Raw genomic sequence first — 137,697 nt, forward strand, 5'->3', positions numbered from 1 at the left:
TTTTTGAAAACAATATCTCGCTCCCTCATTCCCTTCCAATCCCACCCTCCTTCTCTCATCTCCTCCCTGCCCCTTTCCAAGTCCACTGAAGAAGGGAGAACCTTCTTCCCCTTTCATCTGACCCTGTTTTTTATCAGGTATCTTCAGGACTGGCTGCAAAGTCCTCCTCTGTGGCCTAGCAGGACTGCTCCTCCCTTGGGGGGTGGAGAGGTCAAAGAGCCTGCCATTGAGTTCCTGTCAGAAATAGTCCCTGTTCCACTTACTAGGGAAAACCAATTGGTTACTGAGAAACCACGGGCTACATCGAGCAGAGGTTCTAAGTTATATCCATACATGGTCCTTGGTGGAGTGTCAGTCTCAGAAAAGACCCCTGTGCCCAAGTATATTTGGTCCTTGTGGAGCTCCTATCCTCTCTACGTCATACAAACTCCCCCTTCCTCATATGATTCCCTGCACTCTGCCGAAGGTTTGGTTATGAGTCTTAGTATCTGAGCAGTGTTCTTAACCTCCGAGCCATCTCCCCAGCCCTCAGGTTTTTGGTTTTGGTTTTTGTTTTGTTTTGATTTTTGAGCCAGGGTCTCACGTAGCACAGGATAGCCTCAAACTTACTTGTAACACAGTGATTTTGAATCTTCCTTCCACCTCTCGAGTACTGGGGTTACAAGCATGCAACCATCACATCCAATTCTAGGGGCTGAACCCATGGTTTCATATATTCTAGTACTCTAGCAACTGAGCTGCATCTCCAGTCCTTTCTCATAGAGGGTGCTGATGTAGCTCAGTCTCACCTTGAACTAATAGCAAGATTCCTACTGCAGCTTCCCAAGTGCTGGGGTTGTACACATGTGATATCATATCCAGCCAATGTGGAGCCTGAGGAGGTAAGGATGAGAGTGCTTAGCCACAGAACAGCCCAAGCAAGGCCAGATAACCCCACCATGGAATTTAGTAAAATCTCGATTAGAGTGGCTAGGAGAAGAGTCAGGTCCTGCCATACACACCGCCACCACGGTGGTGTTTGGGATTCGTGGGTATGTGGCTGTCTCAGTACCTCCAAACATATATGAAATCACAGGCAGACTGGGTCTCACTAAGTAGCCCTAGTTGTCCTGAAAACACTCCTCATAAGTAGACAACTCAGCCTTGAACTCCCAGAGATCCACCTGCCTCTGCCTCCCAAGGGCTGGGATTACAGGCATGGGCCACTCTACTCAACCTACCACAACTTCTCAAATAAAGGCTTTCACAGTGGTAAGCCACTAGTCACTCATCCCTGAAGAAACAGGCCTGGTTTAAAAATTTTAGAAGGTGGAATAAACAGAATTTGGTTTTTGTGGAAGAAGAGATTCCTTGAAAAGTGGGTGTGGTTGCTCGTCATGTAATCTCAGCACCCGGCACCAAGGCAGAAGGATTGCCAAGTACAGCAGGCCAGCCTGGGCTACAGTGAAACTCTCAAAAGCAAGCAAGCAAAGACCCCTTGCCTGCAACTCATTGACTGGTGATGGAAGGGTGACAGGTTCTAGCCAGAGTGCATTAAAGAGGGCTAGCTTAAGGAATGCAGAAGATCTGAGTGATGGAGGCTAGCCAGAGTGGTAGGAGGGATGCTGGGGAGGCCCTGAGCCAGCATAGAAAGGTGGGAAGCTATGGTAAAACACACAGAATGCTCTGTGAATTCCCATAGATCCTTCGTTGGGGAAGATCTTGCTATGCAAGAAATTAAGTATAAAAGAACAAACTATGTCCACCAAGAACAAGGTAATGTAAGAGAGTTAGAGGTTGACAGTGATTTTAACCAGCATTGGCTCAGACTTGGGATCTGCAGAGTTAAAATTTCCCTAGGCCCCTCTTAGGATTGTGAAACCAGAAGTTAATCTCAGGGAAATGTAAACGAGGGCTAGGGAATACAGCTCAACACAACACTTAAATAGCACACACTTGAGCCTGGACTCAGTCCCCAGCACCACATAAACCTGCTGTGCCTCCTGCACTTGAGAGGCAGAGGCAGGAGGATCTCAAATTCAAGGTCATTCTTTGATACATGACAAGTTCAAGGGCAGCCTGGATACATGTGGCCCTGTCTAAAATTTAAAAAGAAAACTCCAAATGACAGGTTGCTTATTTCTTGGGTCTCAAGTGTCATCATACTTCAAGGTGTGAATTCTGGTCACAAATTCCAAAGATGCCCTCCTTAGAAATTTCAGGTTTGACTATTGCACAACACCCACATCCCCAAACAAAACAATTCTTCCTTGTCCCATGAAATGCTTGCAGAACCCTGGAATCCTAGCAGCAAGCACAGGTGCACAAATCAGTTTATACGCTGTGCCAACCCAGCCCAGGGATGTGGTGCAACCTTTTCACTTCCTCATTTAGATAGAAAGACCCGTGTGGGGGCTTGAGTTCAAAAAACAAAACATTACTACCGTCACGAACAGGATTCGAACCTGTGCGGGGAAACCCCATTGGATTTCGAGTCCAACGCCTTAACCACTCGGCCACCGTGACTCCCAAAACCAGAGCTCGCCACGCGCTTACAGAAAGGGTCCGCGGCGTGCGAGCGGACTGGCCTTCCGGCCGCGCACCCTGAGCCGCGCTCTCCGGTCCTCCCGCCGGCCCCTCAGCCGCGCCGCTCCCCGGGGAGCTCCGGGGACACGCGGCTCGCAAGCCGGCTCCTGCCCGGAGGCGACGGGCGGGCCCGGAAGGTCAGGGGGAAGAGCTTCCTCACCGGGGCCACCGGGGCGGCGGGGCCACCCTTGGGGCTGGAAGGGGAGTGGGGATGCGAGCGAGCGACTTAGGGGAGCGACGGCTGGAGGTCCACGGGACCGTGCACGGCGGCGGCCGCCGGGGCTGGCGGGCGGGGCTCCCGGAGACCGGCTCCCGGGGCCGAGGGTGGGCGCGCTCCCCGGCGGGGCGGGCGCGGGGAGAGGACGGCCCCCGGGAACGGCGAGGCGGCCGCCGGCAGGGGGCGCTCCGCGGGCCGGGGCCCGGGCGGCGGGAGGCGGCGGCCGCGGCGGCGGCGGGGGGCGGGCGGAGGAGGAGGAGGCGGGAGCTGAGCTGCGCGGGGCGGGCGGCGGGAGGCGGCGGGGCCCGAGCCCGAGAAGATGGCGGTGCGGAAGAAGGACGGCGGCCCCAACGTGAAGTACTACGAGGCCGCGGACACCGTGAGCCAGTTCGACAACGTGAGGCTCTGGCTCGGCAAGAACTACAAGAAGGTGAGGCGGGCGGGCGGGCGCCCGCGGGACAAAGGGCCGCGCTCCCGGGGCGCCGCTCCGCAGCCCCCCCGCCGCTCGCCCCTCCCCCGCCCCCTCCGCCCCGGTGCAGCCCCCGCGGCTCTGGGCGGCGGCCGGAGCCCGGGCGCTCCCGCCCTCCGTGCTGGCCGGCCTAGGGCCGGCCCGGAGCCGCCGCGCGCCTCGCCGTCTCCGGTGAGCGAGCCGCCGCGCCCGCCCGAGCTCCCCGCCGAGCGGGGTACCGGCACGGCCCAGGCCTCCCCGGTGCTTTGTGTGCGTTCGGCAGCCGGGAAAGCGGAAGGGTCCACAGGCTCAGGGCAGGCCGTCGACAGGGTCTCCACCCGGGGAGTCACCTGTGCCCCAGGCGTACCCCTCCTCCCCTCCTAAAGGGCAGCAGCCCTCTCCGGGGACGGACTGGGCCTGGGAGCCCGGGGCAGCAGCCCCCAAGCCTTCCTTGCACAATGAGGTCGCTCTGCAGCCCAGCCTAGCATCGCCTTGCGTTTGAGGTCCCGAAGCTGCGATAAGCTTCATATCGCTAGTCCCCACCCCCACCCCGTAAGTGGAAATAATAAGAGTGGTGAACAAAAGGATTCAAGAAGCCCTACCTGTCTCTCTTGCGCTCGCTCGCTCTTTTTTTTTTTTTTTTTAACCAATATTCTTGTGTCTTTATGGTCTCTAGGCTGTTTTTCTATTTTCTTCCCCTGGATATGGCTTCCTCACTACCCCCCAGCTAAGGACTCCTTTTTCCAGCTTTGTTTTACACCCCCAACTCTCCCTACTCCAGCTTTGCAGACTGTTAGAATTCAGTGGACAGCTTCACAACTCTCTTCTAGTCCTGGTTTGAGTTTGATCATGAGTTTGGGGTCTCTGTGGGTGTCTGACTCTTGACAAACAGCTGTTAGGTCTGTGACTTGTGAGTACCCGCAGCAGGAGGCTCTGGTCCCCATTCTTCTGCCTTTGACCTTTTGAAGGGAGATCAGGCTAGGGTCTTAGTCTGAAGCCCCGAGGGCATTGACAGCTGTGACCCGGTTTGGCTTTCATGTATCTAACTCTTTGTCATTTACTTCTCCCTTCTCGGATCTCTTTACACCTCCCAAGGAGAGGTGCTGACTCTGATTAGTGTAGAGGAAATAAGGTCAAAAGGTAAAGAGAAAGTTGGCTTCTTGGCTCAGTGACCAGAACAGAAAGGTAGGATTCCAGGAGCACTGTAAGGAAACGTTTGAGGTCACTGTTTCCTCGAAAAGGGTAGGTTATGTCTTGCTGCTTGCCATCAAGTTCTGGCTGGGGAGGAGACCCTACAATGACAGTAAGTGCCAGGTTCAGTAGAAGCAAAGCGCACAGGCTTAGTTTCTAAGCTAGCTTGTCCTGCCTCACCTCCTTGTTCTCTTAAGACACCGTTATGGGCGGAAGCCTGGTGTCTTATCATGCTCCCCCGAGAAATACATTGTGTGCCACTTACAGCCTCAGAGGGATTTTTTTTTTCTCTGTCTTCAACTCCATAATCCTTCAAATTTTTAGTGTTGGTTGGGGATGAGGTGGACAGCTAACAGGGCATCCCCCGCTGCCAGTCCCCAGACTGCAGGCGGTAAAATTGAGGAGCCTGGAGAAGAAAGCCAGGAGAGGTAGTAGAGGATTTACGTGGTAGTAGAGGATTTACGTGGTATCTCTCTTTCTTCTCTCCCCCCCAGTACATCCAAGCGGAGCCACCGACCAACAAGTCCCTGTCTAGCCTGGTCGTGCAGTTGCTCCAGTTTCAGGAAGAGGTTTTTGGCAAACATGTCAGCAACGCACCGCTTACCAAACTGCCGGTGAGTGTAGAGGAGGGAGACAGAGCTTCCAAACTGAAAAGGGAGGTTTTTTTATTTGTTTTGTTTTGGTCTTTAAATTTCTTTTCTATGTGCCTGTAATCCCAGAGTTAGGGAGGATGAGACAGGAGAATTAAAAGTTGGAGGCCAGCCTCATCTGTACAGTGATTCAAAGACAGTGTATTGGGCTCAGAAGTTAAGAGCACTGACTGCTCTTCCAGAGGTCCTGAGTTCAATTCCCAGCAACCACATGGTGGCTCACTACTATCTGTAATGTGATCTGATGCCCTCTTCTTGTGTGCAGGTGTTCATGCAGATAGAATACTCAGTATAAATAAATTTTTTTTAAAAAGACAATGTGTGTTATATCATGAGACCCTGTCTCAAAAGAAAAAATAAATACCCACCTTTTTGTTTCAGATTTCACAATTTTGGGAGATTTATTTTTTACTGTCTCTATTAGTGGGCTGGGCATTACAGTTTGACCTAGTCCCCAGTTGATCATTCCTGTTATTTTAGAAAAGCTCTGTGCAGCAGCTAATGTGAGAATGTCAGGTTTAGTCCTCGGTGTGTCTCTCATGGTTTTGTTTTAAAGGGTGTGAAGTTGGGGGGCTGAAGAGCTGTGTTAGTGGCTGAAAGCACTTGCAGAGGACATGGTAGCTTACAAACATCCACGGGCACTCACATGATTCATGTGTAGGCAGAACACTCATACACATAAATAAATCTAAAAAGATAAAATAAAGAGTGTGAGGTTTGAGGTCAGTCATGGTGAAACACACCTGACGTACTCACTCAGAAGCCTGAGTCAAGAAGGCTTCCAGATTCCAGCCAGCCTAGTAAACCTAGGAATGCCCTGTCTTAAACTTTTAGAGAAGGGGCACTTGTCTAGCCTGTGAGAGGCCCTGAATTCTATCTTCAGGTATCACAAAGGAAGGGATGGCCAGTGGATGAAGTGCTCAGACCTAGTCCCTTAAACTGCTGGAAGGAGAGAACTGATATCCTGTGATGTCCGCAAGTACACACACAGAGAAAGAGGCAGAGAAACTCTAAATAAGTAAATAAATGTAATTCCTTAAAGGGGAGCAGTGGGATTTGCATAAAATTGTGTTTACTTCTGGTTGTGCTACATCATGACTGTTGGGGCAACCTTTATGAATCTTGACAATTTCATCTCTGAGAAATTAATAGAACTACTTTGTTTTGCTTCTTTCATACTATATGAGGTAACCCGGTACAGTGCTTGGCCCTGCGTGACTTTTTTTTAAATGAATTGGTGTTTTTTCTTCCTTTTCCCAGGTCAAATGTGCAATGACAAATGGGTTAAATGTTTACAGTTTTGAGGGATGAACAGAGTGGTGAGGCCTGGAATCCCAGCACTTGGGAGACAGAAGCAGGGGAATTGCTGCAAATTCCAACCCAGCTTGTTGTCTTAAAAAACAAAACAGACATTTCTCACTTTGAAAGGGAGCTGAGTTTAGAGTCAGATTTCTGTGGAAGGATTTTTATGTGACCAGAAAAAAAAAATGTACTGTGTAACTTTCACGTGCCTCTTCCCTGTCTCAATTTTGTAGATCAAATGTTTCCTAGATTTCAAAGCAGGAGGATCCCTGTGCTACATTCTTGCAGCTGCCTACAAATTCAAGAGTGACCAGGGATGGTGAGATGCCTCCTTTCTCTGCTTTTTATATTTAGTTTAGAATTTCCCTTTATTTTCTGGGGTCCTTATGAAGTGAGAGAGCACATGTAGAAATTCTGTGTCTCTTATTTTGATAGATCGGAAAAATAGATGTCATGGCCAAAATAGTCTGGATGCATGAATGAATTGGGAATGAATCTACCAAAGGAGATTCTCAGGCTGGCTTCTCAGGCTTTGTCCTTTGGGGTTAAGCATATAGTGATTCGTGCATTTAAGACCAGAACACCTGGGTTCCCTGTGACTTGGGCAAAATTTGTGACAATATCACCTCCTAATTTCCCCTGTTAAGAAGTTACATACCTTTGGAGCACTGGCTGCTCTTCCAGAATGCACAGTCACAATCACAGCAGCCACGTGGTTGCTCACAACATTCTATAATGCCAAGTCCAGGGAATCCCATGACCTCCTCTGGCCTCCACCGGCACTGCACACACATAGTACACAGACATACAAGCAGGCAAAACACCCATAACACATAAAATAAAAATATAGACTAAAAAAAAAAAAGAAAAAGAAGAGGAAAAGTTCCCATATATATGTCCCCAGACATAAATTGTCACTTACTAGATTATTGTCCCTTTACAAGGCGGCGTTACGATTTCCAGAATCCATCACGCATGGACCGCAATGTGGAAATGTTCATGACCATTGAGAAGTCCTTGGTACAGGTAATATTCAAGCACATGCCCCATCTATTTCCCTTCCCTCAGTAAAAATACAAAATAGCCCGTCCTCTGCTCACCTGTTTCTTCTCTTCACAGAATAATTGCCTGTCTCGACCTAACATTTTCCTGTGCCCAGATATTGAGCCCAAACTGCTAGGGAAATTAAAAGACATTGTAAAGCGACACCAGGTGAGTGGGAGGGCTGGCGAGAAAGCCAGAGGTTTCCCAGCCAAGTGCTGGTTTATACATTGTTACCATGGTTTGCACTGTTTATCTGGGGCTGATGATGTGGCACCACATTTTCTACTGTGCTGTGGCCCTTTCTTCTTAGGACAAAAGTTGAGTCTTTGAGCAACAAGTTGTCCTGTTTGTTTGCTCCATTCCCCAAGCTTGATGGATTTATTGCTGCTCCTTGGCACTGCACTGGCCTGGGAGAAAGAGAGAATCTTTCACTGCAGTAGAGAGACCTGATTTTAGATGAGGGCCACCTTGGAGTGAGGTATAGGGATATACCCTAGCACTTGGGAAGAAGCAGAGGACCAGGAATTCAAAGTTTTTGTGTTCAGGCCCGCCTGGGCTATACAGCGATACTGTTAAAACAACCACAATAAAATCTCTGTTCTTTGGAACTACTCTTTAATAAGAAGCAGCTCTTATCTCCTGTGCTGGGAGTTAGAAACAGGTAGGTCCTGGGGGCTCCTTAACCAGCCAGTCCAGCTGAAATGTCAAGCTCCTGGTTTACTGTCTCAAAACTACAAAGTGGAGAGTAATAATGGGCACTTGCAAGTGACCTCCACACACATCTTCAGTGTGTAGGGTGTCTATGCAGAGGGTTGCCCATAGGGACATTCATCGCTTTTCTCCAGTGTTAACACGTCATTCATCTCATGTTTCTTTGCCATGAAGGTGGTGTAGCTAGAAAATACACAATAATTTTAATACTACTTCAAGAAAGATGTACTTGGAAAGGCAGATCTGTGGTTACATTTTAATTGTTTTATTTTCACCAGAGAGTAAGTTAAAAGGAAGTAGATTAATCCGCTTTTCCTTGTGCTACCCAGGGAACCATCTCTGAGGATAAGAGCAATGCCTCCCATGTCGTGTATCCTGTCCCAGGGAACCTAGAAGAAGGTGAGACTTGGGTTTCCCTGGCCTCTGCTGGGCTGGCTTGTGCTGGCAGGTGGAAGAGGACTTGCAGTCCCTTGCAGTCCTGGGTCCTGTTACCGAGTGTCCCGACACCCAGGAGAGTGCTCAGGTAGAGCCCTTGTGTAGTCCTGTTTTGTGTTTCCCTTCAGCTTACCTCCCTCTCTCTATCCACAGAGGAATGGGTCCGGCCCGTCATGAAAAGGGATAAACAGGTTCTGCTGCACTGGGGCTACTATCCTGACAGGTGAGGGGGGTCTCAGGAGGCCGTGTACAGAGCAACAAGGCACTTGTCAGGTTGTTTACTTGTCTGGTTTTTTGGATACAGATATTTGTTATGTAATCCAGGTTGGCACAGAACTTGCTGTGTAGATCAGGCTGGCCTCAAACTTGTAGCCGTGGCTATCCTGGAGCTCATTTTTTATGCTGTGGCCTTAAACTCACGGAGATCCCCCTGCCTCTGCTCCCAGAGTAAGCGCCGGGATCAAAGGTGTGCACACCCTGCCTATTGTTCTGAGACAAGGGTCTCAGTATGCAATTGCAGCCAAACTGGAGCTCACCATGTAGACCCGGCTGGCGTTGAATTCAACAGAGATTCGCTTGCCTCTGCCTCCACCTCCAAAGTTCTGGGATTATAGGTGCAATGTCATTACTCCTGCTTAGAATATTTTTGTAAAAATTTGTTTGTCTACTTGTGTGTCTGTATGAGAGAGAGAAGAGGGGGATGAAAGAGGGGGGATAACCTCCAGTTTATCCTCAGGAATGCTGTCGACTTCCTTCAAGATAGGGTCTCTCGTTAGCCTGGAACTCACCAATTAGGCTAGATTGGATGGCCAGAGAGCCTTGGAGATTCTACTGTCTGCCTCTGAAGTGATGGGGTTGCAAGCATAAGCCACCATGCCCAGAATTGTCTGCTTAATTTTATGTGTATGAATGTTTGCCTACATTTACCTATGTGCACCATATATGTGCCTGGTGCCAAAAGATCCTCTTGAGCTGCAGTTACAGATAGTTGTGGGTAGTCATAGTGTGGGTGCTAGGAACATCATGATCCCAGGTTCTTTGCCAGAGCAACAAGTGCTCTTAACTGCTGAGCAATCTCTTCAGCCCCATGCCCAGCATTTTTATATAGGTTCTGGGGATGGAATTCAGGTCCTTATGCTTACTGACTGGATCATTCCCTGGTTTAGTTTTATTTTCCTTTTTATTATACATACATATATACACATATACATACATACATATTTGTTTAAGGCAAGGTCTCACTTATAGCTGTGGCTAGCCTGACTTGCTCTGTAGTCCAAATTGGCTTTGAACTCACAAAGAGACACCAGCCTCTCCCTCCTGAGTGCTGGGATTAAAGGATTGCTCTACCCACCTGGCCTTTTTCTTCGTGGTGTGTGTGTGTGTGTGTGTGTGTGTGTGTGTGTGTAACTTTGGGTTCCAGAGATCTAGTTCCAGTTGTCAAGGCTTGTTGTGGCAAGTACTTTTACCCACTGAGCCATTCGCTGGCCTGTGCTCACTAAGTTTTGATACAAAAATGGTAAAACAAGGGCAAGCATGAAGTCACATGTCTGTCATCTCAACACTTAGAAACCAAAGACAGAGGACCAGTTCAGAATCATTCTCAGTTTTCTGGGAAGTTTAGGACCAGCCTAAGCTATGTGAAGTCATGTCTCAAAATGAAAGTCAAAACAGTGTAATAGTAGGAAAATGTTTCCACAAATTTATATAATTACCCTGGGCTATTTGCAGCCATTAAAGTGATAGAACAGGGTTAGCTTATAGGCAAATGTAAGTGAGAAATAGTGGTTAGCATTTATAGTTCTAGCTATCCAGAAGGTACAGACAGGAAGTCACTTGAGCCTAGAACTTCTGGGAGACATAGTATGATATCCCTTTCAGGGAAAAAAAATTTAAAAGTTACCAAAGAAAACAAGTGTTTCCAAAACATCAAGTGTAATATAATTTTCTTTTTGAAGGAGTGGTTTGAGCTGACACAGGTACACAGGACTCACTACGAGGTGATCCAGGCTGACCTCAGACTCAAGGGAGCCCTGTCTTAGTTTCTCATAGTCACCTATGGTAGATTGTTTTTATACTTAAAAAAAAAAAAAAAAGTTTTTCCTTTTGTGTTTTTATTTGTTAGTTCAGAGGTTTGCTATTTTGGTTTTTGAGACCATCTCACTCTGCTGCTCAGGTTGCATCAGATGGTGTGTGCCACCAAGCCTGCCTTTAGTGTTTTGTTCCTGTTTTACTGTTGATAGTTTCATGAGTCCAGGAACTGTGCTCGACAAGTGTTCTGCTGCTGAGCCACCTCTAGCCCTCTTTTTACATTTTTATTATGAGACAAGGTCTTACTACACTGACCAGGCTGGCCTTGAATTCTCGCCATAGTTCAGGCTGGCCTTGAACTTGCATTGATTTTCCTGCTTTAACCTTTGAGTGCTGAGATTATATGCATAAGTCACCATATCCAACAGCTTGAAATATTTTATAATATGCATTTATTGCTTTGTGGTAAAAAGAATCCCAATTTAATTGGACAGAGCAACAGCTGAATATTTTTTTATAAGTGGGAAAGGACAGGGCTGTGTATATAACCCAGTGGTAGAGCTTGCTAATACATGCAAAGGCCAGGGGTCCATCTCTATGCAGAGAAGAGTGCAGGGCTGCACTTCGTCCTGGCGGTTCATCCCTTGTCCACTTCATGCTGAATCTCTCCTGGCAGCTATGACACATGGATCCCAGCTAGTGAAATCGAAGCAGCTGTGGAGGACACTCCCACTCCCGAGAAGCCTAGGAAGGTGAGCTCTTCTGGTACCTCCACCCCTAAAAGAACATCAGGAGCTCTCCACTTGGGCTTAACGTAGTCTAACACCATCTGCCACTGTGCTTCAGGTTCATGCCAAATGGATCTTGGACACAGACACTTTCAATGAGTGGATGAATGAGGAAGACTATGAAGTCAGTGACGACAAAAGCCCTGTTTCCCGCCGAAAGAAGATTTCAGCCAAAACATTGACAGATGAGGTGAAAATTCTTTTTGTTGTTAGAGCTTTTAGCTTAAACCTAAGAACAAGCCTCATTGGGAACTGGAGGCTGGTACTCATCCTGTTCTCTGCTGTGCAGGTAAACAGCCCAGACTCAGACAGACGGGACAAGAAGGGTGGAAACTATAAGAAGAGGAAACGCTCTCCCTCCCCTTCACCAACCCCAGAAGCTAAGAAGAAAAATGCTAAGAAAGGGTGTGTAGCCTTTGGGCTGGGCCCACCACACTGTCCTGCAGATGCCATGTCAAAGGAAAGAAACCATTTTTTGAAGTCACTGGCCCCTGGCTGGGTGTCTGAGAGGAGCTTGGGGGATCTTCATGTACTTGCTTGATGCTTTTAGAACAAGTCAGCATAAAATTGAGAGAAAGCTTAGACATCCAGTAGAAAGACTGGAGCACCACCCCTTTACTCTGCATGTACCAGTGTCTGTTCCACCCAGCTCTGCCCTGACGGTTTTCTCTCACTCCCTATAAGCTTCTAACTTCCTCAGATGTCTCTTTCTTCCCAGACCCTCAACACCTTATACCAAGTCAAAGCGAGGCCACAGAGAAGAGGAGCAAGAAGACCTGACAAAGGACATGGATGAGCCCTCTCCAGTCCCAAATGTAGAAGAGGTGACACTCCCCAAAACAGGTATGGGCCACGCTGCATCCCTAGGCCAACCCCCACCCTTTCCTATCCGTGCTGCATCCAGCTCCTTAAAGGGCTTATTTTCCAGATCTAACAGAGCTTTCTGTTCGAAAGAACTGGTTAGGGAAATTATCATTACCCTGGGAATTCTCTTTCTTTAGAGCCATGTCTCACGAACATGTTTACAACTAATTGCAGTTGTCTGCAGTCTGTTTTCCTGTATGAGGATCAACTTAAGTGCCTCCTGTGGCCTGGGAAATGCTCTACCACTGAGCTACACCCCAGCCCTCTAAACCTTTGTGTGTGTGTATTTGTATGTGTTGGCCAGAGGTCAACTTTAGGTATCATTCCTAAGGAGCCTGTACCTTGCACTTTTAATATTTATTTATGTATGGGGGGGGTCATGAGTGAATTTGTCCAGTGCACATGAGGTCAGAGGACAACTTGTGGGAGTTGGTTCTCTCCTTTCACCATGTGGGTTCCAGGGATTGGCAACAAGTACCTTTATCCATTGGCAAGAGTCGTCTTGCCAACACTCTACCTTGTGTTTTAAGACCTGGGCCTTGAGGGTTAGGTAGTTTAGCTTGCCAGTAAGCCTCAGGGATCTGAATTTCTCTGCTTCCCCAGCACTGTGATTCCATTTGTGCCGCTGCACTTGGCTTTGCACACAGCTGCTGAGGACTGAGTAGACCTTCATGCTGTCCAACAAGGGCTTTACTGACTGAGCTTTCTCTACCCTCATAGCTTCTTGGTTGTACATTACCATCAACAAAACATTTCAAGATAAATTATGCAAGTTACACTACCAAAACATTTCTTTAGGACAATTTTGAAAACATATGCAAACATATGTTTGCATTATCATTAAAAAATGGAGTAGGGTTGGGTTTGGACTGTTGGCTTAGTGATTAAGAGTAATTCCTGCTCTTTCAGAGGACCCAGGCTTGATTCCGAGCACCCACATGGTGGTTCACAACTGTCTAATTCCAATGCCATAGGATCCAATGCGCTATTCTGGTTTCCATAGGAAGTGGCACACACACATACATTTTAACAAAACACTCAATACATAAAAATAAATCTCAAAAATTTTAAAAAGAAATACTGCAAATCTAGCCGGGTAGTGGTGGTGCATGCGTTTAATCCCAGAATTTGGGAGGCAGAGCCAAACAGATAGCTGTGAATTTAAGGCTATAGCACAAGTTCCAGAATAGCAAGGCTACACAGAGAAACCCTGTCTCAAAAAAGAAAAAAAAAAAAAGAAATAATAAAAATTTTAACATTTTAAACAAAAGCATTTTAAGCAGAGTTGGGAAACTGATGAGACAGTTAAGCAAGTGAGAGCACTCGTAGTTTCCATGTCAGGCGCGGTTCACAGCTGCACACACGGCATGCATTCTCACAGGCACATACAGATGGACATGATTAAAATAAATATTAAAAAAAACATGGCACTGGGGGCAAATGCAGTGGCTTAATAACAGTAACAGTGCTTGCCACACAAGCCTGGGGACCTGGATTTGAACCCTGGAGCCCATAGCCAGAGTCGGTAGCTCATATCTGTAACTGTAACACTCCTACAGCAAAATGGGATGTGAACTGGCCAAAAAGCTCCCATGTGACTGACACCCAGCAGCAGAAACAAAACAAGCTGGATGGGGAGCACGGCCTCCTCAAAGGTTATCCTCTGGCTTCCACACATTCGGCACCGCTTGGCTTGGGCAACACCATCACCTGTGAAGCAGGAAAGCCAGGAGCTGAAAGCTAGCCTCCACTACAGAGCAAGTTCTACGTTAGCCTGGGATACATGAGATCCTGTCTCAAAAAAAAAAATGCTATTGAGATGCTCATCATGAGTTCAATGCCTTGTACATACATAAGAAGCAAAGTGTAGTGGTTGAAGCCACAGCCCCAGTCAAACTGAATCAGTAAGCTCCACATTCAGGGAGAAATTATCTCAAACAAAGGAAAGTGATAGAAGACAACCAGTGCAAACCTCTGACCTCACAAACACACATACATTCACACATAATAAATTTGAATTTTTTAAAAAGAAAAACATTGGCTGGGGTGTTGTATTAGGTCATTAATATTTACTATTGATGTATCTTTTAGTAATGCTGCAGTTAATCCTAAACAGCTGTATAACCAAATCACATAGATTTATTTTGTTAACCTAGAACACAATGCTGGGCAATAGTTACTCCATCCTAAACCTCCAAGCCCACATAGTTTCCTCCCATTCAGATTCACCCATTATACTTGCTTTTAGTGATAGCTTAGGTCAGGTTCACTTCTCCACGTCGTTCCAAGACCTCTCCTCCAGCTTCTCCTCTCCCAGCTTCTGCTCCTCTCCCTCCTACTCCTTCTTCTCCTCTGGCTCCTCCCTTCTTCCTTCCACTCGTTCCTCTCTTCCTGCTTCCTTCCTCTCCTCCCACTCTGAACCAGGATGTCCCATCCTATCCTCTCCATTGCTCAACATTGTGGCTGGTTCTTTTAATTGACAATTTAGAGAACAAATGGGGGCATATTTACACAAACTTGAGACAGGTATTACTTAGAATAAGTATCACAATACAATGTCCGCATTGCAACCAGATAGTGGGGGAGAGAAATCAGCATGTGAATGAACAAGGGTAAGGTGTATACATTCCACAAGAACATTATACGAACAGCTGGCTGTGGTGGCACCTATAATTTCAGAACTTGGGGAGGCACAGGCAGGTGGATATATGTGAGTTTGAGGCCAGCCTGGTCTACAAAGTGAGTCCAGGACAGCCAAGGCTCCATAGAGAAACCCTGTCAAGGAGAGGGGAGATCTGATCATTAGGCCTGGTGGCACAGCATAGGTGTGTGCTGTAATAACCAATTACTTGAAAGGCTGAGGCAGGAGGGTGTAAGTAGTTCAAAGCCTGACTGGGCTGCAGAATGACTCATAAAGGCCAGCCTGGGCAGCTTAATAAAACTATCTCAAAAGAAAAAGAAAGGCCAAGTATGGTGGCTCATACCTGTAATCCTAGCACTTAGCAGGCAAAAGCAGGTTGATGAGTTCAGAGCCAGTCTTAGCTATGTATTGAATTCAAAACCAGCCTGAGCTGCTTGAGTCTGTGTCTCTTTCCTTAAAAAATAAATTAAAAAGATTTACTTATATATTTCATATATATGGGTGTTTGTCTGCATGTACAATTTGCATACCATAAGAGGGCATCAGATTCCATGGGACTACAGTTACAGTGTTTGTGAACCACCATGTGAGTGCTGGGAATTGAACACAAGAGCTCTGGAAGAACAGCCAGTGCTTTTAACTGCAGAGCCATTTCTCCAACTGAGGCTCTTTCAAAAAGCCAAAACAAAATAAAACACTAAGGGAGTAAATAAAAAGAGTTCTGGGTAACTGCCCTTTTGGGTGCATACCTGTAATTTCAGCACTCAGGAAGGGGAGGCAGAGAATTGGGGTCAGGGTTTATTACTTAGCAAATTGGAGGCCTGGAATACATGAGACCCTGTCTCAAAAAAACAAAAGGCTTGAGGCTGGGACTGTAACTCTGGTAGAACACTCTAGGTTCAATTGCCAGTGCTTCAAGGGATGGTGTCTAACTACTTATCTACAGAATGATCTAGTTCAAACTCAGTCCATTAAAAGATTATAACGGGAAAACAAATAGGGGAACAGGGACCAGTCAAAGACAAGAATGGCTCTCAGGATGCTGAGGCTGGAGAGTCATAGTTTATAACACAGATGAGGACGCTAAATGAAACCATTGATTGGGTAAGGCAGTAAAATAGCAAGTGAGTTTCACAGTTTTTTTTTGTTGTTGTTGTTTCGTTTTTTGTTTTTTGTTTTTTGAGAAAGCAAGATATGTATAACTATTACCAGTTAAGAAGTGAGGGTTTGATTTTGGCCAACATGTCTGATCCAGTGGCTCTTTCTTCTGGCAGTCAACACTAAGAAGGACTCCGAGTCAGCCCCAGTCAAAGGAGGCACCATGACTGACCTGGGTAAGCCTTCCTCCAGCCTTCTGGCTTTCCAGTCGGACCCCTCTGTTCCTCTGGAGGTTCAAGCCTTAAACCATGTCTTCTTTCCCTTTCAGATGAGCAGGAGGATGAAAGCATGGAGACCACGGGCAAGGTGGAGCCAGTTTAGAGAGACTCTACCTCTCTGATTGTGATTGTAAAGTTCCTTCTGCCCTGGGCTTTCCCATCATAGATTAATTCTGGCTGTTGTGCAGCTCCAGCCCATTTAGAGCCCAGGGCCCACGGTGCTCAGCCTCAGCACCCGTTGTTAGTACCCATGCCCCTGGGTGTAGGAGGAACTGAGGATTGCTATGTGGGAAGTGGGAATGCTAGGTGTCCAGCAGCCTCCATTCTCACAGGATGAGGATGAGAGCAGCACGGGCAACAAGGGGGAGCAGACCAAGAACCCAGACCTGCATGAGGACAACGTGACTGAACAGACCCACCACATTATCATCCCCAGCTATGCTGCCTGGTTTGACTATAACAGGTAATGCCCTAATTCATCCCTTGAGCTAGTCAGTGGGTGACAGGGTGTACTTCTTTCTCAAGGAGCTCCAGGTTCTAGGAGTTTCTGGCTCCCTCTGCACTTCAGAGATGCTTACCAATCCCATCGTTCAAGTCTTTCTCCTGCCCCCTTACCTTCTCCTGAATCTACTGTGATTTGTCTTGCAGTGTTCATGCCATTGAACGGAGGGCTCTCCCCGAGTTCTTCAACGGCAAGAACAAGTCCAAGACTCCAGAGATGTAAGATTTCAGCTTATGATTTTCTTCTATCCTTTCTGCTTTCACCCTTCCAGATTTAGCAACCCCCAACCAGGTTCTCTATTAGGTTTATGACAGGATAGATGTCACTAGATAGCCACAGCCTAAACCTTAAGACATGTTCTTTAGGATTGCCAAAGCATATTCTTCTGTATAAAGCAAGTTCTCCCCCACTGCTTCATATGTTAAACAGAGGCAGAGATTGTAGTCCATAATTGGCATGTTACCTGAAATGCACATACCCCTAGTATATGCAGCACCTTTAATTAAAATGTAAATGATGATGACTAAGGTTGAAATTTCGTTAGAAAAACAAGATAAGTGGGGAGGTGGTGATGCTCACCTTTAATCAGAGCACTAAGGAGGCAGAGGCAGGTGGATCTCTGAGCTCAGGGTCAGCCTGGTCTACAGAATGAGTTTCAGGACAGCCAGGGCTACAAAGAGAAACCCTGTCTCAAAAAAACAAAACAGATAAGACCAAGCCTGGTGGCACATGTCTGTAGTCCTCGCACTTGGGAGGCTGAGGCAAGAACTCAAGGCAGGCCTGGGCTTCCTTTCTCAAAGAGAAGAGGGAACCAAAAGATCCAACTGTAAAAGGAACTTTTATTCTCCTATTTCTGTTGTCTCATAGATTTACTGCCTGTCTGCTAACCCATGCCTATTCCTGGAAGCTTCTAGCCTGTGTACAATCTAACCTAGTCCTAGAATGCTTTCAGCCTCTGAGACTTTGAGCTGAATAAGCTCACCCTTTCTTGATCTTACTGAGCACTGGGTTGGCTGGTTTAACTCAGCTGTTCTGGTTCAAACTCCTCTCCCAGCTGACTTATTCAATCTGGCTTGTTTCTCAACCTCTGAATTGCTCTGCTTGGCCTTAACTCTAGCAATATTTTCCAATCTTCTGATTTCTTCTCATTCTCTGGCTTGTTCTGCCTTCATTCAGCCTCTTTCTATAAAACTCTCCCAGTAAAACTGCCTCCTCTCTCTGTTTATCTCTGCACTGCCCTTTAAATAGCATCCCTTGCCTCTCTCTTCTCATGAGAGTTGGTTGTATCCTATTCTGTGAAGCCCTTCTCTGATTTGTCACTGTTTCTGTCACTCAATTAGGCATCACTTTCAAACATGGTGCTTCCTTCTACAAATTTACTTTATCTTCGTTGTTTGGGATTAAAGGTGTGTACCACCAAAACTGGATCTAAGCTTTTCTTTACCTGAAACTTGCTCTGTACCAAGCTAGCCTTGAACTCAGACCTGCTTGCCTCTGCCTCCTGGATTAAAAGCCTGTTTTTATTCCAACCAGATCACACAGACCTAGAAGGTCTTTGGATGTAATCTCTTGTCAGAACAGCCATGTTCTGAATTAACATTCCTCTGAATTAACATCCAACTCTGAGGACTGTGAGATGGAGCATGCATTCTGGAAGAGTAGCTTGTAAAGCCAAGGATCAGGCTTGGGGTTATAGCTCTGTGGTAGAACACTTGCCTAATGTGCACAAGAGACCTGTACTAGACCACTGTGCATGCCAGTCTCTGTGAGTGTGAGTCTCTTCTACGTAGAGGGAGGCCCGCCAGGGGTATATGGTGAGATCTGATCTCAAAAATAAATCATTACATCACAGATGGGCTTATAAGTTAGTGTTTGTTAAATCTGATAATTGCATTTTCCATGTGTCATGTAGGACGCACTCATATCCTCCCATCTTGAGCCCTCAGCAAACCTTTTTTTTTTCAAGACAGGGTTTCTCTGTGTAGCTTTATCTGTCCTAGACCTTGTCCTGGACTCACTCTGTAGACCAGGCTGGCCTCAAACTCACAGAGAGATCTGCCTGCCTCTGCCTCCCTGAGTGCTGGGGTCACAGCCATGCCCAGCTCTCTGACAAGTCTTTAAAGGTACTTCATGACAGCTTCTAATCCTAGCCCTGTGGAGTCGAGGGAGGATTATGAGTTCAAGGCCTTTTTGGGTAGTGTCAAACAAAAACTTTTAAAGTTTTACCTTCAGTTGATGTTCTTGACTTGGGTTATGTTTGGAAATCTTGGTTAGGGTGCATCAGGGCCAGTGCGTGGTAAAGCAGGGGAGACAGGACTACAAGGGTTTTCTTCGTACCTACTGCTCAGCCTCCTCTGTGGAGCCATCTTTCCTCGTCTTGTTTCTTTCTCCTCTGAGAGGAGCAGGGTTTATGACAGGAAGGAAAAGGAGTTCCCAGGTGACATGACTATGTGCTGTGCTGTGAGTAATAGTAGATGGTAACTGCTGACATCTGCTGAGAGCCCCTCGTCTCCCAGTGCTGACCTCAGTCTCCAGTGTGTAGACTAGGAGTGAGCTGACTTACATCACTGAGTGAGGTCCGTAGCTTGTCAGTAGTGGAACCCAGATCTGGCTCATATTCTCAGACTTACAATTTTTAATTAATTATATACTTTATAATCTAGTTAATTTTAAAATATTAAGATTAATTTTGTTTTACATTATTGTATGTATGTGGGTATGTGCATGTGAGTGCCCTGCCCAGATGCCAGAAAAGGTGTTGGATCTGTTGGAACTGGAGTTTTGGCCAATGCCAGCACAGCATCTGCCTTGCTCCAGCCCATAATTCCAGACACTGCTAGTTCTCCAGAAGCATCCTGTTTGACACATGAGTTTTAGGTTTCAAACACCATCATGATAAGACTGGCATCTGAATTTAGACCTTTCTAACTTAAAAATACAAACAAACAAAACCCAGGCGTGGTGGTGCACGCCTTTAATCCCAGCATTGGGGAGGCAGAAACAGATGAGTTAAAGGGCAGCCTGTCTACATAGGACAGCCAGGGCTGTAGAGAGAAACTCTGTCTCAAAAAAAAAAAAAAAAGGAAATAAAGAGAAGAAAAAAAGAGGTGTGTGTGGAGAGATGCTCCATGGCCAAGAGGACCTGAGTTTAGTTCCCACTGTACCAAGTGGCTTTTGGCTACTTATAACTGAGCTGCAGAAGGATCTGACAGTTTCTCTTAGTGGGCATCTGCGTGCCAGTACACAGACTCATGCATATAACTAACTAAAGGATGTTTTCGATTTCTTTATGTGTACCAGTGGTTTTCCTCTATGTATGTCTGTGTACCATGTGTGTGCCAGGTACCATTGGAGGTCAGAAGAGGACGTCAGATCCCCTAGCCCTGGAGGTAGAGGTGGTTGTGAGCCACCATGCTGGTGCTGGTGACTGACCATGGTTCTCTGCCACAACAAGTGATCTTTACCACTGAGCCATGTCTCTAGACTCCCAAATAAAACAAATCTTTTTTTTTAATTTATTTAAGCAAAATAATGGGTCTGTGAGATGGCTCGTGGGTAAGGAAGCGTGCAGAAAGGCTGATAAACTGCTTTTCCAAACTGCTTTTGGAAACCCATGTGGTAGAAAAAGAGAACAGGCTCTCCTAAGTTGTCCTCTGACCTCCACACACATAAAACAAGAGCCAATGATGGCTGGTGTGTGAAAGCCCCTGTTGCCAAGCCTGACAGTCTACATGCTGTCATGGTGCTCATCTCATGCACACACAGTAAGTAAAGTGGGTGAGAGTACAGGATGGCTGGCTCAGCAGATAAGGACTGTAAGTCTGATGAGCTGAGTTTGGTTCCTGGATTCCACATGTTGGAAGGAGAGAACCAACTCCTGAAAGTTGTCAACTAACTTCTGCACATGTGCTATAGATTGTGAATGCCTACATACACAGAATAAATAAATATTAATAAAACTATTATATGTAAAAACTAACTCATAAAAAATGTTTTGTTGCATATATCTAGTCTTAACGCTTGGTGGGCAGAGACAGGAGAATTGGGGGGTCAAAGCTATCCTTGACTGTCTAGCAGATTTAAAGTCAGCTTGAGCTATGTGAGACATTGACTCAAAATAAATAAATAAAAATAAATGAAGACTTAAAAGCTAGGATGGTGGTGGTGTACACTCTTAATCCCAGCACTCAGGAGGCAGGTCTCTGTGAGTTTGAGGCCAGCCTGGTCTACAAATCGAGTCCAAGACAGCCAAGCACACACAGAGAAACCCTGTCTTGAAAAACAAAACAAAACAAAAACCAAGTAAATAAATAAAAGCAAGCCAGGATGGTGGTATATAGTTCCAGAATCCGGGATATGGCATTGTAGGTCATATTGAAGGCCAGTCTGAACTACACAAGACCCTGACTCAAAATGGCAAGTTAAAAATAAAATCATAAGTCATTATTTTAAGGGCCAAGATAAAAGCAACTCTGAAACTCAGGAGTAGTTAAGCTCAGTAGTTAAGGACATTGGCTGTTCTTGCAGAGGACCCAGGTTTGACTCCCAACACCTACATGATGACTTAAAACTCCAATTCCAGGGAATTAACAACCCCCTTTGGCAGCCTTGGGCACCAGGCATACATGTAGTACGCAGGCATATACACATAAAAATTAAATTTAAAGTTCCTTCTCTGGCTTCAGGCTGATTGTTGCATGCATAAGGACTTTGATTTAGTTTCTGATTTGGGAAACAAGAGCATTATTTTTTCTTTTTTTTTGGTTTTGTTTTCCCGAGACAGGGTTTCTCTGTGTCACCCTGGCCGTCCTGGAACTCATGCTGTAGACCAGGCTGGTCTCAAACTCACAGAGATCCTTCTGCCTCTGCTTACCGAGTACTGGAGTACTGGGATCACAGGCATGTGCCACCGCTGCCCAGGACTTTTTTTTTTTTACTTTTAGATTCTTTTTTTTCAAAAGTTGATAAAATGAGAATGATGATATAGCATGTAATCAGCACTTAGGAGGCTGAGATTCCCAGATAAAGTAAGGTGATAGCTCATTTAATTAAAAAAGTCATCAAGAAAAATACAAGGAAAAATTTTTAGATTTACTTATTTTGAGTTTGAGTGTTTGGCTTGCTTGTGTGTGTGGTCACCACATGTGGTCCTCATGCCCACGGGGTTCAGGAGGCACCTGATCCCCTGGAACTGGAGTTTGGAATGGTTGTGAGCCACCATGTGGGTGCTCAAACTGAACCTGGGTCTTCTCAAGAACAGCAAGTGTTCTTAACCACTGGGATAGGCCCCCAGCCATAAACGTTTGAATATTGTGTGGTTAGCACATGTTGGTGCTCAGGTAAGACTGAGTCACATAATCTGTTCTTTTACATTTTTGTCCCACAGGAGAAATCATTAGCACTTTTATCATGTTTCCTCTTCTTGGGCCTCAACAAACAATAATTTTCTTCCTCCTACTTTTCTTTCTGCTCTTCTAAGCTACCTGGCATATCGGAACTTCATGATTGATACTTACCGACTGAATCCCCAGGAGTATCTAACATCCACTGCCTGTCGGAGGAATTTGGCGGGTGATGTCTGTGCTATCATGAGGTGGGTCTTGCTTCTGAGGAGAAAGAGTTTGAGGGGATGTCTGTCTGTGTATGTCTCGGCAGAGGGACAGATACTTTCAAGGAAAATAAGGAATAAGCAGGAGTGGAAAGGTTTGAGGAATGAATGACTTAGGGATTAGAAATGTGTTGTAAAGGGGCACACAGGGCTGTGGCCTCAGCTGAAAGACAGTTGGATGGGATTTGCTAACTCTAGAAAGAGAGAGTCACTAGGGTGTGGACATGGGGAGAAGCCCCCGCGAAGGTGTGTGCTTGGAGACCACTGCTACTTAGTGATGAGTTTTGTCCTCCTTTTTGGCTTTCTCTTAAGGCCTCATTTTCTCTCATAGGGTCCATGCCTTCTTGGAACAGTGGGGTCTCATTAACTACCAGGTAGATGCTGAGAGTCGACCAACCCCAATGGGGCCTCCACCAACTTCTCACTTCCATGTCTTGGCAGACACACCATCAGGGCTGGTCCCTCTCCAGCCTAAGCCCCCACAGGTAGGTGAGGAGCCCTGGGGACAAGGCTGGGTGGGCAAGGCTGGGCTCCTTCAGACTTTTCTTTTTCTGTTTACTTTTCATTTTTATGTTTTTAGGGTAATGATTCAGGAGAGTTCTAGGGTTTCTTCCTTTACCACAGTTGGAAAGGGCCACAGCACATGTGTTCAGGAGGCTCTCTCTGCCCTGACACCTCAGTGGAAGCAGTTGCTGAAGGAGAGGCGCTGCTTCTTGTCCTCAGGCTAATGGAGCAGATAGAGCAGATAGAGAGAATGGCTATGATAGCTTGTATGAGATTTTATACTTGGTCATGTTTCCCATATATTTTTTTTTTTTTGCCTCATAATTATTGCCACCTTCATTTTTTTCCATGTCCATTCCATTGTTTAAAAAGAGAAGAAAACATTATGTTGCTTACACAGATCCTGACTAATCTAGGATTAGGATCTATTGTCCAGCTCCTGTAAAGATACATGTAAATAGAAATGTCTATCATGCCAACTACATGTCTAATTAATCATGGAGGCAGCATGGAACAGTGGCGTGAGTGTTCCCAGAGCTTGTGGGCTGCCCAGTATTTGGTCTTCAGGCCTCCAAGGCCTTGGCCTGCCCATTTCCTACCCAGCTTCCATGACGCCAAGCTCTGTTCCCCAGGGCCGCCAGGTTGATGCTGATACCAAGGCTGGGCGAAAGGGGAAAGAGCTGGATGACCTGGTGCCAGAGACGGCTAAGGGCAAACCAGAGCTGGTAGGTGGGGTGCAGACCCAGCTGGGCTGTTTATTTGCCCCTTCACTGGGGGGCCCCTACCTGGGAAGAAGAGACAAGACAGCAGAGGAGCTACAGCAGTAAGGGAGGAAATCCCGCCCAGGGCATGCCTGGCTTCGGGAAGGAGGTTCTTTCTGTTTTCTCTGTCTCTCTGTCTCTCTGTCTCTCTGTGTGTGTGTGTGTGTGTGTGTGTGTGCGTGTGTGTCTGTGTCTGTGTCTGTGTCTCTGTCTCCATCTCTTTGTCGCTCTCTGTGTCTCTCTGTTTCTCTGTTTCCATTTCTCGGTCTCTGCCTGTGTGTGTGTGTCTGTCTCTGTCTCTCCTTCTCTCTCTGCCCCTGGCTCCCTGTGGCCACTTGTACTCACCTTTTTTTTTTTTTCCTTCCACAAATAGCAGAGCTCTGCCTCCCAACAAATGCTCAACTTTCCTGATAAAGGCAAAGAAAAACCAACAGATATGCAGAACTTTGGGCTGCGCACAGACATGTACACAAAGAAGAATGTCCCCTCTAAGGTATGGGGTGCAGCCATCCTGGAGTTGAGAACCTTAGCTCCACAGAGCTTAGACTTCTCTGTGCCGCTAACCCCTGTCTCCCCACAGAGCAAAGCTGCAGCTAGCGCCACTCGGGAATGGACAGAGCAGGAGACACTGCTGCTCCTGGAGGTAAGTGGGGCAAATCGGGGGGTTCTGCTAAGGACTGACGTGGCAAGGATCCAGCTCCCTGTGAGTGGGGAGTGCTCATGCAGTCTGGCCTTGATCTTGCCTCAGTCACTCCCCTTTGTCATCCTGTCATACCTGTTTCAGGGACAGTGCCAGGTCAGGGATTTAGGCCCTTGTGTAAGTCCATGTCCTTTCTTAGTGCCACTTGGAGAACCCCCATGGATCCAGCAGAGTACAGAAATACTAGAACACAGAGAGCTTTGAAGCCAGCTGTCCTTAGTAGGATGGGGGAGCTGGCCTTTGAGAAAAGTGGCTAAGTAGTAAACGGAGTTGTGTCTCCACTGCTACCACCAGGCTCTGGAAATGTACAAGGACGACTGGAACAAAGTGTCTGAACATGTGGGAAGCCGCACGCAGGATGAATGCATCTTGCATTTTCTTCGCCTTCCCATTGAAGACCCATACCTGGAGGACTCAGAGGCCTCTCTGGGCCCTCTGGCCTACCAACCCATCCCCTTTAGTCAGTCGGGCAACCCTGTTATGAGCACTGTTGCCTTCCTAGCCTCTGTCGTGGATCCCAGAGTTGCCTCTGCTGCTGCGAAGTCAGCCCTAGGTAATGTGGGGGTGGGGTCGGCCTTCTTAGTTTGCTGTTATAGGACTAGACTAGACGTTTGTTTGTTTTGGTTTTGGTTTTTGGTTTTTGGTTTTTGAAGACAGGGTTTCTCTGTGTAGTCTTGGCTGTCCAGGACTCACTGTGTAGACCAGGCTGTCCTCGAACTCACAGAGATCCACCTGATTACAGGTGTACGCCACCATGTCAGCTTCCATTTTGGTCTTAGAGGAAGAGATGGACTTGTGAGATAGCTTCACAGGGAAAATCAGAATTGTCCACTTGCTTTAGCCTCTTCCCTCTGGCTTTTATAGAAGAGTTCTCCAAAATGAAGGAAGAGGTGCCCACAGCCTTGGTAGAAGCCCATGTGCGGAAAGTGGAAGAGGCAGCCAAAGTCACGGGCAAGGCAGACCCAGCCTTTGGTCTGGAAAGCAGCGGCATCGCAGGAACCACCTCTGATGAGCCTGAGCGCATTGGTGAGCACAAGCTTTTAGATTTCTCCCCATTCACCAAGAGCCAGAGCCAGCTGGCCCCCTGTGCCATTCCCACCCTGTTCTTTACCCGTGCTGACACCAAGTCACAGCACAAGGGTGAGAGAAAATTCATGACATCACTGTGGGCAATTTGGCTCCAACTGGTCCTGTCCCTGAGGTTTTAGCTACTTGGAATGTTACATAAATGAGATTTATCAGACATCTCTCCATTCTTTCCTTTCTCCATGGGCCCAGAGGAAGGCGGGACTGATGAGGCGCGGGCAGAGAGCCAGGCAACAGATGAGAAGAAGGAGCCTAAGGTATAGAGGGAATGACCTGGGTCTGGAAGAGGCTGCTGGGGACAGCCCTGTGCTGACAAGGAGTCCAGAGGCAGGGACAGTGCCCTGAAGCTAGATCTCCCCTGAGTGAGGGGTAAAGTTGGGGCTGAGGAGATGATTCACTGGGTAAGAGTGCTTGTTCTACAGACATGAATTAGAACCTCTAGCAGCCACATAAAAGTTTGAGCCAAGTTCGGTGGTGCATGCCTGTCATCCCAGAATTCAGGGAAGCAGAGGCAGGTGGATCTCTGTGAGTTCAAGGCCAGCCTACTCTACAAAGCAAATCCAGGACAGCCAAGGCTACACAGAGAAATCCTGCCTCAAAAAAAACAAAAAAATAAAGTTTGGCATTGTTTTATGTGCCTGTGACCCCATCATTGTGAGACTTTATTACTGGAGGGCAGACCTGTCTCAAAGCAATGAAACACCCAGTGTCCTGCTCTGGCTTTGGCATGTACACACATAGGCTTCCACACCCAGACATGTGCATGTCCCAATACCTACACATGCAAACACAGAGATAAATAAGTAAGGGTCAAGTCAGTCTCTAGCCTGGGTCCTGTGTGAGCTTCTGATGTCTTCCTATCTTTCGGAACTGCAGGAACCACGGGAAGGAGGGGGTAGTGTAGAAGAAGAAGCAAAGGAGGAGACAAGTGAGGCTCCCAAGAAGGATGAAGAGAAAGGAAAAGAAGGTGACAGTGAGAAGGAGTCAGAGAAGAGTGACGGGGACCTGACAGGTGAGCTGCCTACCCAGCTGGAGTGGGCACAGGAGAGAGAGGCTTGAAGGTAATTCAACCTCTGTCCTGACACAGTTGATCCTGAGAAAGACAAGGAGCCAAAGGAAGGACAGGAGGAAGTGCTGAAGGAAGTGGTAGAGTCAGAGGGGGAGAGGAAGACGAAGGTGGAGCGAGACATTGGTGAAGGCAACCTCTCCACAGCTGCAGCTGCCGCCCTAGCCGCTGCTGCAGTTAAGGCCAAGGTGAGGACAGTGCTAAGCGAAGCCACCCACATCTTTCTTCTCACGACAGGACACTTAGAGGAAGCGCTTCCTTCTCCTTCAGTAATGTTGTTTCCATTTTATCCTGAGAGTGAGTCATCTCCTTAAACATTTTAAATCTCTTACCTTTGGCTGTTTCCAGCTCTTTATTTTACTTGTCTTATCTCTTGCTATTCCTTTTTTATGATATATATTGTATATTTATGAATATATTCATATATATTGTGATATATTAATATACATGTATTTCATTATACATAACATATATTACACATATGTACATATATGAGATATATATATTACAGTTAACCTATTCTGAGGGTGATGACAGCCACTTCCTTAAGCCTGCCAGCATCTCAGTGAGTCTTCTGGCTGATACCCTGTCTCACTTTTTGCCCAGCACTTGGCTGCTGTTGAGGAGAGGAAGATCAAGTCTTTGGTGGCCCTGCTAGTGGAGACCCAAATGAAGAAACTAGAGATAAAACTCCGCCATTTTGAGGAGCTGGAGACGATAATGGACCGGGAGCGAGAAGCAGTGAGTAACATGCAGTCAGCAGTTACTGGGAGCCTGGAACTCTGCCCGAAGACCAGGCTTAGATGTCCTGAGGCTGACTGGACGTCACAGCAGAGGGGAGGAGGCAGGGGTGCCTAGAGGCCGAGATCCACAGGTGAGCTGCTGGTCTGGCTTTTTGACTGCCACTTGCCTCTTCTGGATTCTCAAATCTGAGTGACTGAATGGATATAAGAGATAATAAAGACTAGGGAGGTAAATTTGGGAAGTAGATGAGACAGACAGTATCTATTCGGTTTCTTTGAAAGGGCTTAAAGAGAAATAGCAGACAGAGACTCGGCTCTTAGAGATGTCAGATATATAACACGGAGATATCAGAAACAATTAACAATGCTAACTACCTGCAAAATTCAAATTCAGACTTTCTAGGGGATGAAGTGCTTACCAGTTGAGAATAGACTGCTTTTCCAGAGGACCCTCATCAGTCCCTAGGGTCTTTTCACAGGCACCCACACTCACATACACATATACCCACACATATAAACACATCATTAAAAATAACTTTTTAAAATAAGAAATTTAAGGCTGATGAGATGGCTCAGCTCTTAAGAGCACTGGCTCTCTTCCAGAGGTTCTAAGTTCAGTTCCCAGCAAGCACATGATGGCTCACTACCATCTAGGAAGAGATCTGATGCCCTCTTCTGGCATGCAGGTGTATATGCAGACAGAGCACTCATTAAAAAAACAAACAACTCAAATAAAATAAGAAATTTAGTCCTAGCACTTGGGAGGCAGAGGCAGATGGATCTCTGTGAGTATGAGGCCAGCCTGGTCTACAGAGTGAGTTCCAGGACAACCAGGGTTCCAGGACAACCAGGTCCACATAGAGAAACCCAGTCTCGAAAAAAACCAATAAACAAGCAAACAAATAAAAATAAAAGTGCTGAATTTACTTTTCAGAATAAAATCAAGATTCAGAGGCCAGTGATTCCATCTGAAATAGCTTTAAGAATATTAAGTTTCTAGCTGATTTTGAAGGAAGAAAAGAACTTGAGTTAACAGGGACTGGAAGCATTTTCAAATCAGAGTGATAAAAGTTCAGAGCTTTGGACCTGAAATGAGCCAGAACCATGAGGTGCACAGCGCGAAGCATGTGGACAGCCAGGAGAAAGGATAGCTTAGGATCTGTAAGGAGTGGGGTGTGGAGGACAACAGAAGCACAGGGCTGAGAGAAAGAGTGGGCAGCAAGGCATGTGCCAAAAGGCTTCTGGAACCTGGTAACACCATTCCCTTGGCACTGGCAGCTAGAATATCAGAGGCAGCAGCTCCTGGCCGACCGGCAAGCCTTCCACATGGAGCAGCTGAAGTACGCGGAGATGAGAGCCCGGCAGCAGCACTTCCAGCAGATGCACCAGCAGCAGCCGCCGCCGCCCGCCCTGCCCCCAGGCTCGCAGCCCATACCTCCCACCGGGGCTGCTGGGCCGCCTGCCGCCCACGGGCTGGCTGTGCCTCCGGCCGCTGTGGCCTCTGCTTCTGCTGGCAGTGGGGCCCCTCCCGGAAGTTTGGGCCCTTCTGAACAGGCAGGGACAACTGCAGGGCCACAGCAGCCACAACCAGCTGGAGCTCCCCAGCCTGGGGCAGTTCCACCAGGGGTACCCCCCCCTGGACCCCATGGTGAGTGTGGGTTCAGAATGTTTGTTCACTGTAGAGATCCAGGCAAACGTTCTGGTTCCTTTGAAGGGACACCTGATGGGCTCGGATATAGAAGCTGGCTACAGTTTCTGCATGTGGGCTTCCTTGTGTTATGCCCCCACTAGCAGAGATTTTTCCCAAACACAGATATCTGGAATTTTATTCAAGAATTTACCACTTATTCTAGTGTCAGTAAGATTTTACTCTCTTCACCTTTTGTTCTTTATTTTTAGGCCCCTCACCGTTCCCCAACCAACAAACTCCTCCCTCAATGATGCCAGGGGCAGTGCCAGGCAGCGGGCACCCAGGCGTGGCGGGTAATGCTCCTTTGGGTTTGCCTTTTGGCATGCCGCCTCCTCCTCCTCCTGCTGCTCCATCCATCATCCCATTTGGTAGTCTAGCTGACTCCATTAGTGTTAACCTTCCCCCTCCTCCTAACCTGCATGGGCATCACCACCATCTCCCGTTTGCCCCGGGCGCTCTCCCCCCACCTAACCTGCCTGTGTCCATGGCGAACCCTCTACATCCTAACCTGCCGGCGACCACCACCATGCCATCTTCCTTGCCTCTCGGGCCGGGGCTCGGATCCGCCGCAGCCCAGAGCCCTGCCATTGTGGCAGCTGTTCAGGGCAACCTCCTGCCCAGTGCCAGCCCACTGCCAGGTGAGAAGGGGTCAGGAGGGGAAGAGGGTGAGGGAGAGGGTTCCATATAATGGGAGGGAGGGCAAGTAGGGTAAGGGTGAGATACTGGAATTTGCACAACAGTTTTCAGCACTTTGGTAAGAGTAGCAGAGAGGCCTCCCTGGCCACCCTCCATCTCCCAGCGTGGCAGCTGCCACCTCTGGGATGGCATTGGAGCCTTTACAGTGGGTCTTGGAGGAGTCCACTGGCACAGGACCTCAGCCGTAACCCTGGGAACTAGCTACCCATTTGCATGACGACGGCGTTCCTTTGCTTGTCTCACCGCACTCAGATGTCCCATTTAGAGACCATGGGGACAGGAGGATGGTTTGGGGTGTAAGAAGATCTTTGCAGTGTCAGGTGGAGTAGGGTATCGGGAAAAGACATTATCCATGGTGGGCACTTCATTCATCTATGCGCCCACTGCATGTCATGCCAGTCCTGTTTGTGTGGAACCTGGGACTGGAGCCGTCCTTCTGCCTGCTGCAGCTTATTCATCTTCCTTTTCTCCACAGACCCAGGCACGCCCCTGCCTCCAGACCCCACAGCTCCAAGCCCAGGCACAGTCACCCCTGTGCCACCTCCACAGTGAGCAACCAGCCAACCATCTCTCCCCTCACTCCCCGGAGATCAGTTCCAGGAACAGCCCTCCCCCACTACTGGGACCCTCCCTCAGCCTGGAGTTCATCACTGCGTAAGGAAAGCTCCTCCCGCCCCTTCACGGCCCCCACCATGCCCAGCAGAGGTGTGCAGTTTTATATCCAGTCTTTCCACGGACTTCTGACGGAGAGATGAGAAGGGAAACTGCCCTCAAAGGAAGGGCTAGGGAAAGCTGTCCATACAGGTTCTAGCCTCTTCTGAGGGTGGACCCCTTCAGTCACTGCACTTTGAAGCGGATAACATGAAAATGAAAAATGCAGCCCTTTAAAAGGGAGGTTTAAAAAAAAAAAATTGGAGCCCACAAAAAATAACCTTTTTTTTTTTTTTTTTTGAGGGGAAAGTGTAGGTTTTAAGAGGAATTAAGGTTTGGGGGCAAGCTATGGGATGGAATAGGTGCCAAGCCTGTCTCCCTGAGCCCCCGCAGTGCTGAGGGAGCTCCCCTCACCCATTCCAATTCATTCACACTAACCCCTCCGTGCTGCTCGTCATTGCTGCTGTTTTAGGCCACCCCAGCTCAGCCAGCGACCTTTTCCTGAAGGTCAGCTTTTGTTTGTTAAAGTCACCTGCTTAGTTGATGTCAGCATAAGTGTATTTGGTGGAAAAATGTATTATGCGGGGAGTCTGTGGTAGGTAATTGAGGAAGGGCGGCAGTGGGGGCTGTTCTTTCCCTGGTTGTATCTCCAAGTGCCTAAAAGGCATGGAGAAGGGGAGCTCTAAGAGGGTGGGGAGTTGGCAAACCCAGAAGTTTTGAAAAGCACTTAAGTGCCTACTTTTGACAGTGGGACAGTCTGCTAACTCCTGCCCTCTCCCAAGCCTGACAGAGCTCACTGCTAGCTAGGAGTTCCCCAGTGAGGACAAAGGTTTGAGAGCAGCGCAGCATGGCTCTGCTCCCTGGACTTCAGGGCCTCTCCACTGCAGTCCCTCCTCTTCAACTCCCTGTGGAGGCAGACACAGCCGTCTCTGCACCAGTGCTTGCTTGGTCCCTCCCACCAGGCACTCTGCTCTTCCTGTCCCAGTGTTTCCTGCTCTACATCTCGGCACCTTTCCTCTGTTCGAAGTTTTCTGTAAAGTTTTCTTTTTCTTCTTTGTTCTTTTCTTTCTTTCTTTTTTATAAATTAATTTGTTTTCAGTTCCATCTTGTAGATGCCTGTGTTCTTACCTGTGGCTGCTAGGATGGGGCAGACTGGGCTGGGGGTAGCCTTCCTGGACATTGAGCAGGACTGCAGGGGCACTTGGAAAGCCACAGGCCCACAGGAGAGTAGAGGCAATCCAGCAGTTGGGCTGCAGGAACAGCTCCTCTACTCTGAAAATAGCAATTAGAAGTGCACCACTAGAAGGTGGATCTGAGTCTTTCCCCAGTGGCCGCATTCCCTCCCTTATTAGGGAGAAGGCAGGCCCTTGCCTAGTTCTGTTGCTGTTAGCCCCCAACCTCGCACAAGTGACAAGACAGGCGCTGGCAGTACTAACATGTCCTGGCATTCAGTTCAAGTAAACATTCATAGATTTTTCCATAAAAGGTGTTGAGTATTTGAGAAGGTGGGAGCCTAGTTCAGAGATGGCATAGGGCCAAGAAATTTAACCTGACACGGAGTAGAACAAAAGGGTACCCACACAAGGGGAAAAAAACAACTTATAGCTACCTTTGATTTTATAGGGATCTATGACTAACTTCATTGGAGAAAGGCGAGCCTTTCATTCATAAGGCTATGGTCACTACAGGCCCTCATCTACTTTTCCCTAAACCGGCCCTCAGCTTTGAGCTTTGTGTCAGGACAGGTATCATTACCATCTCACCTTTTCCTCCGTATCCTGCTCAGGAAAAAAAGAATCAAAATAGGGCAAAGAGCAAATTTTATTTGGTGAAGGCAAACATCATCTAAAAGAGACCAGATGGGCAAGGTGCTGTGATAAGGGAGCCTCTGGTGCTATCCAGAAATCTCACACTGGACAAGGCACAGGCTCAGGATACAGGAATGTCCTCAGCCATTCAGCACCATCCGGACGAGCTCTGTGGAGAGGAGAGGGAGTAAGCCAAGGAGAGGGCTGGGGAGGGGTACACCATGGGCCAGGAGACCATAAGACCAGGAAGGTGGTGCAAGCGAACATGCCCATAGCAACTGACCCTGGGGTCAGTTCGCAAAAGGGCCACCTTGAGTGACCAGTTCTCTCTGTCCCTGGTTCCCCTCCCATCAGCTGTTAGCCCCCAACCCACTCTTGAGTAGCAAGAACATAGCAAAGGCAGAAAAATTCTCAACTACACCTATAGCTACTGTCAGCCACTGGCGGGAGGAGAGGACAGTTTTGGGTTAGGGTACCTCCAAGCTGTTCCAGCAGAGGGATGGAGAAGGGACTGTTCTGCTATAGCAGCAGAATGGGGCAGGCAGCCCACCCCCAACTCCTTTGCCAACTCTCCCTGCTCCAGGGCCAAAGAGCCATCACAAAGCAAGCCATCTCTACAAGCTGGTGAGAGTTCCCAGACACCAGCACCAAGATCGTGTAAGTTAAACCTCAAAGAGCATTCTAGAAGAGAAGTAAGGAGGTACCCCACCCCCAAACTGCTTTCCTCTTTGAGGAACCCCCTCCACTCCCAAGCCAGCTCCATGCAGAGTCATGCCAGGGGGAAGTCAGATGGTAGTGGGTTATGGGCACGGGCTAGAGAGCACAGGTTGGGAAGAAAAAGAAACACCAGGGAGATAACTAGAGGAGAGGCTGGGAGGAGCCGTACCCGCCCCATGGGCCCGTCACCCCGACAGGATATGCCTGACAAATGCTGCAAGAAGGAAGAGACATCGATGGTGAAGACAACACAGACATGGGAAGGGATCAGGCAGTGGGGACACTTTCCCTCCCACTCCTAACCCACCCTTCCTACTGCACTACCCCCTCCTCTATTGTCATGTCCCCAGCAGCTCCTCCCACGATGGACAGAACCTTGCTCCTTGACTCCTGGCTCCCTTCTGGAACCAAATCTAGAACTAAAATGCAACACTCGATGTCCTTAACACTCCCTAAATGACCATTTCCTCAAAGGCCCCAGTTCACAGTTCAGCCCTTACCTTCGTAATTGATACAGCCGTTGCTGTCCTCATGCCCTGCCACTAGCATCTCTACTTCCTCCTCTGTCATCTTCTCACCTGCGGAGCAAAGAACACTTCAGAGCTGTGTGACAGGTGGAGTGTATCAAGGTGGCAGCTCAGCTCCAGAGCCAGGTCACAGACCCTTACCCAGTGTGACAAGGACATGACGGATTTCAGCACCCATGACGGTACCATTCCCTTCCTTGTCAAACACACGGAGGCCTTCGACATAGTCCTCGTAAGTTCCCTGGTCCTTGTTCTTGGCCACAGTCTGCAGCATGGGCAGGAAGTGCTCAAAGTCCAGCACCTTCACGTTCATCTCTGCTGGGCAGAGTTGGAAGTGTCAAGACGAGAGAAACCACGAACGCTCAGGGCACAAGTGAACTGATGACAGCTAGAAGGGGGAATGTGTAGGGCTGGCTATGTGAGACAGAACTTGCTTAAGTTTGGGGCCTGTGAAGATAAAGGGATGATTTTAGCTGGACAACCCCAAACCCATAGGAATACTAAGTTCTTGAAATGCTCACCATCGCTCTTGGGGTTCCCCAGGACCTTAAGCACCTCAGCGTTGGTGGGGTTCTGGCCCAAGGCCCTCATCACATCCCCACATTGGCTGTACAGGATTTTGCCATCACCTGTTCGGTCAAACAGCTGGAAAGCCTCCTTGAATTCTGAGGAATCAGATGAACAAGAGCACTGGGGACTAACGCAGCCCTTGCTACAGAATTCTGCTGCCAACCCAACTTTAGTCGTGCTGCAGAAAGCAGATATCTCCTGTATCTCTATCACCCAAGACTAGTGATAGGGATCTATTTCTAGCCGCTCAAATGTCCCATACAAAGACACAGCCTTCTTCCCCTTAGCTCATGGTGGTATCCATCTGTTTACACACCTGAGCTGCAGGCTAGGCTCTCCACCGCTACTACACTACTATTCAGGAATTTGCCACCGCCCGGGCTAGATCCTGTCCTTATAAGGAAGTAGGAGTCTTGTGGCCTGGGAGTCTAGGGTCATTCTACCCTCCCACTTCCCACCTTCCCCTGCACGGATCTTCCAGAGGCTGAAGCTAAGTCACATCCTTGGAAAACTCCAGTTTCCTTCTTCACAAAATATCAAGTCACTGCACTTTACATTACTCACAATCCAAGCTTAAGGAAAGGACAGTAATCACAGGAGAGCAAAAGTTGCTGATTAGAAGCAGAACACAGACATAACAGACCCGACACACAGCAGCCATTAATCAAATTGTTTCGCACATCCACACCACCTAGAACTCACCCAGTGCTTGGGGCTCAGATCTATAGTGGAAGGGGAAGGAAGAATGAGAAAGGAAAATGGAGGATTTAGAGCGGGGGAGAAGGAAATCCACGGGGCACTCTCCTGGGAGTGAAGAGATGACAGGTTGGGATCAGAGGCTAGGTGCTAGAGAGGGTCTCTCGGTGGGGCTGACCCCGGCTGCTAGTCGGCCTACCTGCGGTCTGGTCCTCGGTGAAGTCACACTGCTCGGAGAAGAAGGGATTGGTCAGTACTGACGCCCAGCCCCGCCAGCGTCCATCCCGGCTTCACACACTCCCGTCTCGGCGAGGACTCGCTCCCACAGGCTGAGCCCTAGACCGTCTAACCCCACGTCCGCCTTTCCAAACCCTGGGCTGCCCGCGTCCACGGCCCTCTCTCCCCCGCCCCGCGGTCCCCTTGTAGCCGCCCGACTCCCGGGGCCCACCATCTCGGCTGCTCAGCTCGGCGAGACCCTTTCCGGCAGTAATGGCTCCGACGCCGGCCCAACCCTAGCCTTAGGCCAGCCCACGGTCCGTGACGTCAGCCTCCGCCATCTCATCCAATAGGAAGGCTAGCCTGGGCTAGTGTGGATGACGTCACTGCATTAGCACTGGGCAGGGGTCTCCAGACCTCGGCTCAGAAACGCAACCCGGCTCTGAGGTGCGACTCTTGGAAGCCTCCAATCCGAGCTGGCACAGAGCAGGGAATTCGGGCTTTGGCAGAAGAGAGGCCTACCCGCTCCCGTCCTCCCCTTCCTCAAAAGAAGACAGTTGGAGACCAAACCAGGAACCATATTTTTATTTCAAAACCTTAAGTGCCGCCTGGTGGCAGGAACGCGCTCCTGTCCCCGCGGGAGGTGGGGCCACTTAGGTTTCCAAGCCCGTGGGCAGAGTGCGGAAAGGAAAGCCGTCCAGCCCCGGCGCCCCGCGGGCGGACGGACTGCCTGCGCTTGCTTCTCCCTGGTTGATCAAGGAGCCTCGCCTCTCTGAACGACACCTGTGGCGCTTAGAGGCTTAGGATGTGCTTGAGGAAGGCTACGCAAAAGGAGGCAAGAGGACTTCAGAAACTGACCTTCGGGTAACTGAGGAGACTCCCCACCCCCTGGCCCGATCCTGCCCCCTCACCCTCATAGTTGATGCAGCCATTGCTGTCCTCGTGGCCTGCCAGAACAGTGTCTACCTCTTCCTCAGTCATCTTCTCTCCTGAACCCAAACACAGTTAAAGTCCCTGCCTTCCCGGCCTCTGGAGCCCGAGCCGCTCTGGGACGGTTCATTCTCCCACCCTGCCCTTCCCTCTCCGTGTGGCCCACATCAACAGTGCCTTGCAAAGAGGGACATGAGGCCCCACCTCATTCCTTGTCCTCTGCTCACTGCTGGACACTTTAGCCTCTGGATGATCGAGTCCCTCAGATTCTGCCTCCACAAAGGTGGCCTTCTCACTCTCCTGCCCATAATTTCAGGCCGGTAATCTCATTCGAGGCTCTACCTAACTGTTTCTGGTCCACCCCCTTCTCCTCACCGAGAGTGGTAAGAACATGTCTGAGCTCTGCTCCCATGACTTTGCCATTGCCCTCTTTGTCAAACACACGAAGGCCCTCTAGGTAGTCTTCATAAGTGCCTTGGTCCCTGTTCTTGGCCACTGCCTGTAGCATAGGCAAGAAGGTCTCAAAGTCCACACGTCGGGACTTCAGCTCTGGCAGAAGGAAAGAAGTGAGAGGGAGGTCACTGAGGTGTGAGATCCAGCTGCATCCATCCCTGTCACCGCGATGTTCACCCCCTTCAGAATTCAGGCTGTTTTTCTGCCCTTTGTTTGACAGTTTTTGAAGTCCTGAGATCCAGCTCAGCTTCCTTTTACCTTACCAATATTCTGTCATGAAAAACTGAGACTTGCCAGGCCTGGTGGTGCAGACTTAGATCCACAGCTACCAGGCAAGTTCAAGCCCGCCAGAGCAACTTAGAAAGGAAGGGCTGGGCATAGAACACACTCAAAATGGAAAGAGAAAGCTGCTGGCCCACATGTGGTAGCTCACACCTTCAGCACTCCGAAGCAGAGGAAGAGATGAGTTTGAGTCCAGCTTAATTAAGAAAGAGAAAGAAAAATAGGGGTTCTATCTAGCTGGGATAGAACCCTAGGTTCCAAGCCAACGTGAGTAACTTAGTGAGAACCTATCTCAAAAGGGTAACAAGAGTAGCTTGGTAATAAGTGACTTGCCTACCTTGCCCAAGGCCCTGAATTCAGCCTCGGTACCATATAAACTGGAGTAATCCCACCACCCCAGTGGGCAGAAGTACACAGGAGGTAGGAGGGTCAGAAATTAAGGTCATTCTTGCCTGGGATACTGAAACCCAGTCTCAAAAACACAAAGATGAAGAAAAAGTTGCTGGCTAGAAATGGAACCCAGTGACCAAGGGCAGAACCCTGTATTCAACCTCCAACAGCAAGAAAAAGAAAACTGAAAACCCGTGTGCTCCAAGATCCCTCTCACCATCACTCTTGGGGTTTCCCAGGACCTTGAGCACCTCAGCGTTGGTGGGGTTCTGGCCCAGGGCTCTCATCAGGTCCCCACACTGGCTGTACAGGATCTTGCCGTCACCCACTTTGTCAAACAGCTCAAAGGCCTCTCTGAACTCTGAGATGTAAGGAGAAGGCAGTGTGACCAAGGACGCCCATCACCTCCAGACAGAAGGGAGGTTTGGTTCGGAAAGTACGTGCTAGAGCTGGGCAGAATAAGGGAGGAGAACAGGCCATGTGTGGGAGGTTTCAAGGTCAAGACTGTAGCTAGGACAGAGAATTTGACCAAGAGTTTGGGATTGGACAATGGAGCTTAGGAAATGGGCTTCCCCTTACCCTCCAGCTGGTCCTTGTTAAACTCGATCTGGGAGAGAAAAAGAGCAGGTGAGGAGACATGACAGCGCTTATTCAATCCCTCTCTAGCTCTACCACCCAACTGGCAGCCACTTCTGGGGAGGGGCCCAAAGAGATGAGCCTGGGAGCTCAGCTACCCATTCCCAGCTCTGGGCCTTGGGAGAATCCCAAGAGGAATTATGGCAGGGAGGGTTTCTTGGGAGCAGGGTTAATCCCATGCCACCTGTTCCCTTCCCTCCATTGCCCTGAGTCCTGCATCCCTCACATAACTGGGGGCTGAACAAAGGCTAAATTTACCCCTGCCCCCAGCTGTGATTGTCTAACAAGCCTGTCCTCTTCAGTCTCCCCTCTGGGGGTTCATAGATGTGGCCTTTTGAGTTGAACAGTGAGCCAGGGGCAGACAGCAGCTCTCTCCCTTCACCTTGAAACTGGCCTGGCCTAGGAACTCCAACCTCATTCCAGTGTTCATTCATTCCCTACCCTTTCTGAACATTCCCTAATTCCCAAGGCTGCATTGCATCCATGAACCACCCCTTCCAAACACACAGTTCCCCAGGACTCACCACCACTTTGGAGAGATCAGTGGGAGGCTCCTGGGTTTTCGAGGGGATCTGGGGAACGGCTGGCTCAGCCTTGGTCTTGGCTGGAGGGGTCCCTGTTGTAGCCTTGGCAGCAGGCTTAGAGATGGAAGGCCCTGCTGGTTTCTTCACAGGAACATCCTTCTTGGGAGGCATGATGTCAGGTGGCCAAAGGACAGTGTGCCGATGGGGGCACCCATCTCTGTTTAAATAGGCAGGGAGTCTGGGATGTCAAGGGGCGGGGGCAGGGGCAGGGACTGAGAGAGCCAGTTGGCCTTGGCACGGGTGAGGGAGAGTTATGCCTATCTGTCCTCACTCCCCCGGCCTTCTGTGCTTCAGGACTCCTGCCCCAAAGTTTTCTTCCCTGCCACCCCTCCCCTAAAGCTGACTAGAATAGTTCCCTTTGAGGGTAGTGGGGGAAGCAGGGGCTTCTCAGAATAGGGGCTGTTAACCTCCAGGGCGAGAATAGGATGTTTGCCAGTGAGTGATACTGAGACAGGAGCCAGGGGAAGAGGAAAAAGCTAAACCAAATAAAAAACAAACAAAAACCTGCATTAGCTTTAGGCCATAGAAGGCACAAGCAATGGAAAGACTTGGCGGTGAGGTAGGGGCTAGCCAGTAAGGAGGCCTAGTCTCAAGTGGGGAATTTCAGAATAAGTTCTGGAAACAGTAGCAGGTGAGAGAAGGTCTTTACTCTCTTCTGGCCGTTCCTGTATCCTCAGAACTTGCAGTCCCTGCACCCCCACTGACCCCCAACCTGGGACTATACACAGCAACTGGAGCATGGCTTTACACACTGCGTCCCACACTTAGTGCTGACTTAGGGGTTCAGGTGTAGGCAAGGTCTAGGTTTAACTTCTGTCACACATCATTCCAAAGAAGGACCGTTTTTCAACAAGCAGTGTTATTCAAGTCAGACAAAAGGCTAGGATGCCTAATGAGCTTGGAGGGAGCATACACACACAGAAGAAAGGAGGGCACTCTGGAAGACAATGGGCCTTCTAATAATACAAAAGGCTACAGGATCTCCTTCGGGGTTCATAGGCATTCACACTCCACACCCTAATCAGGAGCACAATGAAAACCTTAGTTCTGCTTTGAGTCACAGATCTCGCTGGAAGCGCTGGCAAAGAAAAGGGATGATGTTTGGGAGCTAGGAAGAGGTTCTGTTCTTGGAGAAAGATTTAGGTAGCATTCTGAGAGACTGGTCATTTCACTTAGGCCCTGGGGTTTGCGGAGTGACAGTGCGCCTCTCATTTGTAAAAGGGCGTCAGAATCTTTTTACTGCAAATTGTCCCATTTTTGGAAAATAAGGAATCTTTCCGCAAACAACACACGCCTTTCTCTTATTTACACTCCAAAGCCTGAGACAGGAAAAAGGCCCTCCCAGCCCTGCAAAACTCACCTTGCCAGGTCCGAGGAAAAGGGGTTTGGGGGACAGGACTTAGCTCCGGGCCCTGATGGGTTAACTGCAGCGGCCGCGGAGCATGCTGGGAGTCGTAGTCCGCGCTCGCCCGCGGGCTCACAGGAAACTTTTTCCAGTTGTGAGAGGTGGGGGTAACTTCCGGTCCGCGGTGACAGAGAGTCAGGCTCTGAAGTGTGCGCTGGTTCCGGAGTGGGAAGGGCGTAAGCAGTCCCCACCCACGGACCCAGTGAACACCGGCAAAGCTGGGGCGGGGCGGGGCTGTGGCTGCCTGCGCCTTCTCCGCTTGGAGCAGTAACTTGCAAAGTTTTGAATTTTTCCCCCACATTTGATCTTAGCCGAAAGACCTAGAGACCGGTCTCTGAGTAAATGTCACAATCTACAGTTAAACGTGGTCACGTGCCCCAGATTCCCCGCGTGGATGCTTCTGCTGAGGCCTCCTGAGCACCGCAGCCTCCCTCTAGGGCTCAGAGATACCCCCGAAGTGCTGCGCTGGGCTCTACTGCCCTTCCGTTTTAGACTCCATTGCCCAGCCTGAGCTTTTTTCCTCTTCCTGCCGTTTACCAAACGTCTGCGCGCAGAGAGGTCTCGGACTAGATGAATAAATAACTCTGGCTGAGTGCCTCATACTAGAGCTTGTGCAAGCTGGTGTAGCAGAAATAGCTCAGGGTAGAAACTCCCAGAACGAGGCGCAAGCCAACTTCATGGCCAGAAACGGGCTTTTCCTGGCTGGGGAAAGCTCCAAGGACTAAAAAGGTCTGCACGGTTGCTGGGGTTGTAGCTCAGTTGGTAGAATGCTCGCTTACCAAAAGCAAAGCCCTGGGTCCCAGCGCTCAGGAGGCAGGCGGGAGGAATCGGCTGTCATTGGCCGCCTAGGGAGTTCAGGCCAGACTGGGCTACATGAGAGATCCAGTCTCAAAGCACAAAGGAAAGGAATAACATGATACAGCAAACAATATTCCTGGACGCTCTGCTCCTGAGACGGATCCAGGGAGTGATCTCTCTGTGGAGGTGATAAGAGTCTGGGCCCAGACCCGCCTGTACTCTGATTTGTCCCTCCTGTAAAATAACTCCTGACTAGACATTAACATTTTTAAGGTTTCATTTGTGTGTGTTTGTTTATCGAGACAGGGTCTCTCTACAAAGCCCTGTCCTCCCACCTGTTAACCCTTCAAAAATGTAAAAGGAGATATTGGACAATGGTCATTCTAGACCCTGGAGGCAGGAGGTTCCAGAGTGTAAGACCGGGTGATGTGAAACTGACTCAAAACACAGTAAAAAGGTAAAATAGAAATGCTGATGTTGAGAAGCTAATCTTCCTTGACATATGGAGCGAAGATACTCCATGCTGCTCTTCCAATGCTAGCATATCTAATGATGGGAAAGGAGGATTTGCTGGGTGGTTAACAGCACCGGATTAGGGTCCCATTCCCAACCCACACAGCTATAACTCCACTTCCAAGGGATCCAGTGCAGTCTGTGACCTCCCCAAGCATCAGGCACACGGTACATATACATATGTGCAGGCAAAACATTCACTTACATAAAAATAAACCCTTGGACTGGACATGATGGTGCACGCCTTTAAATCCCCACACTTGGGAGGCAGAAGCAGGTGGATCTCTGTGAGTTTGAGGCCAGCCTGACCTGTTTGAGTCCAGGCAGCCAAGGCTACACAGAGAAACTCTGTCTCAAAAAAACTACAAAAAAAAAAAAAAAAAAGGGTGGGGGTGGGGGATGCTGAAGTAAGAGCTTACTGGCAGAGCAGTTGCCTACAGCAGTCTGGGGTCTGGGTTTAGTGTCTGTCCCCGGCAAAAAGGAAAGACTTTTTATTCTTTGTTTTGAGGCAAAGTGTTCTGTAGCTCAGCCTGTGCTCTTAACTAGATACATAGTCCAGTGTGACTTCTTGTTGCTGTTTGTTTTTCTTTTTCTTGCAATGGTGTTTTGGCTGCATGCCTGTCTGTGTGAGAGAATCAGCAGCCCTGGAACTAGAGGTACAGATAGATGTGAGCCGCCAAGAACAGCAGTAGCTGTGGAGCGTGTGCTGCAGAGGGTAGAGCTGGAGAAGTGACCCAAGCCTTTAGCGGAGCCCAGATCATGAGAGGATCCCAGACACTGGACACGGAATTATTTCCATTATTGGAATTGTGGTTTACTTTGTTCAAATGCTGACTGGTTCTTCCCTCTTGAGGTAAGAAAGCAACTTTTTTGTTTTATTTTATTGGAGCACACAGTTGAGCAATATTGATATTTAAAAGACACTTTGGACTTTTACTGTTTAAAAAATTTTTTTCAAGACAGGGTTTCTCTGTGTAGCCCAAGCTGTCCTGGACTTGCTTTGTAGACCAGGGCAGCCTCAAACTCACAGAGAGCCACCTGCCTTTTGCCTCCCAAGTGCTGGGATTAAAGGCATCTGCCAACGCCTGGCTTGTTTGAGTTTTTTTTTTTTAAGATTTATTTTTGTGTGCGTTGTGTATGTCTGCATGAGGGGACCAGATCCCCTTGAACTGAGTTACAGACAGTTGTGAGCTGCCATGCAGGTGGTGGGAATTGAGCCCAGGTCCTCTGAAAGATTATCCAGTGTTCTTAACCACTGAGCCTTCTCTCCAGCTTTACTGTTTGACTTTTTAAAGTCTGTGGGACTTTTAAATTTTAGAGTGTTTTATATTGTGATGTTGATATTAATATGTGATCTTGAGAATGAACAAGAAAGGAAAGGTTACGACTTAATAGTGATGTGTTTGTGTGTCAGGTTGACAATGGGTTTGTTATGCTTGGTGGTCTGATTTCACCTTGACACAGGCTAGAGTCATTTAAGAAATGGGAACCTCAATTGAGGAAATGCCTCTCTGTAAGATCTGACTGTAGGGCATTTTCTTAATTAGTGATTGATGGGGAGGACGCAGCCCACTAGTGGTTCCATCTGGCCTAGTGGTCCTGGTTTCTGTAAGAAAGCAGGCTGAGCAAGCCAATAAGCAGCATCCTCCATGGCCTCTGCATCAGCTCCTGCCTCCAGGTTCCTGCCCTGCTTGAGTTCCTGTCCTGACTTCCTTCAGTGATGGACTACTACTTAGAAGTATGTGAAGTAAACCTTCCCAACTTGGTGTTAGTCATGGTGCTTTGCACAGCAATAAAAATCCTAAGACAATAGGTAACTCACAATAAAAAAAAAGCATTCTGAAGAAACCGTACTTCTTAGGTCAGTTAGTTAGTTAGTTAGTTAGTTAGTCATTTTTAGTTTTTCGAGACAGGGTTTCTTTGTGTACCCTTGGCTGTCCTGGACTCGCTCTGTAGACCAGACTGTCCTTGAACTCCCAGAGATCCTCCTGCCTCTGTCTTCCTGAGTGCTGGGATTACAGGTGTGCACCACCACACCTGGCTTTCCTAGGTTATTTTTATAGACCTGTATAAGATGGAAGATTTAAATAGAAAAGATGGTTTTAGTAAGTAAAGCTAGTTTCCATTTGTAGTTTTCTAAGGCAGTGGTCATATAAGTAGCTGTTCTTTAAAACATCTAGGAGCTTTGTATGCCAACATATCTGTGCATTGTTCCTCCACATCTGTGCTTGGGTGGGCCTGGAAATCTTGTACTTTTTTTTTGCCTGCTGGAAAGCACAGAGAGCAAAGTGCCAAACACATAGGTAGTTACGCTTTAATAAACAGTAATCACTTCAGAATATATTTGTGTGTGTGTATGTCTGGTGCTAAGGCAGAGGAGGAGGACAACTTGTGAGAATGGGTTCTTTCTTTCTACCATGTGGGTTCCGGGTGTCAGACTCAGGTTGTGAAGTTTGGTGGCAAGTTGCTTGAACAGATGAGCCATTTGTCCCGCACCTCAAAATGTACTTCTCATTATGTCAACTCCCTGTCTGAAACCCTTCCAGAGTTGGAATTTAGCCTTTGTATTTTGTTTTTGTTTTGGTCTCCGACAAGGCTGACCTGGGACTGGCTCTGTACCTGAGGATGGCCTTGAACTCCTGATCCTCTGCCTTCACCTCCCAAGTGCTGAGTGCAGTATTTGCAGCTCTACCAGGCTTTTTGTTGGTTATGTGTTTGGTTGGTTTTGAGAGACAGGCTCCTACTCTATACCCCAGGCTGTCCTGAAACACACTCTGCAGACCGCTCTGTCCTCACACTGTGACAGTCCTTCAGCCTTCACCTCCTGAGTGCTGGGATCACACACATGAGCCCCAGCCATGAGGCCTAGCTTTCATCAGCTCTCATATGTTCTAATAACGATCAGGGGAGCTGGGCGTGGTGCACACATCTGTAACCCCAGTGCTAAGGGAGACAGAGGCAAGCGGATCTCTGTGAGCTGGAGGCTAGCCAATTCAGGACAGCCAGGACAGAGAAACCCTGTCTTGAAAAATCAAACCAAACAAACAAACAAACAAACAAAAGATTAGATGTGGGCATGGATCAGAGACTGAACTCTTACCTAGCATGCTGGCATAGGAAAAAAAAAGTCCTTCCAGTAGCCCACAAAGCTTGCTTCAAACACTAATTTCCTGTACTGGCCACATTTCTGTCTAGCCGCTACCGGAAGCTTGTGTAGCTTCAACATGCCTTTGTTTGTCATGTTGTTCCCTCTTCCAACACACACAAACATGCACACACACACACACACACACACACACACACTCACTCACGCACACAAAGAAAACACACACAGGAACATGCACACAGGAACACTCAGACATGAACATGCATACACACACATGCAAAAACACAGAAATGCAAACACACATGCACACATGTACACACAAACATGAACATGCGAATCCATACTCAGTACCCAGCACCAAGAGGAGTCAGTCACCTGCCTCTGTATGAGGCCCTGAAATAGTTGTAGATACCTGGCAAAAGTTGAGGATGGACACAACGCTACACTAGCGGCTTTGGGTGGGACGCAGAGGCCGAGGGATGGAGCATGGCCGTGCAGCCAGTGTTTACATTTTCACCCTGAAATAGATGAGGTGAGCTGACTTGCTGAGAAGAATGCAGGAGACACTTCTAGAAGGTGGTAACAATTTGGAACAAATGCTACGACAGAATGGAGATGGTTCACTGGGCTCCACTTAGTTCATAATACCTTTTTTTAAAATTGGGTTTTTGAGACAGAGTCTGAGGACCTGGGCTGGGTCTCCACAGAGGCCCTTCTGTGGCAGATCCCTGTGAATTCGAGGCCAGCCAGGACAGAAGTGAGATCCTGTTCCAAGAACTATCCCTCAATTTTATTGTTTGTGTTTGCATGACATATGTGTGCATGATGTGTGTGGTACATGATATATGTGTGTGCATTATGTATGTGTGGGCATGTTGTATGTGCATGTGAGCATCATGTGTGTGCAGGCATGATGTATGGGCATGTATGCCAACGTCATAATTTCTTATGAGTCTAGGGATCAAACTGAGGCCATCAGGACTGTGTGGAAAGAGCCTCTGCCCACTGACTATCTTGTCCCACATGTGTGCCTGCCACCCAGAGTCCAGAAGAGGTTCTCAGATCCACGAATTGTGAGCTGCCACAGGTCTGGGACTCCAGCCCATGTATGCTTTTTTGTTTGTTTGCTTGTTTTGTTTTTCGAGACAGGGTTTCTCTGTTTAGCCTTGGCTGTCCTGGACTTGCTCTGTAGAACAGGCTGGCCTCGAACTCACAGAGACAACCTGCCTCTCCCTCCTAAGTGCTGGGACGAGAGGAGTGCAGCAACGCACTCGGCTTTTAACTGCATTCTTTTGGTGTTCCAGTTCCCAACTGACTTTTTTACATCTTGTTTACTATACCTGGTTCAGAATCTCCCCAGGTTGGAGAAGGGGCTGGGAAAGCCTGTTACTCCTTAGAGCTAGTGGACTTCTGGCAGGAATGCTGGAGGGCTCCATCTGTTAGGGAAAAGGCAGGCGACTCAGTTGCCCCACCTACTTAACCACTGCACATTTTTTGGTCCAATAAAGCCATATTCCAAGAAGGGAGTGGCCTGTATCTGTCACTGTCAAAAGTAAACTGCCTTCGGGCTGGCTAGGGCTGTAGCTCAGCAGTAGAACATTTGCTTGGCATGTATGAAGCCCTGGCTGCCCCTGCCTACCTCTGCCTGCCAAGTGCTGGGGTTAAAGGTGTGTACCACTGCCTAGGTAAAAAAAAAAAAAAAAATTCAAGAATTCTGAAGTGAAGGGTCTAGACCTATTGATAGATGTAGCAGAGTGTATACAGGTTGCTAAAAATAGACTGTCTAATCTACGTCCATAGCATTTATGAATTTGAGGCTAGCCTGGGCTACATTATGTGACTGTCTTAATTAAAAACAACAAACTAGGCCAGTTGAGTGCAAACCTGTGATCCCAGCACTTAGAAGATAAGGAGTTCAAGGTCATCCTCAGCTACATAGTGACTTAAAGGCCAGCCTGGGGTACATGAAAGGTTATATCCCTGCAAGGTAGCTGGGAAATATCTCAGCTCTCAGGTGGCCCCGAAGCCATCTGGGCTATGGCTGCTGACCTTGACACTGTGAGTGTGTGCTGCGATGTCTGGATGGCAGGCGGCGGTGGTCAGCCTGTCAGCTCAGTGAGATTTCACCTCTTTGTCATGTCTCCCTGACATGCAGCTACTTCACATGAGAGCCGTCTCTTGCTCACTGCAGTCTCCAAGGTTTCCACTATCAAGTAAGCTGACCTTTTCAAATTGAATGAAGGCCTTCGACAGCTGGAGAAACATGTAGAGGCTGGAGTCCCCGCCTTTAAGGGAGCGATTCAGCTGGTTTGAGCCTAATGTTTGCTAGGTGAAGTGGACTGGCAAACAGCTGGGGTCTCTCTCGGCCCATGACTTGGGTGGCCAAAAGCCAACCTGCTGTCTGTAGCCCTTTCTGCCTTTCCGCGCATGAGCAGCCTGCTGCTTCCAGACCAGCCTCGAAGGACCTGTACAGAGCCCCAGTGTTCAGGGTTCACACTGTGAATCCGATGGATGCGGCCACCATCGTGAAGACGCCTTCAAGACTGGATTGAGGAAGGTGGGGCGAAACTGGCCATTGGGCCAGAGTGCTGTTGCCACAGGCAGTGCAGGAGCCTGAGTCTGTGTGCCTTCACACCAAACGCTCCTCCCCAATGGCTCATGGCATGGGATTGTGCAGTTACGAAGGAGACCGCACGCTCTATTCAGCAGCATACAGACTAACCGAGAGCAATACAGAGATTAGCATGGCCCCTGTGCAAGCATGACATGCAAGCTCATGAAGCATTATTTTTCTGTTTTTTATTATGTTAAAAAAAAAAAAAGAAAGCTTTCCAAAGGCTGTATTTGGCATGAGCTGATGCCACTGCGAATGCTGCCAGTGGCCAGGCACAGGCGCGTGAAGCCCTGAGGAGTTGGGAGGGAGGATGAGCGGGCAGAAGAGGAAATAGCCAGTGCAGGTCCCTGCCCTAGGAGCCCAAGGGATAAAGGTCCTGCATTAAAGGACCATATACATGATCCTCTTTGGTCAGGCAAAGACCCCTTATACAGGTCTAGAAGGCAAAAGGGCACAGGCTCAGCCCTGGAGCCTCAGCTGTAGGCTCATCACACTGAGGTAAGAGGCAAGGCAAGAAGATAGAGCAGGGTCAGGCTGTCACCACCCAGCTCCTAGGAACTGCCTCTATCTTTGTCATCCATCAGGTCATACCTAGGGAAACAAGGACATGAGTTCAGACAGAGTGAAGACTCGTGCATCTGTTTTGTTTTCTGAGGTAGGGTCTCTCATTCTGTCTTAGCCCAGGCTGCTCTTGAACTCTCAACTCTCCAGCTCTCCACAGGCCCACTTGTGTTCTCTCGTGAGTAAAAGACATGCCAAGGGCTTCTGCTAAAGAACCAACGGTTCTCAGCTTTGGTTGTGACTGGGGTTTCTCCAGAGCACAGAAGCAGAAGCAGTCTCATCCCTTCTGTGTGACACTTACCACTGGGCTGCGCCCTGGGAAAGGTCCATCTCAGCGAGATCCAGCTGCACCTGGCGGGGAGGACGGCAGGGGCAAGATGTTGTTCTGGTATTTCCAAAGAGCATGTCCCATCATCATAGACTTCTATATTTTCAAAGGACTCAAAGAGGATAGGGTCCCTGACCGGGTGGCACCCTGCTTGTCTCCGGTCCCAGCAGCATTAATTCCTTGCCTCTGCCTGGCCCTCTTACCTTTCCCAGAAGCTCACGCTCTCTTGACATGAAGGAGGAGTTTGACTTCACAGAAACATGGAGCTTCCGCCTGAGAGACCCATCCAGTGGCAGCTCCCACTCAAACCTGGGGAAGGCACGCGATGGTAGAGCCGGGGGCCAGCTGAAGCCCTCCCTGTCTCCATGTAAATGCCCATTTACTGACCGCTCATTGAACTCAGGATTGAGAGTCCGCTTCTTCTGTGAGGTCTTCCTCTTGGTGACCCGGTTCTTGTCCGGCAGTAGCAACAGTGACACATACGGGTCTGGGAGATCACGTCCGTTTGGCTGAAGGGCCCTGCAACACAAGGATGTGGGCACTGGAGCACTCAAGGCAAAGGATGGAGGGGACGGCGGAGGACATTTGGCAGCATCTCACCGGCAGCTGTGAATAATGCTGATCAGCTTTTGTTCATCACTGTGGTACCACACCGTCAGCTTCACCTGGCCCAGAGGCCCAACAGGAGCCTCCGAGGGACTGTGGAGAGACAACAGCATGTCAGAAGGTGAGTCAGACTTCACATTCCTGCCTGAACGCCATCTCCCATCCCAGTCCCTTACCTGTCACCCTGAGTTGGGCGATGCCTGACCTCCAAGACTGGGGAGGGGGTGTGAGCAGAGCCCCCCAAGGCCTCAGGTTCTTCATTGAGAGAGGAGGAGCTGTGGCTGTAACTGTGGCTGTGGGCTTCCACTCCTGAGTGCTGGGACACAAGGATCTGGAGGCAGGAGAGTGTGAGCTGCTCCTCACAGCTCCTCCCTGTAAGGACGGGACTCCTGCCCTTTGGGTTTCATGCATCCCTGAGCCATCCTGCCCTGGCACCTCCTGGTACTCACCCCCAGCTGTGTTCTCATTAGCACCTGGCCCTGACCACTGCTGAGTGCAAACCAGCGGTCTAAGCAGAGTTGGTCCACCTGGAGGACTTCAGAGAGAGGCAGGGATACGGAGCCCAGAGTGCCAGTCCCTTCACCCCGAACCTGTGGGGCAAATGCACTGATGAATTATTGAAGCTTGGCTTTTTGGATCCAAACACTTGGGTGGTTTTGGTGAGAGATTCCCCTTTTGGAGAAATAGAATATGTATTACAGCTGCCAGCCCTTCCCCTCTTTCATTTTTATTTAATTTTGAGACTAGGCCTCATCCAGGTTGCCTTTTAGATACTTGTGATCTCCTACCTCAGCCTCCCCAGTGCTGGGATTGGAGAGGTATATGCCACGATGCCTACCTTTTCTTTTCTTAATCGAAGTAGTCTCTGCTTTCTTTTCTTTTCCCTTCCCTTTCCCTTCCCTTTCCCTTCCCTTTCCCTTTCCTTTCCCTTCCCCTTCCCTTCCCCTTCCCTTCCCCTTCCCTTCCCCTTCCCTTCCCCTTCCCTTCCCCTTCCCTTCCCCTCCCCTTCCCTTCCCCTTCCCTTCCCCTCCCCTTCCCTTCCCTTCCCCTTCCCTTCCCCTTCCCTTCCCCTTCCCTTCCCCTTCCCTTCCCTTCCCTTCCCCTTCCCTTCCCTTCCCTTCCCTTCCCTTCCCTTCCCTTCCCTTCCCTTTCCTTTCCTTCCCTCTCTTTCTTTCTGAGAGAGAGTTTCTCTGTATAGCTCTGGCTGTCCTGGACTTGATTGGTAGACCAGCCTGGCCTTGAACTCACAGAGATCCTCCTGCCTTTGCCTTCCTGAGTGCTGGCATTACAGGCCTGTGCCACCACACACAGGTTAGTCTCTACTTTTTACTTCATAAGGTTTCACAGACTTAACAGTGCTATCAGCAGAGTGGAAAAAAGAATGGCAAATGCTAAAAGTAAATTGCCAGGCGCGGCTGGGTGGGGGGCAGAGGAAAGTGGATCTGAGTCCCAGGCCGGCCAGGGATATTCAGGGTCAACAAGAAAAAGTAAATAATGGTGTAGCTCAGTGGGTAGCATGCTTGCCTAACATGCTTGAAGCTCTGGGCCTCAGCTCCTCCATGATGGTGCATGTCTGCCATCCTTGCACTCAGGAGGTGGAGGCAGGAGGGTTGTCCTCAGCTACATGCTGAGTTTGAGGCCAGCTTGGGCTCCACGATACATCTCAAAAAGCTTCCTGTCTGTTACGCACTCATTTCTACATTACACAAGCAACTTTAAAATCATCCTGCTGTGGGACTGGGGGGATGCCCAGCCATCGAGTACTGGCGCCTCCTAGAGGGCTTGCTTTGCTTCCCAGCACTCCCAGCAGCTGGGCACAAGTGCCGCCCTCGTTCTTTCAGCTTCCCCTCGGGACCAGGTATGCACATGGCACACAGACAAAGTACCCATATGCATAAATAAAACTTTAAACATTTCTTCTACTATAAATCTAACTAATGTGCTTACATCTCTATTTTGTATTTTCTGACTTTTTAAACTTTTACTTTTTTTTTTTTCTTGTTTTTTTGAGCCAGGGTTTCTCTGTGTAGCCTTGGCTGTCCTGGAACTCACTCTGTAGACCAGGCTAGCCTCAAACTTAGAGATCCAATCGCTTCCTGAGTGCTGGGATTAATGGCATGTGCCCACCTTAATAATTGTTATTGTCTTCTTTCAGCCTCTTTTACTCTCTTGAAACTATCTTGGCTCCTGCAACCTACTCTCTCATGGTGCTCTAGCTACAGTTCAGCTCCCATGAAGGCTTCCCACATACCTGAGTATGTGATTTCCCAAGGGGGAAAGCAGTTAACGCCACACAGCTAGTCTACCTTCCTGGGTGGCTCTTTGGGGGTGTCCCTCCTCTGTGTGGCACCCGTCTCCATCCAGCTACCTCATGTCCGAAACTCACATCCAGACTGGTCTTTATCCCTCCCTCTCTCCCTCAAAACAAGCAAAACCACAAGCGGGTGATGTACTGAGGAAGTTGGGACAGGAAGACCATCAGTAGTAGAGGCTAATCTAGTCTGCTTTGTGAGATGCTGTCTCAATAAGTCTTCAGTATCGCCCTGATCTCAGCACTCAGGGAGGCAGAGGCAGGTGGATCTCTATCAGTTCGAGGCCAGCCTGGTCTACAAAGCGAGTGCAGGACAGCCAAGGCTACACAGAGAAACCCTGTCTCAAAATACCCTCCAAAAAAGGCATCAAAGTTATCAACAACAAATCAGATGCACTAATTTCCTTTCTTTTATGTGTGTGTGTGTGTGCCTAGAACTTCTGCCTCCATCTCCCAGTGCCAGGATCTCAGATATGCACCAGCTATACCTGGCCCAAATTATTTTTTTTTAATTTAATTTTAATTTTATTTGGTTTTTCAAGAAGGGTTTCTCTGCTTAGCCTGACTGTCCTGGAGCTCATTCTGTAGACCAGGCTGTCCTGGAACACAGAGCTGCCTGCCTCTGCCCCCGGAGTGCTGGGATTAAAGCTGTGTGCCACCATCACGATGCAGATTTCTCTTTAAGATATTATTTATGTTATATATGAGTGTTCTATTTACATGTACGCCTGCACGCCAGAAGAGGACAGCAGATTCTAGGATAGATGGCTGTGAGCCACCATGCAGTTGCTGGGAACTGAACTCAGGACCTCTGGAAGAGCAGCCGGCGTCTTACCTGCTGAGCATCTCCAGCCCCCAAATCCTTTTTCAGTGCTGGGGATTGAAGCTAGGGTCTTGAGCACACTAAGCAAGCACAGAGCTGCACACATCCCAAACCCAAATTCTTAGCATGCTATTCAGGAGTCCCTATGCTCAGCCTCTCTATAATAAACTTCTTTTTTTTTTCTTCCTTACCCTGAAAGGTGTTCCTGCTCTATTTAAAACTTCCTGGTTTTATTTTATTTGTGAGAGAGAGTATGCACACAATCTGTGCAGGCACCATCAAGGATGGCAGGAGGCATCAGATCCTGTGGAGCTGTGGTGCCTGCTGAGCTCCACCGCTGACCTTTCTAGTCTTGTTGGTTGCGGCCTGTCTGCCCTTAAGTTCACAAGCCTCCCAAGGATGTTTTCCTCACTGCCCCACCTCATCCCTGCCTTGTGGGACCTCTCCTTTTCTCGCCATATTTCCTGCCTGTACACTTACTTATGCTTCTGTAAGTATCCTCTGGTTATTGTCCTCCCATAACAGAGGGACTCCTCAGGGTGAGGACTCAGGCTTTCCTTCCCTTTTGTTTTTTTTTTTTTGAAATGGGGTCTTACTAGCTCAGATTGTCCTTGAACTCAGGACAGTCCTCCTGCTTCGGACTCTCAAGTGTTGTGACTACAGGTGTTTGTCACCCTGTGCCTGGTCTGTGGCTGGAGTCCACGGGTCCCCTGTGCAGTGCGTTTACAGTACCTGCAGCTCCAGGCTCTCAGCGTGTGGCTTCTTGATGAGAAAGGAGGCACTCTCCTCCCAGACAGGGGCTGCCGTTTGTGAGACAGTCTGTTGGTGATGAGGGGTTATGATGAGTGGCAGGCCTCAGTCTTGAGTCTCTTGCTGCCCATTCTTAACAGTGAAGGGTCCCCTTACAAAGCATCTTGTCCTACCTTGGTTTTATAAGAAGTCTCTCCTACGGTGAGAGTAATGTAAGGGTTGGGAAGTTTGGTCCCTTTTCGGAGCTGGAAACAGAATATCATTTACTCATAAATTTGGATCTAGTTAAGTCTCCCCTTCATACAAAGTAAAGCCAGTTAGCCCATAGCCACATCTCCACTTTCACGTGATCATCCTCATAACTTTGGATAATCTCACCCCAGCACCATCCTCAAGTGGGACCCTTAACTCTTCCAATTCTACAAGGAGCATTTACACCCAAGGGCCTGAAGATGGGCTAGGGAGCTCTGGGGAGCTGCTCGCTCTTGGCTCTTACCGGCAGATCTTCCGCTCGCTCCAAGTAGACTGACAACAGGGCTGCCGCCAGCTCCGCGCTCTTCTGAGTCTGGATCAGGCTGTTCACCTGCAGCACCTGGGACACAGTAGGCTGTGATGGGACCTGACAGAAGGGCTCACCTTGCCCCATCCTGTCTCCAGCTGCTCTCCTCACCTCCTCCAACTCAGCAGCAGTGGGTCTAGGGGTCAGACGCTCCAGGCGCAAGTGCAGGCGGCCAGATGGGACATCCTCCAGGGTCAGCCACTATGAATACAGGCAGGAAAAGTCTTGAGGATGAGAGAACAGAAATGATGAAAATGAGGCTTGGTCCAGATCAGGAGGGCCTGGCTCTCATGCTCACCTCATCAAGGAAGCCACTGTTGAGGACCGTGGTGAGACTCACTCTATACCTGTGGTGGAGAATGAAGATGAGGGCCTTATGGTTGATACCGTGGCTTGTGGTGCCCAGCCTATCTGTCCACTGGAACTTAGTCCTACACATTTTCTTTTTCTTTTGGTTTTTTCAAGACAGGGTTTCTCTGTGTAGCCCTGCCTGTCCTGGACTCACTTTGTAGACCAGGCTGGCCTCAAACTCAGAGATCCACCTGCCTCTGCCTCCCTGGTGCTGGGACCACAGGTGTGCGCCACCACAGCTGGCTCCTTCCTACCCTCTCACCTGCCCAAAAAGTCATCTTTGTCCACGTCCTTGTCAAAGACCTCAAGCTCAAGCTCCTGGCCTGGGATTGATGTGACAATAACCTAATGGGAGAAAACAGTGCGGATGAAAGGGATATCTTCACTTTTCTTCCCGTGACTGCCAGCAGCAGCCGCTATTGCTACAGACAGGAGAGTCCCAGCCACTCACTTCTGACCTCAAAAACCTCATTCCATCGGGGATTGAGATCTTCCCGAACAACGCGAGTCCGGAAGCTCTGCCCTGCCACCTTCAGTTTGACGTAGGGGTCTGATTTGCCCTTCACCAATCCCCCTAAGAAACGGTCTTTGGCAATTAGGTCCTGAGCCGCTAATACATGGATCCGAAGAACATTCTGTGGAAGGAACAGATGGGCAAGGCCTCTCAGAACCACCCCTAACACAAGCAGAGAGAGCCTTACAGTTTCTAGGTATCGACTTACCTCAGTCCCAAAGTGGCTGTTAGGAGTTGTATGATAGGGCCGAGGTGGGGCATCCACACTGCTGCCTGTTTGGGGGCTCTCGCTGTCCAGGTCCCTGGCACCAGGCACAGGAGGGAAGCAGACTTCCGATGCATCTAAGTATAAGATCTGCGAAAGACAGTGTGATTGCAGGAGCAAGGAGGCACGGATGGGCACAGTCAGGAGATGAGCCACAGAGCTGGGGGGCAGGGCAGAGCTCATCTCATTCCTTCCCCCAGTCACATCAGAGAGCACTTTCGATGTGCCTGCAGACACTTCAGTATTTGCTAGCTCCTCTTCCATGCTCTGAATACCAAGGGATCCACAGGGCTCCCCAGCCTCCTGCGCTTCCTCCATTGCCATACCCGCATGACCAGTTTCATGTAGAGCCTGGAGTTTGGGCCTGAGCTGCTGAGCTGGAACCACTGGTCCATGGTAAGTTCAGAGGCAGTTAGCAGGCGAGCCAGGGGGAGAGTCAGTGCCCCCAAAGTCAGGGCCCTGGAGTCATCCTTCACCTACGGGAGCAGGAGGAAAGAGGGACAGTCATTAGGGAAGAGGAAGGTGTATTGAGGAAACTATAACATGACTCCAGCTCTGTTCTCCCCCCTATTTCCCTCTGAAAGTTATAAACCTTTTGTTCCACTCAGGGCATATTTTTACCGTATTTTGTCAACACTACCGTCTCTTCTACTTTTGCTCTTTCTGTTCCCTAAGTAAGTTTTCATTCTTTCCCTCCTGCCTATTTCAACCCTACTTATCTATCCTTTAGGCTCGGCTGAAACCTTTGTTCATGGTGTGTGAATGATGGTGTACATCATTAGGATGTGTCCCGTGTGTACGTGTGGAGGTCAGAGAACAATTTTGTAGCATTGGTTCTCTCTTTCCACCTGTATGTATATTCTGGGGATTGAACTCCAGTCACCAGGCTGTATATCTTTACCCACCGAGCCAGGGCTTTGCTGGCTCCAGTCTGCAAATTCTATTTGTGCCTGCCCCCATGTCTTCCTTGACCACCTTCAATCTGTGCAGAACTTACATGTTTCCTCCATAAAACTGGGCAGTGAGCAAGGAAGCTATGACACAGTGTTTTGATTCTTCCATGACTTCTAAATGCTGGGTGTTAATTTTTATAGGAGCACAGTCTGCATTCCTCAAAATTACTCATTTCAAATATAGTTTCCAGTTATAAAAATCAATTCCAGGCCAGGTATGGACTAAGACAGAGGCAGGTGAATTTCTTTGAGTTTGAGGCCACCCTGGCCTACACCATGAGGCCCTGTCAAAAAACAAAGTTGGACGTGGTGGCTCACACATTTAATCCCAGCAGCTGGGAGGTACAAATGAAGCCCTACCCTGAAACCTACCCCCCCCCGTCTGTCTGTATGTATGTCTTTCTCTCTCTCTCTCTCTCTCTCTCTCTCTCTCACACACACACACACACACCAATAAAACTTGAAAAGACAGGATAAGGCTGCTGCTCTTACCTGCACATCAAGCTCCTGGCTTTGAGGGTCTTGCAGGAAAAATCGGAAAGCCTCTTCCCACACTGGGCAGTTGGTACTGTAGGTAGCCTGAGAGGTGATGGCACAGACCATGTACCCAACACCATTCCCATTTGGGTTGAAACTCTGAACTCGCAACCATCCTGTGGCCCCTTAGCCCCAACCAATGATGCTGTGACCCTTACCTTGCTCTCTTGGGTCACATCCTGAACTGACAGTTGCACCATGGGGTTGGGTTCCTTGTTCCCCTTCTTCAGCTGTGTTGGGGAACAGAATTTAGAAGTCATCCCTTGAGTGTTGGATATTTGGGATTAAAAGACCCTTTTCCTCAAGGTGGACCTGACCTCTCCTTAGAACCTTTGTGTTACCCCCTTGCAGGCAGGGACATCTGCATCCTCAGCAAAGGAGGTGTGGGCGTCCTCTCCCCAAGGCTTTGTCCACCTGCTCTACAAGCCATACTCACAGGAAGATCCTGGGCCCGGTCCAAGTAGACAACCAGGATGGCAGCTGATGGGGGCTCTGGTCGAGAAGTGATGCCCCGATTCCACTGGAGAACCTGGGAGCAAAGAACAGGGGTCAGACCTCATCCTCCCAACCCCCAAGTATTGCCCCTGCCAGTCCCCTTACCTGATCCAGTTTTTCTGCATCTGGCAAAAGTGACAGCCATTCCAGTCTCAGGTGGACTTGGCCTTGCCCACCTTGTAGAGGGAACCACTGAAGGGGGTCAGAGGAAGTGACAAGTGGAGACCAGACACCCACACACCTGGTTCATCTACCAAGTGACGGGCAGCACTTGCCCAGAGGGTGAGCTCACCCCACCCCACCTCTTCTCCCAACTTACCTCATCTAGGACTCCAGCCTGTAATACCTTCCCTACATCCAGCTTCATTCTGGAAAAGTGCAGAGGACAGAAGACCGTGCAGAGAAAAGGGGAATGATAGCAACTCAGTCAGTATCTCTCCACTTACCTCCACTTACTCTCCAGGAATAATCAAAGAATCCTTTTTTATGTCATTATTTTTAAAACTCCTGTGTGTAGGTGTGTGCATGTTAGGGCAGTGCACAGGGAGGCCAGGAGGGTTCAGAGGGCAGGAGCTGGGGTCATGTGAGGTTATAGGGCCTCCTGTGGGTGCTAGGAATCGAACTTGAGTCCTCTACAAGAGCAGTACATACATAATGGCTGAGCCATCTCTCCAGAGGATCTTACACGAACGGAGGGGAGAGAGAGAGGTGCACAAGGAGGTTGCGGGGAGAAGTATTGTGCCCATGTCCTGTGCTACCTCCAGAGTCTTTGCAGTACTGGGGCCTTAGAATATAAAATGACAATCTTACCTTCCCAGAAAATCGTCTTTATCTGGATCTTTATCAAACACCTCTACCTCGATCTCCTGTCCTGGGACCTCATGCACTATCACCTGGAGAGCAGAGAGGACTGCAGCCTCATGGGCTGCAGCTGGGAGGGCTGCCCAGGCTCCACCCCCCTGCCACACACCCCTGCTCCCCAGCTTCCTACCTCATAAGTCTCTCCCCAGTAAGGGTTGAGCTCCTCATCTATGACGCGACTGCAGAATGTCTGGGTGCCCACACGAACAAGTGCATAGGGGTCCGATTTGCCCTCAATCAGGCCTTTCACATACTTATCCTTGGAGCTCAGACCTCGGGCTGCCAGAAGGTGAATCCGAATAATGCCCTGGGATTAGGAATCAACTGGTAAGAAACTAAGAAGCCAGCACAGCCCTTGAGAGAAAGATCAGTCTAGTGAGAGACGCCATACCCTGGGTAGTGGGGAACGTAACTGGGCCACATCTTGAAGGTCAGGCACAAGGGGCACCAGTAGTCGGTTGGGCAACACAAGGAAGGCAGCAATAGAATCCATGATCATAGTATCAGAGAGAGAGCTAAGTGGGGGTGTAGGAAAAAAAAAGGTTCAACTTCTAGGTTTTCCCCTACCCCAACTGTATTTCTTCCTGAAGAGAGAGATTCCAATCTTTTAAATCTCACTGTATATCCCTGGCTGAGCTGGAATTTGTTATGTAGCCCATGCTGGCACTGAACCTCCCGGGTGCTGGGATTACAGATGTATGCCACCATACCTACTTTAGGAAGTCCAGGCTTTTTACTACATTTGTTCATCTCTGTGTTCACATGTATGCATTCACGTGTGGAGGTCAGAGGACAACCATGTCGTACCCATCAGGCCTGGCATCAAACACCTTTACCCATGGAGCCATCTTACCAGCATGGAAGACTTTGAGACCCTTTTGTTGCTCCTTTTGGCTCCTAACTCCCTTGCATTCTCAGCCTTTCCTGTTCCTTTTGCCCATGCTTGAGAAGTCTCCACCCCCTACCAAAGTGCATGCCCCTCCCACAAAGGAGAAATCCCAGTCTGAAACTTTCCTGCAGTTTATGTCCAATTTCCCCAACTGCAGTGAGGTCTTGAAGGTACAGGCTGTGGTTTTAGTGCATTTCTGAACCCTCACCCCAGGACTGGGTACTGGGAAGGTGCTTAATACCTAAGTCCTGGGATGTCCAGCAGGTTCGTCATCCCTGTCCAGTTGATGTCAAGTGTCTGGAAGAAAAGGGCAGAAGACTCAGGACAGACTCTAGAGAGCATGGGCACATAAAGCCTTGGTCAGTCTTCTCAGTGGCCATAGATGACTCTTCCCAAAGGCCACAGCCCTGTGCGTCCCATTTCCCACCAATGTCCTCTCTTACCGGGCGTTTGATAAAGAACATCGACACAGCCCCCACGATAGGAAGGTCCCCTGTGAGTGGCTCAAGAATCACCCGTAAGACTCCATGTAGCTAGAGCAAGAAGAGAAAAATCAAAGTATTCACCAGAGGAGGCCCTGTGTCCTCCTGCACTTCCCAGCCTCGGTTATTCCAAAGTCCCCCTTCCCACAGCCCATGACCCTCAGGGCAGAGGCTCTACAGGAAGGGCCCTGACATCTGCCCCACCTGCATGCCCTTGACTCCTGCTTTGCAGAAATATTTCTTCACTTCCACATCAATCTGCAGGTCACCCACATAGCTGGGGGGGCAGCAAGGAAGAGAGTAAAGAAGTTAGCACTAGGCTTCAGCATCAAGTGGAGGGGCTCAGTACCAGGAGTGACCAGGACCCTCCCATGAGGAGGTGGGGATCACCTGACATTCAAGTCCAATAGAATCTGATCTTTTCTCTGACTAGGGTGAACCTTGACTCCGATGATTCGTACTGGCTAGAGAGAGAGGTGATCTCAGAAGAGGCAGGAGGAAAGGAGGAGTACCTCAGAATTTGGGGTGCCCCCTGCACCTCAACTCTTAGGGTGTCCCCCCACACATAATGCCTTATCTACTTCCTTCCACAGGTACCTTTTCACCCAGCTCCACTCGTGTAAATGTGAATGTTTGCAGGTGGGGGTTAGCTCCCCGGACAGCAGGGGCCACCGTTTCAGCCAGAAGCTTCTCCATATACTGGCCTAGGAAGGGCCACACCTGGGCCACAATCTGGGAGGAAAGGAACATTGTCAGAGGATAGGCCCCTTTCCCTCTCAAGCAGTGGTTCTCAACCTTTTCAGAGGGATCACCTAAGACTACTGGAAAACACAGATATTTACAATTCATAAAGTAGCAAAATTAGTTGTGAAGTAGCAATAAAAAAATTTTTTTGGCTGGGGATCACCACAGTGCAAGGAACTGTATTACAGGATTGCAACACTAGCAAGTTGGGAGCCACTAGTGTAAAGGCAAGTCTGTCTCAGTAAGATGGCAAACAGCTATGTTCTGAGGAGTGCTGCTGAGGTGGGAAGCTCAATTAAGAGGTGGAGCAAGGAGACCCAGTCCTTCAGAGTCACCCCACCGGCAGCACTGGGGACTACGCTAAAGCTGGAACTAAGGTGTGGGAATCCTTGAAAGAGGAACAAATCCCATTCAGTAAAATTCAAAACCAAGACAGTCCTTACCTTGTTTAGCCACTCGGCCTTTTCTACATCTGGGAAGCTGACCTGAAGTGGAGGAGGCAGAGACAGTGAGAGAGCGCTTGTCCTAAGAGTCCAGTGGGATACACACAGAAGAGATGGGCAAGCCCATCTGACAGAGACTCCTCACGCCCAAGGGCTGTGTGTGCTGAGGTTCCTTCCCTCCCTCTCTTTCCCCCCCCTCTTCCACTCTTTTGTTTGGTTTTAATGACTTATTTATTCTCGTTTTATGTGCATTGGTGTTTTGCCCGCACATATGTCTGTGTGCAGGTGCCAGAGCCCATGCAACTAGAATTATGGACCGTTGGGAGCTGCCATGTGGATGTAGGGAATTGAACCGAGGTCCCCTGGAAGAGCAACCAGTGCTCTTAACTGCTGAGCCATCTCTCCAGGCCACCTATATTTCCAATACTTAGAAGGTAGAGGCAGGAGGGTCATGAGTTTTCAAAGCCAGCCTGGGCTATATGAAACTATGCATTAAAAAAAATAAAAAGAAAAGCTGTTTTTCTGTTTGTAGACAGGGTCTCATCATGCAGCCCTGGCTGACCTGGAACTCACTATACATAGACCTCAAGTTCAGGCTGGCCTCAAGTTCACAGAGATAAAAGACTTTTGCCATTACCCCCAGTAAAAGAAGAGTTTTAATGCAGACTTCAGCACACAATCCTGAGGGTGGGAAACTTCTTCCCTTAGAATTTGGAGACACTGAAGTTAATAAGGGGAGCTGGTAGGATGTGGGGCCACATAGAGATCTTTCAGATAGCTCAGAGATATGAAATGGCAGCTTCTGGGGCAAAGGAGGGGGAGGGAGGAGGAGCTTTGAAAAGAAGGGCACATTTTTTTCAGGCAGAGATCTCTAGAGCTCTGATTTACAGCTCTAGGAGCTCCTGTGATGGATGAAGTAGTTCTGGTTCCTTTGTCCAGCCTTCCCTGATCCCCTGGGACTGGGCGTGGGCTCCCGTATAAGAAGGTGAAGAAGAAACCAACAAACCGTTATAACCTAGAGACAGGCTGGACGAGCTACTTAGGCCGGGTGCACTGGGGCGCTAGAGCCTCCGCAAGCTTCCGCAGCGGTCTCTCCTCTTTCCCTTCCTCCCTACCTCCTTTCTTTCTCTTCCTGAATGACACTTTTTAAGGGAAAGGACACCTGTGCTCTGCATCTGCGGAGGCGGCGGGGGGGGGGGGGGCGGTGTGTAGATTAATTCCCAGGATAAGGAGTAGTTGTAATAGTTGCTGCTTGGGGTACACAGGGCATAGTAAGCGTGACTGGTCTACCTTACTGGCACCTCTAAGTAGGAAGAGTAGAGAGAAGGAGCCCCAGGGAGGGGCTGGTAACCCGCTCAGCTTTAGCAAGGCCCGAGAGGCATCTGTTTCAGCCCTGAAGACAGGATGCAGTAATAAGGGCCTGGGTCAGCTGAGCAAGCGAGCGAAGGCTACCCACAGTCCGGAAAAGGGTGGGGCTGCCCAGGGTGCGAGTAGACAGCGCAGCGGGAACCACAGCAGCCTCACTACCCTCTTCCCAGCACCTCCTTCCTTAGCCCAGCAGCTGCCGTGGCTGCTCCACAGTCCGGCTGTATTGAGGCTGGGAGGCGACCTCGGTGGGTCGTTTCCAGGTTCTGGGGCTCAGCTGAACAATGCCTGCAGGGCTGGGTCTCAGCGGGCACCTAGCGACAAGGCAGGAAACGGGAAACCCTTATGCCCTTAAGTAGATAAAAAGCCCTGAAAGATTAAGTAGATAAGAGCCCTGAAAGAGCTAGCAAAGGCAAGGGAACCTCTGAGCGATCACAGGGCTGGGGTGGAGGGATCCCCCAGAGGCAGCGGCGGAACCAGAAGTCAGGAGGAGCGAGCATTCCGCACGCTTGGCTGGGAGGGGGCCGGGGTAGGGAGCGGCCGCTCAGATGTACCACCGTAGACCGAGGAGAGCGAGGAAGAAGTCCCAATTCTGTGGAGGGATCCGCTCTGCGGCAAGGGTGGGCGGGGAGAGTGGGTAGTCGTCCAAGAGCGGTGCGTCCCAGCGGCTAAGCGCTACCAGGACCGGGTAAAAGTCTGGGGGCCGCCGTCCCAAGTCTGACTTCACAGGGAGGGAGAGGCCGAGCTGAGGGGACTAGGAAGAGCTACACTGCACCGAGGGCTGACGCGGTAACTCACCCAGGCAGGTAGTTCCCGGTGGCTCATATAAAGCGTCTTTGCTGTAATCCGCTCCTCGTCATCCAGCAGCTGCCTCGCTGCCCTCAGGCTCCACTCTTTCCCATCGCGGACCCGGCGCCAGCCCATGTAGAGGGCGAGGCCGAAAAGCACGAAGCCCACGCTGAGACCCGCTGCCCCTGCCAGGTACACCGGCAGCAGCACCAGCAAGCGCCGCCCGAAGGAAGCCAGTGCCCTCAGGGCCTCGCTCGCGGCACCTGGGCCCGCAGGTGGGACCCCGGGACCCTCGTCGTCCCTCGTGGTGTCTGCAGCAGGGGCCTGCCCTGAGGGATCGGGGCCCGCGCCCTCTGCAGCGGAGCGCTCCATGGGGCAGCTTCTAGAAGTGCCCGCCCGAGCAGCCGCAGGCAGCTCAGTGTCTGGTCCACCGCCCCCGAAATTCAGGGCGCTCTCGGGGACCTCAGGCCACGCCCAGCCCCTGCCCTCCCGGGTCGGTTCGCGACTTGTAGACAGCTTAAGGACTTGGGGACGGCAGGACCTTCGTGATTGGGCCGGAGGGTCAAAATGGGAGGGCTGGGTGGCGGGAAAAGGAGGAAAGAAACCAAAAGGCAGTATTTGACTGGTCCTAGAGAGCACGGGGCGTGGCGTCTCACGTAAAGAGGCGGGAGCAACTGCTCCTCCCACGTGGGATTGGAGCGCCTGTGGCGTTACGTCATGCAGAGCCGCTACCCCAATTACTAAGTTCAGAGCGAGCTAGTGGTGAGGGGTTGCGGGTAGTCGGTTTATCTTTCCACCCGTTCAGATGGTTTGGCAGAGTTTGGCCTGAATCTTACATATTCTTTATCAACTTTCCCAAGTTTTGATACTTAGAGGACATTCTTTTTTTTCCTGTAAGAATATTCTGAGTTTTTCTTAGCTGTCCTTAAAGGAAATTATCCTATTCGGAATGAAAGCCTAGGATGACCGACACTGTCTATCTTGTCCTCGGTCCCCCAACTTGTCTGTGAATTGGACAACTGACTCCAGCGAAGGCTGGACAAGGAACATTTTTGTTCTAGTATTCCGGCCTTGAAGAAATTGGGGAAAGGAGAATAGTAGTACACGAGTGAGGTTTTTGTTTCTGTTTAGGGTCTCCACGTGGGTCATCTCTACCACAGAGGGCAAATTAAGACTAAATTGACTCCAATTGTGGGGAGGGTTCAAATGCAAGCAGCAGTTACTACATTTTCCAATAATTTCCTGATGCTTCGTGTCCTAGCTAGGGTAACTATTGCTGTGAGGAAACACCAAAAGCAAATTGGGGAGGGACTAGAGCAAGATAAATTGAGACACTTCCACACCGGAGTCCTTCGCTGAAGGAGGCCCAGGCAGGAACTCAGACTAGGGTGGAACCTGGGAGCTGATGCAGAGGCCATGGAGGGTGGTGCTCACTGGCTTGCTTTCTCATAGAAGTCAGGGCCACCAGCCAGGGATCACTCCACGCATAGTGGGCCAGGCCTTTCCCTTCCATCACTAAGAAAATGGCCCCCATGCTCCACAAGGCCCACAGACCTTGTGGAGGCGTTTTCTCATCCAGAGTTCATCCTCCCAGATGACCCCAGCCTGTATCAGATGAAGAGTTCTGACAGGCAGGATGACTCACAACTGTAATCCCAGCATTTGGGGAGGGGAGGGGGTAGGACAGCCTGAGATATATGCCAGAAACCAAAGAAAGGAAAGGAAGGAGAGGAGGAGGAAGGGGCAGTCTGTATGCCCAAGCCTGAGGACCTAAGTTCAATGTCCAGTACCCACAAACAAAAGTGTGGTGGGTAAAGGCCTTTGCTCCACAAGCCTAATGACCTGAGTTCAATCACCCACACTCCTGTCTGGAGAAGCCTCAGTAGCTTTAGGGCTCTTACTGGGCATCTTCAGGAAATGGAAAACAGAGTCTCCAAAGGCTCCAGGGCCAACTAGCCTGGGTTGTGAAGCAGAGTCTGCCTCTGAGGGGAGGTGAGGACTGATATCTCAGCACTGAACTCTGATCCCTACATGTGTCCCCCACAATATGCACATAACACACCACACACATACACACACAAACATATGCACACACACACTCCCACAACACCACACACACACTCATGTATGCACACACAGATACTGATACACATATATACATACCACACACTCACATTCATATACACTCACACATAACAAACCACACTCACACATATACACATACATTCACACACACACACATATACCCTCTCACACACATATATACACACAAACTCACACTCATACACATGCTCTCACATTCATAACACTCTCACACTTTCTCACACACATACCTACACACTCACACACATGCTTACAATCATACACACACAGTGTGCCAGCATGTGCCTGAATCCCAGCCCTGGGAAAGCAGAAGGGAGGATTTCTGGGCTCCGTGACCAGTGTAGCCTGATTAGCAAGTTCCAGCTTCAGGGAGGCTTTCGTCAGAGGTCAGGTAGACTCCTCCAGGAGGGCTCCCTGGGTGACAGCCTGAGCTCAGTGGCCCCGACCCACATGGCGTGGAAAGCCCATGTCCTCTGATGACCCAATGCACCCTGTGATACACACACAACTTTAAAAAATGGTCTCGCTATATGGCCCTGGCTGGCCTGGAGCTCACTCTGTAGAGCAGTCTGGCTTTGACCTTACAGAGATCTAACTGCCTCTGCCTCCAAAGTGCTTAGATTAGAGCTGTGCACCACCAGGCTTGGCCTTTTTTAATTTTAAATGTTATGTGGTGTGTGTATGTAGGCCAGAGAGTAACGCTCTGCAGTTGCCGCTCTTCTCACCTTCACATGGAACACACACACATGTATAGGTTGTGTATGTGTGCAGTACAGCTCAGAGGACAGCAGGAGGGACTTGGTCCCTCCACCTCGGTCTCCACAGACTTGAGCTCAGCTCCTCAGACTTTGCATAACAAGTACTTTCACCTGCCCAGCTTCTGTCAACCCTATAAAAAGAAAGGTGGAAATGGGCACAGTGGCCACATCTGCAGTCCGAGCACTCAGGAGGCAGAGGCAGGCAGATCTCTGTGAGTTCGAGGCCAGCCTGGTCTACAGAGTGAGTCCAGGACAGCCAAGGCTACACAGAGAAACCTTGCCGAAAGAAAGAAAGAAAGAAAGAAAGAAAGAAAGAAAGAAAGAAAGAAAGAAAGAAAGAAAGAAAGGAAGGAAGGAAGGAAGGAAGGAAGGAAGGAAGGAAAAGGTGGGGTTTGTTTTCATTGGTTTGCTAAAGATTCACTTTTCTTATTTTTAATCATTTGTTTGTGTGTCTGTGTTGGGTAGTGCATGTGTGTGCAGGTGCCTGACAAGGCCAGACACATCAGATGCCCCAGAGCTGGGATTGTGATATATATAATATGGTGTTGAGAACTGAATTATGGGTCTCTGGAAGAGCAGTGTATGCTCTTAACCACTGAACCATTTCTCCAGGCCCTTTCTTTCTTTTTCTTCTTCTTTTTTTTAAGATTTATTTCTTTATTAATTACACAGCATTCTGCCTACATATGTGCCTGTGTACCAGAAGAGGGCACCAGATGGTTATGAGCCACCATGTGATTGCTGGGAATTGAACTCAGGAGCTTTGGAAGGACAGCCAGTGTTCTTAACTCTGAGCCAGCTCTCCAGCCCTTCTTTTCTTTTTCTGACACAGGCTTTTATATCCCAGACTGGTCTTAAACTCAAAAGATCTCCTGATGCTCTTGCCTCAGCACTTTAAGTGTTGGAATTACAGACACAGACATGTGACACTATGCCTGATCCTTGATGTAGACACTCTCATGAAGATGTAAATACTGGAAAGATGGCTCAGTGATTAAGAACACTGGCTGCTCTTGCAGAGACCGCAGGTTCAGTTCCTAGCTCTGGTGCTTTGGACAGGAATGGCTCCCAGAGGCTCATATGTTTAACTGTATTACTGCTAGGGGGTAATGATACTTGAGAGAGATTAGGAGGAAATGTTGTCACTTGAGATAGACTTAGGGGTTTCAAAAGCTCAGGCCAAGTCAAGTGTGTCTCTCTTCCTGTCCTGAGTCTCCAGAACTCTCAGCTACCATGTCAGCCTGTGTGCCACCATGTCCCTGCCTTGAGGATAACGGACTTAACCTCTAAACTGTAAGCAAGTCCCAATTAAATGCTTTTCTTTTTAAGAATTGCTGTGGTCAAGGACCTCTTCACAGCAGCACAACACTGCGACACTAGTGCCTGCATGGCAGCTCACAACTGTCCACAGCTCCCGTCTCTGACTCCGGTTACTCCCATATGGGCTACTACATTCTTGTCTCTCTTGAAGCTTATACCAATTCCTTTCAGTGGAGTTTTATCTTTCCACCCTCCCTCTCTCCTTGGACTACACACACCTGATTTATGTATGTTTTTAAGGTTAAACCTAAAATCAAACATACTAAACAGATTGTCCTCAAACTCTTCAGAGATCTGCTAAATATGGCATTTAAGACTGTGTAATAATTACAGAGAAATGCCTAACATAAATCCTATGGTCTCCAAAGAAGACCCAGAGGGCACCACAATGACTCCTCCTGGATTGGGGTAAGGCTGACTACTGGGGTAACCTGTCCCCTGCCCCCTCATACCCCATGCCTAGCCTTCTGCCAGGGCTCTGCTCAAACTGTAAACACTTTGGGGTTGATTATCCCACTCTGCCTAGTCAAAGTAAGGCCAATTTCCCCAAATTCCTCTACATGAAAAGTCTGTCAGACCTGGGCCTGACAGCAAGGGGCTGAAGACCTACCACCACTGGCATCAAGACCATGGGGGCCCAGGGCAACTGTCTAGGTAATGAAAAAAGCTGTCATTTTAATTGATACATAGGTCATTTGGATTACAGTCCTAGTATAATTCATCCTCCTCAAATCTCTGGTGATGCTGACTGACCTAAACTCACACAAAACAACACCCTTCTCCCTCACCCGTAGTCAAGAGCGCACAGCCAGTCCTCCAGAGCCCTGCACACCCCACCCTTAACTTACTCCTTCAAAGGCTTTTCCTTCCCACTCTTTTCTTCTCATATCCTCGTACCTTACTACCTTACTAAGGAGAGATATCCTTTGCGAAATTGGCATAAATTCAAACTTTTACTTCGGTAGCAGCTCCCAGACACCCCAATATTGGTCTTCCTTCTTTCCTCAGATTCAATTTGAATACTCTCCTATTCTCCAAAATCTGAAGACCGCTCTTTATCACACTTCTGCCTACATCTCCAGCCCCAATGCACAGCCCTTAACTAGCCTCAGAGGCCTCCCACCCATCATCCAATCTCTTTTATCCAAGCGGTTTCCATGTCCCATCTCTTCACCCTACAGTATTCCCATAGTGGCAGAATTTTCTACCTAGTCCAAGACCTTCATTCCATTAACATTGCCACTTGTCCCATAGTTCACAGCCATCACACCACCCTGTCCGCCATCTCTGGCAGCACTACTCAGTTTTCAATCCTAGACCCTAAAGATGCTTTTTTTCTCAATACACCTGGATGATCCTTTTCAAGATCTTTCTGCCTTCACTTGGATAGACCCTGATCTTCAACAATTCCAAACATTGAGCTGGACTGTCCTTCCCCAGACATTCAAAGACAGCCCCCACCTTTCTGGTTTGCCTCCTCCTTTTTCCCTCCCACCTGCTTCAGTATGTAGATGACTTTCTCCTTTGCCTGATAGACAATCCGACACTGCCTCCTTCCTCAATTCTTGAAGTTCCAGGAGATACCCATCTCATTTCCAAAGCTCAATTCTCCTCTCCTCAGGTAAACTATCTTGGATTCTCTCTCACCCCAAACCATAAACACCTGACTTTAGACTGCCTTACCCATCTCTGCTCCCTTACTTCTGCCCTTGACAAAATCTGAACTGCTTTCCTTTTGGGGGATAGCCAATTTTCTTCACTCATGGATCTCTGCCTACTCATTTCTAGTTCACCCACTACACCAAGCTTCTTCTAGAGTTCCCTATGGGCTTCTTCCTCCCACTAACAAACAATTATTTAAACTAAAAAAACAAAAACACCCACAAAGCTGGACTCTGTGGTACACACCTGTAACCCCAGCACTCAGGGAGGCAGAGGTAGGCAGAGGTAGGCAGATTTGTGAGTTCAAGGCCAGCATGGTCTACAAAGCAAGTCCAGGACAGCTACAGAGAGAAACCCTGTCTACAACCCCCCTCCCCGCCAAATTGCTCTTTCAGCCCTGGCTCTCAGCTATGCAGGCCTTTCCATCTTTACACTTTCCAAAATCAAGGTTATGCCCTTGGGGGTCTTGAGACACTTTTGGGACTGTCCTTTGCTCCTGTGGCTTACCTCTCCATAATCTAGGCAGCACTGTCTGCATCTGGCTCCCTACAAGCTCTTGCAGCAGCCTCTCTGCTAATCTCTGAATATAAAAGGAGTTAATTCTGAGATCCCCCTCACAATCTAGTCCCACCATTTTCCCTCTCAACTCCTAATTTACAGACAGAACTCCAATCCCTTCAACCATCTCAGCTTCTATCCCTCCAAACTTCTCTTACTGAAAATGCTCCACTCACATTTTTTACCTGTTCCCCTCAACCCCTCATCACTTACCACTTTACCAACATTCCCTAGACCCTCTTCACTCCTGACCAGACCTCTTTCCCCTCCCTCTCACATAAAGAGGGTCCTCTACCTACTTCTGCCTACACTTTGTACGCAGGTGGCAGCTCTTTCCTGTCAGACATCCACATGCTGTGGAATATGCAGTGGTCTCAAACAATGCCATCATCAAGGAGGCCTCCTTACCCCACACAATACTAATCAACAGGCAAAATTAATAGCCCTCACCACAGCCTTCCAAATGACTAAAAATATATCATTAATGGTGTATGCAGAGTCCAAATACACATTCTCTGTCTTAACACACTGGAAGGAACAAGGATTTTAAACACAAAAGGCAACTCTTCATGCTGCCTCAAGGCCTCTCTTCTACCTTCTCCGATTGGCTTGATACCCCGTTGCAAGGCACATCAGACTGACCCCTCCACTGTCAGTAAAGACAGTGATGGAGCCCACATGGCAGCCCAGCAAGATGCCCTTTCAACCCTTATGACTCACCCTACTTCCCTGCAGACTACCAGACTACACAACACAAATACCAACACACCAAACTCTCCATCAACACAGGACATTATTTGCTACTTACATAAAATAGTTCGCTCTAGTACTAAATCCCTTCTGTCCTTTCTCCAAACGCACCTGACTCTTACCCCCAGGAGATAAAACTTAAACCTAACTCAAACCTACACCAAGTTATAAAGGTCTGAAATCATGACAGTCAGAGAAAAGGTACAATTTATGTAGGTCTGAGGATATAAAAATCTTAGTTGTGGAAGTTTGTAAATACAAGTTACGACGGTCTGGATCTGAGGGATTGAGAGCTTAAGTAAGTTGTGAGGGTCTGAGAAAGTGATTTATGGGTCTGAGAAAGTGATTTATTATTATTATTATTATTATTATTATTTAGATTTATTATTTATATACATGTGTCTGCAGGCCAGAAGAGGGCACCAGATCTCACTATAGATGAGTTATGAGCTGAGTTCCAGGACTACCAGGGCTGCACAGGGAAAGCCTGTCTTGAAGTTATATACATATATTCATACCACAGACAGAAACATAGATACAGTGTGATTCTTAGACTCAGCTTGGAAAGGAAACTGTGTCTCTTTCTAGGATTTAAGTGATGGATCTGATCTTGTCTCTTGGGCATTGTGTGGGCTGACATACCAGTAGATAAGAAGTGGCAATCCAGCTGTTTTGTTACCTAGTAAATGTTAGGACTCTATTTGTTCTTCACTGGCTGTCTGGGATCAGGTCCTGAGGTCTAAATGCTGGCTTAAGGCACAACATACAAGTTGCTGTCAGGACTGCTTGGTAGAGAGCAGACAATTTTTTGTTCTGTTTGGGTGTGTTTTAAAATATTTACTTTTTAAATTTTTATTGTTTTCATATTTTGTTTTTTTTAAGACAGAGTTTCTCTATGTAACCCTGGCTGTCCTGGAACTCTGTACACCAGGTTGGCCTCAAATTCACAAAGATCCTCCTACCTCTGCCTTTTGAGTGCTGGAATTAAAGGCGTGTACCACAATTCTTTGTGTTGAGGGTTGAGGGTCAGTGGACAACTTGCTGGGCTTGAGTTGTGGGCAACACTCACCTACCCACCTCACTGCCTGTGACATCATGGAAGAACTGTGTGTTGACTGGCTGGTCAGCTGCCAGTCTCATCTTTAAGACAGAAGCCCGTGGTGATCACACAGTCAGACTTTGACATCCTTTGCTTGGGGTTTGGTGGAAGGCAGGAGTTGGTGGTAACATCTGTTTCTCTGAGCTAATTCCATCTTCCATGTGTGAGCTAGTGCTGGGACCAGGCAGTAGGCAGCAGGATTCAAATTTGGCTATGGGACTTGTAAAAGAGGAGCTTCCTGGCTGTCAATTTTGTCACCAAGATATAGTGGAAGGCCCTCCAACTTTGCTAGTTTCAAGGTCAGCTGGGGTTTTTACATGGGCTGCAGCTAGTTAATTGAGTGACTGTCTTCTTAGAAGCATCGGTGACCCCCAGCTAAACCAGGTCACAGGGAGAATCCTGGTTGGGTATTGGTAGAATTTTATTTTGTAACATTATTGTTTCATTTACATTTTCCTTGGGTGGTTTTTTGTTTGTTTGTTTTGTTTTGTTTTTTTTGTTTGTTTTGTTTTGTTTTGTTTTGTTTTTAAAGAATTACCTGCACACCAGAAGAAGGCACCAGATCTCTTAATAGATGGTTGTAAACCACATGGGAATTGAATTCTGATCCTCTGGAAGAGCAGCCAGTGCTCTTAACCTCTGAGCCATCTCTCCAGCTCCATCCTTGGGTGTTTAAGCCCATATAAGTGGTCAAAATAAACACCTATGTTTTTTTTCATGTCATGGTCACTTGCAGTCCTCAGGATTTAGGGACTTGGGAGGACTCCATTGTCTCCTTTTGGTTTGGTTTGGTTTCGTTTGCTTTGGTTTTTCTGCCAGTTAGTCAGTCTTTCTGACTGAAGGTGAAGGAGGTTCTAGTAGGCCTAAACATGGCAAACATGGTTCTGGCAGGCCTTGACCTTCCCCCGTTCCTTCTGCCTTGCTAAACCATCAAGATTACATTCCTAAAGCTAGCCCCCAAGGTCCATTTCCTTATTTGGCCACTGACTCAGTCCTAAGTCCAGCTATCCAAGTCTTTAGTCCAGCAATGGAAAAACCCCCTTTTGGCTACCCCAATTAACATGTCCAATCAAAATTAACTAACTTATTCTAACACAGGGTTTCCCTTTTCCCTTTATAAACTGCCTATGTACCTATGGGCCATATCTGTCTTCTATCCAGAGGCCCCTCTGGGGCAAATATCCAATTTGTCCTGGTGGTTTGAGTAAGAATGGTTCCTATAGCTTCAAAGATTTGAACGAATAGTCATCAGGAAGTAGCACTATTCGAAAAGGTTTAAAAGATGTGGCCTTGTTGTAGGAAGTGTGTCACTGGGATTGGCTGAGGGTTCAGGAGCCCATGCCAAGCCTTCCCTTTAGGATGTAACTCTCAGCTCCCTCTCCAGCACCAGGCTTGCCTACTGTCACGCTCCCTTCCATGATGGTCATGGACTAAGCCTCTAAAACTGTGAGCAAGCCCCTACTTAAATGCTTTCTTTAAAGAGCTGTGTTAGTGTCTCTTCAGAGCAATAGGACAGTGAGTAAGACACACACAGCTATAGACCTAATCTCTCTAGAAACCAACCATACTTCCCTGCTCAACAGAAAAACACAGGACTCACCATCTACACTGCGTCCTAAATTTTACTTCCCTTTCTCTACTGCCCTGGGCATGGGCAGTATCTAGACCGCTCCGTCAGATTGCACGACTTTCTGAACCACAGTTCTCCATCTTTACCCAGGCTCTCCACACTCCCAGATGTGAGCCGACAGAAGAGGACCGAGACTGGAGGAGGGACAAGTGGTCTGCTTGCCAGCACTGCTGCTGCAAAGTAAGAAACTTCCTCAGCTGAAGCACTGTCTACTCACGGAAACTGAAACTTGAAACTCGCAAAGCCCAAGAGGAAAGGAAAAGGCTCCTGCTGAGCGGACAGGCTGCGCTCTGCTCTAGAGACACATTTCCAAATTTCTCCCCTTCCTCGCCCCACCCACGCTGTGAAACCTCAATATGAGATGTTGTATGGTGCACAGTACATCGTCACGACGGTTCTGTCACCTCTGGGACCCATGAGCCACAGGTTCAACTGCCATGCCTTATCAGCACAAACAGGGTGGGGCTCCATCTGTTGCCAATTCTGCGCCGCAGGCGCCACCTGGTGGTGATAAACTATAAGAGGCAAGGCTTGAGCAGAGTACCTACACTTCCGGACTTATGTATATAAACGATCTTTGCCTCCAGCGGAAGCGCAGGATCAGATGTGGTATTCGATCTCAGCACACTCTGGAAGACGGAAGGGGAGACAGGATTTGAGGACGCTTTCTACTGTACCCCTCTTCCCACTCTTGATGGCTCTATAATTGACTGTGTAATTGAATGCTGTCCTCATATGCTTTTAAATTATTTTCTCAGACCCATAAATCACTTTCTCAGACCCTCACAACTTACTTAAGCTCTCAATCCCTCAGATCCAGACCGTCGTAACTTGTATTTACAAACTTCCACAACTAAGATTTTTATATCCTCAGACCTACATAAATTGTACCTTTTCTCTGACTGTCATGATTTCAGACCTTTATAACTTGGTGTAGGTTTGAGTTAGGTTTATCTCCTGGGGTAAGAGTCAGGTGCGTTTGGAGAAAGGACAGAAGGGATTTAGTACTAGAGCGAACTATTTTATGTAAGTAGCAAATAATGTCCTGTGTTGATGGAGAGTTTGGTGTGTTGTTATTTGTGTTGTGTAGTCTGGTAGTCTGCAGGGAAGTAGGGTGAGTCATAAGGGTTGAAAGGGCATCTTGCTGGGCTGCCATGTGGGCTCCATCACTGTCTTTACTGACAGTGGAGGGGTCAGTCTGATGTGCCTTGCAACGGGGTATCAAGCCAATCGGAGAAGGTAGAAGAGAGGCCTTGAGCCCGGAGGTGATGTACCCCCCCCCATCTTTAATCCCAGCACTACACAATGGAGGGGGAGCAGAGGCAGGGGAATCTCTACGAGTTTGAGGCCAGCCTGGTCTACAGAGTTCCAGGACAGGCAAAGCTACGGAGAAACCATGTCTTGAAAAAACAAAACAAAAAGCCTTGACGTTATGCATACATGAAAAGTTAGTAATTGAGTTCCCTTGTTCCTTCCAGATGGCCGAGTGTGTTAACAAGATATGAAAGCAGAATGTACATGTGTGTTTTGTTTTCAATTTTTTAAAAAATGTGTGTGTGTGTGTGTGTGTGTGTGTGTTGACTGCTTTTAAGTCCCTGTCTGGTACCTGAGGATGCCAGCAGAGGGCATCACTCCCCAGCAACTGGAGTTACAGAAGGTTGTGAGCAGCAATGTGTGTTGGAAATCAAATGCATCCTGAGTGAGGTTACCCAGAAGCAGAAAGACACACATGGTATATACTCACTTATAAGTGGATATCAGACATCTAATATAGGATAAACATACTGAAATCTGTACACCTAACGAAGCTAAGCAAGGAGGAGGAGCCTGAGTAAGCTGATCAATCCTCTTTCAGAAAGGCAAATGGGATGGACATCGGAAGAGGGAGAAAACAGGGAACAGGACAGGAGCCTGCAACAGAGGAACTCTGAAAGATTCTACTCAGCAGGGTATTAAAAACAGAGGCTAAGACGCATAGCTAAACTTTAGGCAGAGTGCAAGGAATCTTATGAAAGAAGTGGGAGATAGAAAGAACTGGAGGGGACAGGAGAGCAACAGAACCCAAAAATCTGGGTCCAGGGGACTTTTCTGAGACTGATACTCCAATCAAGGATCATGCATGGAGATAACATAGAACCCCTGCACAGATATAGCCCATGGCAGCTCAGTGTCAAAGTGTGTTCCCTAGTAAGGGGAACAGGGGCTGTCTCTGATGATCACCTCCCCCTGAGGAGGGAGCAGCCTTACCAGGCCTCAGAAGAAAACAATGCAGCCAGGTCTCTAATGAGACCTGATAAGCTAGGGTCAATGGAAGGGGAGGAAGACCTTCCCTATCAGTAGACTGGGGGAGGGGCATGGGAGGAGATCAGGGAGGGAGGGAAGGTGGGATTGGGATGAGATGAGGGAAGGGGCTACAGCTGGGAATTCAAAAATGAGTAAATTTTAATTAATAAAATAAAGATTTATTTATTTATTATTTATACAGTACTTGCCGGCATGCATGAGGGCACCAGATCTCATTATAGATGGCTATGAGCCACCATGTGGTTGCTGGGAGTTGAACTCAGAACCTTTGGAAGAGCAGATAGTGCTCTTAACCATCTCTCCAGCCCCTTTTATTTATGTTTGTTTATTTACTTATTTATTTATTCGGCACAGGGTTTCTCTGTGTAGTCCTGGCTGTCATTCTGTACAGCAGACAGGACTATAGAGTTGTTAATCTTTTATATTATTTTGTGTGTAGAGATCAGAGGACAACTTGTAGGAGTCAGTTCTGTCTTTCCACCATGTGGGTCCAGGCCAAAGCAAATTCCTTATTTATTTATTTATTTATTTATTTATAGAAATTATCTGTGCTCACTCTAGCCTCAAACTCACTATGAATGACCTTGATGACTTCTGCTCCTCCTGCCTTCCCTCTGAATGCTAGCCTCAGAAGCGTCTACTCTATGGAACTTTTTGTATGCCAGGCTAACACTCTACCAGCTGAGCTGCATCTACAGCCCTTTGTTTGTTTATTTTTTTATTTTATGTATGTATGTGTGTATTTATTTATTCATGTATTGTCTACAAAGACAGGGTTTCTTTGTAGAGCTCTGGCTGTCCCAGCACTCGGGAGGCAGAGACAGGCAGATAATCCTGACTTCCAGGCCAGCCTAGTCTACAGACCAAACTCCTTATTTGTTTGTTTGTTTGTTTATTGAGACAGGGTCTCATGTAGCCAAAGCTGGCCTCAAACTTGCTCTGCTGCCAAACCTGGACTTGAATTCTATTAATTCATTAATTTGATACCAGGTCAAATTAATTTGATACCAGGTCAAAACAAAACAGCCCTTGCTGTCCTGAAACTATAGAGACCAGTCTGGCTTCAAACAGACTTGCCTGCCTCTGCCTCCCTAGTGCTGTGAGTTTGAGGCCATGCTGATCTACAAAGTGAATTCAGAACAGCCAAGGCTACCCTGTCTCAGAAAAAAATAAATAAAAATAAAATAAAATAAAATTTGCTTTGGTAGGACAGTGGCCCACACCATTGATCCAAGCACTTCCAAGGTAGAGGCAGATGGATCTCTGTTCGAGACCAGCCTGGTCTACATAGTGGAATCCAGGACAGTCAGTGCTACATAGTAAGATGCTGTCGGAAGAAAGTTATTAACTTTAAATTTATTTGTTTTGCTTGCATGTATAGGTACCATGTTTATTACCTGGTGCCCTAGGAGATCAGAAAAGGGTATCAGAGCTCCTGGAACTGCAGTTATGGATGGTTCTGAGCTACTAGGTGGGTGCTGGGAACTGAACCTGGGTCCTTTGCAAGAACAAATGCTCTTTACCAGCGAGCCACCTCTCCAGCCCCGTTTTATAACTGTGTCTGTGTCTAGGAGTGCACATGTAAAGGTGGGTACCCTCAGAGCATAGAATTGTTGGATCTCTTGGAGCTGAAGATGATTATGAGCCCCCTGACATAGGTATTAGGAATTGGAACTCATATCCTTAGCAGCAGCGCTCCTAGCCACTGAGACATCTCTCCAACCCCAGCCTTGAATTCCTTACCTACCTGCCTCCACCTCTCAAGTGCTAGATTTACAGGTCTGTGCACCTGGGACATGGCAGACCCACTGTTCTACTCAGTCCTTGTATTCATGATGACAAAATTCTTTTCCTTCTTTTTCAATGCTAGAGTTTGAGCTCAGAGCCTCACCTACGCTAGTCTAACAGCCAACCACTTCACTCCAGCCCTTCAGTGATATATATATATATATATATATATATAATTTCCCCCGAGACAGGGTTTTTCTGTGTAACCCTGCCTTTGCCTCCCTGAGTGCTGGGATTAAAGGTGTGCTCACCACCACTGTCCAGCTGGGTTTTTATATTCTTATCTAGAATAGTTTTTCTCATTTTTTTAATTTTTTTTCTTTTCTTCTTTCTTTTTAAATGCAGAGTCTCTCAATGTAGCCCTAGCTGGCCTGGAATTTGCTATATAAATCAGGCTGGCCTTAAGAGATCTACCTGCCTCTGCCTCTGAGAGCTGGGAATAAAGGCATGTGCTACCACATCTGATTTTATCTTACTTACTTTTAGATTTTGTTTTGAGACAGGGTCTCCTGTAGCCTACATTGACCTCAAACTCCCTAGGTATCTAAGAATGACCTTGGACTTCAGACTCTTGGCCTTCCCGACTTGGGTGCTAGGATTAAAATTTGGGGCACTACACCTAGTGTATGAGGAATCCAGGGCCTGCCACACACACACTCTAGCAACTGAAAGACAGCCACAGCCTCTTCCCAGACATCTTTTCCCTTTTTCTTTAAATATTTTTATTTTTAAATACATGTATATGGGGGGGGGGGGTCTATGTATGTCAGTGCAGGTATCTGCAGAGACCTGAAGAAAGAGTTGGATCTCCTGTCACCTGTCTGACATAGATGCTGGAAACTGAATTCTGTCCTCTGGAAGAGCAGCCACTGCCCTTAATCTTTCCAGCCTTGCTTTGCTTAAAACAAAACAAAACGAAACAAAACAAAACAAAACGAAAGACAAAGATTGTTGAGTGATGGTTGTGCATTGCCTTAATCCCAGCACTCGGGAGACAGAGGCAGGCACATCTCTGAGTTTGAGACCAGCCTGGTCTACAAATTAAGTCCAGGACAGCCAAGGCTACAGAGAGAAACCCTGTCTGGAAAACAAAACAAACTGTAGCTTTTTCCTTTATTTTCTCTTCTTTACGACTTTGTGGGTTCTTTAGGGTTCTCTTATCTGTCTCTTAACAATGTCCTCTCTGGCTCAGCTCGGCTCAGCTCGGCTCAGCTTCTCCTGGCTCAACTGTCACCAACTGTCTTTTCACTCTGCTAGCTCAATTCACTTTCAGCTGTCTTTCATTTTCGCTCTGCTCAATCTCTTTTCTTCTCTCTTCTTTTTTTCCTGGATCTTACCCCTTGCTATATCCCTCAGCCTCTTTTGGCTTTTATATTCTCTCCTGTTCCCAGAAGTCCAAGCGCCAACTGACACTGAAGGACATAGAGTCCTTTAAAGGGCCAGGCACTAAGTTTTTCCCCATTTGTTTTAGCTACTAACTATGCAGTTTCTAAGCTGCTTCTCAATTCTTTGTTTTTTGTTTGTTTTTTGATACAGCATTTCTCTGTTTTAGCCCTGGCTATCCTGAAACTCTACAGACCAGGCTGGCCTCTAACTCACAGAGCTCTGCCTGCCTCTCCCTCCTGAGTGCTGGGGTTAAAGGCAAATACCACCACTGCCTGGCTTGCTTCTCAATTCTTTCCAAAGTCTTGTCCGGGGTTCTCAGGTGTCTGATGTGATTTGTTGACCTCTCAGGAGCACATCCACAACTGAGATAAGAACCTAACAGCGACACTTCTCTTTCCTGTAACTTGGGTACTGCTTCCTGAAGCTTTTATATTCCTCACTGAAGTCTCTTTATCTCCACTTCCAGCTCTGTGAACCTTTGGCTTGCAGCCCCAACTTGGGCATGCCAGATGTGGTGTTCAGCACAGTCCGTCTTGCCTGTTGTTGCTCAGCATTGTGGATGGCTCTGTACTGCAGGAGACCAAAGTCCTGTTCACAGGCCAGTCAGTGGTCAGGCGATGAACGTTTCCTGTCCAGGCTCTTTTCTCTTTTCTTTCTTTTCTTTTCTTTCTTTCTTTCTTTCTTTCTTTCTTTCTTTCTTTCTTTCTTTCTTCTTTCCTTCCTTCCTTCCTTCCTTTTTCCTTTCTTTCTTCCTTCCTTCCTCTTTTCTTTTCTTTTTTGAGACAGGGTTTCTCTGTGTAGCCTTGGCTGTCCTAGACTCACTGTGTAAACCAGGCTGGCCTGGAACTCACAGATATCCTCCTGCCTCTGCCTCCCCAAGTGCTGGGATTACAGGAGTACACCACCATGCCCAGCTCTTGTCCAGACTTTTCTGGCTGGCAGAAGGCAGTGGTAGATCAGGCTCCCTTCTTTGCTCTTTTTGGGTCAGTGGCCAAGATTTTCAGAAGACCTCCCCTGCTCCACTCTGAACTTTATTAGTTTTGAGGATTTACACAGCTTTTTGTCCCCTATGAAAATATAAATAAATCCATGTCCCCAATGCAAAACATTTGTTGACTTCCATTTTGATGTTAATACATCCTTATAGTATATAGGCTAATTTTTTTTAATATAAAGGGAATGTTTCTTTTTTATTTATTTAATTTTATGTGTATTAGTGTGAAGGTGTCAGAGCCCTTGGAATTGGCATTACAGACAGTTGTGAGCTGCCATGTGGGTGCTGGGAATTGAACCCAGGTCCTTTGGAAGAACAGACAGTGCTCTTAACCACTGAGCCATCTCTCTGGCCCCACATAGCCTAATTTAATTCCAGTTTTGTTTTGTTTTGTTTTTTCTGGAGCCCAGTGTCTCTCAGCCACTGTTGTTCTCCTCTCTCATTAATATTAAAATTAAGGCTAACAGAGCACTCATCTCCCCTGGGGGTCTTTCGTCTTTTTTGCTTTATAAGCATTTCTTTCAATGTATGGATACATCTTTCTACGACTGTTGTATGGTATGCCTATAATGTGTTTCATATTAGACTATGCAAAGAATTGTTTCATTTTACTGCAGACATGTGTGGGGTCAGTCAGTCTTAAGTTGTACAGATATTCCCATAATAGCCATTATTTCCAGTAAATGTGTAATTACAGAAGCACTCTGTTCAGAACTCAAAACAGTTGCCCATTGAAATCCTGAGTATGTATCAATGGTATGGTGTACAACTTTAGTTTTCCATATTCTACAAAATGAAACCCATCCATCTACTAGATTTAATTTTCCCTTTCTTTCTTTCTTTCTTTCTTTCTTTCTTTCTTTCTTTCTTTCTTTCTTTCCTGTTTGTTGTATTTTTGGAGACAGGGTTTCTCTGTGTAGCTTTGGCTATCCTGGAACTCTCTCTGTAGACCAGGCTGGCCTCAAACTCACAGAGATCTACCTGCCTCTGCCTCTGCCTCCCTGAGTGCTGGGATCAAAGGCGTGCACCACCACCACCCGGCTTCAGATTTAATTTCTTTTGATATCCTTAGGGTTACTTCCAGCAGGTAATGGAGTTTCGTTATACAAAAAACAAGTAGGACAATCTCTTATAATTTCCTTGGCTTTTTGCCAGGTGATAGAAAAACTTTTCTTTAAACCTTTACTGTTAACATGGTATTTTTTTTTTTCATGAAATTTTGAGGCTTCTAACACATTTCCTTTCAATTTCATTTCATTGTGCTAACAGACCTGGCAAGCCTATATGAGACCAAATATGAGTGATATATAATGGATAGTTTGTTCTGCAGAGGCCATGCCTTAGGTTAAAAAAAAAAAAAAAAGGTAAAGGAGTTCCAAGTCATAATGAAAGCATTAGTTGGATTACTTATTCACCTATCTCAAATCTGTTAACTTTCCACTTCCCTGATCTCTTTTTCTAATACAGGGGAATGCCATGGGCTGACAGACTCTTCTACACGCAACTTTTCCTCAGTTAAGGGCCCACACACACTTATCGTCAGCCATTTTATGGGTAGGACTGCTGGTATAATTTCAGTGTGCCTTCCCTCTCTCTCCCCCCACCCCCACATATTAATTTGGAAACACGATCCTTGTCGTGTTTGGACAACCTTCACAGTCTGATGTTCTGGATGACACTTTTCATTACTGTGCTTGTGTGTCTGTGTGTGAACCTGTGCACATGAATGCAGGTGCCGGTGAAGGCCAGAGGGGTCAGTTCCTCTCGGTCCTAGAGTTGTGAGGTGCCTGACATGGGTGCTGGGAACTGACCTCTAGTCCTCTGCAAAACCACTATGCACTTAACCTCTGAGCCATCTGTCCAACCCCATCTGTTTCTTTAACTAAACAGTTCTTGGGCTTATCATAGAGCACTCATATACATAAATATCTCTAAAAAAAGACTGATTTTTATTTGTATCACTATATGCCTGCATACGTGTGTATGTGTACCTTATGTGTGCTCTGTGCTCTCTGAGGCTAGAAGAGGGCATTAGAACTCATTGGAACTGTAGTTATACAGTTGTAATCTGCTCTGTACGTGTTTAGAACAGAACTTGGGTTCTCTGCAAGAACAGCAAGTGCCTTTAATCCCTGAGCCATTTCTTTAGGCTGAATTCTGTACATGCATGTGGATTTTTGTGTGCATGATCACCATGTGCAACACCCATACACACTCACAGGGACCCACCTGTTTATCGAATGACTTAAGCACTGAGAAGAAAGCAGCTTCCAATCCCTTACACACACACACACACACACCCCTTCCTGTTGTCTAGGAACTAGCCTTACACAGCCGTTCAGGTTTATCACTGAGCTGCTGGGTTCACTTTTGATGTTGAACCAAGTACAAAATTATCAGCACAAGACTGTCTCCAATGACTGACAAACAAGAAACAAAACCAATTCATAATCTTAAGCACAGGTTAGTGTGTAAGCCACAAAGAAGCAAACATCTACTTTTAAGCTAGACTGCTCTAGCACCATGGAAGCATTAACATCCTCGCAGCCTGCCCTCCTTTTAGATAAAGATGCCTGATTAAAGAATGATCCCTGCCTTGTGTAATACCCAATCCAGAAGAACCCCCAAATCGCTGACCCAAATCCCAAAGCAAGTTTCTCCCCCACCTTTAAAATTAATACATAGCTGGGTGTGGTGGCGCACATGTCATCCCAGCGCTGTGAAAGCAGAGGCAGTCTGATCTCTGTGAGTTTGAGGCCAGCCTGATCTACAAATGGAGTCCAGGACAGACAGCCAAGGTCTGAAACCCTGACTCAGAACAAAACAAAACAATGTCCGTATGTATGCGTGCCTGCAGCAGTGTGCGCATACGGAGTGCAGGTGCTGAGTCCAGGTGTAGAGCCCCTGGAGAAGGGGTCACAGGTGGCTGTGTGCTGCATGGGGTGGGTCCTGGAGACTAAACTGAGGTCCTCTGCAAGGACGCTTTCTGCCCCTTCCTTCCAAGTGCTGGGATCACAAGTTTGTGGCACCAGGCCGCACTGGGCCACACTCCGCTGCGCAGTGGCGCACTCTCTCTGCAGTTAACAGTAAACACAACTTCCACCTACATATTCGTCATCGAATTCACTTCTTTGACACTTGGCATAAAGGAAATGAAGGTAAGATTTGAGAATTCATGCTGGTATGTGTAATTATATTCCTAACAATTCATATGCCATCTCTTTTAAAAATTCCGAGTTGTATCAAAGACAAATATTAATTTTAACAAGATGTTTCTGAAATCAGTAAATAGCATAGATAAAGATTTACCCATAAAAAAAAGTTGTAGGTGCCAGGCATGGTGATGCACACCTTTAATACCAGCACTTGGGAGGCAGAGGCAGGTGGATCGGAGTTTGAGGTCAGCCTGGTCTACAAAGAGAGTGCTAGGACATTCAGGGCTACACAGAGAAATTCTATCTCAAAAAAAACAAACCATTTAACAAGGTGAGTATGAGCTTGTGCCGTCCATACATACATAGTATATGTGTGTAGCTCAGAGGCCAAATTATTGGAATTGGTTCTCTTCCTCTTATGTGGACCTCAGGGCTTAAACTCTGTGCCAACATAGTTGGCAGCAGGTGCCTATTACCCACTGGAATCTTCCCACTACAATTTGCCCACATCTTGTCTTTAGTGCTTTCTTCACTTCAGGCTCATAAGCAGCTGGGATTATAGGAATGTGCTACAGCGTTCCCCAATTTTAAGAAACCCTTTTTAAAATGGCTGCCATTATCTAGCGCCCATCTCCAACCCCAGGTGTGCCTACCCTGAGTGATCAGAGAGCCAATAGGTAACCAGAGAAGCAATGGAGGAAGCACAACCCAGTATCACTTCCTATACCAAGTTTGCTGCGTCGTTAGACACCTGAATTTTCCCCCTTATGTTAACCACAGATGGAAGAAAAACTAGAGTTTAGCTAAAGTTTGGCCTTAAAGACCCTTGAGCAGCTTAAAACCTTCGGGTCTTGTGTACAGACAAGACAGAAGAAAGAATTAACACCTGTCCCATGTTTCGTTTTGTCCCATGTTTTGCTTTTGAAAGAAGGCCTCAAGTTACAATGGAACTCACCATGTGGCTGAGGCTGATTCTGAACTCCTGACCCGCAGGTCCCCTCCCCTTCCAACTGCTAGTATTAAGTGTGCCACCTTTGCCTAGCCCTTCTGAAGCCCAGAAAGCTTAAAGCTCTGGCCCTGAAAGAAGTGTTGGAGCAGAAGGATATAAACTGCCATCAACAGCTTGGAGAGGCACCACCACCTGTCCTGCTGTTTGAATAAGGGCATCTGTCAACTGCATAACACCCCATATCCCCATTTCTCAGTACACAAACCCTTAGTACCTGCCCCCACCCCAATGACCCTAAAAGCCCTGGTTACTAAGGAAACCTGGGAATAGCACATAAAGACAGAGACTAGAAACAGATAGGGCTATTTTTAAACTAGACTAGGTGGCTCCGTTTCTTTTATCCCACAAAGTGCCTTCCCCCAGACCAGAGCTCCACTTGGCCATTTTACATATCTACCCTTCATCGCTGGTATCTACCCAACTTACGCAGGCTACATGAGGGTAAGTCTTTACCCTTTTTAGCATGAGATCTATTTATGCTCCCATCTTCCCCAATAGCCATCTAAGCAATGTTCACTTCCTTTGTTAAAAAATAATGGTCTTTTATTTCTTTGGAAGGTGGTGGGCACTGCCCTACAGATTTCCAGGCCAAGCTAGGTAAGCGAATGTTCCCCTAGTCTGGTTGAAGTACTATGGTCCCAGCCTTCCTAGGGGCCCAGGAATAATTTTAGGCCCCAAATCGTCTGAAGGCTCCCATGGGGTCTTCTCTCCTGACTACCCACTTTCCCAACCTTTCCTGGCTCTTGGTAGGGAATTTTCCTCTCTCATACCAGTGCTGGAACCTGTACTGTTCACAAGTGAGGACAAGACCAGGGACATCCCCAACTTCCTATGAGAGAACAGTCCCTCAGTCCTTTCTTTTTGCTGGCTCAGTCTCAATGCCTGTGCAAGCCTCTGTCTGAGTGAGGCCTGAAGGAGAGAGAACACACCAGCATGACCCTGCCTCAGGAGATGCTCCTATGAAGTATATTCCTTGTAGTCTCTTGTCCTAGTTTCTGGGTGGCCCTTCAGACAGGTCCTGGGAGGGCAAGTGGGGAAGGGCCCCTTGACCCCAGCCCTCAGATGCTGTAACAGGAAGAATCCATTAGTCCTGTCAGTGTGGCATGGCTGTGATACGCATGCTCTGGGAAGCAATGGGGTAAGTCACCATAGGCGTAGTAGTGTGGCTCATTGTGATTCCTGCCAAGGGCTGGGCCATGGACACAGCCACAGGAGCCACAGGAGCCACAGACACAGCTACAGGGGCCATGGACACAGGTGGGGGTGCCATCCCCTGGGCGATGGTTTGAGCCAAAGCGGCTGATAGTGGCGTGATCTCTGGGTTCAAGTGTGGAGGTGGGGGAGGTGGAGCAGCAGGAGGTGCAGCATTGGTTGGGGGAGCAGCTGGAGCTCCAGCAGGAGCCACAAGTTCTTGCTGGGACACAGGACGAGGCTGTAGAGCCTGGCTGCTCAGAGTGGTGTGAGTCTGTGCAATGCCATGGTTAAAAGTGGCCACAGTGCCCACGGTGGGAGCCAGGGTTTGCTCAGTTGCTGGTGCAGTAGAGCTCAGGGTCAGGACCTTGGCCTGATTTCGGAATTGGGCATTTTGTTCCAGAAGTACCTCATTAGTGGCCAGCAGATTGTTCACTTGTTTCTTCAGCTCCTCCACACGTTTCCTGAGCATGGCATTCTCCTCCTCTAGCAGTCTGCACTCTACTCCACGGGGTAGAGCCAAGTTATATTCATAGGACTCAAAATGGAGGCCATCAGGAGGGCAGCATCCACCTCTCCGGCGCTTAGGGCCTGGTTCGTGGTCCTCAAAGCCCCTTTCAGGAAGGTCATAGATATCATAGAGATCATGGCGTCGACCAGGGGGAATGGAGCCTGACAAGCCTCCACCTCCAGTACCACCTCGAGCATCAAACTCAAATTCCCTTTGCAGGTGCCGGAACTTGCACTTGGCTCCTCTCTGACAGTCACCTTTGAGGAAGTCACGGCAGATAGGGACCTCCTCCTTACCATTGGGTAGGTCAGCAGGTGAAAGGCCCAGCCCAGCTGCCACCTTCTGCCTCAGCCGTGGAGGCAGTTCTCCTGTCTTCTTATATCCATCCTCGTCCTCCTTGGAGCCATGGATGAAACGGCAGTTTGGGCGGCTACACTCCTTGTTTTGGAAGTCATGGCAGAAGATAAATTCATTTTTGCTTACCCCCAAGTTGGACACCTCACTCATGTCTGGGTGGCGGTACCGACAACGCTTGCCTCGCTTGCACACATTCCTCAGGAAGTCTCTACAGATGGCGTCTGAAGCGGCTCCCCCACTGCCTGTCCCTGCCCCACTGGCCTCCTCACTGCCACCACCTCCAGGACCTCCACCGCTGCTGCCAGCGCCATTGGCATAGCTGTCCCGGTCAGGCATCCTTGTCCCCCCCAACTCAGGCTTTTCTTCCTTTTCTTGCCACTCTTGGTGACTGTTAAAAAAGAGAACTGAGTCAAACAGGGCTTCTCCAGAAAGATCCCACTCTTCCTGACTATCCAGTGGGGCAGTCCTCTGGGGAAACGGCCTTGGAGATGGAGAATCCAAAGAGAATTCTAGCTGGCCTGGATGACTTGCCAGAAGTCCCGCCCAGGCCCTTGTGCACCTGGTCTTGGTTGGAGTGATTCACACTTGCCTGGCTAATGGAGGAGGGAAAGCTGGGATGAAGGAGATGGGCCAAGGAGGGGGCAGGGAGAGAAGAGTGTTAGATTTTACCCTCCCTTCTTATTTAAGTTGTGGGAGAGAAACTAAAACAGCTGTTGGTGTATGAACAGGCTGAAACTAAAGAGTACTGTAAGGCAGGCTGTTTAGCTTTGACAACTTGTGGATGAAGAGATATCAGTAACAAAACCTCCCTAATTCCCTCTTGTTCGTGAACTTAGCTCAAGCCTCTGTGTATTTTAGAAATCCTGGGGAAGACACTGGCGTAACCAGCTACAGGGTAGCTCTGTTCCCCTCACAAACCTCTCCTTTTCAGAGAAAGAAGTCCTAAGCTGAAATCTCTACTTCTAGATGCCAAAAACAAAACTGTGGGAAGGTCAAGATGGGAAGGAGTTAATTTCACAGGAATGGTGACCTTTCTTTCCCCATTCTCCACCCCCTCCATGAAAAGATCCCACTATCAAACACTCCTCGCCCCATAAAAATCCTCTTTATTTATAGACTCTATAAAAGCTTTTTAAGTCTCCTATTTCCCAAGAGAGCTTTGGAATGTCAGTCCACTGCCCTAATTCTAGCCCTCCCTTCTCTCTTACCCCCTAGTAAGACTGGGAGTCCCTGCTACCACGTGTCTAAGCCTCTAAATGTTGCCTCAGTGGTATTCAAGCTCCCCCTGCTGGTCAAATCGGAAACGTACATTTGTTTGGGCATTAAGGATACCTTTCTTGATTTTCTTGGCTTTGACTTAGCCCATTCACACCCTGTTTCCTTGACTTTTCCTTTAGATTCCCCTAAAATGACAAACCAGATCAGAGGCCAGAGACACACAAGAAACTGCATAACGGGAAAGAGTAGAATAGAATAGAACAAGTGGTAAAGAGACGACAAACCCTTACTAAAAGATAAACAACCAGGTGAAGAATAAACGCCCTCCAAAGTCCCACCAGAACAGATAAGCGGATATGATAGCCTTCCTCACCCAATTATCACAGAATTAATACCTGAGATAGCTCAGGTGAAGTCCGGGGCTCCCGTGAGTCTCTGCCTCCACATCACTGCTGGGTTCTGAATAAGAAACAAAAACAAAAACAAACAAAAAATCGAATTTTTGAGTAGCAGGAGGAAAAGGCTTCCGGTGATTTTCAAAATTTGAATTAATTCTGACAAAATGGTAAGAGCATTGTGGCTTTCAGGCTCCCTTAAGACTTCAAACTTAACGTCACTTGTCAGAGGTCCCTATTAAGCATAAGGGCTAGAACCAACCAATAAAGGCTGGAAAGCTAGGTTGAAGAAAAAAAAAATCTTGGTGACACTTTACCTCAAGATGAGAATATAGGGATCAGAGTCCGATCTAAGGTTGGAGTTCAGAATACCCAAACTGAAAGCTGGACAAGGGCAACAAATGGCAGTAACAGTGGGAAGACGAGATTAGACGTGGGGGCGGTGATTACGGCAGTCCCCAACACCCTAGAGTTCACTAAAAGTCCTAGGAGTTTCCCTGGAAGTCTGGCTTGGCTGGCTCCGTGATGTGGCGCCAGCACTCGGCCGTGGACCAGGTGACTAGGACACGAAGGAAGCACAACGTGAGAGGGGAGGGGGCTAGGCGTGACATCAGGCTGAGGGGATGAGCAGGGCTGTGACGTCACGAGGCTGGCGTTTGCTCCTGAAGCGAGGTCAGTCAGAAAAGGGGCTCTGTTCTGGGCAGCAAGGAAGAGCCAGGTCGGTTTCGGGGAGGGGGGTGCTCCTGTGGCCCGGCGGAGCACAGCCGCTGAGCCGGCCCCGACTCCTCCCCTCCGGGCGCGGCCTCCACCTAAGTCTCCCGCCTCCCTCACCTGCCGCCGCCGCCGTAGTTGCTGCTGCCGCCTGCCGGTCCTCTAGCTTCGACAAAGAGCCGCCCACCCTACGGCCCTTCCGCTTCCTGCGGAAGAGGCGATGTTCTAGCCACCAGACCCGGAAACACTCTATGGTCCAATTCGCGCGCTTCCAGCCGCAGGAAGCTCCCAGGAAGCCTTGCGCGTCACCATGGCAACTCGACTCCTCCGACGCGAACAGTTGCGGCGTTCACTTCTGCGCAGCGGTCCCAAAAGCCGCCTCAGGCGCACACAACGGCCCACTTGTGGCCCCAGACACCCGGGGGCCGGCCCGCGCAGGCTCCCGATACACTCCTCGGCACAGCCCCAACCACACTAACTCCCGACCCGCAAGAAACACGTAACAGCAATTTGATTCTTCAGCTCAGACAGCGAGATTGATGGTTTATTGTACACGAGTTACACTTGGCCACAAGCGAACAGAACTAGTCCAGAATGACAAAGGTCCAGGGCAGAAGGCGAGCGGGGCTGTTCCGGTTGCAGGGAAGGCAGCCTGCTGCTCGGGTGGTCTCGGCGAGGGTGTTCCAGAGGCCATCGGAGGCGGTACTGCCCACAGGGGCGGTCCCAGGCCGACAGCTTGCACCGGCGTCCTGGCCTTCAGCATCCTTCACTTCTGCAGCCTTCGTGGGGCCAAGTCCATTTACTTGGACCTCTGCCTCATCTTTCTTCTCTTGCGCTTCAGCCTGGAAAGGAAAGCAAACAAGCTGGGTTTTTTCCTCTCAGCACCGAACACAAACGGTCACGAAATAAACACCATAGTTCTACTGTCCTGTGTTTAAAGACCTGGTTCCACCACGCCAACACCGACATTTTCACTTTGAGCTGTTTTATTTAACCCACACCAAGCCTTGCCCACCGCCCTTCCCCGTAGTCTTACCTGCGCATTCGCTTCTTCCGCCACTAGAAACCCGATTATGCGAGAAGAGAAAAAAAATGTTGGCTGTTAGGAATATAGGCTTGGGTAGGAGTATTAGTCACTTTCAGGAAGTAGGTTTTAACAAAATATAAACGCGGGTAGCAAAATCGGGTGTAGACACCGGCGAAGACCCTAATCCCATGTTTTCACACCCGTCCTTGCTCCACCGAAGGACTTCACGCTCTGCTGGGCTCCCTCCAAACCCGAACAGGAGCCATGGCGGAGAGTCACTGGCTGGATCTCCTCACAATTCCTAACTACCGCCCAAGCTCACCACGTAACTGCTCACCTTCGCTCTCATGGCGCAGGAGTTGCTAAAAAGAAGACAAAAAGATTACAGTTAGGTTGCTGTGATGATGGCAAACGCGAAGGCCAGATGTTAATGGATTGTATTCAAAGTCAGGAGACCCGGCACAACAACACTCACCAAGGAAGATGGCGCTAAGGCCGAGAGAGCGGGGGACGCCGGCCTACTGCTATTTAATGGCGTGTCTAGTGTCGTCACTTCCGGCGACACCCCCTGGTTCCCTCCTGGCGGCGGGGCTTCTCAGAAACGGTGACTTCCGGCTGATTTATAGGCGGAAACAAAATGTTTTGAATGAGATTTGTCAAGCCCCACCTTTTCTGTCCTTTACGGACATCGCATTATTTCAGCACGAGCGCCTTTTTCCAATATGGGACTGACAAAAGTAGATGGAAAAAAATAACCTCCGTCTTTTTTCTCGTTGCTTCTTGGCGTTGTAGTTTCTTGGTAAATACCTCCATTTTATTACGAACAGGTGTGGTCTGTAGTAAGAATTACTGGTTTTGAAGCTAGGCGTGGTGGCGTATTCACTTAATCCCAGCACTTAGAAGGTAGAAGCAGGCGGATCTGTGTGTCTTCGGGGCCAGCCTTGTTTGCAAAGTGAGTCCAGGACAGCCAGGGCTATTACACAGAGAAACCCTGTCTCAAAAAAAATAAAAAAACAAAACAAAACAGAAAAACCATATCTCTTCTAAGGGTGGGACCGGGAGGAGAGGAGGAAAGGGCCTACGATCGGGATGTAAAGCCAATAAATAAAGAATTACTAGTTTTGCCGGGCTGGGTTGGAGTATGCCTCTATTGCCAACTCCTGAGAGACACCGACTGAATTTATAGAATAATTATCTATCTATTGTAGTCGAATAGGCTTAAGAACGCTGCTGGTCTGGCAAAAGATCACATCCAAAGACTTAGGTCTGTGTGACCCGAAATATAGACATGCTTTTAATCCAGGTGACAGCAGCAAGGAGATTTGAGTTCAAGGCTTAAGCAAGTTTCAAGTAAAGAAAAGCTTAGGCCCAGGCATGGTGGAACACACCTTTAATCCCAAACAATGGAAGTAAAATTACTTTGTAGAAGAAAGTAGTGTTTGAAAGTGATAACTAATTGAGTGACAGAAAGTGACAAATCAGAGAAACACTTGACAGAATAGGGATACAACCAATTCTTAGGAGAAGAGAGAGGAAAGGGAAGCTACTTGAGGGGCAATGAGAGTGAGAGAGAGAGAGCAGGCAGTTTTTACCAGGCAGTTTTTGCAGAGAGAGAGAGAGAGAGAGGGAGAACTCAGGTGAGCCAGAGAATGAGAAGGAGCCAGGAGATTAGAGCAGGTTGTTGGAAATAGTTTGAGCCCAAGCAAAGCATTTCAGAGACCAAGAGAAAATCCATATTAAGTAAGTCAGTTGGGAGAGGAGTTTGAGGCCAGAATAGTTGAGGTGAACAAGCCAGCTATGAACTCAGTAAAAACAAGACAGGGTGAGCTTATTCAGCAGTAAATCTCAGAGGCTGAAAACATTCTAGGCCAAGGTTAGATTATATGAAGTTTAGAAGCTTCCAGGACTAGGCCTAGGTTAGCAGAATATGCAGTAAGCCTCTGAGAAAACACTAAAACTAGGCAAATAAAAGTTCATATATATGTGTGTGTGTATATATATGCGTATATATATATATACATATATATATACACGTGTATATATATACATATATAAAGGGGATTTATTAGAATTATTTACAGGTTACAGTTTGGTTAATCCAACTATGGATGGCTCTGAAGAGAAAGTCTAAGAATCCAGTAGTTCTTCGGTATTCACTGGAATCCTGAAGTAGGCTTTAATGACAAAGAAGGAATGAATTTGCTAGCTGGCAAATACCAAAGCTTCATTCTTCCATATCCTTATATAGGATTCCAGAAGAATGCCAAGCCTTTAATCTGATTTAAAGACCTGGATTAAAGGTTTGTCTTTCCCAGCACAAGATCCAGTTTAAAGCCACGTTTTCCCAGTTCAAATGATCTGAATGAAAGCTGTGTTTTTCTTCCTCAAAAAGGAAGATTAGGAGCTGGAGAGATGGCTCAGAGGTCAAGAGCACTGGCTGTTTTTCCAAAAGTCCTGAGTTCAATTCCCAGCAGCCACATAGTGGCTCACAACCATCTATAATGAGATCTAGTGCCCTCTTCTGGTGTGCAGGTGTACATGTAGACAGAACATTGTATGTATAATAAATAAATATATATATTTAAAAAAAATAACTACACTTGGTGAGTCACCTGTGTGTGCCATTGTTTTTAAAAAAACGAAGATTAGAAGTGGATCTTCCTACTTCAAATAAAGAAAAAAATCTCTCACAAATGTGCCTTCCAATTTTGGGTTTTATTTCCAGATGTAGTTGACAACCAAGAATAGGCATTGCAGGTAGATTGGTTCTGTTTTGTTTGTTTGTTTGTTTTTCCTCTGTGTAGTCCTGGCTGTCCTGAAACTCACTCTGAGATCTGCCTCTGCCCCCCAAATGCTAGGATTAAAGGCCACCACTGTGTAGATCAGTTCTTTAGGAAGAGAATAAGCAACTTTGATCATGATTGATTACATTGAGGCAAAATGTCACTAGAGATTTCTGATCACAAAGCTCATCTGTTATAAATAACTAAGGGCTAGTTAATTGGTGGTGGTCCATACCTTAATCCCAGCAATCAGGAGACTGAGGCAGTGGGATCTCTGTGAGTTCCAGAACAGCCAGGGCTTTACAGAGAAACCCTGTCTCAGAAAACCAGAGGGGGGGTCCTGAGTGTGTTTGTGTATGTTTTTAATCCCAAAAGAGAGCTGGACATGGTAGTGCATGTTTTTAAATCCCACCACTCTGGAGGCAGAGCCAGAGGCAGTTGGATCTCTGTGAATTAAAGGCCAGCCTAGTCTACAAAGCCAGTTCCAGAACAGGCAAGGCTACACAGAGAAACCCTGTCTAAAAAAAAAAAAAAAAAAAAAAAACAACCCCAAAACTTAAGTATACTTCAAGGTTTCATCTTGTTAAAATACTTTTCTTGTTTTTTGAGACAGGGTTTCTCTGTATACCCGTGGCTGTCCTGGACTTGCTATGAAGATTAGACTGCCCTCCAACTCTCAGAGTGCTGGGATCAAAGGCATGTGCTACCATACCCAGCTTTATTAAAATACTTAAGAAATTTTTGTTTTGTTTTGAGACAGAGTATGGTCTCACTATGTAGCCTTTGACAGCCATGATCCCTAGATGATAATAGCCTAAGACTTATGTGGTTGTCTCAAGGTCAGCCACACCTGGCTCAATACTAAAGACATTTGTATGTCAATTATAATCCTTCCTTTCCAGTGGTTTCCTTAGCATTTCCTCATTTTAGTCATGTGTGGTGTTCAGACCAGCACTTAGTGGAGCTCTGTGAATCTTCGAGCTAGCCTGAGTGAGTTCACAATGTGACCTTGTCTTTGCCTCCAGAATGTGGGCATTAGTGGTGGGCACCACTACAGCCAGTTTAGTCCTTCAAACTCATCATTTAGGTTTTTTAAGACAAGATTTCTCGTGTAGCCTTGATTATCCTGTAACTCACTTCTGTAACCAAGATGGCCTCAAACTCAAAGATTCTTCTGCTTCTGCTTCCTCAGTGATGGTGTTGGTATAGTGTTCTTGTAGAATGTATATAACTTACCCTTGCTCATTCAAATGCTGATTTCTCTACCCCACTATCTGGTTTCAATCCTGACATTGCATTGTGATGCTTATTCTAAGCATCACCTGTCTCATTTGTGTAAACATGTCACCATGTGTTCTCTGTATTTTCAATAAAACAACCAGCCAATGCTGAGCAACGGAGAGAATAGGGTGGGACATCCTGGTCCAGAGGAGAGGAAAAGGAATGAGTGGAATTTGTTGGAGAGGACTTGGAACCGTGAGGAGAGATGAGCCGGACCTAAGAAATGACTAGAAGCAAGTATAATGTGAGAAATCTGAATGGGAAGCTATATGGGCTTGGAGGTTTAGGATGGATTAACTATTGCCCAGCATTGTGCTCTAGGTTAATTAAATAAATTCTAGTCTCTGTGTGGTGATTTGGGTATACAGCTGATTTAGGAATATCCAGTCTAACTAAAAGTTACACCAATATTAAATACTAATCACCAAGAACAGATGGGATTAAAGGCTAGCCCATTGAAATTTTAGACAGGATCTTACTAAATTGTTCATGCTGGTCTTGAACTCATGACCCTTTTGCTTTAGCCTCCTGTTTTCTGTTTTGTCAAAGTCTCATGTATCCTAAAGTGGTCTCAAACTTGTTACAAAGCTAAGAATGACCTTGAATTTCTTTTTAATCTTCTTGCCTCCAACTTCTAAATTTTGGGATTATGGGCATACACTATGGATACTGGGAATCCAACACAGGGTTACATGTATGCCAGATAAGCACTATGAACTGGGCTACAACTCTACTTCAAGCTAAAGTTTTAAAAATCCAAATAAACGTCCTAATAGACTAATTTTACAGCCCGAGCCAGTGTCTCAAACTAAGAAAAAGAACGTTTAAAAAAATCCTTAGAGATCACCAGTTTATATAAACTGTGTTTAGTTTTAGGGAGTTTTAGTGGTTGAGGGAACCAGGTATGATAGCACAGGCCTTTCGTCCCTGTACTTTTTGATCCCAGCACTTGGGAGGCAGATGCAGGCAGATCTTTGTGAGTTTGAGACTAGCTTGGTCTAAAAAGCAAGTTCCAGGACAGCCAGCACTATACAGAAAAACCCTGTCTCAAAACAAAATTTGAGGCAGACTTCGCCACATTGTTCTGTCCCATAGTCTCCTCAATCGGCATGCCCACTAACAGCAAACAGGTGTGGTGGCATACACCACAGACTAAGGCAGGTTCAAGAGCCCAAGAAAACCAACCCGAGCCAAACCTCTGTAATTTAGAACATTTATCACTCAGATTTGCTGACTCCTTTATACTCAGTTCAGCACTGTTTCCTATGTGGTAAAACTAAAACCTTTTTAACCAGCTTCTCAGACCACCTCCCTCAGCTTGGCACTGAAAACTTACCTATTTTGGTCCCCGTCACAGCATAAATGAGGTGTGGTGAGATGTGCCTATAACCCCAGCACTCAAAAGGCAAACTTGCCATATTGCCTTTACACTATACAGAAAACTATCAGTCCTAACATAAATGTTTGTAGCTAGGTGCAGTGGCACGCGCTTGTAACCCCAGCTTTCAGGAGGCAGCAGAGTCTAGTGTGGCCTACAAAGGATTGCCAAGGTTACAACAGAGAAACCCTGTCTTGAAAGAACGTAAAAAACAAAACAACCCCCCACCCAAGCTTGTATACTTAAATTCCCAAACTAGGTGGCACTTAATCCTAGCATTTGGGAGGCTGGCAAAGGAAGACAGATTGAGAGTTTAGGGCCAGCTTGGTCTACACAAAAGCCCAGGACAGACAGGGTCACAGAGAAAACGGAAAAAACAAAACAAAACAAACAGACCCCAAGATCTAAAGATCCCATCACCCCCTAAACCGACAGTCCTTCAACTGATGGTCATCTCCATGAATGAGATACTTCCAAATTCCTTGGACAGTGGTGGTGCCTGAACTTAGTCCCAGAGCTCTGGAGCAGGAGCAGAGGGTCCTGACTTATCCAGGGCTGCCACAGGGAAAAGACTGCCTGATTCATCCAGGGCTGCCACAGGGAGACCCCAAGACACAGCTTAGTGATAAACTGTTCCATGCCCACCACCACAAACACAAAGAGAACACATTAACATTATGACACAGCCTGATTTATCCAGGGCTACCACAGGGTAGACAGCCTGATTTACCCAGGGCTACCACAGGGAGACTATCTCAAGACACAACTTAGTGATAAATTGTTCCATGCCCACCACCACGAAGAAGACAAAGAGAACAAACACATTAACATTATGAGCAAATCCAAATTTATTTTAATGCCATGTCATTTCAAAAACCTCTTAATGGGAACCCTGGTTCCCTGGACAGCATGCCAGAGGTACAAATTATAACCATTCTCTACAAACCCCCAGCAAGTCATACAAGTCCACAGCTTCAGAAAGTCAGTTCTCTTCAGTCTACTCCTCTGGTACCCGGTTTTCCTTTCATGAGAGGAAACTCAAAATATGTCAAATGGGAATCTGGGTGTGGTGGCAAAGACCTTTAACTCTAGCATTTAGGAGACAGAGGCAGATGTATCTCTGAGTTCAAGGCTAGCCTGGTAAACACAGTGAGTTTGAAGCCAGCCGGAGCTACATAGTGAGACCTTGTCTCAAACCAAAATATACACACACACACAATGGGATTTTCAATGTAAGTTGTAAAATCAAGTGAGGGGAAATCCACTGGTTCCAGGGAGGGGGGAGAGTAAACACTAGGCATGGATTTCAATTTTGTGAAAATGGGTGAATGGAGGGCCTCCAAAGAACAAAATGACTAAAGATATTTACAAATGAGGATCCTTTTGATAGATGATAAAAATCTCTTCTTAGTGGAGATTTTAGCTTCTTAAAAAATGGGAAGGGCTTAACCAGATACTCTAGATGACAAGAAATCTGCCATTAAGTGAATAAAAAAAATACAACCAGTCCTCATTGAGGGCAGACTAAATACTTGATGACAGTGGGAAAAAGAAGCCTCCAAAAGAATAAAATGACATCAGTGATGTAAAAAATTTCAGGTGATTTTTTTTTTTAGTTGTAGTGGCTAGTTTAGCCTCCTTCCTGTTCTGTTGTAGTGGCCACAAACCTTAACCAAGCAGAGTAGAAAAGGCTAGAAAGAGGGGCTTGACGACGATGGATTTTGACTCCTGATTTTATTATTCAATTTCTTTTTCTACTGAAAGTAGTCTTCAGTGGCTGGGAAGCCTGGCCTCCCAACACCAGAGTCAGTTGGTGCTGGTTTTTTGTTGGAAGGAGTGGATGGGTGGGTGGGGAAACAGGGATGAGGGCAGAAGACCCTGCTCTGCTGGTGGTCTTGGGTGGAGAAGACGAACTGCACTTCACAGAGCCTGGGGTGCCGTGGGAAGGGAGGCAGGAATGACAAGCTGGGGATAGGGACCCACCTCAGTCCCCAGCTTCATTCTCTTCTAATGTTTCTCCACTGGTGGCATTCTCTGCAGTCTTGGAGGCCTAAATTCAAATAAAAACAAAAAACCAATTCCTTTGCCACTAACCCCCCAAAAGTATCTTGATGCCGAGTCAGAACAGAAGGGAGTGAGCTCAGACTCCACCATCAAGATCGCATACCTTCTTTTTCTTTTTTTTCTGGGTTTTTCGACTTGCAGAACTTTGGAGAAGAGCCTGGAAAACAGAAGGAAGAAGGCAAAGCCTGAGGAATGTGGGGTAAACATGGGACTCACTTTGGAAATTCTCTTCAGGACTTTCACAGGGTCAATGGCCTGTTCATTTCATTCAACACTAACCTTTAACTCGGCATCCTGGACTTCCATCTCAGACTTGTAGAGGTCAGGCTCAAACGGACCACTGGTTATCCGCATGGGGCCATTGGGCATAAGGAGAACTGTAAATTTAAACTGGGCAACAAATTCACCTATGCGAAAATAAAAAGTTCACATCGTACTTTTCCCCCTGAAGTTGCAGAGAGGGAGGTGTAATACTGGGGGCTCTAAAAGCAAACCCTCTTAGGACTTACCCTCCTTCTCATAGAGAACATTAAATGGTTGTAGTAACTCATGTTTGGCACACTCTACCACACCCATTCGAGCCTTCTTCTCATCTTCAAATGCTCTGGGAAGAGAAAGACAGCATTCAAGTCTCCTTAACAACCTATCAGGCATTACCACTTATTTTCATGTTTTATTACATGTATGAAGGTGGCTGGGTGCAGGGCATGGTAGTGAAGGCCAGGGGACAGCTTTGTTACATGTGTTTCAGGGGCTGAACTTAGGTCGTTGGCAGCCTTAACACAGTTCTTGGTCTACAGCTGCACAGCAAGTGGCCCTGTTGTTTAAGACAAGTTTTTGCTCAATATAGCTTAAGCTGATTTAAAACTCTTGATCTTCTGGCCTCACCTCCAGAATGCTGGCACCACAAGCATCTGCCACATACTCAAGTCATGCATATTTCTAGATCACTTCTATCCTCGTGCAAAAATTATGTTTAGGGTTGTTCTATATTATATTCAACAAGGAGATGAGCAGGGCAGAGGACGTGCATTCAGGCAGGAGCTACAAGTCTGGGCAAGAGAGAGGGAGGGAAGGCCAAGGGAAGAGAAAATGTTCCTAGGTGTACAAACTTAGTCAGACTAGTTCCCAGTCCTGTTCTTGCTATATGTAGTACCTTAAAGTAAAGGGCATGGCATCAAAACGCCTCTCCACCTCGCTGAAAAAGGCACGTGAAGTTTTCATTTTCAGGCCATACTGTTTAGAGGGGTCTCGTTTGTAAATGGTGGTTCTCTGTCCTGCATCTTTGGCCTAAGAGAGTTAAGTCAGGTCCAATTGATCCGATGAACACTCCTTCAAGTCATCCCTTCTGCTAAATCTGGTTTTATTACCTTGCCTTCTCCTGAGCTGACCAGGACATCCACAGCATAAACTTCATGTACCTCAAACTCTGCCTTTTCATGATCCTTCCTGAAGGGAACAGAGAAAACAACCCTAAGCCAGACATAGGAGTGCCAGCCTTTGATCTTAGCATCAGGAAGAAGCATTAATTACTGCAAGTTCTAGGCCAGTCAGGACTAGAGTGAGCTCCCCCACTTCCACCCCAAAACAGATGGTCCAGTAGTTAAGAGCACATAAGGACCTGAGTTTGGTTCCCAAGCCAGGTGGGCCTATTACTACCTAGCTCCAGAAATATCGATACCTCTGGTTTCTAAGAGTACCTGCACTCACATGTGTAGACAAACACACACACATAATTAAAATCCTTAAAACAAAAACATGGTAGTTTGGAGAAGGTAACCACCACCAAAGCAGGGGCATGGATGAATAAAACCCGACAGCTAATACAGAATGGTAAAAGGCAAAGAATGGGGTTGACACTTACTTCTGCTGGTCTGTAGGATTCTGGATAATGGTCTTCTCTCCATCAATCACATGCTGCTTCAACTGGTGTGACAGCATACCTGTGGACAGGATAAAGCCCATGGTACCAGCTATAGAGCTCCCTAAGGGCTTCCAAACCCATTCTCATACGTAGTTTGACAGTGCAATTATGCTATGGGAACAGGGTATGAGGTTTCTGCCTCAGACAAAGGTAGAGCCAGATTGGATGCTCTACCATACCATTCACTGTCAGACCTTTAACCCAGGTATCTGAGGTCTCACCTTCTATTGGTGTGCAATTAAATGAGTGAGCAACTTTGTTCCAGGCTTCTGTCACTTGTGTGTTCTAGAAGAGAGCAAATAAAAGGTGAGATTATCTGTTCCTTCTAACTTAGTCTAACATCCCCCCATCAAGTGCCAATGATTCTTATTCACTGTTTTTCACTCATAATCATATCATTCCTACAAACTAAAATTTGTATTTTAAATGCAGTCAGATGGAGGCGGTACATGCCTTTAATTCCAGCACTCAGAGTTCAAGGCTAGCTTAGTCTGCAGAGTGAGTTGCAGGATAACCAAGGCTATACAGAGAAATCCAGTCTCAATGACACCCCCCAATTGCTTTAATAATGATGGTCCAAATATGCAACACCTCTTAAACAACAGAGCAGCTCTATACCCCAACCCAGAAGACAAGCACACTCAAAAAAGGTTAACTGATTTGTCCAAGGGAAACCAAGTATTTTGTGGAGAAACCTTGGCATATTTTCCAATGTCAAGTCTAGGGTTGGTTCTTTGGCATTCTACCCGATGGGGAGCAAACAAACAAAACAACAACAACAAGCTTATTTTTAACTTAAAAAAAAAAAAAAAATCCTGTGGTGGGCACAGTATGGCCTTTACTCCCAGAACTACGTAGACAGAGGACAGCCTGGTATACACAGTACAAGATCTATTTCAAAATAAGCAAAAGAAAACATACATTTATTTAGCCTATGTGTGTGCATTTTTTTTTTTTCCAGACAGGGTTTCTCTGTGTAGTCCTGGCTGTCCTGGGCTCCCCTTGCGGACCTGGGTGCTGGGATTACAGGTGTGAGCCAGCACACCCAGCTTATGTGTGGGTACACTTATTATTACTAAATACATAGAACTTCCAGGAGTCAGTTTACTTTCTATCAGGCAGATAGGACATCAAAGAGGTCAGCAGGCTTCGTGGAAGGGTCTTTACCCACTGAGACATCTTGCTGACCCTATTCTCCCTCTTCATTCAAGCTACTGGTCCCTCTGACAAGGGCCACAGTTAAGTTTCACTTTTCCTGTTTTACAGAAACGAGGACATTTGAGCTCAAGACTACTTTTGACCAGGTGTGGTGGGGCACACACCTGTGATGGGGGTTGGGGGAAGAAGAAATCAGGAACACCAGGGGGGAAAGATGACTTTTAAAAAGCTACATTTGTAGACTGCATCTGATTCCACAGCTATAGACAAACCATTATGCAAATAGCCAATATAAATAACAAAATGTATGAAAACAGTAGTAACAACTAATTTAAAAATTTACTACAGGCTGGGCTTTAATCCTAGCACAAGACAGGCGGATCTCTGAGTTCAAGGCCAGCCTGGTCTAGAGTGAGTTCCAGGACAACCAAGGCTACAGAGAAATCCTGTCTTGAAAAACCAGGGAGGGGGAGCCTTAGGAACTATTCAAAGGGCTTGAAAACAACTGTGAAGTCAATGTCCTCATAAGAAAACACAGGCAGAATTTTAAGCAAAATTATGTAAGCAAGTAATCAGGAGGATGAAATACAGGTGAGAGGCACAAGAGCACACAGGGAAGAGTGTCATAGGTTCTGAGTGGTTCTCTGGAAAGCTAAATTCAGAGATAATGTTCACTGACAGTCTAACATATTTAATTTTGGTCTCTGTGGCATGAATTTATCAGCACTATTTTCTCTTTTCTATCCTTCTCATACAAATTATTTTATTTACTGATCAACTGATTGGATTTTTGAGACAGGATCTCACTTTGTAGACCAGGCTAGCCTTGAAATCAGATTATCTGCCTGCCTTTGCCACATGCTGGGATTAAAGGTGCTACCACTACCCAGCTAAATATTTGTGTTTCAGGGTTAGTTACGTGCCTAGTTTGGGGGTTAAAATGCACATACAAAATCTAAAAATGGCCTTTATAGATTCCATAGGAAGAAATTACATCCCCTATACTTCACATGACTGTGGGGGGTGCTCAGTTAATTACTGTTTATAGATGCCTGATTCACCTTTGCTTCCACCAAGCTCTGACACCAGAAGGAAGCTCCTTACCTGGTTCCCAGGCTTGACTAGTCGTAAGGCAGCTTCGGCACAGAGGTGAGCGGCCTTAACAACATCTGCTTTCCGCCCGGTCACCTGGGTCCCCTGTGAAGAATGAATCTGTGTCATTCTGGAAAGTTCACTAATGTGTGTATTTTATGATCCTACAGAATGAAGATTAAAAACACAAATGGCAGTATACCCCCTTACCAAGACTGAACAAAGACAGTTCAAAAGCATGCTACCTACCTGAGTGACACCAATTACAAAAGTGTGAGCCACATTGGCAATGAAGCCATCCACATGGACCCCCAGGTCACTGAAAGGCAACAATACTGCATTAGGAACTAACACAGGTATAAAATGGAGGAAAATGACAAAGACTCTAGAACGGCTTAACCTTACATTTTTACCAAGTCACCTTCCTTGAGTATATAGTCCTGGTCGCTCTTCAAAGGGGAGAAGTGACACACACAGTTATTTACCGAAATGCTGGTGGGAAAAGCAATACCTGTAAAAAGAATCACCGACCTTACTGCCTCGATCACACCTTCACCCTTAAAACATTGAGGGGCTTTATTTTAGGGACTTGCATAAGCTTACTCAGTTTAGACTGAGAAAAAAATTAACTGCACCCATCCCAGTCACTACTCTAGACTTCCAAATATCTTAACCAGAGATGGGGTGGAAGTTATGTTATTTCAATGGGGGGAAAAAGGACTCTGTGGCTGGGGTCAAATGGGAGAAATTAAAGGGGATTTGCCTGCTTCTTACCTTTCTTCATTTCCTTTTCTTTCTTGAAAATTTTTCCTGTCTCTTCCATAATCATGGCATCACCTTTCTCACACAGGCTCAGTACCGACACACCTGAGCTGGAAGCTGCCACCAAAGATCGAAGTACCCCTGGGGATAGAATCCCATTACATCAGTCCCACACAGTGTTCGCATCATCTTATTAGACTGAAGTTGAATTTAGTTTTTAATGTTCCCTAATGCTGTTGTCTTAAGCAAAGAGGAAAGAAACAAGTCCTGTGTCCTGGAATATTCTATCCACCTTTAATGTCTACTTTTTTGTTTTGTTTGAAACATAGCCCTGACTGTTCTAGAACTCACTATTTAGACCAGGCCGGCTAGGAACTTAAAAGACCTGCCTCCCTCCCCTCAAGTGCTGGGACTAAAGGCGTGCACCACCACACCCAACTTTACTTTCTACCTTCCTTTCCTAAAATAAAAAATTAGCACCCACTCCTCTCCTTAAAATTATTTGACACCTGAATATATAAAGGCTTTGCATGTTCTAAATCTTTAGATGCTACCAAACATACACATTAGAGAACTCTGCCCTAAGAAACCCGTATACACGAAGAGCAGAATAAATTTATAGGTGTCAGGGACAACAAGAAGGCTCAGATAATTGCTAAGTCAAAGTTAAAGCACTGCTAATGTTACCTTCTTTGCTCCCCAGGCACTGTAACTAGGTGGTAACAATCATAATTTTCATAGATGCATTTCCCCACATACAAGTATATAAGCCCAGGGGAAATAAACTGAAGTCTGAATAGGGGGCTCAAGTCATACTTTTAGTAGATCAAAGAAACATGTGATCAGTTTCAAAGCTATTATCTGAAGTCACAATTAACTAAAGCTGACTTGCAGGGATAGACATTTTGTCTGACTCAAGCCAATAATATCAAATAATAAAACAAGACCCCAAATAAGATTATTATTTTGTATATATTCTCTTTATGATTCATGGGAATTATAGGTTTTATTTTTGTGTGTGTGTGTTGGTTTTTATTCTTTGGAATGCAGAAAATCTCAGGTCTAACCAAAGACATCCTAAATACCTGCTTCCAAGTATTTTGTCAAGACAGTTTTCATCTCCTTAAGTGGCTTTTAAAAACGGAAAGATAAGAGCATGGTGGCACAAGCCTTTAATCCCAACACTCCGGGAAGCAGAGGTGGGCGGATCTCTGAGGCCGGCCTGGTCTACAAAGGGAGTACCAGGACTACACAGAAAGCCTGTCTGAGGAGAGGGGGAGCGAGGGAGAACGAGGAAGAGAGAGAGGGGAGAAACACAGAAAAGATGAATTGGAACAAAGAGAAAACAAAGTTATCTGAGACAACTATTAAGAAAAAAAAAACAAGGCTCGTATAAGAAATGCTTATAATAATCCTAAAATCTGTGTTCCTCGCCGCCCCTTTCCAGTATTATCGTCAGAATTGCCCAGCTGTCTAAGCAGAACCTCAAAGGACTGTCAGCGCTTTAAGGACAAGCATTAAAGGCCTTGTTCACAGACGGGGCAGCAGTCATCCAGAAAAGGCAGGTATCCTTTAGAGTTGTGTTAGAAGCGCCAGACGTGTCCTCCAACGGTCCCTCGAGATAGGCCGAGGGGAGAAGGGGCCACCACCAGGAAGACCTGAACTAAAGACTTTAGCAAAGCACGTGGTGGGGAAGCCCGGTAGGAGAGGAAGTGGGGAGCCAGCGATCCGCACAGGACCTGGCAACACGTGTCGGCTCGACTCCTGCAGGTTAAGAGCGGTGACTGCCAGAGGGGCGCTTCGGTCGCCAACAGCTGGGCGCTTCCTTTTCGAGGTAGCCTCACAGCTGCCAGTCAGAGGAAAATCCGGACAGACCGAACGGTGATGGGCAGAAGACGACGCGCCTTGCCTCCTTACCAACCGCCTAGGGTCGGAGCACGTCTGGGCCCCTCTCTGCGCTCCTCGCGGTCGCCGGCCCGCACCTCCACTCTCCAGCCCAGGCATGGCTGCTCAGTCCCCGGGACGACACCAGATCTCCCCACCACGCTGCCCCTGGCCGTCGGCACGCGCCCCTCGGTGGCTCACTCCGCAAGACCCAGCCGCTCCAGCCCTCCGGAGACAGCCCCAAACCTCTCCCTCTCAGCCTCGATTCCAAGACCCCCGAGGCCGCACTCACGGTTGGCGATGTCGCCCCCCATCTTATACTTGGTCACGACCAGGTCCTCGGCGATAGTCTGCTCCTGCTGCTCGTCTTCGCCCGACATCTTCCTACTACTACTACTACTACTGCAGCTTCACTTTCCCTGAGCTGCGGCCTCCGTCTGCCTCCCTAGCCACAAGCTGTAGCCAGTCTCTTCGATCCGCAAGGAAAGCGCGAGCAAGCAAGGGAGCGGGAGGGCGGGCGGACAGAGCGTGGAGCTGCGAGAGCGCGGGCTGAGACGCAGGGCACACTGGGACAATGAGTCCGGCTGGCGGCCAGTCTTCAGCCGCCCTCCTGGGCTTGGGAACTACAATTCCCAGCGTACTCCTCGCGCTCCTCCGCCAGGCCCTAGGGCCTGGCCCTCCCAAGTTCGCGCACGCCGGAATCGCCGGGCACGCTGGGAAGGGTCTGGCTCCGGCGGGAAGGCGGAGCCGTTGGGGTGCTTGAGGGAAAGCGTGGTCTCTCCGGGAAAAATCTCTCATTCACAAGAGCGCGGTGCCTGAGCTCATAACAGAGGGGGGCAGGCTAAACGAGGCGGGGCGGAGCTACAGGAGAGAAGGGTTCGGAGGCCGCTGGGCAGGGTGGAGCAGGGCGGGGCCAGGGGCCTAGCGTCACGGTGTGTACACCTAGGGAGGGTACCCTGTGCGCTTAGCCTGGTATTCCCGGCTCGGCAGGCGCGACCGGCCTAGCTAGTCCGACGCTATTGTGCCGGGAGAAAGGGAGGGGCTGAGCGGAGGTGGAAGTGAGGGCTAACTGCACAGTCTTGAGTGATTATTCCTTTACCATGGCCTGCCAATATAAAGGTCAGACTTACTACTATAGTAAAATGACACTATTGTTCCAGCCGTAGGTTTTGATGGGGGCGTCCAAGGGAAATGTTTAGGAGATATTTGGTCACTTTTAAGAGAATGAGTCAGATTTTCAGTATTCCGTCTGTGTAGGAAAAAACAAAAACAACAAGAAACCACAGCTTGGGCTTTTTCAGTTTCCCCAAGCAAGACATTTGGGTTTTTTGTTTGTTTACACTTGGTACTTTGTAGAGATTCCAAGTAAAAACCCATTAATAAAAAAAAGACTAGAATGCTAACAGGTCTGCAGTAATGGCTCAGTGTTTATAATCTGGTATTCTTGCAGAGGAAGGGAGTTCCCAGCACCCGTAACAAGCACACTACAGTCACCTGTAACTCTAGCACTCTTTTTGGTCTCCTTGGGCACTGCACTCACCACTATGTGCACATAACACAGTCCCAACTCCTACTCTCACATACATATAATTAAGAAATAAAATCTTAACATACAAATAGCCGGGCATGGTGGCGCACGCTCTTTTAATCCCAGCACTCTGGGAGGCAGAGGCAGTTGGATCGCTGTGAATTCGAGGCCAGCCTGGTCTACAAAGTGATTCCAGGACAGCCAGAGCTATACAGGGAAACCCTGTCTTGAAAGAAAAAAAAAAAAAATCCCCCACACAAAACATACAAATAAAAGTTTGGGCGCTGCTTGAGACAGAGTAGGAATAGCAGAACCAGAGAAACCTACCCATTGCTAAGAAGCAAAGAAAAGGATGGTCTCCTGCACTTTTTCACTTGACAGGAATCCAAAAAAAACCAAACAAACAAACAAAAAAACTTTGGCATTTTTATTCAGACACATATTAAAAAAAAAGACAAGAAGACATTTTCCCCCCCGATTCCCATCCAGGAAGACTGAGGTCTGAAGATGGATCCTCTTTCCCACCAGAAGTTTCTCATTACTGGTTAAGAACCTTTGTGAGTTGGCTTGTAAGGAGTGTGTCTCTACAACATAAATGGCCTGTGGCTTACACAAAACTCCAGTTGTCTTGTCCTTCTGTGTTGTCTCCACTCCTTGCTGGAATGAAAGGCCTGGGTGCTGGAGGAAAATGTGGCTGCTGGCATTTGCTTGATTCAGTGCATAAACGGAGTCTGGTAGCTCACTCTTTCTGTAGCCACAGCTTTTGGGAGGCTAACGCAGGATCCTGTGAATTGAGTTCAAGGTCATCCTGAGCTACACAGTTCCAGGCCAGTCTACAGAGTAAGACCCTGTTTCATACATACGCAACACCCCGACAAGGGTTTGACATAGGTACTCCTTGACATCTTATCACAGGCATTGGAATTAGGAAGACTTTGAATCCTGGACCTGCTTAATTTCTTCAAGGCTCAGTCCTCTGTTATCTGAGGTTTTGCTCTCCACAGTTTTAGTAACCTATGATCAACTGCAATCTGAAAATGTTGAAATAAATTCCTGAAATAAATAGTCCCTAAAGTTTAAATTGCACACCATTCTGAGTAGCATGGTGAAATTACAACCATCCTTTTCTGTTCCACTTGGTAAAGAAATCATCTCTTTGTCTAATGCATCCACACTGAATTTGCTCTTCAGTCACTTAATTACCCACCTATCTATTAGGCTGATCAACAGTGATATGATAGTACTCTAATGTTACCTAAAAATGGGCTCAAAGTGCAGGAGTAGTGATGCTGGCAATTCACACATGTCAAACAGAAGTGCTTTTTGTTTGATAAAAGGTGAAAATTCTTGACCATACGGGGAGAGGGGCACTGTTTGGTAATATCTATAATAACAAACCCATGAACTTATAAACTTAGAAAAATTAGTACTGCTTTTGCTGTGGCCCTTCAAACTAAAAAAGTCATGACCATAATGAATGAGTTCTTAGTTAACATTGAAAAGTCCACTAGGTGGGCGTGCTAGCACACACCTGTAATTCTAGCACTTGGGAGGCAGAGGCAGGCAGATCTCTGTGAGTTCAAGGCCAGTGTGTCCAGGACAGCCAAGGCTACACAGAGAAACCCTGTCTTGAAAAACAAAAACAAAACCACCACAACAAAAGAAGTCACTAAACTACAGAATGCAGTTTTGTACAACAACTAAAACATTCTTTTAAAAACTACAAAATTCAGTACTCTTCACAGATTCTGGGACCTATTGGCTACCTTGGAACACTCGGGACTCCTGTATGGAGTAAAATGGGATCAGCTCTACCTTACAAATACAGAGAGCCTTTAATTGAGATAGTAGACAGAGTTCAGCATGAGAATGCCTAGCTCACAGGAAATGTTCAATCCATAGTTATTGGTATCTACTCCCAACTTTCTTTATTCCATAAAGTTTTAAGCTTCTCAATCTTTCCCTGGGATTAAGTCTTATAAGCCAAAAGTTTACTTTCCTCTTCCAGGTCTATTTCTTCTCTTAGGACAGCCTAATGAGAAAGAAAGGCATAGCCTAAGAGTCTAATCCAAGCAAGAACTTGAGAGAAAGGAGCTAGAAAGTAATCCTTCATGTCTGCAGGGCATCTCCCTGAGAAAGCTGAGGAATGGGATTGGGAAAGTAGACAAATACGGAACCCTTCTCTTTTCCTGGGGCTGGGGAAGAGAGAGTACACAGCTGGCTACATACCACAAAGATCTTGTGAGGATATGCTTACAGGTCTCCAAAGGTCGGATGGCATTGTCTTGGACTGGAGAAATGGGAATGGGACCTGAGGAAGAGGGGTGAGGAAGGGGTACCCTCAAGAGGAACTAGCTGCCATCAAATGCTCCCTGAGAGTCTCAAGGAGCAGGTGTTATGTTCTCTGGGCATTAGCCTTGGGGAAAAGTCTGCTATGCCAGTAATCAGGGTTGTCAAAGGCAGAGTCAGTGGCTTCTAAACTACGCAGAGTTTTGAGGCGGGCATAGCGAACATGTGGGGCATGATGTCCAGGCCCCTGGAAAGCTCGCATCTCTTCGTAGCCTTGTTCAGCTGCTGGGCAGGCCCCCATGGCTGCATAATCCCCTCCGGCACCACCCACGCCACGTCTGCGGTTCATATATTCATAGTCCTCATCTGGAGTTGTGCCAGCAGAGGACATGACGGCCATAGGATGGAGTGGGCAACTCTGTGTGCTGCCCAGAGAAGCACTGAGGTCTGAGCCCACATCCATGTACTCATAACCCAGCTCCTCAAGTGAGCCAGGCCTAGGGGGCCGAGGTGGGCTGTTTCTTCTCTTCCGGTTCATATATTCATACTCTTCGTCTTCATCTTCTTCTTCAGTACCCAGCACAGAACTGAGACCTACTGAAGAAAGGGTGCCTTCCCGGGAGGAGGCTGTGCCTACGATTGAGAGAAACTGTAAGTACATATAAGAAACACGTACTTCATATTTCATAGAAGTAGCCAGAAGGGAGAGGGTAAGTTAGAAAACAAACGACTAAAGCACCTCTAAGGTGTGTATCTGGCATGACGTAGCCATTGCCGTCCTCTTCCTCTAAGCCTGGTGGGGAGAGTGGCGTGACAAGGGTAAGCAGGCTGTGTCGCTGCGAATGGTAAGCACTGTCTCCACGTGGCCGTGGGCTCCGGCTCCGGCTCCTGCTCCGACACACTGATACTTTCTCTTGGAGTTCAGCCTCAGAGCCTATTACATGGCCCTCTGATGACTCTGACTGCAGACGTCCCCGTGGAATTGGGTGCAGAGAGATGGGATGAGAAAGCTGTTCATGGCCCCCCAAAACTGCAGAATCCTACAGAGGAAAATTCACAGGGAACAACAAAATTCTGTTACACAGAATAACAAATATGCAGATTTAGAAGGAACTACAGTTGTTCAGGGCCTTCTCTATTACAGAATGCTGATTAAACCTTCAAGATCTGAGGCATCTTCCTCCATATCTCTAGCCACCCTTCCAAGCCTATAAGCCCTCTGCCTCCCCAGCTTCTGGCAGATCTTACCAGACCAGCTTCCCCAAGATTACTCTGGTTCATGGGCATGTATCCAGACGAGGGACTTAAAAGACTCTGGCTCTAAGATGACAGGAAATGAAAGGGTTAAAAACAAAGGAAAAAACCTGAGTGGTAATCATGAGGGTTCAGGGAGCGAAATCTCATGCAGTTAGAAGGTATCTCACCCCACGTGGCCGCGTGAGCGTTCCCACAGGCAAGCTGAGGACAGAACCCAGTGTGGTCGCCAGGCTGTCCTCCTCTGCCTCCAAGTCCAAGTCTAGGTCCAGTTCTGGCTCCAGCTCTACCTCTTCCAACTGTTTGTTGGTCAGAGAAGAGGGCTCTGCTGCAGGATGTATTCCAGACCCGCTCTCTCTCTATAGGAACAGACACTCATTAAAGTGGGTTCTAGTCTAGTCTTCTAAATGACTTTGACATCCTTACTCACCTTTATGACCAGATAGCGCGGTGGGTCACGAGCCATCCTGGTAAACTCATTGGCTAGTTCTTTAAAGGTTGGGCGAATATTCTCATCAATCATCCAACCTGGAGTGAGATTTATGAGGTTGAGCCAGAAGTGAGAGAAGAGCCATGGAGGAGAAAGGAGGGAAGTTCATTAGAAGAGGCTGGGGTCAGCAGACAACTCACACTTGACCATGACCATGTAGACATCAATGGTGCAGATCTGGGGCTGTGCTAACCGCTCTCCCTTCTCCAGCAGGTCTGGTACTTCAGCCAGTCGTAGCCCTGCATAGGGCTCTGCCCCAAAGGTCATCAACTCCCAGACTGTTACACCTGATATAGGAAGACATTAACTAGTAAGTATGAAAAATAGCACTGGCATGAAGGAAAGGGAAGGTAGACCTTGCTTTAATACAAGGATCGAAAGGGCATAGGAAGAGGTGACCCAAAAGAGTGGGGAACTTAGGCTGCAGAGAACATGGGGACACCCAGATGTGCTCACCATAACTCCAGACATCACTCTGGTGTGTGTATTTCCCAAAGTGGATACTCTCAAGAGCCATCCACTTAATTGGAGTCTGAAGATTAAAGATAAAGATGCTACCAGTTAATTTTCACAATTTTCTTATTTTAAAACCCCAAGGGGCACGGCAGGCATGGTGGTGCATATCTTTAATCCCAGCACTGAGGGAGGCAGAGGCAGGCAGATCTGTGAGTTCAAGGACAGCCTGGTCTACAAAGCAAGTCCAGGACATCCAAGGCTACACATAGAAAGCCTGTCTTGAAAAACCAAACCAAACCAAAACAACAACAACAAAAATCAAAAGAAAAACCAAGGGGCTGGAGAGACGGCTCAGTGGTTAAGAGTGCTAACTGTTCTTACAAAGGACCCAGGTTCAATTCCCAGCACCCACATGACAGCTCACAACCATCTGTGACTCCATTTACAAGGGATCTTACACCTTCACACCAATGTACATAAAATAAAATTTAAAACAAAACAAAAAAAACAACCAAACAACAACAAAAAAACCCTAAGTTCTCTATCGTCCTTTTGTTTCCTGAACTTAAATTTACTGCCTCTCTCAGCTCCCTCTCCTTGAATTTGCCTTGAGTCCTCTATTCCTCTCAGAGAGAGCCCCTTGGCTACGCGCCACCCCTTGCCCTCTTACCTTGGCCTCGCTGTGCAGTAGCTGCTTGTCGTCTGGCGGCAATAGGTCAGCCACACCGAAGTCTGCCACCTGGACCTGGCTCGGCGACTTGAGCAGCACGTTGCGGAGCGCCAGGTCCCTGTGCACCATGCCATGCTCCTCAAGGTAATACATACCCTAGAGGAGGCGGGCAGTCTTAGGGAGCGGGGAGCTGGAGACTGAGCAACAGGAGCTGCCCAAACCCTGAAGACAGCTCCTGGAACCTCAAACCCTAGATCCTCCTGTCTCCACCCTGGCTTTCCCGAGTCGAGCTGTTGCTACCCCAGACCTCCAGACCCTGCTTACCTTGGCAATTTGTACTCCCCAGTTGAGCAGCAGCTGTGGTCCCAGTGTCCCTCGATGCTGTCTCACATGGTCAAGGAGGGAGCCCAGAGGCAGGTACTGAGTGACCAGCTGCAGAGATGACCCCGGGCACAGTCCCAGGAGCCGTACAATGTGGGCATGGTCTAGGCTGCCAATGGCCAGCATATGCTGCAAAACATGAGAGGCATTAGCCAGGAACTAACAGGTTCACATACACTCCACAAAAGCGCACCCAATCCAGAGGTCCCCTCACCCTCAAACACAGCATGCCTAACATGGACCTCACACACATCTGCCAACACAAGAGCATATGTCTACATGCCCAGATCCAAAACTGCCTCATTCCCAGAGGCACACAGAATTGCCTTCTTCACTTACATCTGTCACAGCTTGAAAGCTTTGCCGCCCACTCTTGTCCCCAATGACTTTAATGCAGACTGGAATCTTGATGGACTCACCCTCAGGAATCCAAACCCCCTGGAAAGTTTGGAATGGAAGTAAGTTTAAAAATATAATAATTCTCTTCAGTTTTTTGCCAAAACTTTCTCCGTTCTTCCTACCATCTTTTCCTCACTTCTCCAGACTTCCCAAGTCACTCACCTTGTGTACTGTTCCAAAGACACCAGAACCAAGCACTTTAAGCCTCCTCAGCTCTGTCTCTTTAAAGATTCTGGCCAAGACTTTGTTTGCCTTCTCACTGGGATCCAGAGGCTCAATGCTCTGAGGAGTGAACAGGAACAGGTGCTCAGAAAAGCCCACTTCCACAGTCCTAGCCTCCCCTACCCCTTCTGGGTGGATGCCAAGGGCAGCAGAGCCCAAAGCTGAGGGCAGCAAGACAAGTCTCCAGTCCCGGAAAATTCCTAATTGCCCTGAGGAACAACAGGACTGGAGAAGCTGTGCTGATGAGGAGGGGCCAAGAGGGCTGCTTTCCTTTTGAGTAGCTGGAGGGAGCAGAGGAGATATGGTCGCACCTTTCACATAAGGTTGGTTCTTATTTTCTATTCCGCTCACCTCTCACTAAGATGAGGGACTGAACTCAGGGCAATCTTCCTGCCTCAGCCTGAGTGCTGGAATTATTGCCGTGTACCAAAATGCCTGCCCAAGCTTTCAAAGCACTTCCACTTATGTATCTAAGATGCGTAAACTGAGGCACAGAGAAGGAAAGCGATTTCTTCAGTGTCATGGCAAATGGCAAAAGCAAGGTGAGAATACGCGTTCCCACTTCTTGGACTGGCGTGTCCATATATGTGCATATGCACATGCGTGTTGCTAGGACTGAACTTGGGTCCTTGGCAAGTATCCTGAGCAGTCTCAGCAGCTCTCCACTGTCCTCTCAGAAAAAGGGACCACATTTCCGGGGAAAGGGAGTAAGGTTCACTATCACTTTTCCCTGGGAGCAGATTGTAAAGGGTGCCCCCAAACTTAAGCTAAACACTCACCTCACCGCGTTCCAAGTAGCGCCTCATAGCCCTTTTATTCTGAATCCTGCGTCCGCGCCAATAGAGAAAAGAGCCTCCCAGAATCAGGAGAATCCCGGCCAGTCCTACTGTCACAGCTATCACCAGATGGGGTTTGCTACGGGACATAGAAAAGGCCAGCATCTGGGCTTAGAGTGGCTTCAGAAATGCCATCTATATGGTGTACATCTGAGTTAGCATTCACGTCTGCTAATAACCATGAGCACCAAAGGAGTCAGCCTGAATACGGGACTTCCCTTCTTAGGCAAGGGCAAGTTAATTTTAGAAAGGGAATGCCAGAAACCACAGTTCTTGAGTCCACTGATGGTGGACTGTCTATGTAAAAGGGAGGAGTGACCCTAGTGGACACCCCACACCCATGTGCATATGTGTGACACTAAATGGACTAAGGGTTATTAATAACAATAATGAAAAGTAGGACAGGAAATCCAGAAGGGGGCAGGGTAAAGGTACAAGGGTAATCTGGAAGGAAATAATGGTGGGTTGGTATGATCAGAATGCATTATATAACTGTATTAGATTTCCAAAGAATAAATAAAAATATTATCTAAAGGTGAGGTTGGAGAGATGGCTCAGCAGTTAAGAGCTCCTACAGAGGACCCATGTTTCTTTCCCAGAACCCACATGGTGGCTCCCAACACTGCCCTCTGCCCTAGGCACACACTGTATACATACATATATGCATTCATTCAGGCATTACTAATATATATAAAATAAAATACATAATTTTTAAAAGGTAGGCATAGTGCTATATGCCTTTAATTCCAGTATTTGGGAGGCAGAGGCAGGTGGATATCTTTGAGTTATAGGCCAACCTGGTCTACACAGCAAGTTTCATGCCAGCCAGGGCTATATAGTGACACCCTGTCACAAAAACAAAATAAACAAAAATATAAAAATATTTTGATGTTGTTTTTTAGAGACAGGGTTTCTCTGTGCAGCCCCGGCCATTCTAGAACGCATTCTGTAGACCAGGCTGGCCTCCAACTCAGAGATCTGTCTGCGTCTGCCTCCTGAGTGCTGGGTTCAAAGGCAGGCACCACCACCCTCCACCCCCAGCCTCAGCCCCAGCTGAAAAAATAAAATTTTAAAAGAAAGGCAGAGTTGGCCACTGGAAAGAGGTGCAGTGTCTAAGAGCACCAGCTGCTCTTTTGGAGGACACCTGCATGAGGGCTCACAAGCATTCACGACTCCAGTTCAAAGATATCTCATGCCCTCTTCTGGCCTCCAAGGGGACCAAGCAAGCAGATGCTAAGTGACAAATGTACAGGCAAAACAACCACACACACACACAAGATCTTTAAAAAGACAGCGTCGACAGTATCACTCTTCTCCTGATTCTACACTCCCCAAGCTGATCTTACCTCATTAACACCTCTGTTTGGCCTAAACAGTCTTGTAGTTCTGGTCCTTTACACCTAGAAAAGAAAATCACTTTCTTAGACAGTAGAGACGTGGGCCAACAAGATGGCTCAGCAGGTGAGTACACTCACTGCTAATCTTGAGGACCTAAGTTCAATTCCTGAGAACCATATAAGAGAAGGAGAGAATTCACTTCCTCAAGTTATCGTTTGATCTCCACATACACACCATAGCACACATGCACACATCACTCCCATTCACACAGTAAACCTAATTTTAAAAAATGTTTTTTAAAGACAATAGAGCCTCCATATAGAAAAGCTTTGTATCTGAACAAGCCTCCTGGGTCATCTCGTCCTGAAGCCCCAAACCTTGTCCCAAAGCAGAGAGGAATCTACTCCCAGCCTCCTGACAATCTTGTCCTCCCGTCTTCCCATCCTCCACCTCGGGCTCACTTGTGAGCTAACATCATCCCTGCTCCCCCTAACCTCGGCATAATTTCCTCCAGCCCTTTACTCTGTAGCTGGAAGTGAGTCTTAAAGAACCAACCCTTTCTCCTTCCCCTCACCCTGATTCTGTGTTCCTACACTCTCCTCAGCCCCTCCTTTTGTTTCATTCTGTCACTGACCCCTGGGTGCAGTTCTCATGGCAGGGCCGACATTCATTCTGAGCATCCGGGTACTTGTAGATTGGACCCTTGGCACCTAGGACTCCATGGGGGCAGCTGTTCACACAGTGGGGCCCGTCACGAAAATGAGCGCACTGAGCACAAGCATCAGAGCCCTGCGTGGAAGAAAGAGGGCCTCTGAGAATGAGATCTCAGGATTAATTCCAGTCCTCCCAATAAGGGTCAGCCCACCCTTAGGATCACCCATGAAAACCCTCCAGGGTTATCTGACTTCCCTGGGCTGACCTGTAAATTTGGCCATATCATTAGCTTGACATTCCCCATCTCCCTTATAGATCCCACGGATGCTACTGTACCGAGCCATTGCATGTGCTGGCGCCTTCCATGGGTAGGCACTCTGGGTGGCAGGAGAAGCATTCAGCCTCATGAACGAACTCCCGAGGTTCCCTGCAGTTGGGGACACAGGAAGGGGTCACTTTCAAGTTCAGACCTTCTTGCCTTTATTCTGTAATGAGGACCTTCCCCTTCATGCCCACCAATACACAAGCAGAAAGATGTCTACAAAGCCATATAGGGCCTCACATCTGTAATGCCAGCACTTTGGAGGCTAAGACGGAAAGATTTTCATGAGTTCAAGGCCTGCCTGGGTTACAGAATGAGATGCTCTCTAAGAGCAAGAGCAAGCAAGCAAGCAAACAAACAAGAAAGCAAGAGAGGGCCAGGTGTGGTAGCACACACCTTTCATCTCAACACTCAGGAGGCAGAAGCAGGAAGATCTCTTTGGTATACATAGCAAGTTCCAGGTCAGGACGATGAGAGCCCATCTGCCTGTCTCTGTCTCTCTCAAACACACACTCAGGCACAGGGACACACACGAAATACAAGCAAGCCAGACAAAGTGGCTCAAAGCTGTAATCCCAGAATTTGGAAGGTTCAGGCAAAAGGATTTAAGGCCAACCTGGGCTACAGAGTGAGTAGGCTGGGGGCAAGGGCAGGACGAGGAGGGGAAGGGAGAGAAAGGGAGAAAAAGGGAGAAAGAAACACAGTCTAAAGGCCACTAGCACCCAAACTACTCTCCCCACCCTGCGCCTTCCCCACCCTCTTGGCCTTCTCTACACTGTACCCTTTCAGAAAGTTGCAGTGAGTCACACAAACACCTTCTCGGCTGTAGTTTCGACACGACAAGCACTGACCAGGGCCTGGGCCCCAGCATCCCCCAGAGGAGCACAGTGGATCACACACTTTGCCCTCTGCCACTGGAAAAGAGCAGATATGTTAGGAAGACCCTGAGGAGACCCAGGAAGCCTTCTGAATTCTTCCTTATTGCATCTACCCTCCCTTCCTCACTGGTTCCTTCCCTCAATCCTACTCCCACTTTCAGGGTCAAACTGTTCCTGCCCCTCTCTCCTCCACAACCACCCATTCTCACTTCTGACAGGACCTTTCTCTCACCACACTCTCTCTGAGGCCGGTTGTACTTGATGTCAAGTCTCTCTTCGGAAGGCCCCCGAAGCAGTCTGGTCCAGTTCAAAGAGTGGTGGTAGCAAAGCTGCTGATTGGCGCTGATGTAGACACGCCCAGCACTGATTTCCTTCAGGGACCGGAGCCCCAGAGATGTGACATTCAGGTTCTTCATGATCAACAAGGAAAAGCCCCGGCTGGAATAAAGGAGCCAGAATTAGAAGGCAAACTACAAAGGAAAAAATTAACGTATTTGCTCCAGGTTAAGTTAGACCCATGGAGAGGAAATCCCCTCTTTTGGCAAGTTTGTTTTTGAAACAGTTTTGGCATCCAAATTGGTCTTAAACTTGCTGTGATCCTCCTGCCTCAGTGTTAGAATTAAAGAACCACTCCTGGCTTTACCCTCACATTTTGCCTTTCCCCCATCATGCTAGCTGACTTTTGGGGCCTGTCGGTTGAGAAATACACTGTATTTTACAAAAAGATGCCCACTGTCTAGAGACACTACCACCTCCACCTCTAAGCCCCTTACTCACTTGTAGAGGCTTCTGCCCCCGATGGTTGTCAGATTGGAAAAAACACTGAAGTTGTGCATGTGAGGTGGCCAGGACTGGATGTTTAGGTACCCTGAAGGGTTAGAGAGAGGTGTTTAAGCAGGGAGTCTTCTCCCTCGGCCAGGTTCTATGCAACCTGTCTCACAGCACAGTGCTTTGGAGTGTGACTTTCCTTAAGCTGTTTAACTGTAATGCAGGCCAGTGGGTACTCATCTGCTCCTTCCAGGAAGGGAAGCCCTCCCTCCCTCTTACCTGTGATCTCTCGTACTGTCCTAAAAACATTGAGCTTCTCTGGGTCCAGTGCAGGGATCTTGTGCCAGGGGTCACTGGGGGAGCAGTAAAAACTTGTCAACAAAGTACAAATATGACCCAGTGATAATAAATATACCACACCTCAAAACATGGTTTCTAGATGTCGAATTTTCCTCCAGTGCTGGGGATCAGAGCCTTGTACATGCTAAGCAAGCTGCTTTACCATAACTCAATATCTTGGCTCACAAGTCAGTCTTCATCAAAAGGAAACAACACTTTGGAGAAAAGCTGGTGGTATGAGAAACATAAATACATAGGACTGGATCATCTTATGCCACACAGAAAAGAAACGCTCAAGAGCTGACACAACCAGTCCAAGCTGCTTGCCGTGCAGACCTAACAACCACCCCTGGCAGTTCAGAACTGTCTGCAACTCCAGCTCCAAAGAATCCGACACCTTTTTCTGGTCTCACCAGGCATGCACATGGTACACAGACAATCATGCAGGCAAAACAAATAAAACAAACAGACTAGGGCAGTGGTGATAGCACACGCCTATAATCCCAACACCAATGCTTGAGAGGCGGAACAAAGGTGGCAAGATCAAGGCCAGCCTGGGCTACACATAGAGACCTAATCTCATTAAAAAAACAAAAACAAAAACAAAACAACAACTGAGGTAAGGGGTATGTGTGTCTGTGTACAAAGAAAAAAAAAAGTCTATCTGGGCATAGCAACACTTGGTTGTAACCCCAGCACTCAGAAGGCAGAGGCAGATAGATTTCTGAGTTTGAGGCCAGCCTGGTCTACACAGCAAGTTTCAAGACAGCCAAGGCTACACAGTGAAACCCTGCCTTGAAAAACCAAAAATAAATAAAATAAAAACATGTATAATATGCTAAAATTAGGGGAATTTGGGTAAAGAATGTATGGGAAATACATCACTTTCACAATTTAAGCACAACTCTACAGTTATAACTACATAAAACAACTAAAAGTGGCTGGCAAGCCGACGCAGCAGGTAGAGTCGATTGTTGCACAGCCTCCAGAGATCCAGGTTTAATCCCAGGATCCACAGCGTAGACAGATCAGAGTCCCAAAAACTGCTTCCGAGTTCCATACTCGTTGTGGTACATGCATGCCATACATATACACACACATACACACACACCACAAACATCTATATGCACAAACAAAAAAAATTAAGAAGGGGCTGGAGAGATGCTTCAGCAGGCGAGAACACCTGCTGCTCTTGCAGAAGGCCAGGGTTTGGTTATCTGAAATCATGCCATGGCTCACAGACACCTGTAACTCCAGTTCCAGGGCATTCACCATCCTCTTCAGGTTTCTGTGGGTGCCAGGTACGCACATGGTGCAAACATATATGCAAAATGCTCATATATAAAAAATAAATAAATAAAAAATAAAGGTGGGCATGGTGGCGCACACCTTTAGTCCCAGCTCTTGGGAGGCAGAGGCAGGCACATCTCTGAGTTCCAGTGCAGCCTGGTCTTCAAAGGGAGTCCAGGACATCCAGGACTACATAGAGAAACCCTGTCTCGAAAAACCATAAAAAAAAAATAAAAAAAAAAAAAAGGGAGGTGGGGGGGGACTGTGGCTGGAGAGATGGCTCAGTGGCTACTCTTCCAGAGGTCCTGAGTTCAATTCCCAGCAACCACATGGTGGCTCACAGCCATCTATAATGAGATCTTCTGGGACACATATAGGCAGAACATTGTATACATAATAAATAAATCTTTTTTTAAAAAATGAAAAATAGACAATTTTTGTGATTATAGTCATGAGTGTGTGCAGGTGCCCACTGAGGCAGGAGGCATCAGATCCTGCTAGAGTTGGAGCTGGAGTTCTAGACAGCTGTGGATTTGTGGAAGCTCTGCATGATTTCAGATGGCCTGTCTCTCCAGCTTCCTCTTACTTAGATTTGAGGTAAGAAGAACCCTGTACATGTACTATGTCATTCCTGAGCTGCTTAGGGAAGTCCTCCAGGTGGAGGTGGTGCTGTGCATTCTCCTGGGTCCTCTGGAGCCCCTCAGGCCTCATGACTTTAATATATATATATATATATATATATATATATATATATATAGTTATTTTTTTCTTTTCTTTTTTTGGTTTTTGAAGACAAGGCTTCTCTGTATAGCCATGGCTGTCCTGGACTTGTCCAGGTTGGCCTTGAACTCATAGCATCCTGCTTGCCTCTGCCTCCCTAAGTACTGGGATTAAAGGTATGCACACCATGCCCGGATTTGTTTTTCAAGACAGGGATCCTCTGTGTTGCTCTGGCTGTCCTGGAATGGTAGAGCAGGCTGGCCCCAAATTCACAGAGCTCAGCCTGCCTCCAGCTAAAGTGCTGGGATTAAAGGTGTACGCCGCCACCACCCGGCTGTGATGTACATTACTTGCGCTGTATGGGGCTGGGGATTTAGAATGGGAAAGCAGAATCTCTAACCCGTTGAGGCCAGTGATGAGGAAGTCCAAGTTGCCCAGGATCTTGGTACAGTTCACAAACCCATCAATGTTGCTGGAGTCCACAGTCTGGAAGCGGCTTCCGGAGCCTGTCCCCTCACAGGCTGCAAACATAGAACAGCCTCAGTGCTGGGGCGTTCTGAGTCACCTCAGGGAAAAGGCTGGCTATAACCTCTCACTACTTCCTACTCACCTTTTGGGCACAGCCCTCCACAAGGCTCACATATCTTGAGTCCATTTTTATCCACTTCCATCTTGTCAGGAGGACAAGCCCTGACACAAGATGTCTGATCCACCACAAAGTTATCTAGGGAAGAGGAGATCTCTATGAGGGATGGTGCTAAGCACTGAGACCCCCTCCTGTGCACTCTCGCTCCCTCCACTCGGCACCAGATTTGCCCCACCTACAACCCAGAGTTCCTGAGGTCTGTCTATAGACTAGACAGTCCCTTTGTTCTTAAGATGGTCTCAAACCCTTTTTTAAGAAGACAGTGTAGGGGGCCAGGGGTTAAGAGCACTGACTGCTCTACCGAAGGACCCAGGTTCAAATCCCAGCATTCACATGGCAGCTCACAACTGTCTATAACACCAAGATCAGAAACCCTCACACAGATATGCAAGCAAAACATTAATGCATATAAAATGAAAAAAATGTAAGGTGGTGGAGCGATGGCTCAGTGGTTAAGAGGACCTGGGTTCAATTCCCAGCACCCACATGACAGCTCACACCTGTCAGTAAATAACTATAAAATCTGATGCTCTCACACAGACTTGCATGCAGGCAAAACACATGAGCATAAGATAATAAGAATAATGATTGTTTTTCATCTTTTACAAAAGATTTAGTAATATATTTTTAAGATTCATTTTTATGCATATATATATATATATATATATATATATATCTGTATGTGTACAGGTGCTCTTGGCAGTCAGAGGCATCAGATCCCCCTATGTGGGTGCTCATGTTTTGAAAAAACCACAAGTGCTCTTAACCAATGAGCCATCTCTCTGGACCCCTCTTTATTTTATGTGCATATATAAGTGCCTGCACATATGTATGTGGCATGTGTACACTTGTGCCTGGTACCCAAGGAGTCTAGAAGAGGGTGTCAGCTCCCCTAGAACTAGAAGGGTAGGCTGCTATGGGCTGCCTGATATGGATGCTAGGAACTGAATCCTTTGGAAGGGCAGCAAGTGGTCTCAACTGCTGAGCCATGTCTCTAGCCCTGGCATCAAGCTCTGACCTTGAGCCTCTGATCCTTCTGTCTCTACCTCAGAGTGCTGGGATTACAGTCCACTGTGTCACCAGGTTTGTGTAGTATTAGAGTTGTAAAACCCAAGTGTGTGTGCACGCTAGGCAAGCACTCCATCAACTAGGCTGCACTTAGTTCTTTGCTGTTCCAAGTGGCCACAGCCAAGGAAAGCAGTCAGGAACACCAGGGAAGGTCACATGACCACATCTAGGCTCCCTAATCAGCACCCAACTTAATTCTTTTCTTTTGTTAGCTTGTGTTTGAGACAGGGTTTCTGTGTAGGCTGTCCTGGACTCACTCTATAGGCTAGATTGGCCTTGAACTTGCAGAGACCCACCTGCCTCTGCCTCCCTGAGAACTGGGATTATAGGTGTTCCCCACTCTACCCAGCTACTTAATTCCTTTGGCATCCCAGTCTATTCTCTAGAACCTTGGGTCCACCACCATTGTCTCTTCCCTTCAGACACTTACGGGGACAGCTAGCCACACAGACCCCTCCGTACTGATACTTGGTATGAGGGTTGGGCTCCAGCTGGAATGTTAGCTTGTTGTACACAAGAGGCTGTGGACATCGGGGCACACAGGCTCCGCTGTCATTGAAGTGTCGGCAGGCCTGGGAATGTAAAAGACTCTTAAAAGTTATATTTCTATTATACCTCTCCACCTCCCCAAAGCCTGTGACCCCACTTCAGAGCACAGCCCGACTGTACCACAACATACAAAGCAATCTGTGTCCTGGGGTCCAGAGCAGCCCCCTGCACATTCATCATGACAGCACTGGTTAGGGTTGGGCCCAAAGCAGTGACCATTACACTGAGGGGCACAGATGGTCTTAGTCACTGTGAAAAGAGAGAAAGCATGACAGGGCTGAATTCTGAGGCTCCCGCTCATTTGACTGTTGGCAGTGACATAGGCAGGGCTGTATGGGTATGAGAGGCTGTGAGCTGTAACTTCTTAGAAGAAAATTCAAACTCACATATCTGGCAGTCTTCTGGTCCAGGTCCCCAGCATCGCCCCTTGCAGACCTCATGACAGGGGGGACCTGGTTGGGAAACAACACAACATACAGGACCATCAGAGCTGAGAAAGGCTTGCTTGAATCCACGGGGTATGATGTCAGCACACAGGCACCTCAATCCCAGGAAGCAAGAGCCCTGGGGTGTGTCCCTCCCTGCCCTTGGAGAGCAGGGCTGGGCTCAAGAGAACCTGTCAACAAGGGGCGGGGCTACTCCTCCACACTACCCACCAGGCAGCTGAAGGGGAGGGACTGGGGCAGATGCCAACCTCAGCCCTAGTGCCATCCCAGGAACTCGGTTCCTTCCAGACAAACAGACTCTGTGCATGAGTAGTCAGGAGCAATAGACGTGGTCAGGGCAGCTAGGAGATGTCACACTGGCAAGCGCAATAGGGAGCGAGTCCAAGGATCTGGCTTCCCCGCCTAGCACCCAGGACAACATTTGCCTCTTTTCCTGATACACTGGTTTGGGCTCCAAGAGACTAACCTAGTCCCTCCTGGCAGGCAGCAGGGTCAGCAGCCTGAGGTGACTGTTTGGTGAAGGTGGTTCGGATAAAGGATGTAGTGGGGATGGGAAAGGAGTCACTCTGATTGGCTGGGGCAGGGCAGCCATCCTGACCACAGACACTTACAGTTTCCACCATTGTTCTTCACCACTATCTCAGCACCTCGAACCCTCACGATGTCCCTCCAGTCGATTGTATCCATATGGCAAAGTTTGTCGTTTTTCTCAATGTAAACACCACCTGACAGAATCTCTGTGGTGGGAAGAAAAGTGACAGGCTGAAGACTCCAACACAATTCCTCTTCTATACCTTTCCACCAATCCAAAGGACACTCAGACCCAGAGGGGCGGATCATGGGTCTGTCATCCAATCAGATTCAGACTCCAAGAACCCTTGGCCCTTCAAGAGGAGGAGTCAGGATGAAGAAACTCCTGCCTCTTCAGACCCAGTCTAGATCCGGTTTAGCCAGTGGGGGAGGGGTGGGGAAAGGACAGGACAACCAGATTCAATCCCTGAGCCTACCTGAGTGCTTTCCAAACAGCGGGGACAGAGAGTGCCCAGGCTATTAACCCCTACACTCTCCAGCTGCAGGTTGGACTTCGAAGTTGGAGGAATGGGCACAGATCCAAGTCCCAGTGCAGCCCCACCATCACATAAGGCCCTCCTTCCTGGACCAGTATGTCCCCAACTCACCTCTAAGGAGGTGGCTGTTGGAGGAGGAGGGGGCCAGCAGAAGGGGTCATCAGAAACTAACCAGTCAGCTGAGTGAAACGGAGCTGGCGCAGAGCGTGGCTGGAGTTGGTATTGTAATTCAACATGACAAAGATGGCAAACTTCCCATCATAGACCTGGGTTCCCCGGACCACTCGGAGGTTAGGCAAAGGCAGTGTGGAGAATTCGTTCATGGCCACGAGGACATAGCCCGTCACTTCTCGGATCCACTATAATAGAATAGAACAGATCATGTCAGTGAAAAGGACAACAGGGCAAGATTCCAGGCCTCTTGTTCCCCAAGTCATCAAGGAAGGGATTCTTAACTCATCTATCTGTCTGTCTATCTATCCATCCATCTATATTTCTTTCTTTTTAAAGATTTACTTATTTTTTTATGTATACAATGTTCTGCTTGCATGTACACCTGCACACCAGAAGAGGGCACCAGATTTCATTATAGATGGTTGTGAGCCACCATGTGGTTGCTGGGAGTTGAACTCAGGACCTCTGGAAGAACAAGCAGTGCTCTTAACCTCTGAGCCATATCTCCAGCCCCCCATCTATATTTCTATCTATCTATTTTGGTTTTTTGACACAGGCTTTCTCTGTGTAACAGCCCTGGCTGTCCTGGAACTCATTCTGTAGACCAGGCTGGCCTCAAACTCACAGAGAATCTCCTGCCTCTGCTTCTTGAGAGCTGGGATTAAAAGTATACTCTACCAACGCCCAGCCTATTATTACTATTTTAATGTTAGGCGAGTGTTCCTACCACTGAACCATAGTGGCCCCTTGACTCCAGTCCTGAATTCATTAGTCTTGAACTCCTGGGCTCATTTTCCCACTTCAGCTGTAGATGAGCTTACAAGTGCAGGTCACTGTATCCAGCCTTCCTGAATTTCTTTTCTCCTCCAAACCCCCACACTAGGGGCTGATCCCAGGACCATGTGCATATTCTGCAAGCACTCCAGCACTGAGCTAGAACCCAGCTCTGAGTTCTTTGCCTAGCTTGTAGGGAGCACACTGTCACAATACTGTGCCACTTTGTGAACAAAGACAAGCCTCGGGAATGATGAAGGGTCTACTTTGCCGACCTATGTCTTCTCAGAGTCACTCATAACAGGAGGGTCCTGGCTTAGTCCCTTCCTTGTCTCTCTGGGTACCTTGTACTGTTCTGCTTGACAGAACAACACCTGCTCAGCCCTTTTCTTGTGGGAAGCTTCTAAACACCCTGGTTATGGAACCAGACCGCCCTGCATTACATTCACCATCTCCCCAAGTACACAGGCTGGAGCCTCAAGACTACTGGAGTCTTAGGAAAGCTGAAGGCAACCCCTGGAGGGTGGAGGGAGGGGCTTGCCTGCTCACCCGCAGGAAGGAAAGGTCAGCATTGTGTCCCGTGAGCACAATCTCCAGGTTACCCATCACCACCTCACACCGCTCGTAGAGCTTGTACAGCGTCTGGTACTGGTTCTCAGCATCGCCAGTGACGCTCAGCCCGTTCAGGGTCCCAGGACACACTGTGAAAATGGAGGGAAGACAGATGTAAGCCCCCCCTCTTCCCTCTTCCAGTTACCCTGCCCACAAGGCCTCCAAGGCAGGGGCCTCTCACTGGAGTCCCCACTGAGCCACTTTGGGGCACTGATGTGGGCACTGAGGGGTTAATACAGAAGGAAGACATGAGGGGACTTTTCCTCTCCCTAGAAAGGACACAGTAGGCAGGGATCAAACTTTGATTACCCTCTCCTCCTCAACTAAGGCACTTACTTCTCTGCCCCCATCCTGCCTTTCTCTAGGCCTTGGAATAAACATCTCTTTGGGGCTAGCACACAGCCCCTATTGTATCTACAGAGGGTGGGATGGGGCAGAGGGTGGGAGCAGTGCCTGGGGCCACAGTTCAGCCCACAATGAAGTGATTCTATCCAGGAGGAGGGGGCCGCCCCACCCTGTCCCAGACACCCGTCCTTAGCAGCACCCCCGTTACCCTGGAGCTTTGGGCTCAGACAAGTGATCTCACTGGAGGGAGAAACCCTGGTAGTGGGTGGGGGTCAATGGGAGCATTGTCTTTAAAGCTGGACGATAAGGCACTGTGTCGGCCTCCCCCTTAAACTCTGCTTTTCCTTTCTCACTCCCTTTCCCTACGCCAACATGCTCCAGCTTCCCCAGCGTCACTGTATGGCCCTGAAGTACTTTTCATCGAACAGAGAAGCCTGGAGAGAAACAGAGCAGACCCTTCACTCCTGAGTCTTCTTCCCAGTTTCACTGCCACAGGGATTCAGTAAAAAGACTTCAGCGTGGCGGAGCTCCCCAGCAGGCACTCCAGGGAAGAGCTCAGAAGAGAGGCCAGGTCGCTTCAGCCTTGGGCTTTCACTTTCCTTGGCAAAAAATGGAGTTATGAAGTCTTGGCCCCTGGAGCTCTAACCTTTCCTGTGACACTGAGCACATGGAGGGGGGGGTGGGAACACAGAGCACCACCACCTGCTCTAGCCACCCTTCCCTGAGGGAGGGTGGGGGGCAGCAGAGGGTGAGGGACGCAGAGGCCCCAGTTTCTCCTGTCAGATACACCTCTGGTCTCACTCCTTCTTCTAGGTCCTCTCCCTTCCACTCTCCATGACAGAAGGAGAGAGCTAGTTCCAGCAAGGAGACATAAATAGGCTAGAAGTTCCCAGAGGAACCTGGAAACTCCAGGGTCCTTGGGCTGAAACGAAAGACTAGGAAGGTTAGTTATTTCTAGAACAGTCATGCCCCTGTCCCCTTCCTGGCAGGACACCCCTCTTCCAAGGTAAGGTGCCAACCCTTCTCCTCGGATAAGGGCGGAGCTAGGATGTCTGCATAGGGAAGTGATATATGCGTGTGCATGCGTACTGTCGCAACTGGCGCACAAACTTGTACACAGTTCCACTGGCTCGGGAATATATATTGGTTTGCCTGGAATCCATACTGGGAAGTGTTACAAGTGTCCACTGCCTCCTACCTGCCCACAGCACCTTGCACACTTTGTGTCTGTGCAGACCAGTTAGCTGCCACCCTGAGGGTAAAGTCCATATTTCACAAACAGGGGCAAAGGGCCTGGGCAGGACAGTAGTATAAACAGCTACCCAAGAGGAACCAGCCAGCTTGGTTCAAGGAAGAGTCAAGGAAGAGTCAGAACCTAGGCTCAAAGAGGAGCAGCACCAGAGCCATTCTTGTGTAGAGAGCACTGACTGGCGGCAGGTAGACCAAGAACTTTCAGTCCCTCGGAAGCGTGGCTTCCATTGCCCCAGCCACACACACAATGGGACAAAGGGGCTTTACAAGGCTTGAGGCAGGCCGGATGCCCAGAAGCTCAGGATGGAGATAAAGGGTAGAGACCCAACCATGCCTGCTCCCTGCCTCTCAGGGAGGGTGGTAGGAATCCCAGACTCTTGGGTTCCTGGCTGGGGGGGAGGGGTGGGCACAGTCATATGGGACAGTGATCCAGCACTCCCCTGGCCCCTCCCACTCTAGTCTCCAGACCACCCCCTCCACCAGCTGGGAGTGTTCACATCGCAAGATCCCAGGGGCTAAATTTAGGCCCAGCAACTGTGGGGGAAGCACAGGTGGCCTCTCCCACCCCCACTCTGGGGAAGGGGCCCTGGCTGTGCCGTACCCCAAGCTAAGATCTGAGGGCTGGTAGGGGTCTCTAATCATGCCGCCTCCAGCACCCTTCAGGTGTCCACAGTCCCTGCAACACCCCTAGGAATGGGATCAGATGCTATGGAATAGAGAAGTACAATCTGGGCTCTGTCTGAAATTAGATAGTAAAATGAAAAGGGGAAGGGCAGAGCTGGGCCTAGGAGCAAGTTCACAGACGAGAATACTCAGAAGGTGGGAGAAGCGACCTTGGATGGGAGAGAGAAAGGAGTCTGTCCTTTTCCCCTCAGCTCCAGCTTAAGGCATATACCCCGGGAATCGTATAGTATATAATAGATGCTCAACATGTTAGTTGAATTGACTCGGGTCTTGATAAAAAGAAGTTGGTTAAGTTAGGGACCCACTTGTCTTGTGGGAAAGCAGGAGGCCAGCCTCTGTGGCTTCTCACTGCTGTCACCTGGACTTGGCCCTCAGGTTAATCTCAGCCTTCTCAGGGAAGCCCCACTCACGGAAGAGGAGGTGCCATTCTTGTTTTTCCAACATTAGAAAACAACAACTTCTAACCCTTGCATAGCTCCGCCCTGCCGGCAAAACAACGAAACCGGGAGGGGGGGTTGTTGAAACTTGGGATGGGGTGGGGGCCAGGGAGTTCCAGAGCAAACTGAGACCCTTCAAGCCAAGGCTCCTCACGTTTAGAGAAGGGTCCCTACCCGCCCTCCCTCTAGGCTCTCAGAAGTATGAAGTACAGTTCGGCATCAACCTGATCAGAACAGACCAATTAGAGGGTCAGCGAAGTTCTGGAGAGAAGGGTAGGTAGGCATCCATGCATGCAGTCCCCGCCTAGCCCACTCCGAAGACCGAGCCACACGGTCCCCTCCTTGGCAGTCCCAGCAGACCCGAGGTCTCACCCCCAGTTCGGCGCGTCAGGAGCAGAACCCCTTTGCCCAGGTCGCGCTCCCAGCCTCCAGCCCGCTGGGGCTCCCGCGCGGCTTACCTGCCTGCGAGCTGCCCATCTCGGAACCCCGGGCCAGGCTGAGAAGGAAGCCCAGCACCTCGAGAGCCCCAATCGCCCTCATGATTCCGGCGGAGGGTGAAGGCAGCCCGGCCGAGTCTGGCTCGGGGGCCCCGGATTAGAACATCGAGGCGGCGGCCACCTGAGCGGCCAGCGAATAGGTGGCAGCGGCGGAGGCTGCGAGCCGCTGCGGGAGCCGGAGCCGGAGTCCACCGCGGGACGGCAGGGGAGGGAGTCTGTCTGCGAGAGAGGGAGGGAGCGAAGGGGGCAGGGGGTGAGTCACGGCCGCGCCCCCTCCCGTGCGAGGCTGGAGTCCCGGCGGTTGCAGCGGGGACCCCGCCGGGAACGCGCCTCGCCAGCCGGCGGCCGGCCGAGAGGGTCAGGGAGGGTCTCACTCTGGTTTCCCCGGAGGCGGTAAGGGGAGACCCAGACTCCCCACGTCCCGGGCCGCGGCACGGGAGTGAGCGCGGACGGAGAGAGCGCGCCGAAGCCCAGCCCCCGAAGGCTGGCCTCGCCCTTTAACCAAATCGCGCAACTCCCCTAGCCGGTTGGATCACTTGAGGGATTTTTTTTTTTCTCCTTTTTTCAGAGTGAATATTTCTATTTTTTGAGTGGGAGGCGGTTGTTTTAGCCTCGCGTTCACGCCACCTCAGTTTCCCCGGGACGCAAAGCCCCATTAGTGCATGCACCCGGCCCGAGAACCCGAACCCCGGAGGCCGCGTGAAATCGCACTGTCTCCGGCCGCTTCCTCCGGCAGACCCGGCGCCGGCCCGGCCTCTCGGGGGGATTTGTCTGGGGGGCGGGGGTGGCTTCAGCCTGGGAACAGACCCCGGAGCGCGCCGTCCCACTCCGCCCGGGAGGGGATCCCGCACCTGTCGCCTCCCCTCTGCTGCCCCCCTCGGCCGCCGGAGAGAACAGCTGCCCCAGCGGCCGCGTCCCGCCTCCACCCGCGGGCCGAGGGCGCAGCGGCGCGCGGTGCAGAGGGCGCGGGGCGCTCACCCCCGACGCCCCCGGACCCGCCGCCCCGCGGGGGTGGCGCGGCCGGAGGGGCCAGGGCGCGAGCGGGTCCGCCTGGCGCCCCCTGGTGTCCAACCCGTGGCACTTCCACTCCTTAAGTTGCCTTCCAGGTCTTGCCCTGAGAACGGCAGTCTGCCCTTCCCGGGCGGAGACTAGCAGCTGCAATCCTTTCCTTTCTTTTGTTTATGATTACCTTGTTTTTGTTTTCGAGGCAGGTCTCGCTGTAGCTCAGGCTCGAGTATATTATGTGGCTTAGACTGGTGTTGAACTCGGAATGGTCTTTCTGCTTCCACCCCAGGTACAGGTGTGCGCCACCATGTCCGGCTCTCCCGCTACAATTCTTTTTTTTTTTTTTTTTTTTAACTTGTTACTATTGTTGTGCGTATGATGATGGGAGGGAGGAGTGCGTGCCTGCTGCGGTGTGCGTGTGGAAGGCGGAAGACAACTTTGTGGAGTCGGTTATCTCTCTCCACTTTTACAAGGAGCTCAGAACGCCAGGCTTTCTCTTCGAACGCATTTAGGTACTTGTGGAGGCCAGAGCTCCCCAGAACTGGAGTCAGTAACTGTCGTGAGCTGCCATGTGGGTCTGGGGAGCTAACCCTGGTTCTTTGGAAGAACAAGAGCTGTCGAACACGAGCCGTGTCTGCAGCTGCCCCCGGCCCTTCTCCTGGGCAACAGTTCTTTAAACTTGCTCCTGTACTGATGTGCAACCTACTCTTGGCCTTTCCTGGATCTCCTGTGTAACAGCTACACTAGTAGAAGAACGCGCAAAGCCTAGGGCGATGGCTCAGCGGTTAAGAGCACTGACTCCTCTTTCAGAGGTCCTGAGTTCAATTCCCAGCAACCACACGGTGGCTCACAACCATCTGTAATGGAGTCTGATTTCCTCTTCTGGTGTGTGTGGAAACAGAGCATTCATATTTAAGGAAATCTTAAAAAAAAAAATAAATAAAAGATCATTGAGGCCAGCTGAGGCAGGAGGCCAGCAAGTTTAAGGCCAGCCTGAACAGCTTAGGAGAACCTTGTCTCAATAGAGAAGCCGTGTTGTGTGTTTGCCTAGTATTCCTGAGGCTGTCGCTTCCATCTCCAGTACCGAGACCCAAACCCACAAAAGCCTGTGGGCTAGGGCTGTCGCCTCATCCTTTCTGAAATGGAAACTTGTGAATTTCCTCCAAATCTCTCTACCTGGTGACAGAAGGGGAAAGGCTCAGAATCTGACCTAGGATTTCTTAAGATAGTATACAAAAACTGGAGACTCATCTGCTCAGATTCAGACTCCTTTCAGGGGTAGGAAGCAGCTCAGTATTCAGCTATTGCTTAGCTCCAGGCTTAGCTCGGCTGTGACAGCCAGCACTGCGGTGGAGAAGTGCCTCCCTTCCAGCGCCGATGCTCATTGTTTAAGGTCTCCCTTGCCAGCTACAGACCCCCTGATCAACGGCCTTTCACGTTCTCACGCATTCACCTCAATTTCGCTAGTGTGCTGGAGAGTTTTATGTCATCTGAAAGGAGGGAACCTCAGTTAAGACGATGCATCCGTAACACCCAGCTCTAAGGCGTTTTCTTAATTATTTATTGATGGGGGAGGGCCCAGCCCATTGTGGGTGGTTCTACCCCTGGGTTGGTGGTCCTGAGTTCAATAAGAAAGCACACTAAAGCAAGCCAGGGGGAGCAAGCCAGTAAGCAGCACCCTCCGTGGCCTCTGCTGAACAGTGATGTGGAAGTGTCAGCCAAACAAACCCTTTCCTCTCCACCTTGCTTTCGGTCATGATGTCTCCTCACAGCACTAGAAACACTAAACAACACTAACCAAGTATTCAAGGCCCTGTTCTCTCAAGGACGTGTCCTTGGTCAAAAGCAGTATAGGGTTGAGGTTGTGGAGCAGAGATGGAGTGGCTGCCTGGTGTGCACAGGCCCTGAGCTCACTGCCCAGAAAGAAGGAAAAAGAGCTCTGCTGGCACACAGTTGTTGTTTGGACCCAAGAGGAACAGGCTATAGTAGCTCAGGTCTGAAATCCCAGCAGTGGAGAAGCTGCAGCGGGAAGATTGCCAGGAGTTTGAGGCCAGCCTGGGTTACATAGCTCATGCCGTGTTGCTTAAGACTACATGTAGGGAAATCATGTAAAAAAAAAAAAAAAAAAAGGAAGAAGAAAAAAAGAAAAGAAAGAGTCAGGCCAAGCGTCCTCAGTACCTGTGTTGTTCTCAGCCGTTATGAAGCATTTAGCAAATGCTAGCTGTGTTAGCACCCCTCCCTGCTAGATCCAAGATGCACTGTTCTGGGCCCTTCAGTTTGCTCTTCTGCACTACAGGAAACAGCATCTCAAGCATCCGGGATATAAATAGTGCACAAAACAGCCATATTGCCAACTGGCTTCCATGAATAAATTAATTGAAAGAAGGGAGGCTTGGTGAATGCTTTCTGTTTTCCCTACATCTCATTATCTTTCCTCACTCTTGCCCTCTGACTTTTTTTTTTTTCCAGTTTTTCAAGACAAGATTTCTTTATAGCCCTGGCTGTCTCAGAACTCCATCTGTAGACCTGATGGCCTCCAACCCAGAGATCCACCTGCCTCTAACTCGATAGTGCTAGGATTAAAAGTGAGCTCTACCACTGCCTGGCATGCTCCCTGACTTTTATGGTTGTTTTTAGTGTGCACATATGGATGAGTTGACATGCGTGTGTCAAGGTCAGAGGACAACTTGGGTTGGGGGTTATCAGTTCCCTCTGTCTGCCATGTGAATCCTGAGGGCCAATCTCAGGCTGCCAGGGTTAGCAGTAGGTGCCTGTACCCACTGAGCCATCTCACTGGCCCAAACTCTTATTTTTTGTTTTGAATTACATTTATTTATCTATTTTTCTGTAAGAGAGCCATCTCATTAGCCCCTGCTTTTGCTTTTCAGACCTCAAAGTCACAGCAATCCTACTGTTTCAGTTCTTGGGAGAGGTAGTATGATTGCTACCTCTGGTCAATGTCTGGATGGGTGCTTCCAGGTTCATAGTTCAGAGAACTGAAAAAGCTGTACATGCAGGGTGGTGGTGGTGCACCTTCGATCCCAGCACTAGAGAGGCAGAGGCAGGTGGATCTCTGTGTGTTTGAGAGAAGAAAACAACAATTGGTTGTCTCATACCAAATGATCAGCTCTAAAAACATACATACAAATAACAGACTGAGCAAAATGTGCATATACACATGTATACATCGATGCAAGTAACAACCAACAATTAATGAAGAAAAGAGGCCATGAGTTTGAAAGAGAGCAAGGAGTCGTACGTGAGAGGTTGGAGAGGGAGGAAATAGTGTAATTACATTATAATTTCAAAAGGAGAAGAAATAGTAAAGAGGAATCTTTACTCAAAGACAAGATGATGGCCCAGATTGGAAATGCTGCCAAAGATAGCAGGTGAGCATCTCTGGGCATCCAAGGGTCCAGGTTAGTGCCTGAGGCTTCTTTTACAGGATCTAAAGAAGAGGTGTAAGGGGTGTAATTTGGGTGGTTTTCTATTTATTTTTGTTTTATTTTATTTTATTTTGAGACAAGATTTCTCTGTGTAGCACTGGCTACCCTAGAGCTTGCTGTGTAGACCAGGCTGGCCTCAAATTCCCAGGGATCCACCTGCCTCTGCCTTCCTGAGTGCTGGGTTTACGGGTGCACACAGCCACCGCCACTGCCGCCACCACCTGGCAGTAGTTTTATATGTTAATTGACAATTTACATAAGCTTTACTCTATTGCATATGTCCCTTCTTATGATGTGTCTGAGTTGAATCACGTGCACACCAAATTATTCGTAAGCACAAGATGGTAAATCAGAATTTTTTTCCTGAAATTCGATCGGAGAACTGACATGGATGGCTTGATGTACTGGGCATACACCCAAAACTAGGCCAGGTCAGATCAGCCGTCCGCATCCAGCTATGGAATATCCATGAGCTGGGCATTGTGGTGCATGCCTTCAGTCTCAGCACTCAGGAGGCAGAGGCAGGTGGGTCTCTGTGAGTTTGAGGCCAGGTTGGTCTACAGAGTGAGTTCCCGGATAGCCAGGGCTACACAAAAAAACCCTGCCTCAAAACAAAGAAACAAACAAACAAACCAAAACAGGATACAAAGCATCAACAGGCTCCTGCCTTCAAATTTCTGCAGCAGCACACCCCCACACACAAATTTCTGCAGCAGCACACCCCCACACACAAATTTCTGCAGCAGCACACCCCCACACACAAATTTCTGCAGCAGCACACACTCCCACAAATTTTTTAAAAATAAAAGAGGTACGTGAGGTTCTGGGTTCAGTCCCCAGAACATCAAAAATCAAAACAAGAATGGTCTACCCAGCTTTCCACGGTGCTCAGTGGGCTCTGTCCCTTTACAGTCAAAAGCTTTATTTTAGATCAACTCTCATTCTCAGGATTATGTTTACTCTCTCTGCCTTCCTTGAACTGAATTTCTAGCACTTTCCACCTTTCTCCTGCATAATCTGGTTTTCTCTATATAGGATAGTTTCTGTTAAAGTAGAACTGTATTGTATTTCCCTCTCTTTCTCCTCTGGGCCATGCAGTGGTGGTAGCACACATCTTTAGTTCCAGCACTCAGGAGGCAGAGGCAGGAGGATCACTGAGTTTGAGGCCAGCCTGGGCTACAGAGTGAGTTCCAGGACAGCCAGGGCTACACAAGAGAAACCCTGTCTTGAAAAACAAACAAAAGTTACACAGAGAGAGAGAGAGAGAGCATATGGAGGTCAGAGAATACCTTCTGGGTGTTGGTCCTCTCCTTCCATCATGGGGATCTCAGGGATCAAACTCACATCTTCAGGTTTGGTGGCAAACTTCTTAACAACTGAGCCATCTCCTGCCTGTGTCCTATAAATTTTTTGAGCTTGATTTTGTCACATTTAGTTAAAGTGCCAACTTTCTTTCGTATTCTTTTTGCCTGTTTGGTGTTCTCTGTTTGTCCTGGCAGGAGTCTCCTGGAGTCCAGCCCTAGGTAAGGTCAGGGTGCTTTCATGAACAAGAATTCTGGAACCAACTGTTAGAGTAAAGAAGGGAAGAGAGCCTTTGGATTGCAGGGTGTCTCACAGCTGCCTTATGGACTTATTTGAGGATGCTGACATTCCTGGCTTGGCCAGTCCTTGGTGTGATGTTATCACTGTCCTGAGGTTCTGGGAGATGTCCATCTGCTCAGTTGCCTTCTGATTATTGTAGGGGACAGGAGAGCTCACAGAGCCCCGGGCAAGACTGCTAAAGAGCAGTTGTCTCTTCCAGGTGAATGTGAGCTGTTGCTGCTTTCTGCAGAACAGGAAAGAGCTTGGCTTCCCATCAGTCTTCTGTGTTACTTGGTTGTGCTAAGGATTAAATTGATCTAAAACAGAGCTGGAGAGTCAAAAGTGGTGGCTTATAACTGTAATCCCATCACTTGGGAGGCAGACACAGGAAGATTTTTGGTTCTGGGCCATCCTGGACTACATGGTATGTTCCAAGCTAGCCTGGGCTACATTGAAGAACAGACTATAGTTGAAGAAAATAGAAGAAAGCAAATAACAAAGAACAGGAACTAGTGAAAACACAGCTGGTATTGCAAAATCCACGTCTGTGACCCCAGTATTTAAAAAGGCAGACCCAGGAAGATTGGTGCAAATTCAAGGCTGACCTGGTGTTCATAGTGAGCTCCAGGCCAACCATGGCTACAAAGCAAGACATTTTGTCAGGAAGAAGAGGAAGAAACAAGTGAAATACAAAATAGCTGCATAACTCTGAAGATGGACAAAGCTGTTCTGATACCAAATATTTTAAAAGCTGGGCCTGTAATCCTAGTTATTTGGGAGGCAGGAAGATCACAATTTCAAGGCCTGTCCTGTCAATTTAGTGAGACTCTGTCAGACAGAGGAGGTGGGGGCAGGGATACAGCTCAATAGTAGAACTCTTGCTTACATTCAATCTCCAGTATCCCCAAAGAAGCCATGTGCACCAGCTTGTGAGGGTTATGTATTGCTTAGGCTACTCTGGAATTTATGGTTTCTACGGTGTCAGATTACAGATATGAGACCCACACCTGATCAGGAACAGGCTTTTGTGGACGAATGAGATGACCCTGCCAAGCCTGAGAACATGAATTCTGGCTCCTGGACCTACACAGTGGAAGGAGAGAACTGAATCCTATAAGTTCTATCATCTCCACATACAAGCCATGTTATGAGCGTACATGCACACACACACGCGCACACACACACACAAAATAAATAAGTGTAGTACTTTTATTTTTTTTTTCAATTGTATTTATTGCATTTATTTTCTTGAGACAGAGTCTCACTGTGTAGACTGGCTGACGTGAAACTCTATATAAACCAGTCTGGCCTAGAATTCTGCCTTTGTTTCCCCAGTGTTGGCATTAAAAGCATGTGCCCCCGTACTGGCTAAAAACATTTTAGCTGGGTGTGATGGTACACACCTTAAATCCCAGCAGGTAGATCTCTACGAGTTTGAGGCCAGCCTGGTCTACAAAGTGAGTCCAGGACATCCTGGGCTTGTTACACAGAGAAACCCTTTCCACCACTACCCCCAAATTTTTAATGATGATTTTGCTTGTTTTTTAAACTTAATGAATTGATGAACTGAGTTTAAGAAGGCAGGCCTTATAACTCAGGCTAGCCTCAAGCTGGCTGTGCAACCAAGAATGATCTTGACCATCTGATTTTCTTGCCTTCATTCCTGGATGCTGGAATTATAGGCCATGCCGCCAGGCCGGGTTTTATATGGACTCAGGGTCAAATCCAGGGCTTCCTGGATCTTAGGCAACTAAAGGTTTCTCTCCCTGTCCATGTTTTTGATTTTTGAGACAGTCTTTGATTTTGAGACAGCCCAAGATAGCCCACTTAATTCCTTTTGCCTAAACCTTTCAATGCTGGGCTTCCAGCTATTGGCCATGATAAGTGGCTTGCTTGTGTGTTGTTTGTGTACACCAAGTGGGACTGGGTGTCCATGGAGGCCAGAGAGGATATGAAATCTCCTAGGACTGAAATCACCTGTTTTTAAACTAGTTTGAACATGCTGTGGAGCAGAGGCTGGCCTTTCCTGACCCTCCCCCCATCTCTAGAGTGTTGGGATTATAGTGCAGGTGCAACCTAGCCAGGCTGGTTTAAGATTTGTGACCCAGGCCTAGAGAGATGGCTCAGAGGTTAGGAGCACTGGCTGCTCTTCCTAAAGGTCCTGAGTTCAATTCCCAGCAACCACATGGTGGCTCACAGCCATCCATAATGAGATCTGGTGGCCTCTTCTGGCATGCAGACAGAACACTGTATACATAATAAATAAATCTTAAAAGAAAAGAAAAAGACTTGTGACCCTCCTGCTTCTGAAATTACCAGAATGTGTGGCTTTGCCTGGCCCACTGTGGTCACACGTTCCACAGTAGGGCTTCAGATCCTGTGTAGAGTGCTGGACAACATGGAAGCTCTCCCCTGCCCAGGCCTGTTGGCTTTTCTGTGGCAGCTGTGCCCATAGGCATAGTTGGTGGCTTCACTGAGAGATGTTGCCTGTAGTCTTGGATGTCTGAACACGGTCCCCAGTTGGTTGCACTGGGGAAGTTTAGGTGAACACCCAGGTAGGGGACGAGGGGTTTGGGATTAGCAAGCCCCGCCTTCTGTCTGCTTTTTGTGGTAAGGACTGTGAGCTCTCAGCTTCTTTTTAGGTCAACATGCCTGCTAGTTGCCACGCCTTCCCACTGCCATAGTGATGGACTCTTAACCCAAATAAACTCTCCATTCTCTAAATTGCCCGGGTCATTGTGTTTTATCACAACAACAGAAAATAACTAATACAGTGGTTACACCTGTGGCCATTGGTGAGTAATTGAACTTCAGTGCTTTCTGCTTCCTGGAGGTCTAGGCTGGGACTGAAAGTTCCAACCTTTAATTACCTGGGTGTTTACCCTGGAAACCAGCCAGATTTCTGTGATCATCTAGAGACTTTGCTGCAAAATTTGCTTGTTAATACAAACTCAAGTGTACCTGAAAGGGGCTCCTTAGGAACAAAAGAGTATGTTTCACCTCTCTACACTTTCACACATAAGCTCCTCCAGAAACCTAAAGCTCTGGTATTGCAAAACAAAGAATGAACTTTGTGCACAACACAGGTACTTTAGAAGAAACAAATGTGTAGATCTATGGCTAGAATCGAAAAGCCTCTTCCATATAGGAAGACACAAAAACTCCTGTCCTAGCAGGGAGGCAGAGGCAAGCAGCTCTCTGAATTGGAGGCCAGCTTGGTCTAGAGTGAGTTCCAGGACAGCCAGAGCTACCTAGAGAAACTGTGACTAGAAAAGACAAACAAGCAAAAAACAAAGACAAAAACAAAAGGAAACAAAAAATTCTGTCCTTACTCTTGTCCTTCATCCTCATCATCACCCAGCAGCTAAGTCCTGGATGTGTGTAGCTCCAGAAGGTAAGCTAACAAAGATAGTCCTCCCCACACTGTCACAAAATGCCTGAGAACACAAATTAATTCAGAAAAGGCTTATTAGTTCATGGATGCAGAGGTTCCAGTTCATGGTCAAAACTCAGAAGGTGGAGGCAGGCAGATCTGAGGCCAGCCTGGTCTACAGCATGAGTTCCAGGATGCTTCTGGAATAGCTGCAAATGATGGAGAGAAGGCCACAGTCCCACAGGAGCTAGGGACAGGACTCACCATTTCAGGGAATTCTTCCTAAGATCTGCTTTCTCAGATGGGGTCCATATCCTACTTTCCTTCCTGTCCCAAAACAGCCATCAATTTTAAACTATCAGTGGATTAATCTATTGATTATTAATTAATTAATTATTAATTATTAATTAAATAGATTATTGATTAATCTATTGATGAAGTCAGAGCCCTTATGATCCAGTCACTTCCTAAAGCCATGATCAATGAAGCCTGTAACACAAGGGCCTTCAGGTGGCATTTCAGGTTCAAGCCGTGGCATTCTTGTGTGGTTTCAATGAGAACAGCCCCCGTTCGCTCATACATTTGAACACTTGTTCCCCAGCTGGTGAAACCGGGAAGGATTAGGAGGTGTAGCCTTATTGGAGGAGGTGTGTCATTGGTGTGGCTCTTGAGGTTTCAAAAGCCCCCACCATCCCTAGTGTGGTTCACAGTCCAAAGTGTGAGCTTTCTGTTGTCCCTTCACTCTGCTATCATGGACTCTGGCCCTCTAAAACTGCAAGTAAAACTAAACCCTTTCTTTTACAGGTTACCTTGGTCATGTTTTTTGTTTTATCATGGCAATAGATAAGTAACTAAGACAGTTCCCCGAAAATAAACAAAAGAAGCAGGGCAAGGTGGCACACACCTTTACTCCCAGCACTTCAGAGGCAGAGACAGGAGGATCTATCTCTGTGAGTGTGAGGTCAGACCAGTTTACAAGGCAAGTTCCAGGACAGCCAGGATTACAACGGAAAGATCCTATCTCAAAATAAACAAACAAAAGGAACGTTTGACTGCTCTCTGTTTTTATTATCCTATTTACTGTAGCTCAGTCTGGCCTGGAACTAGGTAGGCAGCTGAGGATGACTGTGAAATTCTGATCTTGTCTCTATATCACTGGTTCTGGGATTACAGGCATTTGCTGCTCCAGCCAGTTTTTGTGGTGCTGGGGATGGAATGTAGGGGTTCCTGCCTGCTAGGCAAGTACTCTACCAACAGCTACACCCCCTTGGCTGAATAGTTCACCCTCAGAGAATAGAGTAGCTTCTAGTTTTCCACAGCTGACTGATACTTTGATTTTATAATTGCCAATGCTGAGAATGACATTTAGTATAATACATAGTACAAAATGGCAGAAGGATGTTTAGGAGCATTTCAGAAATTGTTGGAAATTCTGTCCTAATCTTAAGCTAAAATTTAGTCCATGATTATTTATTTATTTTGGACACAGGACTCACCATGTAGCTTTGACTTGCCAGGAACTTGCTGTATTGACGAGGCTGGGCTCAAATTCACAGAAATCTGCCTGCCTTTGTTCCTGAGTGTTGGAATTAAAGATCAGTGCCATCATACCTGACCTATCATTCAGTGATTTTCTTTCTTTTTTTTAAATAAAACGTAAGTCAACAACACAATAGCAATTTTTTAAAAAGCAAACATTTAGTGGGCATGGTGGCAAACACTTTTAAGGAGAGGCAGGTGGATCTCTGAGTTTGAGGCTAGCCTGGTCTACAAAGCAAATTCCAGGACAGCCAGGGCTACATAGTAAGGCCCCGTCAAAAAAAAAAAAAAAAAAATACTACTGTGGCCAGACAGCAAGCAGAGTGCACTTTTTTTTAGCGTGTTGTGTGTTCCGAAGCAAGACTGCAGTGAGCACCAGCTGCAACATGGGCACATGCTGGAAACGCTTCACAGTCACTTCCTGTTTGACTCTGAATTCAGGTTTGGACTCTGCATGTCCAGAAAATGTCTACTACTGCCAACCATCTCACACAACCACATTCGGTTAGGTGTCCAAACCGAGTCTCCATTCACAGTCCAGTGTGGTGGTCCATGTAACCCAGCATTTGTCAAGTGGAGGCAGGGGCATCAGGAGTTCAAGGCCAGCCTGACACACATGAAAACGTTCAAAGAGAGAAAGGAGTTGGAGGAGAAGGAAAAGAAAATGAAACTAAATAAAGTTATGAGTCAGGCAAGCACTTTATGGCTGAGCTATAGACCCTTAGCTCCCTTTTCCTGCTCTCCCTCCTCCTCCTCTCCCTCTTCCTCCTCTTCCTTGGGCCCCATCCTACTCCCTTTCTGTTTGTTTTGCTGAGATATGGTCTCACTATATAGCCTTGGTCTGGAACTTGCTAAATAGACCAGAGTGCCTTCAAATTTGGAGCCATGCCTTCTTGGATTACTGGAGAGTGACACCATATCTGTTTCTGTGTCATCATATTTCAGCCCCAGGAGACTATCTGAATACCACCTACCACATCCCCATCCCAAAATTATAAAATGAATTGAAGCTGGGTAAGGGAGACATAGTGAAATCTGGTGCAGATGAACTGCCTCGAGAGATCCTAACTGAAAACAAAACAGTGCCCAACTGGTACAAGGACCAGATTTGATCGTCAGCATTATGTAAGCTGGGCTTGTTGGCACACACCTGTAACCCCAGCAATTAGGAGGAGGCCAGCCTGGGGTCACACAGTGGAGTCCTCCCAGCCACATAACAAACCGTCTCAAAAAACAAAACCAGAGGCTGGAGGTGGGGTTGCCCTGCCTCCTACTTCAGACATTTTTCTTAAAGTGTCCGCTAAGGTCCCTTGTCTGGGATGCGTTGCCCTCTAACCCTCTGACAGGTAGGGAAGAAAACAGCTGTTAAAACAGCCCTAGTAAACACGCTGTGTCCATGAGAACAGCCAAAAGGGGAATGTTTCTCAGGGGCCACCGTTGTTTATCTGGAGCTTTAAAATCACCTGCAGTGGAAAAGAGGGGAGGGAAATTCAGCACTGGAGAGAAGACAGAAGCTGGAACTCTGGCAGAAGGCTTCCACCTTCATAGCCAGCTTCTGTGGAAGTTGAAGACAGGATCTGATATGTTGTCTGTTGCTGTTTGTTCTTTAGCTTGAAAGCCTCACCAGAGGAGGCGCTCTGTTCTGCCTAGAAGTCTCAATGAAGAACTTCAAGTGCTGCCTTAAACGAGCTTCCCCCATCTGAGGTTTTGCTCCCTGTCTGTCCATGTCTCTCTTTCTATCATGTATCTACATACATACAAGAGCGTAGAAAATTTGTACACATAAAAATAAATCTGGGGCTGGGGAGATGGCTTAGCGGTTAAGAGTACACAGTCTTCTTCCAAGGGTCCTAAGTTCAATCCCAGAACCCGCATGGCAGCTCACAACCTTCTGATGCCGTTTTCTGGTGTGTAGATGTCCACACAGACAGAGTACCCATGTATATAAAATATATAAATAAAAAAAATCTTAAAAA

General features: G+C 48.0%; 7 protein-coding genes, 1 long non-coding RNA gene, 1 other non-coding gene and 1 pseudogene across 21 annotated transcripts; 3 read left to right on the top strand and 7 right to left on the bottom strand.

Annotated features, from left to right (window-relative positions):
• Positions 1-2,423: 2,423 nt before the first annotated feature.
• Trnas-cga (transfer RNA serine (anticodon CGA)) lies at positions 2,424-2,505 on the bottom strand. The gene has a single exon. It is a non-coding gene; the product is annotated as a tRNA-Ser (tRNA).
• Positions 2,506-2,986: 481 nt separating this feature from the next.
• Positions 2,987-31,374, top strand: Smarcc2 (SWI/SNF related, matrix associated, actin dependent regulator of chromatin subfamily c member 2). Of its 7 annotated transcripts, none has more exons than XM_021654773.2 (30): positions 3,036-3,212; positions 4,916-5,035; positions 6,607-6,692; positions 7,318-7,399; positions 7,493-7,585; positions 8,458-8,527; positions 8,717-8,786; positions 11,271-11,346; positions 11,441-11,572; positions 11,672-11,787; positions 12,101-12,225; positions 16,162-16,221; positions 16,314-16,351; positions 16,596-16,726; positions 16,912-16,983; positions 22,245-22,358; positions 22,705-22,858; positions 23,510-23,602; positions 24,012-24,131; positions 24,219-24,281; positions 24,633-24,891; positions 25,203-25,364; positions 25,617-25,681; positions 26,301-26,436; positions 26,512-26,678; positions 27,097-27,231; positions 28,512-28,881; positions 29,133-29,216; positions 29,496-29,561; positions 30,095-31,374. In XM_021654773.2, the coding sequence occupies exons 1-30, from the start codon at positions 3,102-3,104 to the stop codon at positions 30,169-30,171; spliced, it is 3,447 nt and encodes a 1,148-aa protein (XP_021510448.1). In that variant the 5' UTR covers positions 3,036-3,101; the 3' UTR covers positions 30,172-31,374. The 7 variants fall into 7 exon arrangements, with proteins under 7 accessions (XP_021510450.1, XP_021510446.1, XP_021510451.1 ...); XM_021654774.2 differs by having other exon boundaries at positions 24,015-24,131; XM_021654775.2 differs by lacking the exon at positions 29,496-29,561 and having other exon boundaries at positions 2,987-3,212.
• A 699-nt stretch (positions 31,375-32,073) lies between these two features.
• Myl6 (myosin light chain 6) lies at positions 32,074-35,174 on the bottom strand. Of its 2 annotated transcripts, XM_021654795.2 has the most exons (7): positions 35,037-35,174; positions 34,788-34,815; positions 33,844-33,987; positions 33,464-33,637; positions 33,296-33,373; positions 32,965-33,009; positions 32,074-32,247 (listed from the first exon to the last, which is right to left on the bottom strand). In XM_021654795.2, the coding sequence occupies exons 1-6, from the start codon at positions 35,037-35,039 to the stop codon at positions 32,981-32,983; spliced, it is 456 nt and encodes a 151-aa protein (XP_021510470.1). In that variant the 5' UTR covers positions 35,040-35,174; the 3' UTR covers positions 32,074-32,247; positions 32,965-32,980. The 2 variants fall into 2 exon arrangements, with proteins under 2 accessions (XP_021510470.1, XP_021510469.1); XM_021654794.2 differs by lacking the exon at positions 32,965-33,009 and having other exon boundaries at positions 35,037-35,173.
• A 199-nt stretch (positions 35,175-35,373) lies between these two features.
• Positions 35,374-39,598, bottom strand: Myl6b (myosin light chain 6B). The gene is made up of 7 exons (XM_021654793.2): positions 39,440-39,598; positions 38,020-38,236; positions 37,439-37,466; positions 37,077-37,220; positions 36,110-36,283; positions 35,716-35,793; positions 35,374-35,625 (listed from the first exon to the last, which is right to left on the bottom strand). Exons 2-7 carry the CDS (start codon positions 38,188-38,190, stop codon positions 35,597-35,599), a joined length of 624 nt encoding a protein of 207 aa, XP_021510468.1. The 5' UTR covers positions 38,191-38,236; positions 39,440-39,598; the 3' UTR covers positions 35,374-35,596.
• Positions 39,599-40,010: 412 nt separating this feature from the next.
• On the top strand, positions 40,011-71,788 carry LOC132649006 (uncharacterized). 3 transcript variants are annotated; one of them, XR_009587389.1, is made up of 3 exons: positions 40,011-41,648; positions 46,057-48,131; positions 71,112-71,788. It is a non-coding gene; the product is annotated as an uncharacterized LOC132649006 (long non-coding RNA). The 3 variants fall into 3 exon arrangements; XR_009587392.1 differs by lacking the exon at positions 71,112-71,788 and adding an exon at positions 55,425-58,664; XR_009587390.1 differs by lacking the exon at positions 71,112-71,788 and adding an exon at positions 51,061-55,378.
• On the top strand, positions 46,597-46,697 carry LOC132649126 (U6 spliceosomal RNA; annotated as a pseudogene).
• Positions 46,686-61,925, bottom strand: Esyt1 (extended synaptotagmin 1). The gene is made up of 31 exons (XM_021654779.2): positions 61,151-61,925; positions 58,988-59,029; positions 58,398-58,532; positions 58,191-58,264; positions 58,005-58,077; positions 57,762-57,851; positions 57,560-57,615; positions 56,821-56,944; positions 56,560-56,736; positions 56,379-56,461; positions 55,888-55,936; positions 55,674-55,760; positions 55,510-55,602; positions 55,232-55,303; positions 55,029-55,115; positions 53,910-54,059; positions 53,527-53,673; positions 53,263-53,439; positions 53,067-53,149; positions 52,752-52,800; positions 52,565-52,654; positions 52,391-52,486; positions 52,068-52,139; positions 51,877-51,963; positions 48,460-48,600; positions 48,187-48,341; positions 48,005-48,103; positions 47,792-47,923; positions 47,608-47,713; positions 47,378-47,427; positions 46,686-47,106 (listed from the first exon to the last, which is right to left on the bottom strand). The coding sequence occupies exons 1-31, from the start codon at positions 61,511-61,513 to the stop codon at positions 47,067-47,069; spliced, it is 3,279 nt and encodes a 1,092-aa protein (XP_021510454.1). The 5' UTR covers positions 61,514-61,925; the 3' UTR covers positions 46,686-47,066.
• Positions 71,789-78,320: 6,532 nt separating the features above from the next.
• Positions 78,321-87,613, bottom strand: Zc3h10 (zinc finger CCCH-type containing 10). 4 transcript variants are annotated; one of them, XM_021654821.2, is made up of 6 exons: positions 87,543-87,613; positions 87,405-87,429; positions 87,077-87,099; positions 86,161-86,882; positions 85,330-85,393; positions 78,321-84,104 (listed from the first exon to the last, which is right to left on the bottom strand). In XM_021654821.2, exon 6 carries the CDS (start codon positions 84,050-84,052, stop codon positions 82,751-82,753), a length of 1,302 nt encoding a protein of 433 aa, XP_021510496.1. In that variant the 5' UTR covers positions 84,053-84,104; positions 85,330-85,393; positions 86,161-86,882; positions 87,077-87,099; positions 87,405-87,429; positions 87,543-87,613; the 3' UTR covers positions 78,321-82,750. The 4 variants fall into 4 exon arrangements, with proteins under 4 accessions (XP_021510496.1, XP_060227672.1, XP_060227673.1 ...); XM_060371689.1 differs by lacking the exon at positions 87,543-87,613 and having other exon boundaries at positions 85,308-85,393; positions 87,405-87,532; XM_060371690.1 differs by lacking the exons at positions 86,161-86,882; positions 87,077-87,099; positions 87,405-87,429; positions 87,543-87,613 and adding an exon at positions 85,647-86,140.
• Positions 87,614-93,339: 5,726 nt separating this feature from the next.
• Pa2g4 (proliferation-associated 2G4) lies at positions 93,340-101,952 on the bottom strand. The gene is made up of 13 exons (XM_021654798.2): positions 101,686-101,952; positions 99,522-99,650; positions 99,153-99,258; positions 98,997-99,066; positions 98,760-98,852; positions 96,719-96,782; positions 96,438-96,516; positions 95,944-96,022; positions 95,730-95,863; positions 95,083-95,177; positions 94,853-94,980; positions 94,677-94,730; positions 93,340-94,559 (listed from the first exon to the last, which is right to left on the bottom strand). The coding sequence occupies exons 1-13, from the start codon at positions 101,771-101,773 to the stop codon at positions 94,494-94,496; spliced, it is 1,185 nt and encodes a 394-aa protein (XP_021510473.1). The 5' UTR covers positions 101,774-101,952; the 3' UTR covers positions 93,340-94,493.
• Positions 101,953-103,333: 1,381 nt separating this feature from the next.
• On the bottom strand, positions 103,334-125,321 carry Erbb3 (erb-b2 receptor tyrosine kinase 3). Its single transcript, XM_021654780.2, has 28 exons — positions 124,739-125,321; positions 121,501-121,652; positions 120,176-120,362; positions 119,548-119,673; positions 118,877-118,942; positions 118,621-118,739; positions 118,372-118,513; positions 116,838-116,951; positions 116,628-116,748; positions 114,158-114,231; positions 113,888-113,978; positions 113,343-113,548; positions 113,014-113,146; positions 112,247-112,337; positions 111,891-112,045; positions 111,265-111,318; positions 109,862-109,997; positions 109,023-109,142; positions 108,801-108,899; positions 108,405-108,590; positions 108,081-108,236; positions 107,411-107,486; positions 107,095-107,241; positions 106,895-106,992; positions 106,635-106,823; positions 106,459-106,530; positions 105,950-106,250; positions 103,334-105,843 (listed from the first exon to the last, which is right to left on the bottom strand). Exons 1-28 carry the CDS (start codon positions 124,818-124,820, stop codon positions 105,317-105,319), a joined length of 4,020 nt encoding a protein of 1,339 aa, XP_021510455.1. The 5' UTR covers positions 124,821-125,321; the 3' UTR covers positions 103,334-105,316.
• Positions 125,322-137,697: the final 12,376 nt, after the last annotated feature.

This window comes from Meriones unguiculatus, chromosome 18, assembly GCF_030254825.1.
Source record: "Meriones unguiculatus strain TT.TT164.6M chromosome 18, Bangor_MerUng_6.1, whole genome shotgun sequence".
Taxonomy (NCBI): domain Eukaryota; kingdom Metazoa; phylum Chordata; class Mammalia; order Rodentia; family Muridae; genus Meriones; species Meriones unguiculatus.

Coding starts and splice junctions, on each gene's coding strand:
- Smarcc2 (XM_021654769.2), top strand. CDS start 3,102: ATGGCGGTGCGGAAGAAGGACGGCGGCCCCAACGTGAAGTACTACGAG. Junction 3,213..4,915: donor TCGGCAAGAACTACAAGAAG/GTGAGGCGGGCG, acceptor TCTCCCCCCCAG/TACATCCAAGCGGAGCCACC. Junction 23,603..24,011: donor CTAAGGGCAAACCAGAGCTG/GTAGGTGGGGTG, acceptor TTCCACAAATAG/CAGAGCTCTGCCTCCCAACA.
- Myl6b (XM_021654793.2), bottom strand. CDS start 38,190: ATGCCTCCCAAGAAGGATGTTCCTGTGAAGAAACCAGCAGGGCCTTCC. Junction 37,221..37,438: donor TAACAAGGACCAGCTGGAGG/GTAAGGGGAAGC, acceptor CTTACATCTCAG/AGTTCAGAGAGGCCTTTGAG. Junction 36,284..37,076: donor GGGAAACCCCAAGAGTGATG/GTGAGAGGGATC, acceptor TCCTTCTGCCAG/AGCTGAAGTCCCGACGTGTG.
- Zc3h10 (XM_021654821.2), bottom strand. CDS start 84,052: ATGCCTGACCGGGACAGCTATGCCAATGGCGCTGGCAGCAGCGGTGGA.
- Myl6 (XM_021654795.2), bottom strand. Junction 33,638..33,843: donor GGGGAACCCCAAGAGCGATG/GTGAGCATTTCA, acceptor TCTGCCCAGCAG/AGATGAACGTGAAGGTGCTG. Junction 33,374..33,463: donor TCATGTCCTTGTCACACTGG/GTAAGGGTCTGT, acceptor TTTGCTCCGCAG/GTGAGAAGATGACAGAGGAG.
- Esyt1 (XM_021654779.2), bottom strand. CDS start 61,513: ATGGAGCGCTCCGCTGCAGAGGGCGCGGGCCCCGATCCCTCAGGGCAG. Junction 54,060..55,028: donor GCCAGGAGCTTGATGTGCAG/GTAAGAGCAGCA, acceptor CTGCTCCCGTAG/GTGAAGGATGACTCCAGGGC. Junction 53,440..53,526: donor ACAGCCACTTTGGGACTGAG/GTAAGTCGATAC, acceptor TTCCTTCCACAG/AATGTTCTTCGGATCCATGT.
- Pa2g4 (XM_021654798.2), bottom strand. CDS start 101,773: ATGTCGGGCGAAGACGAGCAGCAGGAGCAGACTATCGCCGAGGACCTG. Junction 99,651..101,685: donor GGGGGGCGACATCGCCAACC/GTGAGTGCGGCC, acceptor TTCTATCCCCAG/GGGTACTTCGATCTTTGGTG. Junction 94,560..94,676: donor AGAAAAAAAAGAAAAAGAAG/GTATGCGATCTT, acceptor ATTTGAATTTAG/GCCTCCAAGACTGCAGAGAA.
- Erbb3 (XM_021654780.2), bottom strand. CDS start 124,820: ATGAGGGCGATTGGGGCTCTCGAGGTGCTGGGCTTCCTTCTCAGCCTG. Junction 120,363..121,500: donor CTGACCTTTCCTTCCTGCGG/GTGAGCAGGCAA, acceptor ATTCTATTATAG/TGGATCCGAGAAGTGACGGG. Junction 116,952..118,371: donor CTGTGTGGCTAGCTGTCCCC/GTAAGTGTCTGA, acceptor CCTCTTCCCTAG/ATAACTTTGTGGTGGATCAG.